The sequence below is a fragment of the Pinus tabuliformis genome, chromosome 6, assembly GCF_031772625.1.
Source record: "Pinus tabuliformis cultivar Carrire ecotype Pingquan chromosome 6, CPIR1, whole genome shotgun sequence".
In the NCBI taxonomy this organism is placed as follows: Eukaryota; Viridiplantae; Streptophyta; class Pinopsida; order Pinales; family Pinaceae; genus Pinus; species Pinus tabuliformis.
This window is the reverse complement of record NC_142292.1, coordinates 1,150,421,263-1,150,565,441: the sequence shown is the minus strand read 5'-3', so window position 1 is coordinate 1,150,565,441 and position 144,179 is coordinate 1,150,421,263. Positions and strand designations below refer to the sequence as shown.

General features: G+C 39.4%; 1 protein-coding gene across 1 annotated transcript; it reads left to right on the top strand.

Moving 5' to 3' along the window:
- The first annotated feature begins 27,016 nt into the window (after nt 1-27,016).
- On the top strand, nt 27,017-108,579 carry LOC149262905 (uncharacterized). Its single transcript, XM_089425394.1, has 2 exons — nt 27,017-28,043; nt 107,753-108,579. The coding sequence occupies exons 1-2, from the start codon at nt 27,758-27,760 to the stop codon at nt 108,130-108,132; spliced, it is 666 nt and encodes a 221-aa protein (XP_089281520.1). The 5' UTR covers nt 27,017-27,757; the 3' UTR covers nt 108,133-108,579.
- Nucleotides 108,580-144,179: the final 35,600 nt, after the last annotated feature.

The window sequence follows — 144,179 nt, the reverse complement described above, 5'->3', positions numbered from 1 at the left end:
CAAATCCACGTGACAACCAGCAGGCTTGCAAGCCAAATCTACGCAGATATCAAGAGCAGGTGGGGTAGGAGGATGTGACAGTTGAACAAACGTGTGTGCACGTTCTCCCACATCACTCTGTGGGGGTGGAGTTGTTTGATGAGGGGAAGGCGGAAAGTCACTTGTGACAATGACTATGTTCACTTGTGATTGCGCAGCTCCATCACCGAAGTATGTTGAGTGGGGTTTGAACTTTTTCTTCTCATTGGGATAGATTGATTTGTGAAGGAAATATTAAAATATGTCCATGTGATATTGGAATTTCATCTGACTTTTCGGAGCTTCAAACATGAATAGAAGGAAGTTCCCCCAAAATTCCTCTAGAGATTCATGTGGGGCCTTCTGTTGTTGTAACTTTTTTTTATCAAGTGCTTCAGGATCGAAATGGTGAAAAACAGATTCTATTAGATCAATGAATTGCTTGAATAAGAGCATGAAGTTATGATGTCATATGCTACACCATCACAATGGGTAATCACGAAGTGTGTGTGCAAGCAATGAATAGACATCTATTTTATTAAAACCTTCCATGTTCTCCATGAGTGCATGGAAGTCATCTAAGTGCTCAGGCCAGGCCACTTCGCCTTCACCATTATACGTGATTTATGACAAGTCATCCCATAACTCCCTCTCGACATGAAAGATATGTCTATTGGACAGAAATTTTAGAGGGTGAACTATAAAAAACTCCATCATAGATGTGCGAAGATTTAAAACATATTGTGAGGGCTCAGCTTGTCATCTCCCCCTCCTTCTAGCGCCAAAAATATTGACGGTGCTGGACCTGCCAACATTCAGGGGATCTCCCTAGTATGAAGTCCCAACTAGACCTCACACTGTTTGGTGTAGGAGTCCTATCTGGTACGATGGCCCGGTTTCCATTATCTTAAAGATATGCCTTAGTTCTTGCTTGTTAGCACATGCGAGTGGTTTTCTTAATCTTCAAACAACAAGGTTTGTGTGCCTGGTGAGTGCTTAATGTCGCTTATGTCAAAGTTCTTTCACTGTAGAGGGAGAGGGTGGAAGTGAGTCTCAGGTTATAAGGGAATAGTCCCAACTCTACTAGAGACACACAACACAACAGGACACGCGCAACTTCTGATGGAGTAGTCCACACCGATGTAGCAGTCACAAACACAAGGTGAACAAATAGCACGTACAACACCCAGCGGAATAGTTCACACAAGTGTGATGGACGTTATAACAAGTTTACAAGAATGAATATGTCGAGTGTCTGGCGGGATAGCCCACACGAGTGAGACAATGTTAACAACTGATACAACACATTCCCAATAGCATATGTACTAAAACAACCAAAATAGTTCAACTATCTTAATACAGGTTAAAACAACATGCATTACAAGCATCCAAAGAATAGTCTTATAAACAAATACAATACATGTGTGAAAACATGTTGACCTGTTAACAAGATTTTGAATTAAGCGAAAGTTCCAAGACACATTCGTACACCATTACATCACTAACCCTGATAGCGCGACATTGGGGCCACTGCTCACTCCTCAAAGAAAAGACTACAAACTCTCAAGGCTATGTGGGAGGAGCCAAGGTGAAAATTTCTTTGCATGTACAAATGAGGGGTATTTATAGCCAAGGGTAAAACTAGCCCTTGTGACTGTTCGACTTCCCTCATGACTGTTTGACTTACATGACTCTTCAAATTTACATGTGGGTCTCTTGGACTTCCACGTTACATTAAATTGATTACAACAGTATGACCCACAGTAGTGATGTGGCCGAGATGACTCATGACATGACTCGACACGACAAAGCTGGTATGTTCATGTTGTTGTTGGTGTCCATGTCAAGCTGCAATGTTGGTGAGTGATGGATGTGCTCGTGGTGTATCATGTCTTCACCTCCGCATGGCAAGGTGTGCAGAGTCTTCGATGGTCTTGGTATTCACTTGATGTTGCACATGCATGTCTCTCCTTCACTTATACTTGGCATGCTCCATGTGTTCGTCCATTTGCCAACAAGTCTCCTTGCATGCGCTCCTTGTTCATCTAATTCATCTTCACGCCATGTCTCATCCATGTACCTGTATCTACAATCACTCATGACAAGATGACAACAAATCTAGAAATCTCCTAGTCTACCATGATGCATTGCTTTTTTCTTTCGGATGCAGGTGACAAGGAGAGATGACAAGTCTCTTAAACTATGCAGAGCACATTTCAAGCCGAGATGCGAGCTCCGGGTAATGTCCATGAAAATTATGCAGAGGTCACTGGGAGTTTGATATGAGCAATCCAGATCGATAATAACTGTCTGTGGGATCTGGCTCAGCTGGAGGGCATATCTGCGCAATTTTTTCCATGGAGACAGTGCAGGCAGCAGGGGGGATTGGCAGTGAAAACTGTGCAATTTCTCCGAGGAGGCTGGCAGCGTGAGGCTGCTGGTCAAAACTATGCAGAGCTAGGAGGATGGCCTGCAAGACATCCCTGCGTAGTTTTTGGGCTGAGCAGGATGATAGACAGCTAGGAGACAACCCATTAAAACTGTGCAGTTTTCGGGAGGAGTAGCAGGGCGGATGACAGGGTGTCTGGCTGAAAAATTGCACAATTTTTTAGGGCAGTGTAATGACAGGCAATGGGTGTCTATCCAGCATGTCTGCACAGTTTCTTCAGTCAGTGGAAGTGAGCATGCTTGGCAGTTTCCACGCAATTTTTTGAGGAGTGAAGCCCAAGGTCACTGCTCGGTCAAACTCTCTGGTTGACCAGCTGGAGGCTTGATGGTTTTGCTTGCGGTCAGCGCAGATTGAGATTGCTTGCTGAGAAAATTCTACATTGTTTTAGGTGATAGTCAGTCGGGTCGAATCCAGGATTGTGCAGTGCAGACTGCATGGGAGGCAGCCTCAAGCACTGCACAATCTTGGGCATTAGTACATGTTCATTGAGGGTTGAGACTGCGCAGTGCAGCTCAGTGAAGTTCTGACTGTTGGACGGTGGTTCAGTCGACATAACTTCAATAAAATGACTAAATGTGTGAACGAGTGACTACATACATGCATGAACTTGCGAACACACACCCAACATTACTTGACGATAAGACACCTCGAACCATCAAGACAACATGCACTCAATGTGACTGACCGACAATGCAAGCGACAAGCGCGACACTTGTGATATATCGTTGAATGACTGTGACGACACTTGCGTGAAAGTGCATACAACTTTGTGTGTGAGTGCGACATATGCTTACATAGCGAATACAAATTGTACACATGAAGACGATCATGAACATAGCCAGAACATGACTGAAAGTATAACATTGCAATCAACATGTTGAAGACGACAGTTGGTAAAACAAGTGAAAATGAAGCAAGACATGTAGAAGAAACACATAAAATGACTTTTTGCGTTTGTGCACATGCATGTTACTGAGGACATGAGGATATGACAATGACAAACATTGTTGCAAACTCAACTAAGAGGTCTACTTTGAAAGGTGTTCTTTACTTACCATACTTACCCTCAAGATGATCATGCATCTGATGGAGTTTGCATGCGGTCCTGATCTTTTCCATTACTTGGCTCCTTGGTCCTTCTACTCAACTCCTTGGGAGTGATCTCAACATGTCACCCTTTCTGGTGGTCACTGAGAGGTAGATCCGTGCAATTTCAGTGGACATTGACTTATGTCGGACTGAGGCCCTGGGAGGTCTGTCTGCGCAGTTTTTACATGCAAGACAGACATGGCAACTTGGAAAACACTACGCAATTTTGAGGCACAAGACACTGTTGCAGGAGGGGGGTCCTGGGAGGACTCCTCTACGCAATTTATGAGTGCAGTGCAGCTAGACTGCTCTACGCGTTTTTTGAGAGCAGTGCTGGCTGGGGTCTCTGCGGGCTTCGGGGTTTCAGCAGGAAACGAGGGAAGCTTGATGGTTGCAAAATAAAAGCGCACATTTCTGGGAAGTTGGATGAGGCTATGTTGCTTGGTAAAATGGCTAAGTGTGAGATCAATGAAACATATGTAAACATTGATAGGACTTGATTGTGATCGCACACGGACACTTAGTGACACAATGTAGACCATCCAGAATGCATAAGACATACCTTGCTTGATGCAACAACCTTCGTGACAGAGTGCGTAAAGTGAGTGTGAAACATTTATATCTGATGACAACCACTCATGCGCACACAATTCCCTTGAAGCAAAACAACATTCCCTTTGCATGACAAACAACAACCCCTATGCCCAAAGATAACACATGATGTGTAAATATGAGAACATGAACAACTCTTAAGATCAAGGAGGGGAGCTTGAAATCATCATCTTACCAACAAGTTACCAAGGATGATCGATCACAGGATCCAAGGTAGGCTCTGAAATTTGCATGCGAGCCAAAATTTTGGAAAGTGTTGTAGCCGCTACAACATAGTGATAATTAATCTATTAATTCATAGTTTATTACGAATGTGTGTGTGTGTGTGTTTGCTAAAGCATAAAATTGTTATAACATAGGTCTAATATATGTATGTCATTCATGTGCAAGTATTTTTCTTTGAAGATATTTTGGACCTGAAATGGATATTTGTCATACATTATGATCCAAGATTAAGGCATGTATTTGATGATGCATTAGTGGATACTGAGCAGAACAATGATGGCGAAAAAAATGAGAGAGAGGAATTAGAGAACATCTAAGAAATCAACATCGTTGATGATGTTGAATATGGTTATGTTCAGGCACAAAAAGGCAACAATCCAAAGTTAGATGATGTTACAGAAGACAACAATATGGATGGTATAGAAAATGATGATTCAAATACATCTAGTAACAATATAGATAGTTTGCGGTAAAATTTCAATGATGATGAAGATGATGCAAGTCAAGATGAGGATGATTATAATATTAAATACTTGAAAGAACATATGAACATTGACAATGATATACTGGATGACATTGTTGCAAACAATAATGTTAATGAACAAGACTTCTAAGTTTTCAGAATTATTTGTAATCCATGTTTAAAAATTGAAGATTTTTATGGCCCACACTTTGAAATGCTTCAGTATTATTTGTATCGATACAAATTACCTATTGCAATATCCTTAAAGTGTTCAATATTTGGCATGAATCGTTGGCAAAAAATATTAGGACTACTTGGATAAGAGTTAGCATGGTGGTTGATAATGGTTTAAAGGTGATGTCAGCTTATTGGTTAGACTCAGACTGAACTAGGATGAAGAGCTTATTGTTGGTGGTCATTTATTGGTTGATAATGGTTTAGAGGTGTTGTTATCTTATAGGTTAGACTCGGACTCAACCAGGATGAAGAGCCCATTGAATAACAATACATTGAACATGCAATTGTTAACAAATATAATTTAATATATCATATATGCAAAACAATGTAAATCCAAACTAATTGGATATACATATATAATGTAAATGTATGCAAAGTTTGTTCATTAATTTATATTATAAAACAAATTGAAATATTTCACTAAGCCTAAGAAAAAATATTTTCTATGGGAAAAATTAGAAAATTTTAATTGTATTAATGTTCTTTATGAGTAAAAAATACTCTCCAAGTCGAATCATTCAATTTGGCTTTATAATGAAAGTCGGGCGTGCTTTTCTGTCAAACATGCCAAAATTGCCTTGCTTCACTAAATGTATGCCCATGCTTCATTTCTTGGCCAATATGGTTGATTCAAATTGTATATTGTTTATTTACTAAGTAAAGGCATTATGTCTTTTGCTTGATACTTTGGAATGTTGGAGCTGGAGTTGATAATTTCTTGAGACTTGAAGCCTTATTTTTGTACTATTTTGTCAGTCTTAGAAGGATATTTTGTCTGGTGAGATAAGGATATGTGGATTATATTCCTGGTGATGTTGATATATACAATCTTATTATGCAACTATTTTGTTTTGATGTTGCTAAATTTGTATCTCATGTAATCTTTATGTAATTTTCTTATTAATAGAAAAAAACATGTTGGAGAAGAATGGAGAGACCTTTCTAGGCAACATGCATCTCTACCTGATTAATTGAGGCAGTGCCAATCCCCCAGGCATAAGACATGATTTTTTTACCATTTTGGTTAAAAATTACACCTCCAGCTCCAACAACCCCTGGATTTCCTTTTGAGGCACCCTATGGTAAATTTTTCCATATGATGCACTAAGCATATTGTAAATTTGTTCTACTATGGAAAGAAGACATATTTTGTATTTCAAATAGAAATTTAGTACATTCCATAGCACCAATTTCTCGATTCAGTAAGCTATCAGCTTATAAAATTCCATTACATTGTCCAAAAATAAAAGAGTAACTAGATCTCAGTGAGACCATAACTAGATAAAAACTCCATGAAGGAGATATAAAAGTATGTCCTCAAAAAAGACTAACAATTTATTCAAAAATGCATGCTAATGGAAAATATAATGATATATAATGCATGCTAACAGAATATGAATATATATATATATATATATATATATATATATATATATATATATATATTGAAATGTGTCTACATAGATACAACACCTAAAAATTGCTATTCTAAAACTCAAGGATGCTTGGGAGGATTCTGCAAACCCTCCTATTGACAAGAAGAGTGTCTCTTTCCTTCTACGGAGACCTGTGATTATTCTAGATCTACAACAGACACATCCTTTAATTCTTGTTGAAGATCTCAAATTTTCCTTTCATAATTTTCTCTCAATTTAGATTATTTTTGGCTTAGCTTGTTCAATAATTCCACGTTCTTCTTATATTTTTGCTTGTGCTTGGTTTTCCTTCCTTTGTAGATTTCATTTGATATCTACAATTAGCCAATTCACTAGTGAGTTGTTGTACTTTATCCTCAAGGTATTTTTCCCTCGATTGTTGTTGATTGTAGTTGTTTTTCCCTCTATAATTGTTGCTGTAAATCATAGACTTAGGATTTCAAATTTTGTATCTCCATGTCACATCCTAAATTCTATGATTTTTTGCCGCTCATGATATTGTTGTGTAGCTCTGTAATTATTTTTTCTCTCTCAACTACCATCTTCTTCGATGATTCAGCAAGGGGTGGTGAGGCATTCAGATCACCCACATAATTCATGGCTGAGATAATGTCCTCTAGAGCCTTCACTCGAGATTTTAGCTAGGATTTCTCCAAGTCCTTTGAAGGATTTTGTTTACTCCTGGATCCTAACTTGTACCTTTACCCTTACCCTTACCTTTATCCCCACTCTTAGTACCACCTTCTTTACTATTTCAATATTTTTCCTTTTCAAGTTCCTTAATCTTTCGTTATGCATGGAGAATTTCAAGATATCCCTCTTTCAACTTATTAGCTTGCCTGTTACAATTTTTCTCTAACTTAGTCACTCTTTTCTTATATTCACAAACTACGGTTCATGTTTTTGTTGGTTCTCTTTATATTTATTTGCAAATTCAACCTTTAAATATTCAATAAATCTATCTTTTTCATTCAATATCCTAACTGATTTAGCCTCAAAAGTATTTGAAGTTACCAATGGAGGTATATTGAGTACCTCTAGTCTTCTTCCCAACTCCTCTTCAAGTTATCTGATTTTTTCATCATATGTAGCTTGTACTTTTTTGAACTTTTCCTTTAGTCCATCTATCTCCCCCATGCCTTCATCTCTCGTTATGTATACCTGATTACACAATTCATCAATAATTTTATCCTAATCAAAACTTAAAACCCTAAAAATTGTGTACAATATAAAATAAAAACCCTAAAATAGACCTTGCAAACCCTAGGTGTTGTCCCTTTATCTGTCCCTTGGCAACATTTAAACCTAATTACTACTCAAAGAAGGTCATCCAACCTTACTTAATTATAGGTTTTTAACCAAGAAACTAAAAGTTTCAACTATTAAAATTCAAATTTGATTTTTCTTAGTCCATCCCCTTGTTCCCAAACATTCTTGCTATGCATTTATTTGAGGCACACAAACCCTGCCTTTTACCCTATGAAATCCATGCAATTTGGAGTATTGTTGAACACCATATATATGTGTGTGTGTGTGTGAAAAATAAAAAATATTTAATTGTATTAATGTTACCTATGAGTACCCCGGATGCGGGTGACTAATTGGAATTTAATGGAGATTAGACATGAGGACGGTAGACGGCCGAACCACATGACCACCCGCGTCCCCATCCATGCCAATTTATGGCGAGCCACCGTCAACCTGTAGGTGCCATTAAGTTGGTGCGCAAGTCGAGACACTCACGGCAGACTTAAAACTATGGCTTCTGCAAGCCTGAACTCCTTCACCCCTTTCCCTCTCAATTGCTCTTGCCCCCCTGATGCTGCAGAGCCGAGCTCTCACACGAAAACAGGGAGGTGTTGTTGGCTTCTCAGCTGTGTTGATTTGAGGAATGGCTTCCATTTCTCCCATACTGCTCATTGTGCTCTGAATTCTTCATAGAATACCACTATTCCTCGCCTGAATAGCTCCATCAACTCCAGTGTAAACTCTGCCTCACCTTCTGCAATCAGTGCTAATACTATTGTCATATTGGCACACACTATTTATAGCCATCTAGCACAGAGCTCCATGACGCGTCTTCGCCACCAAATCAGCAGGAGAGGCAGCAGCCGAGGCCAAACCATTCCCCCCCTATGCTACCTCCTCCTGAGCCGACTACCCCTTCTTCCTCCCCTTCGTCTTCTTTGTCCAGAGATCATTTTCTAGCAGATATCCCGCCACCCGAAGTGGAAGAGGTAGAGCCCAAACCTGTGGTGCGCGCAGAAGGAATGCAACATCTCAAGCAACTAACTCCCCTGCAGCCCCTCATCTATCACATCATTCGACCCAACTCTGCTTCCTCAATACCTTGAATCGACCTGTAATCATTGCCACTGTCACAGTGACTTTCAACGAAGAAATTCAACTGCAGGATGAACAGGAGGCTCAGACCCACGACCCAATATCAGAGACAGAGGATAACAATAAGAAGAAGAAGGCAAAGGAGAAGTAAGCCATCAGAGGATAGCATCACTCGAACAGCAAGTCTGTTTCGCCCGATCACAAAGATGGCCATGACAACACTCCGCAGGCTGAGGACATCTCTGGTAGCAAGCATGCAGACGAAGACCGTTTGGGTGGCACGCAAGCGGAAGAGGGCATCCCTGGTGGCACGTCTGCAGTGGTGGAGGACCGGGAGGAGTACAAATGTCTCATCATGGAAGAGCCTCCACCAAGCGACACCTGCCTAATTGGATCCATGCAGCCAAATGTTCAAGATGCCAAGTTTCATTTTCAATGATTCATGGGGTTTTTTTTTTAATGATTTTTCAAACTATGAGGTTAATTTTGGCAAATTTACTTAGATGCTTATGTTGGTTTTGAACTGGGACCCCTGCATGGGCATCTTTTTTGGGTTTACTTGGACTGGTTTCCCCTCGAAGGGCAGTCCTGTTTCAGTTTTTATTGACTAATCATGACATAACTCTGTTCTGCACCGCAGATGCTGGAGCCTCGTTGTATTTTTACTATTTTTTATAATAGAATTAGCATTACTTAGAAAGAAAATAATGTTACCTATGAGTAAAAAAATACTCTTCTAGTTGAATCATTCAATTTGGCCTTGAAATGAAGGTTGGGTGTGCATTTGTGTGAAGCATACCAAAATTCTCTTGCTTCACTAAAATGCATGCCCAAACTTCATTTATTGGCCAATCCGATTGATTAAAATTGTAGATTGTTCATTTAATGATTTTACACACTTTTACATTATTATATCTTTACTTTGAACTTAAATATTTATAATTTAGATTTCGTGTAGAATTTTAAGTTTTGTTTCGACTTGCCTTATGTGAAAGTTGTGTATAAATGGGAAACATAGTTATGTAGGATATTTGCCAGACATGATGTAAGGTTATATCCTAAGGTTAAGGATTGTCCAATCATGTCCCATTTCAAATTTCATTACCAAGAGTGTAATTGGTTTGACATGGGAGTGCATATTTGTTCTGACTGTGATCATTGGCAGATATAGTCAATTGTTATTCTGATAGACTTGGATTTTAGTGTATAACATTTCCTTTATGAAAATGACTGTGATATGTTGCATAAAATGGTTTTATATTTAGGTTGGAATGATCACTATCTCACAGTCAATTAAGTATAGGTCCCTGTGTGCATTTATTTGAGACACACAAACCTTCACTTTAACCCTACGAAATCGATCCAATTTGGTATATTCTTGCACAACAAAAATTTATGGCAAAATTATTGTTAATTATGAGGAAAAAAATATTCTCCAATCTGAATCATTCAATTTGGCCTTGTAATGAAGGTTGGGCGTGCATTTTTGTGAAGTAGGCCAAAATTGCTTTGCTTCACTAAAATGCATGCCAAGGCTTCATTTATTAGCAAAACTGATTGATTCAAATTGTAGACTGCTTATTTAATTATTTTACTCACTTTTGAAATATTATATGTTTACTTTGTGATATGAATTTGAAACTACTTGTAAATGGTTTGCAAGGTATTCAATTCAGATATATGCATGTTTAAAAGATGTCCATGTCTTGCAGAAAGAAAACAAATGAAAATTTCAGTTGTTCATGACCCATTTAAGCATAGAAAATTTATTTCCTTTTACTATTTAACACACTAAAACGAATTTGTTCTGCAAAATAAATCAACCACAGATGCAAAAGAAGTTGATAAAGCAGTTCACCCCTCCTGGGCTACGTCTGCTGGGTCCAAAGCTCCCAAATGGGCCTGTCTTTGTTTTAATTAAATGCTCAAATTGAATATACAGCTGAATAGAAGCATCTACAGTGGAACAGATGGTAAAAACGGATTCAGAACACTTGAATCCTTCAGGATTGACTACCGGTTCACCTCCAATGGATACCTGCAACCCTATACAGTCTTCACAATACTGGGCCCTAGTGGCTCCTAAAACTTTCACGGCTCCAAAAACTCTGCAAATGACCTCAGATGGCTGTAAGACCTGCACCAATGGCTTCAGAAGGTCGAAAATACCCAAAAAAAAAAAAAAAAAAAATCGTCCAAAACCGCCTTTCCTAGCCAAAGTTATGGCCAATTAAAGTTTCTCCAGTCTGCCCTTAGAAAAACTCCAGCTAACTGTAGTTAGAGGCCAGATAAGCCCGCCAATTTTGGCAGTCCGCCAATTCCGCCACTAAATCTGACCTGACCGCCGGATTTAACTGTCAGTCTTTAATGTGCATGTGAACGGTTTACCTCGGATTGCGTGCTGACTGTTTAATTGTGCTGGCGGTTGGGGCTTAAGCCCTAGGTTTTGGGCCCGAGGTCGCATGGTATGGGGGCTGGCCCCCTTCGGGCCCCACCCAAAGTCATTTTAAACTTCAAATAATGTTTTTTCCGCCCATATCATTAGAATTGCTACCGTGGCCTAACGATAAGGCGTGGGAGTGTTGTAGCGTAGGTCGTGTGTTCAAACCACAGAACTCCCAAAAATTTTAAACCATATGCACATACCCTTGCTGACATCACCTGGGGCCACGTGGTGCCCTCCAGGCCTGCCACGTGGCAGCCTGTGATTGGTTGCTGAAAAGGAATATTCCCTGGAATATTTTTTTTTTTTAATTTAAAAAAAAAAAAATCAAATTTTTAATGTTATTGAGAAATTCTTCTTTTTGCCATAACTTCCTCATATGGCGACCGTTTTTCGAACCATTTGCAGCACCGGAACCAGGAAGATGAGCACTTTCCAGTCGTTCAACTTTGAACCAGTTCTGAGAATTTTAAATTTTGAGCATTTTACGACACTTAGGACATGAGCACCTGATCACGCCTCCCCATTGGGAAGCTTTTGGACCCCAAAAGCCTTCAACTACTTGTTAAAGAGGTGAGGGTACAGCTCCCTCACTCTGTCCACCTCCATCCACTTTGCCTTGTTCGGTTTGCTGCCTTTGAAACCAACCCGAACATAATCTACACTGTCCCTCCTTAAAGTGCGTGTCCTTCTGTCAAGGATTGTATCTTCTTTCAGCTCATCTAAGAATTCTGGCGAGAAATCTTCTATAGATGGCAGCTGAACAGCACTTTCATGATTAGCAATCAAAGGAGGTTCATACAAACGTAAGTTCTCCACATTGACAACAGAATACATTTGCATGTAGGAAGGCAAATCTAATTGAAAAGCATTATTTCCAACCTTCTTGAGGATTTTGAATGGACCATAACGAATAGGCTTCAGCTTTTTATTTTCTCCTTGCATCCTTTCCTTACTAATGTACAGCCATACCTCATCCCCTTCTTGAAACTTGTGATCGACTCTATGCTTGTCGTGTCTTTCCTTGTACCTGCCTTGACTCTTCTCAAGCTGTTCTTGAATTTGCTGATGTATTTCCTGAATTCTTTCAATGAATGAACGAGCTTGTCAATATCACTATGTTCCTCAGTGGAAACATCTTTCTCAAGAATGAAATCAAGAGGTGATTTTGGCAAGTAACCAAAACAAGCTTCAAACGGTGAGGTGTTTGTGGAAGAGTGCTTGGCACGATTGTAAGCATGTTGTATGTAGTGCAAATGTTCATCCCACAACTTGGGATGCTTGCTGCAATATCCTCTCAAGAGGTGCACAATGGTTCTGTTCACAACTTCTGTTTGTCCATCTGTTTGCGGATGGAAAGCAGTACTTTTCTTCAACTTTGTGTCCATCATCTCCCATAGGTTGGACCAAAAATTCCCCACAAATCTGGAATCCCTGTCACTAATAATGGAAGTGGGCAAACCAAAGTGAATCCATACATGATGAAAAAATAATTCAGCAGTTTGTTTAGCAGTTATAGTTTTCGTACAAGGCATAAGTATACACATTTTGCTGAAACGATCAACTACTACATATAAATAATCATGCTGCTTTCTAGATTTTGGCAAACCTCCTACAAAATCCATAGAGATGCTCTCCCATGGTCTAGAAGGTACCGGCAAAGGAGTATACAAGCCAAGCTTCCTATTACTAGGCTTGCTTGTAGCACATAATGAACATCCTCTTATGAACCTTGAAACAGAATCTACCATGCGAGGCCAATAGCAATACCTCTGTAGATGTGCAACTGTTTTGCTTACCCCAAAATGGCCAGCAATAAGAGAAGAATGAGCTTCTCTTATGACATTTATTCTCTCCCCCTATGGTATACACAACTTTCCCAAATGAAACAGCAAATTGTTATGCATGTGATAGTCATTTTCCTCTACATGATTCCCTTTACTCAAGTTAGCATACACATCTTTAAAGTCATCATCAGATGCATATTGTTCTATGTAACTATCATGTACAATGGAATCATTCTTAAGTAAAGTAACAACACGAATAATAGGCCTTGAAAGCATATCAACAACCTTCTTCAAAGTACCTTTCTTGTACCTTATTACCAAATGGAACTGTTGCAAGAAGCCCATCCATCTGAAGTGTCGTGACTGTTGCAACTTGCTTTGTGATTGCAAGTACTGTAAGGGCTGATGGTCGGTATGTATAACAGTTTCTTTGCCCATCAAATAGTGTTTCCACTTTTTGACGCTTTGTACCAACGCATACAACTCCTTATCATATGTAGGATAATTTACAACAACACCATTAAAAGTTTCAGAATGAAAAGCAATAGGCTTACCATGTTGTAGAAGAACTGCACCCATGGCATAATCACTAGCATCAGTTTGTATCTCAAATGGCTGTCTCAAATCCGGTAATGCAAGGACCGGAGCTGAACTAATCTTCTCTTTCAAAGATTCGAAATCTTTTTGCTGCTTGCCTCCCCATTGGAAAGCATGCTTCACACTTGTCACTGCATGCATAGGAGCTGCTATAGAAGAGAAGTTAGAGATGAATTTCCTCCAATATTGAGTTGCACCCAAAAAACTTCTTACCTCTGTTATGGATTTCGAAGTAGGCCAATTCACAATAGCCTCGATTTTAACAGGATCTATTCTCAAAGCACCTCCTCCTACTATGTGTCCCAAATAAACCAAAGAAGTCTTTCCAAATTCACACTTTGACATTTTAAGAAATAACTGATTCTTCTTCAAAACATCAAGTACTTTCCTAACATGCATGACATGATCTTCTCTAGACTTGCTGAAAATTAAGATGTCATCTAAGTAGACAATAACGAAATCATCAAGAAAAGGACGCAAGACATCATCCATTACCCGCATGAAAGTTGCAGGTGCATTGCACAAACCAAACGGCATTACAAGCCACTCAAAGAGTCCTTGTTTGGTTTTAAAGGCTGTCTTCCAAATGTCACTTTCTTCAATTCTTACTTGATGATATCCACTGCGCAAGTCTAACTTAGTGAAATATCGAGCATCTTTCAGTTGGTCTAGCAAATCATCTATCCTTGGGAGTGGGTAACGATTCTTTACCGTTATCTTGTTCAAGGCCCTGAAATCAATGCACATACGCCAAGTGCCATCTTTCTTTGGAATCAATACAATCGGTGACCCACATGGCGAAGTACTTGGCCTTATGAAACCCTTGTCCAACAAGTCCTTAATTGGCTTCTTTATTTCAGCATTCTCCATAATAGACATGTGGTACATGCCTATGTTTGGAAGAGGACAATCTGGATGCAAATGGATTTCATGCTGAATCTCCCTCTTAGGAGGCAAACCTGTTGGCTCCTGAAACATCTCATGATATGCATCAACTACATCATACAGTTCTGACTTAAGTTTTGGATCACAATTGTCAAATGACTCATGATTCACATCAACCTTGGGCTTAATCATAAGAAGAACAAAATTCTTACTTGAATTGACCAGCCTTTTTACCTGTCCTGCATTCACCATCGCTATATTTGTCTTCTTGCGATGAGCTCTAACAATGAACTCCTTGCCATCTTTGAAAAGATGATATTTGTTTTCATGGCGATGAAAGATAGCTTTCCTGTCAAAACAAGTAAGGACTTCCCAAAACAATTCCTGCTATATCAAAAGGTACCACATCAAGTTCAACTGTGTCAATAAAATGTGCAGTAATTGCAAAGCGCAATGTGCACTTTCTTGAAACTTGTAAATTTGCATCCTTGCAAATCCATCCAAGTGGATATGGCTTCGGATGTGGAACGGTCTCAAGTTTAAGCTGCTTGACCAAGTCCTCTGATATAAGTTTTGCTTGTGACCCACTATCAAAAAGTGTGTCAATTTTAGTATGTTTTGAAATCACCCTCACATGAAACAGTTCAATTCTTTCTTCCTCATTAGGAGCTTGTACATGGCAGTTTGAGGTACTAGTGCTGGCTTGAGTTTCAATTTCTTTTCCCTTCAAGTTTTTCAAACCCATGGCTGCAATTTTGGTTTCATCACCTGAATCATCCCCTAAATCCTGCGATGTAGATGTAGTAGCAGCAGTTTTCTGTTTCCCTTTGGATTTGTTAGTTTGAGGTCTTTTTTTAGGATGTAATTTCCAATAGTTTTTCTCCTCATGGCCTGGTTTAGAACAGTGTTTACATATCACTTTCTCACTCTCCTGTTTGACAGATGCATTCTTTTTGCCCTTTCCCTTGGAGGTTTTCTCTTTGTTTTTCCCCTTGGGGGGCTTGTTTCTACCCTCTTTAAATGTGTTTTTTCCCCTTGCCTCTAAATGTGTAGCTTGGACACAAACCTCGTCCAGGCTAGTAGGGTTAAACATCAAAATGGTGTGTCTAAGGTAGCTATGCAAGCCACCAATGTATTTCAGCAAGGTTTCTTGGGTTTGTAAATCTACCCCTAACAAGAGAGCTCTTCTCCTGAATTCTTGGGTGTAGTCTTGGACACTCTGACCCTTAAGTTGTCTAAAATTTTGCCAATTCATAATGGCTTTCTGCATGTGAGCAAGAGGATAAAACTATTTTTTAATGGCTAATAGAAATTCAGGCCATGTTAAGGTAACCTTACCAAATTTCTTGATCTCCTCTTTAGTCTTGGCCTCCCACCAGACCAATGCTGCTCCATCCATTCTCAAAGAAGCCAACTGAATCTTTGTGGCATCATCATGCATATTCTGGATCCTCAAGTAAACTTCCAACTACCTAATCCAGTTGTCAAGCTTTTCTGCATTCACTTCACCATTAAACATAGGTAATTCTAATCTTACATCAAGCTTCAAAAAAGGACTTTTTCCAGAGGATCTACGCTTATGCACAGAAGAAGAAGACGCGGATGAAGAGGAAGAAGGTGACGATGGGGGTGGTGGATCACCATTACCTCCATGTCCTTTCTTGGAATGATCATCATCCTTCTTACCCCCTGAAGAGCCCTCTCCTTCATGTGGATCTTTGGACCCTTCTCCAGCCAATTTCTCATTTCTTTCTTGGTACAATATCCTCACCATTTCAGTGAGGTCCAAGAAAGCCTTTCTGAAGACTCTTTCTTCTTCTTTTGGATCCATGTCTGCAGGAATTTCTCCTTCATGTGCAAACATTCTTGAAGCTTCTGCTGAGACTCTTGAGGGTGAAATTGAAGGTGGAGGTGATGGCTCTCTGGCCTTCCTTGACTGAGGATTCTCTCGTTCTCTAGTCAACTGTCCTTCCCCTCTTTTAAGTTTCAACCTGGTAAGCATCAATACTTGCAAGACAGTTAGAAGATCTTTGCACAAAAATAATCAAAAGACAACTACACCAGAGATTGACTGAAAGAGAATTTATCTACTTTGCAATTGTATAACAAGAGCATTTCGAAGGCTTCCTGGCTCGTTTCAGGCTCTGTCTAAAGTTTATTTGACTGCTTTTGATACAAAGAAACAACAACTTGGCTCCGATACCAACTTGATCTGAATTTGAAACTACTTGTAAATGGTTTGCAAGGTATTCAATTCAGATATATGCATGTTTAAAAGATGTCCATATCTTGCAGAAAGAAAACAAATGAAAATTTCAGTTGTTCATGACCCATTTAAGCATAGAAGATTTATTTCCTTTTACTGTTTAACACACTAAAACGAATTTGTTCTGCAAAATAAATCAACCACAGATGCAAATAAAGTTGATAAAGCAGTTCACCCCTCCTGGGCTACGTCTGCTGGGTCCAAAGCTCCCAAATGGGCTTGTCCTTGTTTTAATTAAATGCTCGAATTGAATATATAGTTGAATAGAAGCATCTACAGGTGGAATAGATGGTAAAAACGAATTCAGAACACTTGAATCCTTCAGGATTGACTACTGGTTCACCTCCAATGGATACCTGCAACCCTATACAGTCTTCACAATACTGGGCCCTGGTGGCTCCTAGAACTTTCACGGCTCCAAAAACTCTGCAAATGACCTCAGATGGCTGTAAGACCTGCACCAATGGCTTTAGAAGGTCGAAAATACCCAAAATCAAAACAAAAAAAATTGTCCAAAACCGCCTTTCCTAGCCAAAGTTATGGCCAATTAAAGTTTCTCCAGTCTGCCCCTAGAAAAAACTCCAGCTAACTGTAGTTAGAGGCCAGATAAGGCCGCCAATTTTGGTGGTCCGCCAATTCCGCCACCAAATCTGACCTGATCGCCGGATTTAACTGTCGGTCTTTAATGCGCATGTGAATGGTTTACCTCGGATTGCGCGCTGACTGTTTAACTGTGCTGGCGGTTGGGGCTTAAGCCCTAGGTTCTGGGCCCGAGGTCGCATGGTATGGGGGCTGGCCATTAGGGGTTGGCCCCCTTCGGGCCCCGCCCAAAGTCATTTTAAACTTCAAATAATGTTTTTTCCGCCCATATAATAAGAACTGCTACCGTGGCCTAACGGTAAGGCGTGGGAGTGTTGTAGCATAGGTCGTGTGTTCAAACCACGGAACTCCCAAAATTTTTAAACCATATGCACATACCCTTGCTGACGTCACCTGGGGCCACGTGGCGCCCTCCGAGCCTGCCACGTGGTAGCCTGTGATTGGTTGCCGAAAAAGAATATTCCCTGGAATATTCTATGGAATATTCTTTTTTTTTATTTTTTTTATTTTTTTTTTTTAAATTCAAATTTTCAATGTTATTGAGAAATTCTTCTTTTTGCCATAACTTCCTCATACGGCGACCGTTTTTCGAACCGTTTGCAGCACCAGAATCAGGAAGACGAGCACTTTCCAGTCGTTCAACTTTGAACCAGTTCTAAGCATTTTAAATTTTGAGCATTTTACGACACTTAGGACATGATCACCTAATCACTTTGATCCTTAAATAATTTTGTTTTAGATTTCATACAACATTCCAAGTTTTGCTTCAACTTACATTATGTCAAACTTGTGTATAGGTTTTGCTTCAGCTTGTTGTTGGGCAAAACAATTGTCTTTTTAATTCAGAGCAATAGTTCCAACTCTTCACATTAATTCTCAATCGAGGCAGGTTTTGTTATTGGAAGGCTATTACACAAAATATATGCAAGGGAAAATGATGACTAATGCTAATGAATGTCAAACTCAATTATTGTAATCACACTCTCAGAAATTCAACACTTTGGATGTTACACTCTTAAACCTTATTCACACTCTCAATAAATAAACACATAATGTAGAAAAAAACCACTCTGTCACATTGTCACTCTTATTCATAAAAGAACATCATTCCAGGATACCATTCTCCCAACAAATGTTGAAACACACATTCAAATGAAATGAACACACCATCAAGCTGTAACAAGAATTAAATAACTTTCACACTAACAAAGGGACAAGTCCAAGCCCTATGTTGTCACATAATACATAGGTTAGAATTCTGCAATGATTAAAGAATGAACATGACTACTAATAATAATAACGACAATCACACATGAATTATAACTGAGAAGAAATAAATCAAACAACTACATTACCTTCCTAACCAGTGATCCCTACTAAGAAGGAGGGCCCTTCCTTCCTAGCAAGGGCTAGTACACTACACAACACATAAGTTGGTCAACATAAAGTTATGACACCACGGATGATAGAGATTGCATTAATGAAACATAACGGATTACAATGTCGGTGCTCTCCCCTTCTATCAATGTTTATCTATTTCTATATGTCTATCTCGCGCGGGCAGAGAGTACACCTCTTTATAATTTCATATTACAATGATAAGATCATCATGAGAATCTCTCGATTCTCATGTGATCTAATTTGAGAATACATATTAAAAATTTGATAACAATTTCCAAGGTTGGGAAAAAGATATAACAACTTTCCCAAATTATAACAAATATTAATAAAAAATCCTAATTGTTTCAGTTGCATTGTCCATAAACTTGTCCTTTGACAATTGAACTATATTTTGACCAGACGCTTTACAAATTGATCTTCATAACTAATCAAAGGAGGTCATTGTGTCCAAAATAGATCTTCATTTGTAACAACAATGCTCAGTGAGTCCTTGTCCTGTCCTTGGTGAGGAAAAACTGAAAAGTATAATCCTACAACAACATCTCAACAGACCACAAACTTTGTAATAGCCCTGTTGTCAGTTTTATGAGAAAAATAGCCTAAAATAGTAGTTCTCATGCTAAATTACAAGTATAATTGGATAATAAGGATGACATATAAAAAGAGGCATACATATGTTGATAATGGTTGTTACAGTAGCGGAGTATGGTCTTGAGAATAAAAAAGGGTAATGAAAAGGAAGGAAAATGAGTGCAAAAAGATGTCAATTTCACGTCCCAAAATCTCCCCCAACTTAAGTATTTACATGTCCATATTTGCATGATTTCACGTCCCAACATCTCCATCCCGCTATGCTTCAAGTGATGGTTCTTGTTTAACATCAACATCTTCAGCAGGTTCTTGTGGAACAATGGTTTGGAATTCTTCATCTTGTTCTCCAAATTGAATTCCAAGCAATATAATGGTTGGCCTTTCACAATTTTCTTCCTCCAGCACTTGCTTACATCTATTACATAATCTAAGTAACATTAATTTTGCCACTTATGCCAGGGTTTCTAATCCACTTTGTTTTCTAGACTGAAGTTTCTGTTCAACCATGGTAAGTTGTTTCCTTAAATTCTCATTTTCATCCTTTAATTTATTAATTTATTGAATAAGGAGGTCAATTTCAAACTTACTTGGTAAAGAGACATCTTCTTGTTCCTTTTTGAGCTCCTCCTCTTTCTGTTGTTCCTCAGGTTCCTTTGATTCAGGTGGAACAACATGAACTTTAGGTGTCAGGGTATATTCTTTTACAAATTCTTCTTCTTTCTCTTCATTCTATTGTCCTTCATACTCCTTTGGTTTTGTTGTATCAGTGCATTCCTCAAATATTGGGGTAGTTGATGGTGTAACAATTACCCACACTCTCTTCTTGGGATTCTTTCCACCCAATGGATTTTTCAATTTTCTCTTTTTCACCATAATTTGTATAGGAGTTTATTTTTCAGATACTTCGTTAGATTCCCTGGGAATTTTTGTTTCAGGAACGCCTGCTTTAGCTGACATTGTTCCAAGTGCCCCTGTTTCAACAGTCTCTACTTCATGCCCTTCTTCCTCAATAAGGCATCCATAATAACTATCCTCAGATTGTCCACTAGATATATCCATAGGTTCATTAGTGCATGCTCTTTTTCCTTCAATGAATGTACCAACATACGTTCTTATGGAACTGCATCTCTTAGGGTTTCTGCGATGGGGTTTAGGAGGTGTAACCGCTTTTCTTTGTCTAGAAGTGTAGTTGCTCTACTTTGTCTAGGAGGTGTAACTACTCTATCGTTTAGTATTGTTTCAACACTTACCTCTTGTTCTTCACTTTCACTTTCCTCTGTTTTAGTGGCTGGTGCATGTGACTTTGCCAATAAACCAATCCATGTGCTTCCCTATTGTTGCAGTGAATGAATTATGATTAACTTGATGAACACATGGTTGGTTAAGCAACTCTTTGGATGTTTTTCCATACGCGTTGCCTCTGCCATATGTTGTAAATGTTTTAGCAAATAATAGGGAAAATTTATCAACTGTCCATTTTGAAGATGTGCCAATAACTGAAAACGATAATTGAATATTGTACCAAAATTTCCCTCACAAGTAATGAATTTCTGAATAAAGAAAGCCACATCATCCCAAAGTGAGGGGATGTTCTATCAATACCTCTCATCTTGCTCCTTAATTCCTCTCCTGGCTGTTAAAATATTGCCCTAGTTGTTGGAACTGCTATTTTCCTAGAAAACCAGTAAGCCCCTATCTGAGGTAAACTTATGACCCTGACAATCATGTCCTCTATAACAACAATTCTAAATCCTCTAACCTCTGAATGTTGCTCCTATAGGGTCTGTGCGAATTCCTTAACAATTTCTTCCCTGAAACCATGCAACTTCTCAAAGTAGACTTACCATCCTACATTCCTTAATATTTCTAGGGCTTCAGGATGGTGTAGCAACGCATTAATGGAGTCCAATTCCTCCCACGGTTGTTTTAGAGACTATTATTGCTCATAACTGCTTAAAGAATGTTACATGGTCGCACTTGGTAAAACAAACACTTGTTAGGTTAGAGAATACCAATTGAATGAAATTTGGTAATGGGTAGGGAATATTTAAGGTTACCTTTTCATTCAATGTAGGTTTTTCATCATAAATGACAACTACCAAGAATGATTTCCAAGTAGTCACATTGATTTTCAAAAATGACAGTAGGAATAATGATGGTAGAGGGTAATTACGGAATTAGGATAAGTGTATTATGTGTTAACCAGATGGTAATTACCGAATTGGGGTACAATCGTAGTCTATTGTATGATAGATATGGTACACTCCTCCACCCAACTTAATTACAAAAGTCATCCTCGACATGTGTAACAAAAAAAGTAATATCATCCCCTAAATCCAAATCTTACAAGTAAATAACAATCAAACGTACCTACGTTGACTTACCTTTATGATGACGTAAGGATGTACAACGAAAGTGACTGGATCAATGCTATACAATATTTCATGCATGGCTAAAAGGGAAGCTAAAGTGGACGCTAAAAATAATGCCATAATGAGGAGAAAAATAAGATGTTACACATGAAGCTAAAACAAAAGATAAAAAGGAAGCTAAAGTGGATGCTAAAAACAATTCCATAATGAGAAGCAAAAAAGGAAGTTACACAAGAAGCTACAAAAGGAGCTAAAGAAGAGGTTAAATTGGGTATTTAGGTCGACGCTAAAGTCGGCGTTGTTTGGCACCGACTGGCTGTGATCAACGAAAAAAACACCAAAATTAGCGCCGTCCCGATATTTAAATAGTGCTGATTTTTTCAAAAAGGTGGAGAAAAATACACTAAAATAGTTAGCGGAAGCAAAAAGGGAGCTAAATAGGAAGCTAATCACGTGGATTTGTTGTAGTGCTTCATGTGTCAACCTTTGTGCACAAAAAAACGTGGGGGTTGAAGACTCTAGTATTGTCAGCGTTCATTACCCAAACCATTCATATATTATGGGAGATATCATCCCCTACCCATTAGCAAGAGTGGTGACCACCAATCATGGTGACCAAGATCAAATGATGATGGGTTATACTGCCCTATCCCTCCTTTAACTCTCCCATTATTCGAATTAACTTGACATACCTCCTCTTGTCACTAGTCCTTACAACTCTTAATCGTTACATCCTTGTGATGACTTGTGTCAGTCCCATCCTATCTTCGATTAGACATCCCATCGAGGGTATTTTAAGACCTGCTATATTATTTGATATAATAAATAAAAATTATATTTTGAGTGACTCTATTATTTAAAAAATTAAAAAAATAAAGAGTGTACACACACACATGTTTAAATGATTAATATTTATATTAAAAATTATTGTGGTCATGCTGAATAGTATAATAATGCAAATAGAGAAGGGTTTTCCAATAATCGAAATTCAAAATTCAAAAATAAGTTCTATATTATGAATTGTTTTGTCTTACAACAAATCATTCAATAACATCTTATTGATATTTATCTTAATATAGTAGCCTATTAACAATTTTTTTTGCAAAATATGATTGAACTTATAATCAAGAAAATCATGTTCACTTTAGGCTTCATGTTTATCCTTTGTTACTAGCTTGAGCTCCTCTTCCATGTGTTTTATTTCTAGGTCACCAAGGGCTTGTTGCACTGCTTCATCGTCTTTTTCCAAATATAAAGCGGTTCCAACTGACATCCTTCGATTGGAAATTATAGCCAACGAACTTTTGGCGAGGTTAAGAACCAATTGATACAACATACTACATCAAGCTTCAAGCCTTTTCTTCCGTGCCAATATCTTTAATAGATATGCATGGCCAATGTTCTGATACAACATACACATTGAGCATCCAATTTTTTATTCCATGTTAGTATCGTTAATAGCTATGCATGGCCAATGTTTTGAGCTTCAACCATGTTAGACGCTCAATTCTACAAGTGGAAAATGGCTACTTGATTATCTATAAGAAGCCTCTGGTGTTTCCTCGAGGCTCAACATAGGTTCGAAGCTTTGCACAAAAGACAATCTCTAGGGACCATCTTGCCATGTTCTAACTTTTCTAGGTGCTACTACAAAATAAAATTAACATCGTGCCGATCCACATATAGTGAACTCTAGAATGGTAAGAAAATTCCCATGTTTGACTTGAAATAAAACTCATGTCAAATGTAAATTCTAGCCTCGCTTTTCATGTTCCTCCAAACATAGTGATTTAAATAGGCATGATTCAAACATAACAATCCAAATAAACCTCAAGAGGATAGAACAAACCCAATTTCTCCCATATGCTCAATTTGATCGACTATTTGAGAGTCAACCCATTTTAGATCTTGATTATCCCACCTTTAATCCTCATAATAATTTTAAGGCCAATATGAGACTAATCCTCCATCATGGGCGAAGTGTCAAGGGTTCCTGTAGCCTTGGGGTGTTATTGTTCATCTCTTCCACTTAAATGAGCTCTCCTCCATGGTGGCCCATGCTAAGCCCGTCACAACTTTGATGAAACATCCCATCTAGGGGTATTGTAAGATATATGGATTTGATTTAATAAATAATAATAATATTTATTTTATTTAAAGTATTATTTTGAGTGAGTCTTTTAAAATTTATCATTTTAAATATATATAAAGCTGAGTTGATCACATTTTAAGGTGTCCTAAAATGTGCTTGTTGGTTGGCTATCAAAGAGCTGGATGTTTTTGGAGACTCCAAGACAGTTATAGATTGGGCACAGGGTTCCTCCAACTTCACTCCCCCCTCCTTACATCACTGGATGGAACAAATTCTCTCTTTGGTGTCTAACTTCAAATTCACCTCCTTTGACCACATTTTTCGAGAGTAGAGTCATATTGTTGACAACATATCCAAAAGAGGATGCTCTGCGTTTCCGAGTGTCATCTACTATGAAGTTTTTGTTGATGGTATCCTCCATTGCACTGTTAGTTTATTTCCCTAATGTTTTGTTGGTTTCCTCATTTTAGATTTTTTGGCACATTTTCCTCCTATCCCAAGAAGGATTCATTTCGTTTCTTGCATCAGATTTCATTAGAGAGGTGATATTGAGTCTCTCTCCTTGTTTCGTTTTTGCTATTTCTATGCTCTTTAGGACAAATTATCTTGTACTCATTTGACCGCTACTCTACATGTGTTTTCCATGATATTTTGTTTTTTGCATACACACACACACACACACACACACACACACACACACATATATATAGTATAACACGCACATCCATACACATATATTGAAATGATTAATATTTGTATTAAAAATTATTGTGGTGGCACCAAATAATATAATAATATGAAAAAAGAGGATTTTCCAAGAATTGAATATTCAAAATGCAAAAAATAGGCTTTACATTATGAACTATTCCATGTTACATAAAATCATTCAACAATATCTTAACGTTATTGAGCTTAATGTACTAGCCTAATAACAAAGCTATTTTACAAAGTATAATTAGACCTAGAATCAATAAAATCATGTCCACTATGGGCTTCATGTTTATCCTTTATTATTGGTTTGAGCTCCTTTGCGATATGTTTTATTTCTATGTCACCAAGGCTTGTTATACTATTTCGTCTACTTTTGCCAAATATGAAGTAGACCAAATTAACATCCTTGGATTAGAAATTGTAGCCAATGAATTTCTAGCAAGGCCAAGCACTAGTTGCTATATCATACTACAACAAGCTTCAAGCCTTTTCTTTATTTTCACCATCTCTAATAACTATGCATGACCAATGTTTTGAGCTTCATCTATATTAGAGACTCTATTCTAAAAGTGGAAAATGACTACCTAATTAGCTACACGAATTTTGTCATGTCTCCTCAAGGCTTAACATAGGTCTAGAGCTTTACACGAAATACAATGTCTAGAATGATTATGCCTTACCATCTTCCAACTCTTCTAGGTATTACTATAAAGGAAAATTAAAATCTGACTAGTCCACACATAGTGAAATCCATAATGACAAGAAAATTCCCAAGTCTGACCTGAAATAAAACTCATATGCAATGTCAAATTTGGCCCACTACTTCCACATTCCTCTAAACACAGTGATTCAAATAGACACTATTCAAACATAACAACCCAAACAAACATCAAGAGGACAAAGCAAACCTAATTTCTCCATATGCTCAATTTGATTGACCATTTGAAAGTCAATCAAAGTCTAGATCCTGATTATCCCACATTTAATCCTCATAATCATTTCAAGGCTAATATGTGATATATCCTCCATCGTAGATGAAGTGTGCAAGGGTACTTGCAAACTTTGGGGTGTAATTGGCCATCTCTTCCACCTAAATAAGCTCTACCACTTGTCAATCCTTGTGCTACTCACTATGATAATGGATTATGATTCCTTGTGCTACTCACTATGATAATGGATTATGATTGTTAACACCTAACTTCGGGGATTGGAAATGTGGATAAACATCCTCCTTTTTGTCCTTATAAAATCCTCTTTCAAATGTGTGTTTCCATTTGCCAAGAGATCTACAAGATGATTTTGGTGTTAACACGTGAAAATATACTATGAAGTTGCTATGATTTTAGTGTTAACACATGAAAATATACTATGAAATCGCTATGATTTTAGTGTCAACACATGAAAATATACTATGAAGTCGCTTCTTCACTTCTTTGTGAATTATACGACAAGCCTTCTTAAGACATAAACCTTTGAAATAAAAAAATTATGCATATATTTAATAATAATAAAGAAATTCCATATGAATAAAAAATTTCTTATTCTTCTACAATAAAATAACATATCCTCCATTCTTGATTAAAAAAAAATGGCCTTAACTTAATTATTAACTACTTCTTCTAAACCCCATTCAAAACTAATTTTATATACTTATTGAAATTGAATATGATACTCATATCTACGATATCAATATAAAACATTAATATTAAAATACAATTAATGCAATTATTAAAAAAGGCGTAACAACCTTTTCCATGACACCTTCAATATATGATTAAATATAAAGTTAATATTAAAATAGCACCAATGTAATTATTAAGAAGGCATAACTACCCTTCCATGAAACCTTACAACACATGATAGAATGAAATGTTGAACGCAAGCATGGTGTGTGCACACTCATCCATACCCATACGCCCAAACGTAAAGGGTGAGGATATGTATGTATGTGTATAGACCAACCAAACAAACGTGAAGGTGTATGTATGTGTGTATTGGGATCTTCTTAAGTGTGAAGTCGTGTATATAATGGATATGCGTATTCCATGAGAGGATGTGTAAAGTCGTGTATATAATAATGGATATGCGTATTCCATGAGAGGATGTGTAAAGTCGTGTATATAATAATGGATATGCGTATTCCATGAGAGGATGTGTAGTGGGGAAGGAGGATGAACACATCCTCATTCCTCGTTCAAGTCGCATTATATAATAATAATAATAAAAGTAATCTTGAATCAATTGCATAAAACCATAATTTCAAAAATTTAAAACCATTAGTAGAATTAACCATAATTTCAAAAATATAAAACCATCCGTAGAATTTCCCTGTGCCCATATTTTTTTTTGGAGCATCTCATGATTTTGTTTATGCCCACCCGATAACGACACCAATGACCCATTGTTGCCAGTGAAAGTGAGTTAGAGCATATTCCGCTCTTCCATTTAATATATCTTCGCAGCGCAGCCCAGCCCAGAGATGGAAATACCATAGATGGAAATATTAGAGCGAGGAGGATTTGTTTATCGGCGGCTCAGGGGTGTGAATATGAAAGAACATTTATTTATCAGCGGCGAAGGAATATGGATCTGAATGCGAAGGTGTAGAAGTGTATGTAAAATGAACGAATAAAACAGGGTTAACATAGCTATAACAGCGACAAGTAATCAATCAATCCAGGACTTGTAATCAAGTAACATGGTTAAGCACTTGTCTGTGTTTAAGGTGACATTGGTGTTATCCAGATCAAAAGTGTAGCTGTGGGACCCCTCTGCTTTTTTCCCATCCCAAAGGCCGTTACCTACTTCCCTTCCCTTCCTGGAGGGTTTGAGAGTAAAGTGGCATGATGTTTATCATTAAGACTTCCTAAGCATTATGGTCCATCTACCAATTAGGATCCGTTGACGAGGATTGCAAACATCAGGAGGCTACTTTGTCACTACCTGGAATCCACCTGACGGTTTTGTTGTGCAACAGAGCTGGAGATTGATTGAATTCTGCAGAATAAACGAATCCATAAATCAGTTTGGTTTATCACTGGAGTATATGCGAAAATATAGAGGCGGATTCTTTGAGGGCCGGTTTTGTGGGCGCAAGGAGGTATTCTCTGTGTCGGGGGGTTTAAGAAGGGGTTTGGGAGATGATTCAGTTACTGTTTCTAGTGGTGTTTGTTGAGGGGGCAGTGGCACTGCTTCTGATGATAAAACTGGGTCCCTTGAGAAAGCTGACTATGAATGCTCTGGATCAGGTGAAGACAGGGAAAGGTCCGGCAATGGTTAAAACCCTTGCCTGCACAATGTCTGTGATAATGGCATCCAGCATCACCAGCATTCTCAAAATTCAGAACAGGGCAACCAAGATTGGCACCATGACTCCCATGGATCAGATCCTCTTGAAAACCCACCTGCTGGAGGCTTCACTCATGGGTGGGTATACATACCATTGCCAACTATTCTTCGACCTTTTCTTAATAAGTTGCTATGGATGTTCTTTTGCGTGTTTATGTTTTCGTTGCTTTAGAATGAGCTGTGCTACTTTGATTAATCATGATAGATAGTATACATCTTTCAATACGTAGATCGATGTAGGATGTTAATGTATCCAAAATTACTGTTATGAGGTTCGGGGAATTGCTATTCAATAAGTAAATGTTAATATTTGGAGGGTTTCGGACATGATTGTTTTTACTCTATTGCAAAATGTTTGGAGCTGCATGCATGTGATGTGTTGGTACTTTGTTGCTATATATATCCATGACCTCACGGTTACATATTACATCCTCCGGTGTCTGGTTAGCAGGGCTTACAGACAAGCCAGGCTTTATAAATTCATGAGGTGTTGTTCAAGTTAATTCGACATCTTAGGTGGTGCAGCATATATTGTAATGTGCCCTGCCACTTGGAGGAAGATGTACGCGTGGCCTTAGCCACCTTTTGATTGAAGTGATAGAAATTTTTCTGGGTTGCTTAGTAAGATGTTGTATGTTCAAGCATCATATATGTGACGTACTAGCCTCATACTTTTCACGTTCTATTCTATACACTGCTGTCAATAGAAGTCTAAGGCATCACCGGGTCTATAATAGCTGGAGTTGATAGGGCCACTTGTATTAATTATAAAATAGTAGCTCAGCCAGAGTTGTAGTCTATATGAGAGATATGGGAGAAATTAGCATTATAGGAGCATCACACACGGAGATAAATATACTTATTTGACTTTATTAGTTTGTGTGTTTCTTTCTTGAAGATTTTCTCCTGTTTCGTAGGTGTGGCTAGAGGGATCATGCTAACAGTGGGGCCGTGCTCACCTTTAAGCGTCATACTCTCTCATCACACAGGGAGGATAAGTATAGTTATTTGCCATTATTAGCTTCTGGTTTTCTTGGAGATATTCTCCTGTTTCTTAGGAGTAACTAGAAGGATCATACCAACAGTGGGGCCATGCACACCTTTTAGAATTCAAGAAGTTTTGTCTTGGAGCAGTGAGTGACGTACAAAATTATTCTCCTGAAACCTATCCTACAGGGTTTTGCAAAATACATATCCTGTTGGTAGTAGCTTTCTCTCTAGCATCAAATGAACAATTGTAGCAACTATCTTTTTCATGTAAATGTGAAAAAATGGTCTGCATTCTTTCTGGAATGGCCCATGGGTGCATATGTTGCATGAATGAACTGGGGAACATTATATTAATGCATGCAAATAGGGTTTTGTTTTTGGAAACCAAAATGACAATCTTGAATCATGTGCTGAGTCGGCTGAAGTAGGACCACTGAAGATGGCCAAAAATTTTAGCTGTAAGGGTGATTTATTTCCTTATTGCTATAAGAGATAGCAAAAACTTGATAGCAGTTTTGCAATGTGCTGGACAAAATTCATCTATTGCACTTTGTTATCATGTATGTGCACTAGCTGGTATTGTCCAGACTCCATGGTTGAATGGAGCCATGATCCATCTATTTCTTTTATTGTTAAACAAATTTAGATTATGCCTTCTAGTAGTACCCGCTATTTTAATTTTGTTTGTCAAAATTCCCAACTTCTTTATCATGGAGTGCCCATGAAACTAAACTTGACACTGCGCTATGAACTCCTGCAAATCTATGCCCATGAAACTAAACTTGACACTGCGCTATGAACTCCTGCAAATCTATGCCCATGAAACTAAACTTGATGCAGTGCTACGTAGTATGAACTCCTGCAGATCTATGCTATTATAGACCTTAAGCAATATATACATTATTTTGTGACAAAAAAGAAGTAACACATTAACACAATAAGAGGGAAGATTCAATTCATAACATAGAATCAAATCAGATCTCAAAGGAGCTCTGAACATTTGGAAACACTTCGATAAATTAATAACTTCTTTACAACCATCTCTTTTTTTTCTCATTAAAAAGTACATCATATCCTCTTTAAATGGAGCTCCTACTCAATTATTATCCACTAATAAGATAACTAACTTATTGAGATAACTTATCATTAACTACGAGAGTCCTTATCCAAAATAATCTTCATTTAGCTCTATTTTTATCCTTTCTGCTTCAATATTATCTTTATGCAAATGTCGTTACTTCATGCACCAATAAATGCTATACATCTAACAGGTTGCTATATCTTCACTAAGATTTATCCTCATGCGTGCATGCACCTTATCCATGCATTGTGTCTTCTCGTTCACATGTAATTTCATTATCCTCTTCGCTCCAATGCATGCATCAAAACTCCTTTCGCCATCTTAGACCCATCCATAATTTTTTTGTATCACTATGACAAATTGAGGAAATTTTTTGTATCATAAAAATAAGAAGCTCTAATTCTCTATTTATAAACAATTGGACAGATTGATTTTGTTGTTTCAGGAACAAAGGTACCTGCCATGATAAGGTTGCCGTTTTTTAGAAAATACAAAATAGGACTATTGTTTGGATTCTGGAAAGATTGCTTTCACCTAGGTTGCTAATGCAAGACTTTTGGTATTTGTTTAGTGTGCAGGCAAGGTAATGTATTAAAGGCAATCATTGTTATGATAAAGACAACCCTACATATCAAAATATCACAGACATGAAGCCCTAGGTTGCAATGAACCCTAACGAATATAGACATGCAGTGAATAATATTTTCAAACCCTCATTACTTTCGAGAAGTAGGTAATTTTACTGTCGAACGGAACTCTTCAGTTGAAACATCTTTCCAATCATGCAGTGCATGCTCAACTCATGACTGTTAACTTCAACTGTGGATTAACCTCCTTAATCATACTGGTTAAAGAATTTTTCCCCGTGTCTTCTTGTTCAGGACTTTGGTCAAATCCTAGAGTTTTTGCGTTGCTGTATGTACTGTTACTTAGTCCACTGTTGTGTTTCAGAAATACGTTGTTTATATAGGCCTAATTCATTGCACCCCACTTTTTTTCTTTCCGTGGAAAAATCGTAACTTTCTATTAATTATAAAAAGTTACATAAGTAGATGCACATAGTGAATTCCTTTACTGTCCCAAGCTGCACCACTCAAAAAACTGGTGCCCATAGAAACAAATTCATAGAAACTAAAAACTAAAAAATAAAAATGGGGCTAAGCAAAAAATCTTAGTCACCCTTTTCTCCCTTTCTTTTTCTACTTTTCACCATTCTCCTTGATCAGCAGTGGTTGTTACAATAATTAGTTGATTCTCTTCTGTCTGCCTCAGATGTTCCTTATCTGAGTCTGAACTCCCAGATGTATAAGGACGTTTGAAGCCTGCTACCTCCTTCTCCTTTGGCATTTCTTGGCCTGAGTGACCTTCTGCTCTTGGATTTTGCCAAGCTGATCCCCCTGTTCCATGCTGGCTCAATTCTTCGTTCGTTGAAGATGTCTGTGGATTTGGGATTTCCTCAGTGATGGGGGTTCCCAAGTCCTCCTCTTCCTCTTCTTCGTCGGGTTGTGGTGTTGGGAAATGCCATCCCTTTGGCTTTTTGACAGGTTTCTTTTTCCTCTTGGGATCTTTCTTTGCCAAAGGACATGTGGTTTGTAGATGTCCAGTTTGAAGACAAAAACGACATCTAAATGCAGTGTTCTCATAATCTAAGAACTGGGTCCAACACTGGTTGTTGTGTGTCAAAAGGATACAATCAGGTAGTCCTTTACTGAGGTCTACCTCAACACATATCTTGGCAAAAGTATAAATTGATTCTTCAGTTCTTTGTGTATCCAACTTGATGTATCTCCCCAAAATGTTGCCCATATCTTCCAGTACTTTTGGGTGCCAAAAGTGAAGGGGTAAGTTATGCAGTCTTACCCAGATCGGTATTTTGGAGACCGTCATTGTATTAGCATCAAAATCTGGGAACCATGGGGTGATAAATAATCCTGCGTTTCCCCAGAACCAAGGACCCTCATGTAAAACCTGATCTCTGATCTTTGATGATTCAAATTTTACTATGAAGAAACCCTTTGAGCATAAGTGAATCTCACAATTTATTGTCCAAGTCATAAAGATCCATTGAAAAAGATCCACAGGTTTTGGCCAAAAATCGTTGAACCTTCAAATGATCCACAGGTTTTGGCTAGATCTACTGTCGTTTCCGGAATTTCATTCATCTACTCTACAATATAGGGCCCAAGAATATTGAGGGATTGTTCAGGTTTACCTGATGCTGCAACCTTTCCTTTGAGGGCGTCTTTGAATGACGTAGATCCATTGGTTTGTCCTTTGGCTAAACCCGGGCCCTTGGGGATATTAGATCCTGCTGATCCCCCCCACAACCTCAGGTTAATGATGATCGAGGAATTTTGTTCTATGCCATAGTCTTGTAAGCGCCTATGGTCTTGCATGGATCTACTCGCATAGATTAGGTTTTGCATATCCATTGGGATACAATTTTATTTTATGAATCGCCAATTTCAGATCTCTCACCAATGAATCCATTTGAGTCCACAAGATGATCGATCTTCCTGTTGGGGTTTGTCAAAAATTTGGAAATCTGCATCCTTACCAGAAACATAAGTTTTCTCGTAGCTTACTGATGGATTTGCAAAGGACCCATCATTATTGCTCATTTCTTCATAAAAAACAATAGATCTGTGGTTACCCCTTCTCCCAGTAGAGAGATCTGCCAGATCTGGGCCGCCAGAGTAGCAAACGGTTGGAAAACCCTTCCATTTGTTGCAAACTGTTTTTGCCTAGGGGATCAACTTCCCTTGCCCTGTCCCGTCCTTGATCATCTCTGCATGCTTTGTTCCTTGTGAGCAGCCGATACTGCAGCTACCATGGGGCTCGAGAGCTGCCATGGGGCTCGAGAACTCGATAAATATCAGATCGCTACAAGAAAAAAAGTATTAGGATCCAAGGACGTGCACACATTCTCCGAAGCATGTCCCGATGTCATCGAGATGGTGGGATTCGGGGTCAATGAGGTTGCCGTTCGCAAGGGTTTTCAGTAGTGTGGCTGGTTAGCCCCACGATCGCGTGCTGATTCCCTTCAGGATCTATGGCCAACAGCTTCACGATGCAGTCTGAAACCAACTCGAACTCTAGGGCACCCACTTGTTCCTCAACAAGTACTCAACCTCCTTCACCACCTGTTCCTGGGCAGCCGAGGGAGGTAGGATAGAGTCTCAAACTTGGTGTTCCCGAATAGAGGTCACACCTGCATGCGTCGCACTTGCCCACCATTGCTTGTGGTCTTTTGCTCCCATTTCGCGACAACGTTGCTCATCTTGAAGCTCTCTAATCTATTCGACTTTCTAAGGCGAAGGACACAGGGCACTTCCTCATTGCACCCCACTTTCATCACCACATGACTTCATTGCAATGTTGCATGAAGCAAGGACGAGTGGATGTGTTTTTGGGAAGCAACGTGTTGGAAGTGTTATTTTCCAAAAATATTCAGAAGCTTATGTCTATATATATATTTTATTACATTTATATTAAAAAAACATCCAGAATGCCAAATTAGTTGCATAATATATAAAAACATGCACATTTGTACATAAATCAAGATAAAAATGGCATCAACAGTACATTAATGATTAATTATTTGACGATCAACCATCTAGATTCTAGCGATTACAAACAGACATCAAATTTTTAAGCATATTAAAGAAAAATAAATGGCATAAAGTATTAATTTTTTGAGCATCTAATAAAAAGTAGTGGTAGATTTTGTAGCATCGGACAGGTGTTCTAGTCTCAATTTGTGTCTAAGAGACTAAGGAACACGGGATCACCAAAACCCAGAAAAGGTTTCGTGAGATAAGCTTGCGAAACACCTGAGTTAGCCATCATTTAAAATTTTCGTAAGTTTAACATAGGAAGGCTGGTTAATTAATGAGAATTAATTCAGGAAGATCGAGAATGCTCTAGAAATTCACATGGATCGAGTTTGAGATGATTTTAGCTGTTGATGAGGATTTAATCATGGCTGTTGAAGCTCCAACGAGAGATTATAAGAGCAAGTCGATGGGATGGAGATAGACACAGTTGTGAGAGCACAAGCTAGGCAAATAAAGCTAGCCAGTGCGCAGAAATTCAGCGAGGGAAGAGTTCGAGCTAGAGGGAGAAGCATCAGTGATTGAGGGAGCAATAATAGAGAGTTCTGGAGAGTCAGCGAAAGGAAGGCCAAAATTATTTTGTAGGGAGGCTGAATAGCCAATGCGAGTGCTAAAAAGGGAAGTGTTTTAGTTGTTGAAGTTGGGAGATCACCCGGAATGCAGAGCGAGTCATTTCCAGAGGCACAGGGAGGTTGGACGACTCAGATGGAGTCAAATTGCAGGCAATACAAATTTCCCAGGCTAGTAGTGCTAGTTTCAAGCAAACTGTGTTGTCGGGGAGAGAGAATGAGCAGGCCAAAGGGAGGCTGAGTTTGTTTGTAGAGGGAGAATTTTTCTCCATATTATTTTTTCTAGATAATTTGTTGGAGGATTAGTAGTTGGGCTTGGGCATTCAAATATTGTACTTGGATTTTTGTTGCTGCATAATAATAAAATAAACCCTCATCTGCTACACCAATTTTCCCTTCAGGGTTTTTCTAGGGACGTTAGTCCAAAAATATTGGTGTCGATTTTATTGTGTGAGTTCATTGTTTTCTCAGCTTCCAGTTTATTTTTTGCAGCATATTTTATGTTTGGTGAAGATTGCAATTGTGAGTTTATCAATATTTGTCGTAATAACAATTAAACTGCAGAATAGTTAGAAGATAAATTTCTAGTTAATTGCAATCAAGGAATTTTCACATGGTTTTAGAGCATTGAAGATTAGATCAAAAGCTCAAAAGCGAGAGGAGAAAAATTGTGCAGCGTCAGAGGGAGATTTGGGTACAATTTCTCTAGATTTGTGTAGGCCAGCCAGGGGTGCGAATTACAGAGGTAGTGGGGTTCGATTTCCAGTTGTAGGTGCAGAAAAAGTTCGAATAGCCTTAGGAGCATAATTTGCAGGCAGTGGATTTGCCGGATAGAGGGTTCCGGTGAACAAATTTGGGCGTAGAAGTTTTGTAGTAGGAATTTTTAGCTGCAAATCTGTGCAGGAAAGCACACAGAATTTCTCAGAGGTTTTCTAGATCTAGATTCAGGAGGAAATCCAAGATTTCTAGTTGTAGTAAGCCGTAGCAATTTTGCTAGTCAACTAGTGTGAGCTTTAGGAGTATCAGATTGTGTGCCAGATTTTGGAGGACTTTCGAAAGGTTGAGCGAGTTGCCTAGTTGAGGTGTGTCACACAGTGTGAGAGTCGGAGAAGGATTTCTGGAGGCAAACAGGAGCATATCTGCGCATTCCTAAGGGAGTGCGAGTAGCAGAAGAGAGACCAAGCAAGGAAGAGAAGGATATTTCTAGTTTCAATCTCTAGTTATTTGAGTTTCGTAGAGATGGCTGCAACATGTCTCAAAGATCATGATAGACTTGACGGAGCCTCAAACTTTGGTGTCTAGAAGGCTAGGATGCAATTCCTTTTGGATGAGCATGGCTTGAAGGAGTTTGTGACAACAACCATAGTTGTACTGACAAATCCTATCCATTTTCACGAGTATAAGAAGGATATGGCCAAAGCAAAGAGGATGGTCTTGGATGGAGTCTGAGATCATATCGTTCCACATATTGCAGATAAGGCAACAACAAAGGAAATGTGGGATGCCGTTGTGAAGCTATACTAGGATCCATTAGAGAATCATAAGATGATTCTCAAGGAGAAGCTGAGGACCACGAAGATGCAGAAGGGTGAAGGTGTGACTCCTTATCTCACCAGAATTGAGAATGTCCGAGATGAGCTAGCAACTGCGGGAGAGAAACTAGAGGACAACAAACTTGTGCAAATTGCTCTGAATGGGTTTACTAGAGAGTGGGAAACACTTGTCCAGGGAATTACTGTACGAGACAAATTGCCAGACTGGGAACGTCTTTGGAGTGATTTCACACAGGAGGAGCTTAGGCTCAGTCTGGTCTAGGGCACTACAAACAACAGTAGTAAAGGGCCGAAAGTTGAGAAGGAAGATGATAATGTAGCTAAGGGAAAGGCGAAGAAGGGTCCCAATCAGGGACAAAGTTCAAAGGGAGACAAAAAGAAGAACGATTTGTCGAAGATCAAATGCTTAAGAAGTGGTGAGTTTGGTCACTATAGCACCCAATGTCCTAAGAAAAAGAAGGATAGGAAGGGGGAGCAACAAACCACAGCTTCGACAGAGAGAGATGAGTTAACCTCCAGGTTGGAGGATTTTGCTTTGATAGCAGCTATACCTCTAGATGGAGGAGGAGCATGAGGCTTCAGAGTTGCAGGTTTGGGCAGGGTCTAAGCAGGACAACATGGGACATGTGTTCCCTCATGGATCATTACCTTTGCTACGGGGGGCGGGGCACAATATTCAGTAGCAAGAGGATCGATATGTCAACAGGCGTAGTTAGATCTTGAGACACAGTGCGTAACTAGTTGCAGTCAGATACTAGAGGGGCACAAACAATTACTCAGTAGACAGAGCAGAGCTAGTGCAATCAGAGACTCAAGGGACAGTTGCAGAAGGCAGTTGTAGGGACAGTAAATCAGTGCTCAGTTGCAGCGACAACATCAACATGAGATCATAAGCAATGCAGGTAGTGTTGGCAACAACGCAGGGAGGCACAATGCAGTGTCAGCAATAACACAAATGTAGAGTGGTTCAACTACATGGCTAGTAGATGAATTATCCGTAGTAGCTTGGTGACAATGACAAGGTGTTAGAGATGTCAGACACCAACAACGTGGTCCAACTACAAAGAGGAGATGTTGGTATGAGAGAGAACACCTTCCTCGCTAAGAGGGAGTGTTAAATTTTGTAGCATCGAACAAGTGTTCTAGTCTCGATTTGTGTCTAAGAGACTAAGGAACATGAGATCTCCAAAACCCAGAAAAGGTTTTGTGAGATAAGTTTGTGAAACACCTTAATTAAATTAATTAGCCTTCATTTAAATTTTTCCTAACTTAAGAAAACTGGTTAATTAATGGGAATTAATTAAGGAAGATTGATAATACTCTAGAAACTCACATGGATCGATTTTGAGATGATCTTAGCCGTTGATGAGGAATTAATCATGGCTGTTGAAGCTCCAACGAGGGATTATAAGAGCAAGTTGATGGGATGGAGATAGACATAGTTGTGAGAGCACAAGCCAGGCAGATTGAGCTACCTAGTGTGCAAAAATTAAGCAAGGGAAGAGTTCGAGCCAAAGGGAGAAGCATTAGTGATTGAGGGAGCAACAATAGAGAGTTCTGGAGGATTTTTCCAGTGCCCAAGAGCTAGCAGAAGGAAGGTTGAAATTATTTTGCAGGGAGGCAGAATAACTAGTGCGAGCAACCAAAAACCTAATGCAAGTGCCAGAAAGGGAAGTGTTTCAATTACTGAAGGTCGGGAGATGACTTGGAAGACATAGGGAGTCATTTCCAGAGGAAGAAGGAGGCTGGACGGCTTAGCTGGAGTCGAATTGCAGGCAATATGAATTTCCTAGGCTAGTAGTGCGACTTTCAGGTAGACCATGTTGCTGGGGAGAGAGGACGAGAAGGCTAGAGGGAGGCTGAGTTTGTCTGCAGAGGGAGATTTTTCTCCATATTATTTTTTCCAAATAATTTGCTGGAGGATTGCCAGTTGGGCATCCAGATATTGTACTCAGATTTTTGCTACTGCATAATAATAAAATAACTTGTCATTTGTTGCACCAGTTTTCCCTTGGGGGTTTTCTGGGGACGTTAGTCGTTAATTTTAGGTATGTTCTATGCTTAGAGCAATTTATTTCAATTTTCACAGTTAGCTAAATATCTTTTCCAGATTAGCAATCACATCAGCATTAAAGTAAACTGTAGATAGAACATAAACATAAATCGCAGAAGACAAGCCAAGACAAGAGGACACAAGATGTGGCGCTAGCCAGGGACAAACCCCAATGTGGGGAAACCCTTGATCAATTCTTCTTATATGTTCTTCAATAGTTCAACAGAGAGAGAGAGATAGTACGTTTACAACAGAAGTCAACACTTTGACTTATCTAGATAAGAGCATAAATCATCTCTAAGAAGATGATACATGAGATCAGTTGAAGACATGCTGCTTCAACTGATTCTCCAAGGTGACTCCTTCACCTATTGTTGTGCTGCATGTCGTCATCATGTTGCACCTCACCGCGCTGCACCATGCTGCACCCATCATCATGCTTCATTAATCATGATTATACCCATCACTGTATTGCATTATGTGCCATTGCTGCACCATGTTGCCATACTGACCTATGTGTTGGCTGCATCTTGCTTGCTTGTTGTCCCTAGCATGCTTGTTGTCCTTAGCATGCTAGCTGTCCCTTGCATGCTAGTTGTAACATTGCATGCTAGCTGTAACATTGCATGCTTGGTGTATTTGTTGCTAAGTACCATACAATTGTCCCAATGTTAGTTAGTTGTCCCTTGTATGTTGCTCTCCTTCGGAGACAGACGCTTTGGTTGTTCTGGCAGTTCCCGGTAGTTCTAGCAGTTCCCGGCAGTTCCCAGCAGTTCCGGCTGTTCCCGACAGTTTCGGCTTTTGCCCTCTGCGTCAGCTTTCCCGCCTGTTCCGGCAATTCCCGGCAGTTCCGATGGTTTTGGCAATTCCGGCTGTTCCCGGCAGTTCCGGCAATTCTGGCTATTCATGGCATTTCTAGCAGTTTCGGCTTCTGCTCTCTGCGTCAGCTTTCCCGACTGTTCTCGGCAGTTCCTGGCAGTTCCGGAAATTCCTGCTATTCCCGGTAGTTCCGGTAGTTCCAGCTATTCCCGACAATTCCGGCTATTCCCGGCAGTTCCGGCTGTTCCCTGTAGTTCCGGTTGTTCCCGGCAGTTCCGACAGTTCCGACAATTCCGACTTCTGCCCTCTGGATTAGGGTAGCGTTATCCCTTAGGATCTCTCCTCCTACTAAAACCCAAAGACAAGTAGAGAGGAAGAGATCCCAAGTGTGTTGAAATGACTTGAAGGCCACCTCTATTTATACTAAAACGTTGAGAACAAGTGGGGTTTATTTGGTTGCTAGCCGACCTTGATGAATTGTCCCATAACACAAATAAATTCATATCTCCATGAATACTTATCGGAATCGGATGATCTTTAGATCAATCCTACACCTCTCGATGAGAGGGATCCAAAAGAAATATCAGCTTCCATTAATAAGATGACCCACATGGAGTTTGGCCCTAGTTGCCAATTTTAACACTCCCCTCTCAACTAGGGAGAACTCCATCCGTTGATCCATATGTTCAATTGTACTATCTCTGCCATCAGTGCCTTGCACTGCTCTGCTTTACTGAGCTCTGCTCTGCTCTGCTGAACCATGAAGAAGAAGAATTGATCGAGAATGTCTTATACGATTCTCTACTGACCTGAAGTTAGTTTCATCTGAAGAGAGTGTGTCACATCACTCTTACTGGCCCGAGGTTAGTTTTATTGATCCCAGATCAATATCACAAGAGAGTGTCTCAAATCACTCATACTGATCCCAGGTCAGTTACATTGATCCCAGATCATTGGAGGCCATCCTAGCATAGGGAGTACGGTAGATACAACTGCATGGGTAGGATGCCTCGACAGGAGAACGAATCATCCTGCCCCACAGTCGCCATGGGAGAACTCATCATCTCGGCCCACAGGAGAACTAATCATCCTGTTCCACAGTTGCCACGGGAGAACTAATCATCCCGGCCCACAGGAGAACTAATCATCCTGTTCCATAGTCGCCACGGGGAATCACAGGGGAAGGTTGAACTTGTCATCTTGTACATAGCGCACAACCAAGGGAGGGTGAGTCGCCCTGTGGTTGTATGTTGCTCCAGTAAGTACTCCAAGCCCCCCAGAGCTCCCAGAGCTGAATGCATGCAACATGCATGACCCTTATAAGAAGGTCTCTCAACGACTCCAAGTCGTTCGGGAAAGTCACAGATTTGACCTTTTCCCTAGGCTTTGACAAAATGTCTGCGACCTGTACATCAGTCTCAATGCGATGGAGCTTCCTTGCTCATCGACTTACCATATCCCAGATAAGGCAGTGTTTGATGTCTATATGTTGGAGCAATCATCGAATACGGGGTTCCTCAATAATCGAATCCCCCCTTTGGTTGTCACAGAGAATCACAGTGGTATTCATCATGTGTACAAACAACTCACTTAAGAGCTTCTGCAACCATGCAGCTTCACACGAGATCATACTCGTAGCTATGTATTCGGTCTCGGCGGTGCTTATAGCAACCGACTTTTGCTTCCTGCTCATCCATGATATCGAAGTAGAATCCAAAGAGAACCAGCACTGAGAAGTGCTCTAGTGATCCTCCACACTGCCTGCCCAGTTAGCATTCGAATAATCATGCAGTTTCATATTTCCGGTAGTGTATCTCAATCCATGAGAAATTGTGCCCCGAAGATATCTTAGAAGATTCTTGGCACCAATCCAGTGAGGCTGAACCAAATATGAGCTCACCATGCTAACTACAAAACATATGTCCGGACAGAAGTTCACCAAGAACATCAACGCGAATGAGTTTATGAAACTCAGAGGCATTTCCCAAATCTAGTCCGACATCACTACCATATAACTTCTGAAAGATAAGATCCTCAAGGTAGTCACAGGCTTGCTGTTTATTATTCCACATCTGGAATCCAACTCCCTCCTACTTTTGCAAATGCACCTATCAGAAATAGGTCGTCCTCATAAGGTGCCGGTATGAGAGGTCTATCATCCACATCTTCGGGTAATGGTTTGGATCGATTTCACTCCTAGTGAATCTCAGCTTCATCAGACATCTATCAATCCTCTCATACTACGCCCGGGGTGTTTTGTTTCAAGCCATAGAGGGCTTTCTTCCACCTGTATGCATGAGATTCCCGATCATGAATCTCAAACTCCTCGGGTTTTCCAAACCTGTGGACTTGCTGCATGAGGGGAATGGTCCCCTTATAAGATTTTCCTTCAGTACATCTCATACATGTACCTTCATGCTCTTCTTGAATTCAGGCATCCCTATCACCATCTGACTCACATCGGGTAGAGCCCCATAGGTAGACCTCCGGTGTTATAGATGCGATATGTCAATTGACATGATCCCCAATGGATCATCCTACAATTTGATACAAATTGCCAACCTTGAACCCATGAGAAAAAACATCTTTGAAAATTCTATTTTTTAACACGTACCTTTCCATTGATGAATGCCACCCTGAAACCTTTGACTTCCATTTCCAAGATGGACACCAGGTTCTTCTTGCAATTAGGTACATAAAAGAGATTCTTGTAAATGAATAGAGTTACCCTCATTCAATTGAGGGGTAACATTCCCTACACCCTTTCCGGGATAGGTGGCATCAACTCCAAGTATAATCCCACGGTTGTTTCCATCTCTACCAAATTCGAGAGAGCACCCTTCTATCCGATGAGGTGCCTTGAAGCACTACGATCAATAAGCCAGATTCCCAAAGAATCTGAAGGAGAGGGCCAATACAAGATAACACTTCTTTATCTTATCGGAAACAACATTTGATTCTTCATACCTGGGGTTCCTTGCTTTCTCTAAAGAGTCGGTCGTTTCCTTGATGACCTGCATTACTTGTCATTCCTCCGATCACTGAAGATGTCCCTGGAATGGTTGTTATCATCATCAAGTGATGTGTCCCTGCCATTTGGACACTCCTTCGCATAATGGCCGAACTAGTTATCTGCCTTTCCTTCCACCCTGAGATCCGGTCTTCCCAATGAAGTGATCTCTAGGTAGGCCATATTTCGCTGCGCCATTCTGATAATATTCTCAGCTTTGATTTCACCCTCGGTGAATTTGAAGAGGGATGAGGAACCCATTGATCCTTTTACTCATCTTCTAACAGCCTTTGGTGATTGCTCTTTCACTCTAGCTTGGGCATTGTCTTCACCTCAGCTCTGGTACCATGTTAATTTTAGGTATGTTCTATGCTTAGAGCAATTTATTTCAATTTTCACAGTTAGCTCAATATCTTTTCCAGATTAGCAATCACATCAACATTAAAGTAAACTGCAGATAGAACATAAACATAAATCGCAGAAGACAAGCCAAGACAAGAGGACACAAGATGTGGCGCTAGCCAAGGACAAACCCCATTGTGGGGAAACCCTTGATCAATTCTTCTTATATGTTCTTCAATAGTTCAACAGAGAGAGAGATAGTACGTTTACAATAGAAGTCAACACTTTGACTTATCTAGATAAGAGCATAGATCATCTCTAAGAAGATGATACATGAGATTAGTTGAAGACATGTTGCTTCAACTGATTCTCCAAGGTGACTCCTTCACCTCTCGTTGTGTTGCATTTCGTCATCATGTTGCACCTCACCGCGCTGCACCATGCTGCACCCATCATCACTATGCTGCATCTCATCATGCTTCATTAATCATGACTGTACCCATGACTGTATTGCATTATGTGCCGTCGCTGCACCATGTTGCCATATTGACCTATGTGTTGGCGCATCTTGCTTGCTTTTTGTTCCTAGCTTGCTTGTTGTCCTTAGCATGCTTGCTGTTGCATGCTAGCTGTCCCTTGCATGCTAGTTGTAACATTGCATGCTTGGTGTATTTGTTGCTAAGTACCATACAATTGTCCCAATGTTAGTTAGTTGTCCCTTGCATGCTGCTCTCCTTCGGAGACAGATGCTCTGGTTGTTCTGGAAGTTTCGACAGTTCCCGGCAGTTCCGGCAGTTCCCGACAGTTCCTGCAGTTCCGGCAATTCCGTCTGTTTTCGGCAGTTCCGGCTGTTCTCGGCAGTTCCGGCAGTTCTCGCCAGTTCCGACGGTCTCGGCAATTTCGGCTGTTCCCGGCAGTTCCGGCAATTTTGGCTATTCCCGACATTTCTAGCAGTTTCGACTTCTGCCCTCTGCATTAGCTTTCCTGGCTGTTCCTGACAGTTTCGGCAATTCCGACAGTTTCCAGTAGTTTTGGCAATTCTGGCTATTCCCGGCAGTTCCGATAGTTCCGGTTATTCCCGGGAGTTCCGGCAGTTCCCGACAATTCCCGCAGTTCCGACTATTCCCTGCAGTTTCGGCTTCTGCCCTCTAGATTAGGGTAGCGTTATTCCTTAGGATCTCTCCTCCTACTAAAACCCAAAGACAAGTAGAGAGGAAGAGATCCCAAGTGTGTTGAAATGACTTGAAGGCCACCTTTATTTATACTAAAACGTTGAGAACAAGTGGGGTTTATTTGGTTGCTAGCCGACCTTGACGAATTGTCCCATAACACAAATAAATTCATATCTCCATGAATACTTATCGGAATTAGATGATCTTTAGATCAATCGTACACCTCTCGATGAGAGGGATCTAAGAAAAATATTAGCTTCCATTAATAAGATGACCCACATGGAATTTGGCCCTAGTTGCCAATTTTAACATTAGTCCAAAAATATTGGTGTCAATTTTATTTTGTGTGTGCATTATTTTCTTAGCTTCTAGTTTATTTTCTGCAACGTATTTTATTCTTGGTGAAGATTGCAATTATGAGCATAGTGTTAAAAACGAAAATCGTTGACTGGACCAGTGCACCTAATAAACCGGGTTTCGAACCGGAACCGGTCAAACTAAGACTGGTTAGATCTCAATGAACTGATTTAAAAAAACACATGAAATAATTATTTTTTAATGAAAAAACTATTTTAAGATTTAAAACCATGATTCCAAACCAATAGACACAAAATATGCAAAGTTTGCTCATATATATACCATGTGGAGGTGAATATATCAAAATGGCACCAAGTGCAATACATATCAACAACAAAATACATAATTAATGAAGCTTTAAATGGCCTCTAGAGTCCAAAAACAAAGCCAACAAGCTATGGGGCCACTGGCCTACTACAAGTCTACATATATGATATTAGTGATCAACATTATCACTTGAAAGTTGAAACTCTTTTCATCATGATCTAACTCAGTTGGTTGAGTCTCAACTCCCAAACTTTGCAACTTCTTAAGTCACAAACTTCTCTGCTAGTTCAATGACTTGAGTCTCAAACTTTTGAAGGTATTCTAAGCTAATATGCCCTATTACTTCATTTGGTGATCCACATGGCTTTACATGGCCTCCTATCCCAGCCAAGTGTTGCTTGAACCTTTTAATACCCCCTCCTTCAATAGATCATTTTTCCATCAATCATATCACAATGAACCCATGCAATATCTTTAGCTTTTGGAGACATGGTGGCTACTACTTAGCTCAAACTCACTGTTGTTCTACTACTCCAGCAAAAACTCAACACTCTCCAAGCTCACAAAAACCCTAAATGAGATGTGTGAGGCAAATGAGAGGGGAGACCTCCTTTTATTAGCTCGGAGGGGTTGTTTTTGGAGGAAAACAACCCTTATTTTCCCTTCAAACCACCTCACAAGCCTCCAAGAATGCCTTTGGTGGGTCTGCGGCCGACCTGGGTGAATGAGGGCTATTCACTGGGTTTTTTGACCGGTTCGGTTGGTTTGGCCAATGAACCGACCGGTTTGACTGGTCTTCGGTTCAGACCGACCGGTTTTTAATACTATGATTTTGAGTTTATCGATATTTGTCTTAATAACAAATAAACTGCAGAACAATTAGAAGATAAATTTCCAGTTAATTACAATCAAAGAATTTTCACAAGTAGACCATCAAAAGTTAAAACATTGAAATAACATATCTAGTAATTGTCAACATGAGCAAATAGCAATTGTTAAAAAAATATTTCGTTGCCATCTGCACACTAAAGTGGGAAGATTGAAAAGTTCAAAGTCACTACACTAAAGTCTAATCTATCATCTATAGATTATGTTGCCAGGGAACGTGGGTTCGGGGACGTGTACGGGGACGGCGACAGGGACGGGGACGTCATTTTTTGAAACAGGATGCGTGGGTTCGTCGGGGGTATATTATAATTTATATATATAATATATAAATATTGTATTTTATAAATTATAATATATGTGAATTTGTATATTTTTCAACTTTAAACAAGAAAACTAAAATACTTATGATTTAAACTTTAAATATTTAAACATGCACATCATTGAACATTCAACATTCACAATGAAATTTCAAAATTTCTAGTGTTATATCAAGTGCAAATTGGAGTTTACATATTAATAAGAATCATGATATATGTCCATTGTCATTCTACATTCAAAATTTGCCTCAAGGCATCTCCAAACAAAAACTAGGAAATTTTAAAATACTAAAATAAAAATAGCTAATAGTGAACAATGGCTTCCTCACGCCATGTCATCAACATCACTCAGAGTTTTAGTTAGCATGCTCTCCAGGTAGGAATCACTCTCATCTTGAGGCTCTTTCTTATCCATAGCAACTGGAGGTAGCTCAATAAGGTCATCTGGTTGTATCTCCTCGCCCACACACATAGCATCATCTGTGTATTGGTCCCATCTCTTGAAAGGACCCTCCTTGTAACCAAGATCTTTTCGAGATATGAGACAAAGTGTGCTATGAATGTACACTAAGTTCTTTGCCTTCTTTGAGCCCAACCTATTTCTCTTTACTGAATGGATAAATGCATAAGTACTCCAATTCCTCTTGAAGATGCAGAACTAGCTACTTGGAATATTAGGGGAAGCCCATTAAATTAATTAAAAATTTAAAAATAAAACTAAATGAACTCCGAAGAACCCAATTTTGGGGTTCCAAGTACCCATCATCAGGGTTCTTCGTACCTGTCAAGACAAAAGAACCCAAATTTTTTTAATGGAGAACCCGGTTCTTCATAGAAGAACTCGGTTCTTATGGGTTCTTCTCAGAAGCACCCGTACAAGAATCCAGTACTTGGGTTCGAGAACCCCACCCTCGGGTTCGGGAACCCGTGCAACATAGTCTATAGACTATGACCAGTGTTGTGAAAATCGCGATTTTTTCCTTCTGCCGATCAAATCGCGATTTTTATACGAAAAAATCGCCGGTATTTTTTTTTGCCGATTTTTATTGAAAAAATCGCGATTTTATGAAAAAATCGCGATAAAAACGAAAAAATCGCAATAAAAACTTAAAAAATCGCCGGGGGTCGCGACAACATAGTTTTATAACGTTTTTTTGGGTTTTTTCATGCAATTTTTTTTGAAAGAAACAAATAATTTTTGAGTGGGGCAGCTTAATGATCAAGTCTAGGCCCTAGTATGGATATGCTATTCATGGTAATGTTAAATTCTTAAAGTAAAAGTGACATTCTCCTTAATCTTCATTTTCATCCTTTTACTTAAATTTTTAACATTACCATGAAATGACTCAGGATGTTTGAGAGTGGTTCCAGCCTCATTGGATTTCATATGGAGAAAGTAGAATTTTAGATTTCATTTAAAATCCAGCAGACTTATCAGTTTTTCAGGATTTCAGGATTGGGAGATTGTAATGTTTCCAGGTGACACCACCTGCCCGGGCTACCCCTGCCACCAGTAGAGGACGTGGTCTACCTCCTATAGCTCCTACTTCTAGTTCTTCAGCTTCTAGAGCACATCAGACTCCACTGCCATCTCCACCAGCACAGGCACCAACATCTACATCTAGAGGGAAAGGGAAAGCTGTGGCATTTTCTCGCAAGAGGGGCAGAGGAAATCAATAGGATTAGACTTTCATTTTATTGTATATGACATTATGACATGATGAGATACATTATCATATTTTTTGTTGATATTTTGAGGCTGAGTTGGGACTTAGGAGTCAGGACTTACTATTCAGGACATGATTCAATGTTATGTGTGATTTTAGCGCTAGAAATGATATTAAACATCTTATATATTAGTTTTTTTATCACATTTATGTGTCAATGTATTTATTTTATGTTGTAGATGGTTTAGATATTAAAAAAATTGAAAAAAAATGAAAAAAATGAATATTTTTGTACCAAACGATTTTTTCCCGATTTTTTTTCGATTTTTTCCCGATTTTTTCCGATTTGTTCCCCGCGCCGATTTAATCCCGATCGCGATTTTCACAACATTGACTATGACAAATAAAGCCGTGAAGTCCGAATCTATCTACTAATCTCTTCTGCTTACACCACCATGACCGCTGCGTAGGCCTTCATGTGGTGGTAGTGAAGTAGATGGTGGTTGTGGAATTGAATATGAAGCCCCTGTTGCTGCTGTTGAAGTCTTGGACATGGGGACCATGACACTAGATGGGGTTGGGCATCTCAATGCAATCATCATCATCTTGGATAAGAGCATCCTCCAATTGCTCTAAATACAACATTCCATACTCCAAAGTATCCTCCTCTACATTTTCATCCCAAACCATCAAGTCTTTATTTGTCTTTGCCTCCTCATAGTAATGGGACAACAATCGCAAGTTGTAATGAACATAAACCAAGCTCTCTACCCAATTTACATTCAACTTGTTTCTTTTGACACTGTGGATGAAACTGTAGTTGCTCCAACACTTTTTTGTAGAAGAAGTGTAGACCACCTAGGAGAGCTCGCTTATTGCCAAATATTGTAGATGTAGAGTAGTGTTGCCATGCATGTTCCACCACTCAAGAGAAGACATATTCCCTTCCCAAAGGCACCAAGCAAAGTACACAGTTGCTCAACTGTCTCCATATGGTGTCGCACTCCTCATCAGGGACTAATTTATCCAATGCTTTCATATAACCAGCCTGAACCTTTGGATCTTAGTGTGGTTTTCTCTTGGCCTCCCCAATGGCTGTTGGTGCTAAAATCCATGAATCATGATACATGATAGCATTAGGTGTAAGAACATATGCTAAGGCATGTTGTGGAATGTTTAGCATTTCCCATCATTTTTCGCCTCTACACGAATATAATTATATAAGTTGACATCTCGGGGCTCAATAATGTCTTCAATTTTCCCCAACATGCTATCAATCTACTCATACACCTCCCTAATTATTGGTCGATCTGAATTTGCAAAATTGATTATGTGATAAATTAGTTTGGTGAATTGTAAAACATATATAACCTGTGACCAAAAGTGATTGCCAAGAACTATTTCCTTCACTACATTAGCAACATCTCTATCAATGTTCATGTTATCCCATGAATCACTCTTTGCCATACCTCGGAGCTTGTATCACCTTCAATAGGGACCTAAAGGTGAGGTAATAGCTTGCAAATCTAGTTTTTGCAATCTTAGGCAGTTGCAACTTGGACTAAGTGCCATAAAAGTAATTGACCCTTGTATGCCCTATGACAAATTTAATGAGTTGCTTCCTTGTCTTGAATAGTTGATTCATCCATCCGCATTCTTTATGCTTCACAATATCATGCATTAAAGGTTTCAATGTGTGCACTAAGTACTTGGACCAAAAGATGTGTGGATGAGTCCGCTTAATGAATTTTCCCTCTTCCTTACACTTTGCTGCATTATGAGTAATTACTTGAACCGCATTATTAGGACCAACATCATTAATTGTTATCAATAGGAGATCTGCAATGTATTGAGAAGATGCAGTGAAGGAGGAAGAGTAATGACTTGCAAGAAACACTACACCACCAGTAGAAAATACCAAGCAGTGTTTGAAAAATCGGCCGGTTTGAACCGGTAATTAGTCAAATCGGCCGGTAATTAGTCCCTTCGCCAAAAAATTAGAAAAACCAGTCCTAACCGACTGGTTTGGGATGAAACCGGCCGTTTATGGTCAAACCAGCCGATTTATTGCGAGGGCAGCTATAAACCCCACATAATGGATTTTTGAAGCCATTTTGAGAGAAATATACGGTTGTTTTACTCCAAAAATAGTCCCTCCAGGAAAAACATGCCTACCCTCTCATTTTCCTGACACATCTCAACCCTAGCAATGTTGGCAATTAATGGTGATGTTAAATTCTTAAAGTAAAAGTGACAGTTCCTTTAATTTTCATTTTCATCCTTTTACTTAAATTTTTAACATTACAATGAAATGACTCAGGATGTTTGAGAGTGGTTTCGACCTCCTTGGATTTCATATGGAGAAACTAGAATTTTAGATTTCACTCAAAATTCAGCAGACTTAATGGTTTTCAGGGTTTCATGGTTTGGGGGTTTGCAATGTTTCCATTTGATTTTATCATGCGTGAGGGTATGAGATTGGCATTTGATCAAGAGCATGAAGCCCTTTAAGAACCTTGATGTTGGTGGCATTGATTGTTGAACTTTGTTGATGTTGGTGGTATTGATTGTTGAACTCCTCTACCATGGCCTTAACAAGAATGCACCCTTCACTCAAAGGAAAACAGCTGGTTAGGCATGCTAATCTTTTTCTACCAGGAGATGAACCCTTCACTCAAACCAAAATCATTGGTTAGGCATGCTAAACCTTTTCAATTTCTATCATGTTATAAGTTTGAGCAATCCAAGTTTGAAGACTTTGAGCTAGATAATGTTTATGTATCTCTTGTTGATGATGTTTATGTATTTCTAGTAGCATTGAACCAATGATGAGTTTCATGAGTGACCATGTTGATCAGTGATTTGTAGTTTTGATGTCTATTTTTGCTACTACTACTAAAGTTGTAGAGGAGTTTTAGGAGTCCTCAAACTCTGAGCCATATTATTTATGTAGCTCATGTTGATGATCTCTTGTCTAGTAGTGGTGATGAGTTTGATCATGGTGAGGAGTGATCACGTTGTTGATCATTGATAGGTAGACTTGTAGTAGGTTAGTGACCCCATAGCTTAGAACATTGTTTTCAGACTCTAGAGGCCATTTAGAGCCTCACTGATTGTGTATTTTGTTGCGGATATGTATTGCACTCGATGCCATTTTGATATATTCTTGGTATATAGATGAGCAAACCTTGCAATTTTGTTTCTATTGGCTTGGAATCATGGTTTTAAATCTTAAAAATAGTTTTTCATTAAAAATTATTTATTTAATGTATTTTTTTTAAAACTGGTTCATTTAGACCTAACCAATCCTAGTTCGACCGGTTCCAGTTTGAAACCCGGTTCATTAGGTGGACCGATACGGTCACCGGTTCCAGTTTTTAAAACATTGACACCAAGAACATTTATCAAATGTTGGTTTCTAATATTTGTCCAAACATTTGATATAATGAATATCCACAATCCCCCCCTCATTTGGAAGCCATGTCAAAGATTTATGAAACTTTGCTTTTTCTCTATCTAATAACAAAGTTCCAGCTTTCTCATAGTTGGGGCTCTTGTATCCTTTTGGGGCTTCATTGATGGCCTTAACCAAATCATGCCAGTAGGGGGAGCGAAGCATATTGAATGTTATACCACAAGCACAAAGAAACTACATTACTTTTGCACCCACATCAATCGTCCCACCAATATTAATGAAATCTGCTATTGTTTTCTAGATTCATAGGTTATAGAAGTCCGAAGGGGAGATGAAGTTGTGTGGCCTCCACCACCAAATCTAGAGTTTGCATCGAATTGTAGTTTTTGTTTCTTACTATGTCTTTTTTGTGCAACCTCCTCTATTTTGATGTATTTTGGCCTTTGTTCCATTGATACCTTAGGGAAAACTAGATCCCTATGACACTCTTATTGTCATCACTCTCCATTACCCCACAAAGATGCCTCATCACATGAGTATATAAACCACTACTTTAGGGTAAACTGAGATCCCTATGGCACCCTTATCGTCATCACTCTCAATTACCCCACAAAGATGCCTCCTCACATGGGTAAATGAACCGCTATAAGGTTTTCCACCATGACAGTCACGAGGGAATATAATTTTGAAGGTTCCACCACCTTTCTCCCCCTCAAGTTTTGTCACAAATCTCCACATGGGTGTCAATGAACCTTTCCCCCTTTGCATTTCTTTGCCCTCTTCATCCCTTTCCCCTTCAAATCCTTCCTCCTCATTATACATTAGGTCACTATGATTGTGACCACTAGCCTCTTCTTCCATTTCTTTCCTTTGATGCCTACCCCCTACCAGCATCATGAAAATAAAAAATAGAATGACAAGCCAAAAGAATACCATTTTTCTCAAAGCTCAGATGGACAACCTGCAATGAAATATGGAAGAAGAAGGAATGTGAAAGAGTAAGAGAGGAGGAAAAAAACACAAACAAGAAATACAAGAAATGAGGGTGTTCCAACTTCCAAGTTCCTCCTTCACTGCTCCAAGCTCTTCTTTGCTTTCTCCTCCAGCCTCTCGCAAATCTTCCCTCAAAAATTTTCTATCTCCTTTGGTCTCTTCTCCTCTCTTCTTCTAACTCAAGAAAATGAGACGAAAGAATGAGAAAAAGAGAGGGGGATGAGGCCTTTTAACCTCATCCTCACTCTCCCCAAGCTCACCCTAAACTCATCCTAGGCCCCACCCTTATCTGTATTTAGAGAAAAAAAATTTAAAAAAGTGCTGGCCATGGAACCGTGTGTGTTCCTTTGGAACCACTCGTGAACTGTGCATGGAACAATGATGTTTCCCACAGAGGCAGGAAGCATATTTTTTCATCTGAAGTGCAGTTCTGAAATAATGAAGCACTGTTCCGGCATGGATCCACATGGTGTGCGTTTTTGGCCTCCGAGCCAGGGGGGGACAGTTCCTTCAACACTGCGTCAATGCATCAATGTGCACCCTTATTTCATCAATCTGTGAATGCAGTTTGCTCACATACATACATAGTTCATCCGGTTCATAACTGTGAAACTTAGATTAACTAGATTGTATCCTTGATTTATCATTGTGTACATTGCTGGTCTATTCTAAAATATAGTTTGATCAGCACACAGATAGCATGTTCTTGCCTATTGGCAGTTATCATCCTATATGGTGGATTTGCCCATGGCTATCTGTTGTAGTTTGAACTTTCAATCTTCTTTATCTGGTTATTTTGGCACTGAACCCTCCATATTAAGAACATCATCTGGAGTACCACTTCTGCTTTTTAAAACAGTCCTGATGTTTGGCATCAAAGCACAAATTTTCTTTTAGCAGAAGTCAATAACAGCTTCATAACAGGATCTTACCTCTGCCGCCAGCTCTGAATTGTCAGATCTGTTTGTCATGTAACTTGGTTGATGAATGCATTGGGAAATTTTGTAATCTCAAGCAGTATTCTACTTAAATTGAACCTTTTGTTTCACGAGACTGCCTGTACCCACAAGCGTTTTCTATTGGATGTTACTGTGATTTCTCTTGTACATTGTTTTAAGTACATGGCTGGAAAATTTGTAATTTTACACTATGCTAACTGCCAGCCATGGAGATATTCTGAAAAGGTGGCTGCATTTTCCATTTGCGACTTTAATTTGTATCATGCACTGCAGGTAGTCTTTTTAGGATCATACTCCCATCTTACTTGTGCCATGCTAGAGGCATCTTCCACTCCATTTAAGAACAGGCTGAACATGACACAGTTCAAGGGGTGCTCTGTAATGCAAGCCTTTGTGTCTATTTGCTGATAGGGCATATTATCAAAAACAAACTTTTTCTTCATTAGGAAGCTGAAATGTGAGACATTTCCAGATAGGATACTGTTTAGGAGATCCTTTCGCTGTTCAGTCAGTGGAAATTTTTAGAATCTGCGCTCAAGACAAATTCAGATATTTCACCTCATTTACTTGAGGTTTTCCGGATCTATTCCTTGTGAATTTTAAGCCTTATGGTTGAATTTGAAATATAACTTACCTTAGCATATATTTCGCTACTGCCCAATCAAATACATAAGAGCGCCCAAGAAAAAAAAGCCAAAACAATGTATTTCAATGGAACTATGTTTCCAGCCCTAAGGCACAATCCCCAACATATTACAGATCTGAAAATAATTTGTAAACAACAGATTTGTTACAACCACAAATCTGCCCTCTTAGCTTCTATTTACTTGTCAAATCACTCAACAAAATTTGCTCACTGTTTATGTTAAATCAACATACATAACCAGCACTAGAAACTTCTCAATCACCACAAGAACATATGCTTGAAATCAGATCTGCAATTACATAAAGTTTGGATGTAAAAGTACACTTCGTATATACAATAGATGAAGCTACAAGTACATATCAACAAATTGTCACAAGCTGGTAGAAGATGTCCTTTCAAGTTTATCACAAGCTAGGACTCTACAATGCACCCAAACCCTATCTAGGGCATCCACAATTAACATTAAACCCTAACCAACAATATTGCCTAGCAAGGCATCCCACCGAGCTACTACTAGCCACTCCAAAGGTTCAACAATAAGCTAGCATAAGTATGTACAAGTCTACCCTTGATCTTTCTCCAAGCTTGCCTCACTCAAGTTTTCTAAGCTAAGTGCTCCAAATCTCCTCTAGGGTGTCTGTGTCACAAGAACTAGGTCCTTTTCACACAAGGACATCAACCCTAGCACTTCAATTCTTCTCTAAGTTTAGCCTCTCACAACATCCTAGCACTTTCCTCTCTTCCATCAACACAAGTACAAAGACTTAAGACATGTTTACGAACAAGGCACAACTCTCTTTTACCGTCCTTCTTGTCCATCCTAGGGTAAACCTGAGGTCTTCTTCTCTTGCATCACATAAGTACTGTTGACCACTACGTGTCAACAACCCATAGCAATACACGCCCTATTTTTGCAAAAGGGATAGTGCCTGATCAATGTGTTCGTGCCGTCTAGCTATCATCATCAACCTGATCATTATGTTTTAATGTAAACCCATTCTGCATGTATATGATATAAATAATCTCAGCAGATCCGTGTCATGTATGTTATTGCTTAGGTAAACCTACTTTTCTGGTGACGATTTACATTCTGGGAGGTTATCTCACCGATCCATTTTCGGATGGTTGGCAGAGTTTTCCTTCAGTCTTACCCCAAAGCCGGAATGGATTTTGTCACTGGGATCTTAGGTGAGTCCTAGCGTTCTAGATCGAGTCTATGTAAAAGTGATTTGGGAATAATTTTAACTATTTGGTTAGGTTATTTTATTACAAATTTTTTTTTTCCCCTGGGAAAAAGTCGTAATTTTCATTAAGGTTAAGAAAATTACATTTTGCAGATGCCGAAGCATATTCAAAAGCAGGCTTATGCCTGTCGAGTTCATTTATAGCTACTATATATATAAAAGTCTCCACGCAGGGAGCATGTAAATAAGTCAGATCTATGTTCAAAATTTGTGCCTGGCTCTTCGCAGAGAGCAATATATACTGTAATATAAACAAAAAGATGTACTGTTCTGCTGTATCTACATACTGAAAAAGCAAAAATATCTGCATATGTATATGGGCTTATAGCCCATCATTCCAATAGTTCATCAAATGGCCGATGATAGTACTGATAAAAGGTGCCATCGATTTCCTCCTGGATCCACCAATCCTCCCCTATTCTGTGCGCTGCCTCTTTGGAGAGCTGATCTGCAGTGGTGTTCTGTTCCCTGTAGATGTGATGACAGACAAAAGATTCAAATGACGTAATCAATCTCTTAGCTTCGTCAAGAATATGTCTTAAAGCAAATGCATGACAATGAGATGCATTATTGAGCCAATTGCAAACAACTTTGGAGTCACCAAAAATCTGTAAGTGTCTGCATTGTTTTAGGATAGCAAAATGAATGATATGCTTGGCTGTGATGAGTTCTGCGAAGTTGTTTGTGCCTCTGCCAAGGTTAATTTGAATCTTGTAGCGGTGTCTGTCGTTTAGGTGAAGTATGGCACCCCCCCCGCACCCATCATCTTGGGCTGAGCCATCAAAAAAAGCCCAGGGCTTTGAGTAATCAATGGGGATAGGATTGAGAGTTCTAGGTGCAGTGGCAGGGTCCTCATCAGGTAATAAATTGTAATCTGCCACAGTATGAAGAATAATCGATGGCCAGTGAGGCATCTTCAATTGGAAGATGGATTGATTACGAGCTATCCATATAGCCCAACAAATCAACAGAGGTAGGTTCTTGGCCTTGCCTGTATGCTCTGAGCACCAGTTAGACCAAGCCTCCTGTAGGGTGTTCCCATGCCATTGCTTATTTTATTTTATTACAAATTGCTTGGTCTTCTGGATTATATTTGTGTCGCAGAAATGGGTAGTCTGTGAGGGTCTTTTAAAAATGGGTTTTCCCCCTTGTGATGTAAAAAAATATGAAAACCATGATGTAAAGTGTTTTGAGGGTTGAAAAAATAATTTATCCCCTCATAGGTTAATTAATTAAATTTTTTGGCCAAAAAAATTAATTAAAATCCTAAGCCAGAAATTTAATTAACTCTAGGTCTTAGGTAAATTTAAATTCTCCGAAGGCAAAATTCGTCGGTCCTTAAAAATTAAATTTTAAGAGGTCCAGGGATTAAGGTAAATTAATTATTTTGATAAATTTTAAGCTTTTGATCATTGGGGTTAAGTCAAAGTCAAAATTTTGGGGAAATTAATTCAAAAATTAAAAGTTTGAATTAATTAAAATGCATTTAATTGAAAAATTCGAATTTCCTCAAGAATTTAATATTTCGACGGATGAGATTACAAGAAATTTTAATCCTCATCAACAGCCGAGATTGCTTTGACGAGGATCACTCAAACTAGTTGTTGGAAGATTTATCTTTAAATAGGAGGTCATTTGTCAGTGGATCTATTCGATCTTTGAGTCGTGTGCTAAGTGAAAAGCTCTCGTGTAATATTTTTTGAATAATAAAGAAAGACTTTGGGGTTAATTTTCGCCGGTGTTACTCTTCGTGGAAATACTGTAAGATGTGTCGTTTTTCATGTGTAAATTTTTTTAGCCATTAATAATAGCTTCTGAAGAGTGATTTGAGTACAGGTATCTTGCTCAGTCGCTGGGGTTTAAGTGATAATTTAAATTTTGAATGTAATAGCAGGTATCTCTATTTATCTGAATTTTATTATCATTTTCTCGCTCTATTTTGATGGCTGAATTGAGTTTTGCAGGAAAGTCTTGATTTTTAGATCATCGGGCGTTCGGGGAAGTTTTCAGTTGGCCAGCCAACTCCCGATCCATGTTTTCTGAAGAGCCCAGTTGAATTTAATCCCGGGCTTATCATAAGAATTTTATTGGTGATGCATGAAGGGCTTCGAGCTAAGCACCTCCTTTAAAATCTAAAAAAATCATTTTTATATACGAAATTGATAAATCTGGCTGTTGAGAGCCTTAGATTATCAGATCTGGGAGCGAAGTTGGACTCACACTCCTCAGATCTGATCTGCGATTCTTGTGCGTAGATTTGTAAATTATTTTTGGTTTTTTGACTTGGGTTTTAGTTTTATCATTATATATATTGTTTGGGTGTTTCTTGTTGTCTTGCAGCTACAGATCTAAGGAAGAAATCTGTGTAGAGTTCAGATATAGTCCTTGGAGGGCAAGATTTGGATTTTTGGAGTCATCAAAATCATTTTTGCATGGAAATAACCCAGCGTTTTTTGCAGTCCAAGGGTTTGAAATTTTTATTTATTTATAATCTGGAAACGATTAACAAGGGTTTCATTGATAAAATATACATTGGTGTGAAATTCGTTTTTCTGGGTTTATCTTAAGTTTTGGGCTACAGTTCCTTTGCTTCCTGGGGTTTTCTGGAAAAATTCAAAATTTTTGTTATTGTCTGCGTTTGGGTTTTCTAAATCTGGAAAATTTTGGGTCTGCCTGTTTTTTTAGCTGTTATAGATCTGTGTTCTCTTTGTTGCGTGTGTTCTTCAAAACCTTGCAAACCCTCCATCCGCAACCACAAAATTCGTCGAGTTAGGCTACATTTATCTACTCGCCCTCTGCGTGTTTGTTGTCGATGCCCTCTCCTTCGACCTGCATTCCCATTTTTGCTATCCATCCACACTGCCTTTCTAACCTGCACAACAACACTCAAAGCCTTCGATCTCCATCCTTCTGCAAACCTTCACATGCATCCTCTTCTTATTCGCATTCCTCATCGCCGTCATTGCCCTCTTCTCTTGCGGTTTCTGCCTACGCTGCTCCTCTACATATCCTTCTTCGTCCATGCCTGCGGCTCCCTCGTGCTTCCCTCTTCTCCATTCCGCAGTTCTAGCCAGTGTTTTAAAAAACGGTCGGCTCGGAACCAATCGATCGTGTTGGTCCGAGCCAGGCCTCAAAAATTTGACTCGGCCAAGTATTCGGTTCGGCCGGTCGGGTTAATACTAAGCCGACCGAGTTGTCTAACAACTCGTCAGGCTCGGTATTAACCCAGCCGGCTCGGCCGAGTCCGTATTAACCCGACTGGGTTATTTACAGCGGCCCAGGCACATAAAAAACAACGATTTTTAAGTTTTTTTATTAATTTTTTTTTATTAATTGTTTAGCCTGAGAGAGATCTGTTCTGGGTTGCTAGCAGTAGAAGCTATGATGATTAAAATGGACAGAAGCCTCTTCACCAAAGTTCTTAGCGGTTTGTAATGGTTCTGTAGAGTAGTTTTTTAGAAAAGGCTAGAGCTTAGTTGATTGTACTTGGATGCATATACACAGTAAGGATCTTTTGAATCTTAGAATAGAAATATATATCCTGGCCACCAGGGAAACCAATGAAACAAAATATATTAGAAACTTTTACAGTAGAACAAATTTAGGTCCCATTTGAACTTTTATATACTTGTTGTCTGACTCTGATGATGATCCAGAGATTGATCCACATGATTTTGGCTCCTTTGGCAGTAGCTACCAGCCAGTAGTACTGGTCACAATTTACTTTTGTTGTAGAGGCCATTTCTAGCCTCCTTGGTTATGTGTTTTTGTTTTGTTCATGTATGTATTGGACAGTGCACTGGGTGCCATTTTGATATAATGGATATATTCATGAGCCTACTTTGATCATATGTTGTCTTCCATCTATATTCTAATGTTGTGTGTTTGGAAACATGAATGAAAATCTTTAAAATTATGTTTTTTTATAAAAATAAATAAATATTTAATGTATTTTTTACAACGACCGAGTCATTGAAATCGAGCCGGCCGAGTCGTTATCGAGTAGGAGTCGGAGTCGGAGTCGACCCTCGGCTGAGTAGGTGTCGGAGTCGGAGTTTTAAAACATTGGCTCCAGTTCTCCACAACCTTCTCTTCCACGCTCGAGCTCTATTCACTGCCCATTTGCGACCATACGCTTCTCTATCTGCGTGTTGCCTGTTCGCAACCTTTCTCCCTCCTTCATTAGATTGTTGCTCTTTGACCTCTATCTTCCACGCAGACCTGCAAACATACGCTGCCGTCCTGCATTGCAAACACAAACAACAAAAACACATTCGATTTTTCTTTTTTTTGGTGTTCCATTTGTATACATTTTCATTTGTTTTTGATAACAGTTAGGGTTACTTAGGTTAGTGCGTTCTCATTCGATTTTTGTTTATTTTTGTTGTTTATGTATGCATTAGGTTAGGCCCCTTTTAGTTTTTAAATTCGATTTTATTTTTCTTTTTCTTATTATTATTTTCTTTTGGTGGTTTTCCATTTTATTTTGTATTCTTTTCGTTTTCATTTTTTTCTTGACTTATGATATTTTTATTTTGTTTTAATTTTGATTTAAAATATTTCAAAAAACAAGTACAAATCTAAAATCCTAAACATTAAAAAATTCTTTAAAAAAATATTTAAATCCTAGTGATTCAGGAATTGAATTAAAAAAGGATTTGCGTTTTCACATTAAAAATTTTAATGTGGCCTCTATGGCCCATAAAATTTCAATTTATTAACCCTTTTGATTTAATTCCGTCACATTAAAAGATTTTGATTTCTTCATTCAACTAATTGCCTAAGGAATAATTAAAATTCTAATTTAAAGTTTCTTGGTGTTATTTGGTGATTAAATGCAATTTTCATGATTTTTCTATGGTCAAGGTGCGATAAATGTTTTAAATTATATTGGCTATAGGAGAAAGTTAATTAATTCTAGATCTGGGTCATTAATGAAAATTATTTTAAATCTAGAATCTCTTGCATATCGCAGTTTTGGGCGTTTATATTGATCATTCATGATTGTCACTATTCGTCACATATTGGAAAATTGTTCTGGATAACTTGTTTTTACTTATTCTACGGTTAATTGAACAGAAAGGCACTGGTCTATAATCATTTCTATCTTGTGGTCGTGTCTTGGTTACATTAGTGTTTAATATATTCATCTGAGTTAATCAAGATTCATTTACATTCGTGAAGTTGTCCATCTTTAAGTCTCCTAGAGTCTGTGTTCCACAGGCTTTTCTCATTCAATCACCTTAGGGACCACCCCCCTTGACTTGTCCAGGAGAGAGTCTAAACGAAGTAAGGATTAGAGTGACAACCCTTACTCTAAGCGTTGTCGTGGTGCCTAGGCACTTTGTGCAACAACAAGCACCAAGATGTCTAGATAGTGTTACAATGGGATATCAAGAGTACATCAACATAATCTCCAAGTCTTCTTCAATCTATGCATCGCACCAAGCTCCAAGACTCATCTACTCGTGTAGTGCTCCATGTTCTTGCTCTAGGATTTACATCAAACAAACCCTGGGTCTTATTCTCTTACATCACACAAGTGCTAAGACCCAAGGTCATCCCTAGCACTAGCATACATTGTCATGTCTCCTTTAAAGTTTACACCATAACTATGAGGTCTTGCTCTTGATAAGACTTCTTCAAGACAATTAAAAAGATAGAACGAGTACACCAATAATGAGTAATGACAAAGGCTCTCTCCTCCTTTTATATAGAAGTAGGTGAGTGAGGCCAACATAAACATGGACTAGGTTCACACAAATAACCTTAGATTCGAGTCAACAAGATGACCCCACATGGAGTACTCCATTAAACAAGGATGTCCAAGTGTCACACACGAGGGTTTATCCAATCCCCAAGATGATGTGCTCTCCAAGCCCCAAGAAGATAGACCCTCCAAGCATGATGTTGCTTTGGGCCCAATGCCCCTCCTCCAAGATGGTGTGCTATATAACAAGTTGTTAGCCCAAAGCTCCCTCTTACATGGTGGTTTATTCTCTAAGTGTTTGTATGCAAGGTTCCTCTCCTCTAGTGGTGTGCTATATGTTCTCATGTGTCCAAAACTCCCCAACATGTGTGCTAAGGTAGGTACTTGCTCCAATGCTTCTCGTCAACATATGTTTTTGGGTCCATGACTAACCAACATGAACCATACTTCTCAACCCAAGTGTCCTTAAGTCAATCATCCATCATCCAAGGTGTATTTCACATGGTTTCATGCTCTTAGAGCTAAATGCCTCGAAGTGCTTAGCACTCATCCTTTTATGTAGGTACCTCTCTTAATGAAACAATTGATTCCTCCACTGTACCCACCGAATGGGTTAGTCGTCATTCCACATAGGATATAATCTTCTTGGTAAGTGTGCCATGCTAGCACTCTATCCATAAGGTCAAGCATACACTTGAAATTGAGCCATCCATATGTCCATCAAGCATCATTAAGAGACTACGAGACCTAACGCTCTTCTAGCTAGGTGAAAACACTTTTGGAGTAACCCCAAAAGCTAACACCTTTCTTTACAAGAAGAATGCTTTTTGTAACACCAATCAACCCCTCTAAATCTACAACCTATAAATCCCGTGCCTCCATAAAGCTAGAAGAATATTCCTCTATCATGACATCAATATCATGTGTACTCTACAAGAGTCCATGAGTCTCTCCCACATGTATAGGTCTGCATATGTCATCATCCAAGCAATCATTGCTCACGAAGGTGTGTCTTTGTCCAAGCAATATGCAACTTGGCTTTTGGATGGTGAACATGCAAAGAGAATAAAATCAAAGAAACTGGGTTTACACTCTTCCCCTCTTCATCTCGAACTTCCCGTTTGCTAGGGGTCTTAGAAGAACAATTACCTTTTGTGAATCTAAGGAAACATAATCTTGGATCACTGCTTCTCGTCAAACTTTGAAATCACTTCAAAACAAGGAAGATATTAACAATAACTTCTGAGCATTCCAACTTCTTCAGAGTCAACATCACATGCCAAAATATCTTGGCATCACATCATCAGGAGTGTTTTAGCACATTTTGCAAAGATAACCACATCTCCAAACAAGTCCAAGACAAGTGGATTAGGTCTATCGAAAACATAAGATAAAAATATACATACATTTTAACTTATTGATCCTAAAATATGAAGCTTGTGGTGAGAGTAATAACCCATAGACAATTTCATCAATTTGTGGACACAATAAGCCATCTCATGCGCCTCAAACCTTAAACGATTGAAGCAACAACCTCAACAAGGTCACCTATTTCTTTTTGAGAGAATTCTAAAGCAAGAGTAACGTCAAGGTCAACACCCTCTTCTTGAGAGAATTTGATAAGAATGTCAGTAGTACTCATTATCTCATCATACTCCCATCAAGAACAAGCTTGAAATCAATCACTGATTCCATTGCCATAGGTGTTGAACCTATCTCCATTTTTGTGTTCCATAACCTTCTTTAATGCCAAATGCTCCTTCACTCTACTATGGTAAATCCAAACCCTAGTGTTTCTTTTTCTTTCTAGGGTTTTCCCAAAACCCGTGCTCCAAGACAAGAGCACAAACTATAACCATATTTGAAGAATACAACATGAAGGATCAACTCTTCAAGATCAAATACAAAGTACAATATCAACATAATACAAATGCATAAGATTACTAAGATTCACCGATAACTTAGCATCACACTATTATATCTATGATCAATCTCTTAATAAGTACAATGTACAATTTGTACAACTAATACCATCCCCACGAGATGAGATTCATCGATAACTAAGCATCACACTATTATATCTATGATCAATCTCTTAACAAGTACAATGTACAATTTGTACAACCAATACCATCCCCATGGGATAATGCGGGAAGCTTCCTCCAATTTGTATATAACAATCACTAGAATTGAACAATGTCACCATTCTTCTAAATGATCCAGCCACAAGTGACAATTCAACCAAAGTAGATCAATGAATAATCATCAATCTGTCGTAGGAAGAATCAACCCCTTTGGGGTTCAAAAATCAATAGAACAGTTAAATGTTTAAGCTTGCTTATTATTGGCAACAATTTGCTCCAAACACTGACATCCATTGGAACAAACAACCTATCATAAGTTGTCCTAGGCATAACACTCGTTGAAAATAAATCATGTACCGGTCGTCAATGAATTAGATCTTACCCTATCACAGGTGAAATTACACTCATCATAAGAGCAACTAGTGTTTCATGGGTTCAAATGCTCCTAATTTGAAGCACACTAGGGTTTCATGGGTTCAAGTGCTCCTAATTTGAAGCACACTAGGCTTTCATGGGTTAAAGGTTCTCGATTTCAAGCATGCTAGGGTTTCACCATCCAACAACCTCTCCTAGGCTCAACCACTAAAATAATTGGCCTTCAAATGGACAAGAAGAGAATTTTAGTCCAATCGGCTTTGTTATCATGTGGAAATTTTGAGAATTTGTTTTCAAGACAAAATTCAGAAATTCCACATTATGTACTTGAGGTTGCTTTGATCTAATTCATGTGAACTTTCAACCTTATGGTTGAATCTAAAATATAAATTACAACAACATACATTTCACTCCCTTTGAACCCAATACACAAGGCCACTAAAAAGACTAAAGATGGGAAGAATGTAGTTTAAGGAAATATGTTTCTAGCCATAAGGGCACAATTCACAACACGTAACAATTTGAAATAACTTAGAAACAATAGATTTGTTACAACCGTAAATTTTCCCTCTTAACCATGGTATTTAAAACCAAAACCAGTGATCGGATTGGTCCACCTATCAAATTGGTTTTTGAACCAGAATTGGAAAAACTAGACTGGTCAGTCTTAATGAACCGATCTTTAAAAAAATACATGAAATAATTAATTATTAATGAAAAAATCTATTTTTAAGATTTAAAATCATGGTTCCAAATCAATAAAGACAAAATATGCAAAGTTTGCTCATTTATATACCATGTAAAGGTGAATATATCAAAATGGCACAGAGTGCAATACATATCAAGAATAAAATACATAATCAATGAGGTTCTAAATGGCCTCTAGAGTCCAAAATCATGGCTACAAGCTATGGGGCGACTAGCCTACTACAAGTCTACATATCAGTAATCAACATGATCACTCCTCATCATGATCAAACTCATCACCACTACTAGACATGGGATCATCAGAAAGAGCTAGCTAAACATGATCTGACTCAGAGTCTAAGGACTACTGAGACTCCTCTCCAACCTTAGTAGTAGTAGCAACAAAACTAGACATCAAAACTACAAATCACTGATTAACATGCATTCATCAAACTCATCATTGATTCAACACTACTAGAAATGGGATCATCAACAAGAGCTAAATAAACATCATCTGGCTCTAAGTCTTCAGACTTGGATTGCTCAACCTTATAATATGGTAGAAATTGAAAAAGTTTAACATGCCTAATCAATGATTTTGGTTTGAGTGAAGGGTTCATCTCCTCAACCTTATAATATGGTAGAAAAAGCTTAGCATACCTAACCAATTATTTTCCTTTGAGTGAAAGGTACATTTTTGTTAAGGCCATGGTAGAGGAGTTCAATAATCAATACCACCAACATCAATGAAGTTCAACAATCAATGTCGCCACCAACATCATGGTACTTAAAAGGGCTTCATGCTCTTGACCAAATGCCAATCTCATACCCTCATGCATGACAAAATCAAATGGAAATATTGCAATCCCCCAAATCCTAAAATTCTGAAAACCATTAAGTCTATTGGATTTTGAGTGAGATCTAAAATTCTAGTTTCTCCATATGAAATCCAATGAGGTCGAAACCACTCTCAAACATCCTGAGTCATTTCATGGTAATGTTAAAAATTTAAGGAAAAGTTCTTTTACTTTAAGAATTTAACATTACCATTGATTGCCAACATTGCTAGAGTTGATTTAGGTTTTTTGTTTAGGTTTAGGGTTTAGGAGGGCGAGGGTTGGTTTTATGGCCAAGTGCCTAGTGCTCATCCTCCTAGGTAGGTACCTCCCCTAATCAAGCAACCAATTCTCTTATTTTGTGGATCTAATGGGTGTTAGTTTTTGGTAGCATCGGACAAGTGTTCTAGTCTCAAGTTGAGTTGGAGAGGCTAAAGAACACAAGATCTCCAAAACCCATAAAAGGTTTCGGGAGAAAACACCTAGAGACCACTCAATTAAGTTAATTGATCAATAATTAAAAAATGCCTAAGTCTAACTTAGGAAAATTGATTAATTAACAACAATTAATTGAGAAAGATTGAGAAAGCTCTAGAAACTCACATGGATCGAGTTTGAGATGATCTTAGTTGTTGATAATGATTTAATTATGGTCGTTGGTGATCCAATGAGAGATTATAAGAGTAGATCGATGGGGACGAAGAGAGATAGTTATGAGAGACATGGAGAGCGAGTTCCTTGGCAGACTGAGCTATCCATTTTCAAAGATCGATTAGGGAAGAAGAATTCGAGCCAAAAAGAGAGCAGAAGTAAGAGGGAGCAACAAAGAAAAATTCTAGAGGAATTTCCTAGTGATTTCTAGTGCCGGAGAGTCAGTAGAGAGGAGGCTGTAATAATTCTGTAGAGAAGCCGTCCAGGTGGTGCGAGCTAGCTAGATCAACAAAGCGAATTGCTAGGAGAGATTCAGATCAACTGCTGGAGGCCAGAAAACCATTCCAAAAGGCAGTGCGAATTTTTCCAATGGCAGGAGAGGGCTAGATGACCAGTTTTGGAACAATTCTAGGAGGCCGTATGAACTGTGCAAGCCAGGAGTGTGAGCATCCAGTTTGGCAATGCAGGAAGGCTAGAGGGAGGCTCAGTGAGTTTGCAGAAGGGAGAAGATTTCTTCTAATTATTTTGGAGAGATTTTTGCTAGAGGATTGCAGTAAGGCATCCAAATTATTGTACCCAAATTTTACTGCTGCATAATAATAAAAATAAAACCTCATCTGCTGCACCAGATTTCCCTTCAGGGTGTTTCCGGGGACTATTGTCCAAAAAATATTGTGTTGATTTTATTGTGTGTGCACATATATTTTCTTAGTTCTAGTATTTTATTTAGCTTCTGCATAATTTATTTGTGAAGAATTGCAGTGTGATTTATTCGGTATTAATTAGAAAATTAATAAACTACTAACCAGTTAGAAGAGTAAATTCCAATTGCCACATTTCAAGGGATTTTCACATGGTATCAAAGCATTGAAGATCAGATCAGAGGCTCATTAGCGAGGAGAAACTGTGGAGGTTTAGAGGGACTTTGAGCATGAATTTCTCAGATTTGCGCAGGCCACTTGGAAGTGCGAATTGCAAAGGCAAAGGGTTCGATTTTTAGTTCCAGGCACGAGGAAAATTTGATCAGCCTCAGGAGCAGAGGTTTGTAGGTAGTAGATCTACTGGATAGGGGGTTCCGATGAGCATATCAGTGATTTTGTTGAGCAGATCGGGGCACAGTGATTTTGCAACAAGGGTTTCAACTGCAGATTTGTGCAGGCACATGAAGAGAAAAGCACATAGGAGAAATTTCCAGAATTTCTCAGAGGGTTTCCCGATCCCATTTTAAGGAGGAGATCCATAATTTCTAGTTGCAGTAGGCCATAAAAGTTTTGCCAGTTAGCCAATGCGAGCTTCAGGAGTAGTAGAACATGTGCCAGATTCTAGAGAAGGACTTTTGGAAGGTTGAGGTAGTAGGAAGCAACAAGAAAAGTGATAGTCAGACAAGGATTTCTGGAGGCAAACAATGGCATATTTGCGCATTCCTAAGGAAGTGCGTGTAGCAGAAGAAAGGCCAAGTAGGAAGGAGAAGGATATTTCCAGTATCAGTGTCTAGTTATTTGAGTTTCGCAGTTTTGCAACTTTTCAAAGATGGCCATACAAGATTGCTATAAGAGGCTATGCGAGTTAGGTAGAACACAAATCTAAGCAATATATCGATTTCCAGTCGCTAGAGACAGGTGCCAGAGGGAGTACGAGTTGTCTAGTGCGAGTTGCAAAGCGAATTAGTATCCCAGTAAGGAACAAGGCTCAAAAGGAGATAGTAGGGCACCAAATCCAGGGGGAGGAGGAGCTTGATACTCCAGTGTGCTTGATGAGTAGGGTCCAGTGCAGAAGCAACAAGGTGATCAGTTAGATTAACTCTTGTTGTTGTAGCAGGATCATCACCTTCACTACGGGGGCCCACAGTATCATAGTAGTAGCTTTAGTGTTAGCATGTGCAATCAGTCATTCAGAAGACAATTGCAAAGTTAGTTGCAATCAATACTTGAGAGACAGTTGCAGAGCTAGTTGCAATAACACAGGCAATGCGAATTGGCCAATTGCAGAAAGCAAGGCACAGTTCCAACCTGAGAGGTTTCTAGTTTTCCAACGGAGGAAAGGAGGCTGAGCTAATTCCAGTAGATGAAGCCGAGGGAGGTAGTGCAAATTGTCCAATTGCAGAGAGCAAGGCACAATTCTAGCCAGAGCAGTTAACTAGTCCGTGTTTCAGAGGCTAGAAATTGTGTACCAGTGTCAGGAGATGATTAAGAGGAAGAGCAAGTAGCTTCAGTGAGTAGCAGGAGGCTGAGTTATTACTGGAAAGGATTTTTGGAGACAAGATTGTTTTTTCTTGCAACAAAACTGTGTAGTCCAGACTCAGTCAACGTGCAGGCAAGAGTGCAAGTTGCAGAAGAGAGGCTTTGCTGGAAGAAAAGAAGAAAAGAAGAGATTTCCTAGCGGGAGATCAAGACTTAGAGGGAGTCTAGCTTTAGAGGGAGCAACCCTGAGAGGTCAGTAAATCAGAACATAGTTGCAACAACATAGTGGTAACGTAGAAGCATCAACAATGTCAGATGATGTCAGTAGTTCAATTCTCAGTTGCAATAGTTGCAACAACAACAACAACATGAGATTAGATGCAACACATGCATTATTGGCAGCAGTGCAGAGGCACAATGCAATGTCAACAACAACGAAGATGCAGAGTGATTTAACTATAGGGTTAGTAGATGAATCAGAGTATGTGCAGTGGTTGATGGATAATGAGAGCTAGTTGTATAACAGTTGCCAGACATCAACAACATGAGGTGGCCTAGCTACAAACTTCAAGATGTTCATTAGGCTGATTGGTATAGTAGTGGAGTCGAGAAGACAAAGAACACCTTCCTCTCTAAGAGGGAGTGTTACTTTTTGGTAGCATTGGACATGTGTTCTAGTCTCGAGTTGAGTTGGAGCGATTAAAGAACGTGAGATCTCCAAAACCCAGAAAAGGTTTCGGGAGAAAACACCTAGAGACCACTCAATTAAGTTAATTGATCAATAATTAAAAATGCCTAAGTCTAACTTAGGAAAATTGATTAATTAACAACAATTAATTGAGAAAGATCGAGAAAGCTCTAGAAACATGGATTGAGTTTGAGATGATCTTAACTGTTGATAACGATTTAATCATGGTCGTTGATGATCCAATGAGAGATTATAAGAGCAGAGATTATAAGTTACATCTAGGTAGAATATGGCCAATTAAAAGGTCACCAAAGTAATAAATCATATGAGACTCAAATTGTCAATATGTGGTACTTGTCATGTGCATGATTCCTTGAGATTAGGAGCTTTATATGATAAGTTATACCTAATTTAATTAAAAATTGAAAGATGCTTGTTATAGCTCAAAACAATCTTCCTAACCAAAAGGAACTTACAATCAAACCTTTTTTTTTGTAAATAAATTAAAACTTTTAAAAGGAGAGAATGATGTACAAGAAAGGATGTCACACACACTGCTAAGCTAGTTTAATCCATGGTTTGATATTCAATAGTTGATCCCTGGATTGATTTTACAAGAAGATTGCTTTAAATACAAGATATCATAAACAATTAACTATTGAAAACCTAAAATCTGACCAAAAGACATCAAAGATATGACATTTGGATTTTGACTTGACCATTTTGCTAGACTCAGGGAGGGGAAATCTTTTCTTTTTCCTTGCATGGAGAATCATACAATTTGATTAGTCTCCTTCAAATTCCTTTTTCTTTTCTATTTCGATCCATTCTTTATCAACAGGATCTAAAGCAAGCTTTTTGGGAATTGATGGAATTTTCGATAACTCTATTGTGTTTCCAACTTTTGCCATCCAACTTATTTGAAGGCACTAGATTGTTGTTCTTTGCTAAAGGTCCATTTTCATCCCTTCCTGACCTTCACAAGGAGGTTGCTACACGAGGAGACTATTGACTACGGGGAGAGCATGTCCTTTACTATGTTGTTTGTTGAGTCAATAGCATCGACCACCTCATTTGGGGGTCGACTGGGACATTTGGAGTTGCATTTGGCTTGAGATCATCAATGGTGATTAGTCATAGTCTCTTCTTCAGATGGGCTTATGGTTCCTTTGTCATTTTTCTTTAGAAGTGTTTGCCTTTAGGCAAGAAGAAACCAAGTGTTTGTGCTTGAAGTAAACGTTGTAGTGGAGGGCACTGTGTTTGTGTTCCAACACTTATGTCCACTTGTGATCGTCACAATTTGGCACCTTTTTATAAGAATAAGTAAGACTCAATAATAGGGGAGTCCATTATTATAGTGTAATGATTACTCTAGTAAATGACATTAAGTCAATATTTAGTAAATAAGTTAGGTAACACAACCACATAAGTGAATGAAATAAAAGGGGCTCAACCCTATTGTATCAAGTGACTCCATGTAATAAACACCTATATTTTACGTGAGTCTATTGTTATTAGGTTTCTTTTCTGCCTTGTATAATGAAAAAATAAACATGGTATCAGAGTGAAAAAGATTTGGATTTTGAGTCACTTTCAAGTTTGTGGAACGAAGTTTCTTGAAAGTTAAGAGGCAAGTGATTATCAAGGTCAAAAGGCAAGTGAAATATAATTTAATGTTTAAATTCTAGATTTTGATATTAAGTATTGAAGTTTAAAGAATTGAAAAGTAAATCAAAGAGACACCTCTAACTTTCAACCTTCAATGATCTTCAACAATGAAGACACTAAGCTAAAATTTGACTTTGCCCCAATCTCCATTGGGAATGTTTGACTTGTCCATAAAAGATTTGATGATGATATTTTATAGGTGGAAACCCCTTGATTCAACCTAGAGAAGAGAGGAAATCATGTTGCCATATTGATTTGAAGCAATTATACTAGAATGAGACGTTGAGGTCCTACTGTCATACCTGTGATAGAAGACATGTGAAGGAAGAGTAGAAGACCAATGTAGTCAAAGGAAATAAAAAGTTGTTTTTGAGGAACATGTTGCCAGGGAAGAGAATCAATGACCAAGGAGAAACCCAACATGAAATCCTATAAAGTGTTGCATACACATTCACAAATAAGAAGTGCCTGAGATGGTAAGCCTTGGAGAGAAGAGCCAAATTAGACCCCAAAACTTCAGAATAGATTTTCCAGAGCTTATTTGTTGATAGTTTATTGTGCCAATTTTGTGCTTTAAAATAGATGCCCTACATGAGCATACAAAGAGGAATGCCCTTGCTATGTCACAGGGTTTGCCGAATAGGAACCTTGAGGTTTGAAATTCGGCAAACCTCAAAAAATATGTTAAAATTCGTTTTGTTTCGCCCAGGTTTACTTCTGCTCATCACGGCATGGTATGGTACAACAAGGCGGGTAATAAAAGTGGGTAGTATTCTTGATGTCCCTCGACCATATGTTTGCATAGTTTATGAACTTTAGTTTCGGTTAATCTATTTCCTGCCCTCCATTTTCACACAACATGTATGCCTTCTGTTTCATATAAAATTCCCTTCGTCTTGTTGAATTTTTGTAGCTATGGTCGGTCTTCATGATTTATATTTTTGGTCTTGATGTATTTATAATAATGTGAAGCATGTTCTTCATGCTTGTGTCAAAAGAAATATTAAAGGCGTGTTCTTCATGTCCTTTGCAAAAGAGAAAAGTTTGAATTTTGAAAATTAAATTTATTGGCTCCAAATTAGCAATGTTGGCCCTCCTCCTAGTCAAGTCAGCCCTGTCATGGAGACACCCATTCAGATAGCTAGCCCACTATATATATGAGGCATTCGACCTCCCTCCAAGTGCAATTTAGATCTGTCTTTTGAGTTGTTATATTCTTCTCTTTAGCCATGCGAAGGAGACTAGGAAGAAGGATGAGTACAAGGCTTTGTTGAAGGACAAATTTCTATATCTAGTGCAGGATCAAACCTTTGTGAAAGCACTATGTTGAAGGACGGATTTCTGTGATGAAGGATTGAATCTGCGGTAGCACATGTGAACAAATGGGATGAATTTCCGAGGTATAACTATGTTGCAGGACCGAGCTCATGGATGAAGAAGGAAACTAAAATTCTGCCCTACCAGATCAGATTACTCGAAGCTTCTTGGTCAGCCTTATGACTTGACTAGGATGGAGTCGACCCAGGTTTGACCTAGCTATATTGTTGGTCTGTTTGACCTTGTATTTAACTGGTGTATCTCCGTTGAACTTGATGATTTATCTAAGGAAAAAGTTGCTGGGTTTTTCCATGGTAAACTCTTATGTTCTTTGTATGGCTGTCTCTTGTCTTCTATGTAATTGCTTAATGATGGGATAATTGATAAGAATGTGAAAAAGATTTAAATCATCTGAAGTAATTATTAGTATAGAAGACATCATGAAAAATCAACATGGTATCAGAGCTTGGGTTAAAGAGCAGCCTTAAAAATGCAAGGTCAGAGAATCTGACTTACGGTCTGTCTAGGCTGTGAGAAAGAGCAGAAAATCTTGTTTGAAATCTGTCCTTGTTCTATGATCAGAAGAGGAACGTAGAGCCTTGAAACAAGTCATATCAAGCCTCAGATTAGTCTGTTGTAAGGAATGAAGTTCCTCAGGGAGTTTGCGCAGAGATATCTGAGGTAAGATCAAAGCCCTAATCTCAGATAGTTCAAATAATCTAAGGAAGGCCAAAAGTTTGACACCCTACTGATAGAGCTGAAATTCACAATGCTAAGGTCTTTCACATCATGATAATATTCAGAAGAGGCCGAAAACTTAAGTTCAGAAGTACTCAGGCTGAGAAGGCCTCAGGATGATCTCAGTAAGCTGAGAAGCCTCAGACTCAGCCTCAATACCTCAGATACTAAACAAGGTTGCAGGAGGTCGAATTGAAAAGGCCGAGGAGCTTAGAAGGTTAGTTAGAAAATGGTTCAGTGAATGTCTAATCTAGCAAAGAAAAGATTGTGTCTTATGTCATATCCAAGGTGTTGTTCTCCTATTCTAGGACGGTATAGCTAGAGTAAACGAATTATATCTCTTTGAATCATACCACATTAAAACCCTTGCGCAAGTTTTTGAAGAAGATGATGCTTGAAAAGGCTGAAGTCATTTCTAGAAGGCTGAACTGATCCTTGTTCTCTTGAGAAGTTGAGCCAGTGCAACCTTGGAGCAAGCAGCTAAAAGGAAGCCTCAAAATGTCTCCGTACCAACAAAAGATAGATGATAAGGTAAACGTGTTGTAGACCTGTCTAGCCACTAAGCAAGCATTTATTTCTATACAAGTTCACTACAGAAATGAATTGGACGAAGAGACCAGTGAAGCTATGAGTCTGCAAAATACAAGGTATGTGTTATCACTAAATTTGCCAACAATGATTGTCCCTTTGGCAACATTCTTGAAAGACCATGCCTGTCCATAAGAACCAGGTATAGGACTTATTAAAGTCTGTAGTAAGACTTGTGTCAAAGTTTTTTCTTGAAACTATTGATTTTCAGTTCATTAATGTAAAGCTAAATCTGAACTAGTCATGGGACTGTAAAGAATATTTAAGGACAACTATGAATGCTGAAGGAGTCCCTTCACCCTACTCACTCGTTGATAATCTTAGATCATGCCAAAAGAAATAGTATTGACTTGACATGAAAGATATCTTATGAGGCAAGAAGAAATGACAACAACACATATGGATTGTGGCTCAAAGCATGTCATAGCCACATATGGAAAATATGTGATCTTTACTCATTAAAGTGTGGTACATCGAACCTATGCTCTTCTTTGGAAATATTACATTGTATCTCAATATTATGGTCAGAAGCAAGATATGTCATGAACCCTGCATTGCATATGATTGCTGATAAGTATTGGAAGAACAATATCTATTATGGATGCTCTGTCTTGAAATATATTCTGCATATTAAGGCAATAAGGGAAAAAGGGATCATTGTCACTAGTATGCCTTTGAAGAAAGCATCATTTGTTGTCCAAATATATAAATGATTGAAGACATATTGGTTTGAAGTACTTGATCGAACCTGCCGTTATAAAGAAAGTATTGATGCCATATACAAAGTGCTATCAAAATCTTGAATGGGTATTTGGGTGCTGAGATCTAGTGCTTAGCCCGGAATGATGAAGTCCCTCCTTTGCACATTGAATTAATACCCAAAAATCCTTGAGAACAAAAAAATGTTGCTGCTGTTATAATGATTTAGAGAAAGCATAGTTTCTTGGTTTGGAGTAACCAAGGATCATCACTGGACATCCTTGATTGATTAATGATGGATCAAGGACATTGCATTTTTAGGGTTTTGTACATTTTGTATAATTGGAAATCTAGGATTTGAAAACCCTAGCATGTAAAAAGAGCTTGGATAAGAAAACCTTGGGGTTTATGGGCAAAACCCTAGAATTGGACATAGAACAACATTTTCGCTGAAAAAAGGAACCCTAGCTCATGCAAGGAAGGAATGATGTCATAGAGTTGCAAGATCGATGTAGGGAAGCTAACATCTCCCTATACTCCTCAAAAGATTAAGTATTCTATATCTCTCTTCTTTGATTATTACAATTACTATTGTTTTTACCATTAGTTAATCTCTTGCCTTTGTATCCTTTGCTTGGTTGTAATTGTTCATCCATGGCCTCCTAGTGAGGAGTGCAGGTACGTGTTGAAGGTTGCCAAGTCTCTGGCAGCAGATGGAAGAAGTGGAAGAACAAAGCAAAGCATGTGACAAGAGGACTTTCCTAGCATCGTGGTTTTCGCTGAGAGATATTGTACTAGATGAGATCCGAGGTCAGAGGGAGCACACAAATCAACAAGTTTGAAGTATACCCGGATTGTGCTAAAAGGAAGTCAGTGGTAACTTAAAAGTGGATCTTCAAGATCTGGGATGTAATAGTTGACAGTATAGATGAATAGAAAGCGAGAATTGATAGCAGTAAGAGGGAGTGGATCATGACAAAATATTTGCTCCAATTGTAAGGTACACTTCTGTTAGAATAATTATTATTGCTTTGAAATTGCACGAAGTGGTTGCAGAGATTTTTTTTTCTCAATGAAGAGGATAAGTGTACATAGAGGGCTTTGAAGTGCATGAGAATAAGTTTCATGATTGAAGAAGACTCTGTACAATCACAAGTAGACACATTGGGCTTGGTACTTTTGGGTTAATGGATCAAGGATGATACTATATGATTTGTTTTTGACGGAAGTAGGAGGATGCATGTGTCAGAGGGAGCAGCTGTCGTAGAAGGAATTGCTTCTGTAACAGAGGGAGCAGTGAGAAAGCCCTGTTTTAGCTTCAGAGGGAGTTGACCTCTGAATTCAAGATGATGGATTGTCATTGTCAGGCTAGATAGCTGAAAGGAAGCAATGGCAAAGGGAGAAAACATAATGACCACTGCAGGATATGTTTTAGTGTGAGAAGGAGCACCTAGTCAGGATGACAAGAAGCAACTGTGATAGAAATAGTGAAGTAGCAATAGTGAAATAGTTGTGGTTTAATACATCACAACTTGTAGATGAAACTATCATCTACTGTTTGAAATCCATCTTTCACTATTTCTTGCTTAATATTTTTAAGCCTGGAGATATATTCAAGGACATCTCCCCCTTCAGTTAATTTTTGTTGAAGCAACTTTAATTGTAGATCAACCTTTTTTGATTCAGGTTGTGTATCAAATAGATCTTTGAAAGTACGCAAAGCAGATCATGCATTTGAGGCGTTTTCAATATGAACATACATCTCATCATTAACTGAAGACTTTATAAGAGCTAGTGCCTTGGCATTTTTAACTTCCCATTTTGCAAGTGAAGTTACATTTGTGGGTTTGTTAGGCTTAATGTCTCCATCACATATGTCTTGCCACAATTCATTATATATTGGAGTGTTTTCAATGAGATGTTTCCATGTCTTGTATGATTTTACCCCTTCAAGCTTATCAGAATCATAGAACAAATTAATTAACTTCGACATTGTAGTTTTAAAGCTTTGCACCAAAAAGAATCAAGTAGAGGAAAAAGATGAGCAACACGTCACACGAAACACGCCACGCAAAACAATCTATTGGGGCTTGGTCTTGACACTCGTATAGTCGTTGAAGGAGAAAAATGACTGAGCTTTGCACTTGGCTCTAGTCAATTTCTCTTAAGAATTTACAATGAAAACTTTCAAAATTTGACTACTTACAATGCTCTTGCAAATTCGTCTCAAAAGACTAATCTCACCCCCCTTCAAAGTAAAAAATTACTTTGAGTTAAAATATCACTCTTATCTCTCCAAATAAAAAATTACAAATAAAATCTCCTTATTACTCCAAAAATTACAAAATTTACTATCCCTAACATTTACAAATAACCCTTACACCTTCTCACGCCTTATTTCTCCAAAAATATTACAAATAATAGTAAATTCCTTATATCTCCATATTACAAATAATAGAAAATTCCTTATCTCTCCAAGTTACAAACAAATAATTTTTTTTCCTTATCTCTCCAAATTACAAAATCCACAACTTCTCTCTCCACTAAAAATACAAAATTTTAAAATAAAATTACACCTTATCACTCCATTGAAATACTCCACATTATCACTATTAGAAATCCTTAAAAAAAGAATAAACCTTTATGAAGTCACTTGAAAAAAAGTGAACGTATCTCCTTTAAAAAAATCAAAGCAAACTTTAAAAATTCAATTTGAGAAGTTACGGCAACAAAGATTAATTCTTCAATTTGGCTTGAGCGTTTCACCGTACACTTTGAACCCTACGCTGGAGTCTCCATTTTCCAAGAATAATGGCAGAAGTCTTTGTTTTTTTTTGATTGATACGTTGTGTTGTAGTGCTTGCGATTTCAAGGCCGGGAGCTCAACTGCCTGTCAATTCACCGACGCCACCGCACACCGCCTCACTGCTTCAGGTTGCTCAGGTTCTAAAATTTGCCACCGCAACGACCTATTTGACTTCGAAGGGCCACTTGGGTGTCAATTTTGTCCTCTGCAGAGGAGATTCCAACACATCTGGAGCTCGAGAATAAAGATGATGAAGGATCACACTACGAGGTAGATCTTGCAGGAGAGGACTGCTGCCAAGTTTGGTTGTTTCCTGAAAGAACTGGGGTTTTAAAGCTCGAAGAGCTCGATAAGGTGTACCCAACTGCTCCACTTGAAGCAAGTTCTAGAGCTCAACACAGGCACCAAAATACCATTGGTCGGTCTTGGAACAACTTCCATGAATCAAAACACTGAGGAAATTAAGACAGCAGTGGCTACAAAAATAACCAGAATACGAAGTGATGGAGATCTATAAATTTGGACGCAGATACAGAGAATAACCAGAATACGAATTTTGGGTTTGGCTTGACATTAAAATCTCAATGCGTTGGAAAAATGCGAAGAGAACTTAGCACTATGCATTGAAATAGAACTTGGCACTATGCGTTGAAACAAAACTTGCAGGGGAAATTTGGATTTTTAAAGAAAATTTTGGATCATAATAAAAACTTGATGTACAGATTTAAAAATCTAAAAACAATAATAATAATCAAATTTCTTTTCCACAATTTGCATACCAATCATTTGCTGATCAATTCAATGGTGTTTTCCAAGAATCTGCAGCGCTGGAGTCTCCGTCTTCACATCAGCTGCATTACTGTAGCTCTGATACCACAATAATGGCAGAAGTGTCCTCAGACACACAATTTTATTAATCAAGAAAAGAAATTACATAATAAATTTACAAGAGTTTACACACACACTCCAACACTCTCGCAATCAGGTGAATGAGCTATATATAACTCAATGTCCTAACCTATTCTAGTTATGGATCACTTATTGAATTAACAAATGTCCATTTACAAGAAGCGGGTGATTGATATAAGGGAGAGGGATCGAAAGGGACCGATCTTAACAAGAAGCGGGTGATTGATATAAGGGAGAGGGATCGAGGGTAGCTGGCAAGGCTCTCATCCATGAGAGTGACAGCTAGAGCGAGATTTGGCACAAGAGGATGGGGCACCTACACTACAAAGCTCTTGTGATGGTTTAGATGATGGTTACTAGTTTTCCAGAGATTCAGGTGGAGTAGGATGGAGTGTGCAAAAGGGTGTACGGTTGGCAAGCAAGCCAAGATTGCATATCCTCATAGTGAGACAAAGTTAAAGGGTGTGTTAGACTTGGTGCATTATGATATTTGTGGTCCTATGTCTGTGATGTCAATCACAGGATCCTTATATTTTGCGACATTCATAGATGATTATTCCAGGAAGACTTGGATTTACTTCTTGAAGACCAAGTATGATGTCTTTGATCGGTTTCAGAAGTTTAAGGTTCTTGTGGAAAACCAAACAACGAGGAAGATTAAGGTGTTGATATCAGATAATGGGGGCGAGTATACCTCCAATGAGTTCTTGGATTTTTGCAGGGAAGTAGGAATCAAGGAGCTCACGGTACCTTACAACCCTCAGCATAATAGGGTTGTCAAGAGGAAAAATAGGACCATTGTGGAGGCAGCGAGGGCAGTGATCTATGATCAGGAGTTGTCTATGTTCTTGTGGGTAGATGCCTGCAATACAACTATGTATCTGCAGAGCAGGAGTCCTCATAGGGTGTTGGAGGACGTGACTCTTGAGGATCTATTTACAAGAGGGAAATAAGATGTGAGCCACTTGTGCATATTTGGTATTCCAGTTTATGTCCATGTTCCTACAGAGAAAAGGACTAAGTTGGAGCCTTTATTTGAGAGGGGCGTGTTTGTTGGCTACAACAAGGTCTCAAAGGCCTACCGAGTCTACATTCCAGGATAGAGAAAGGTGATCTTGAGTCGGGATGTTAGATTTGATGAGCACAGAACACTTAGGATATCTCACGCAAGGGAGCTAGCAGTGGTAGAGGAGAGGGAGCGAGAAGCTCCTAACACTGAGCAGGGACTAGCAACATCAACAGGGATATTGCCAACAGATTTGGAGGATGAGCTGAATATTCCTTTGACTTCTACCAGGAGGAGGCCGAGATGGGCCAAGCAAACATTGAGAGATGTTGAGGAGCATGTGGAGGCTCCTAGTAGCGCTTTCAGCCAGAGCAGACCACTGACTAGATATTCCAGTTATTTGGTACTATCAAGCAGCGCCAATGAGTCTGAGCCTTCCACTTTTGAGGAGGATACATGCGAGCAAGTATGGAGAGATGCCATGATAGAGGAGTATAGTTCCATCATGAGCAATGATGTTTGGGATATAGTCCCGATACCAAAGGGGAAGTCTATGGTCATGTCTCGATGGATCTACAAGATCAAACATGTAGTTGATGGTAGTATCAAAAAGCATAAAGCAAGGTTCATGGCAAAAGGGTTATCCTAGAAGGAGGGAGTAGACTATGAGGAGACATTCACACCTGTCGCCAGATATGCATTTATTAGAGTAGTTATGTCTATTACTTCAGAGATGGGGTGGAGGATACATTAAATGGTTGTGAAGACTTCTTTCCTCAACGGGGTTATTGAGGTGGAGGTGTATATTGAGCAGCCTCTGGGTTTCAAGGTATATGGGAGAGATTCCCATGTATGCAAGTTGAAGAAGGCCCTTTATGGGGTGAAGCAGACTTTGGACACATGGTATGCAGGATCGATGGATATCTTCTTGGTTTGGGCTTCACCAAGAGTGAGGCGTATCCCAACTTGTACTTTGCACTTGTTGAGGGTAAACTACTCATCTTGGTATTATATGTGGATGATCTCTTCTTGATAGGTTCGAAGAAGCTCATTACTTCTTGATAGGATGCATTACCTTTTGGGATTAGAGGTGTGGCAACAACCAAGAGATATTTTTCCTTGGGTAGGGCAAGTATGTAGTGGAGATCTTAAGGAGATTGAGGATGGAAGATTGTAGGTCTATGTTTACACCTATGATCATTAACCTGAAGAAGCTAAGTGATTTTGAGGGTGAATTAATGGATCCCACACTGTATAGGTAGATGATAGGTTCTTGGATGTATCTGGTCAACACTAGGTTGGATATATGTTTTGTTGTGAACACATTCAACCAGTTCACAGTGGAGCCAAGACAAGTTCATTGGGTGGTAGCGAAGCATGTGCTGAGATACTTGCGTGGGACAATAGACTGAGGTATGTCAGATTTGGAGGAGTGGAGCTGCAGGGCTACATAGATTTGATTGGCAGGGAGTGTGGTGGATAGAAAGTCCACATCTGGATGTTTCAGCTTGGGATCAAGCATGATCTCATGGTTCAACAAGAAGCAACAATTAGTGGCACTCAATTTAGCATAGGCAAAGTATATGGTAGCGAGTATGACAAGTTGTGAGGCAGTGTGGCTTCGTAGGATGATCGCAAGATTATTTGATTTGTAGATGGGGCCAACAATGATCCACTGTGATATCAGAGTTGCACTAAGCTCTCTGAAAATCCCGTGTTTGATGATCGGTCCAAGCATATTGAGATCATATATCACTTTATCAAAGACGGGGTCCAGAGGGGTGCTGTGAGATTGCAGTACATTTCTATAGAGGAGCAAGTGGTAGATGTTCTCATAAAGCCTCTAGTGAAAGAGATGTTTGTGAAGTACCAAGATAAGTTGGGGGTGGTGGAGAACCCCTTCCTTTCTAGGAGGGAGTGTTGATGTGAGTGGTAGCATCGAAAGGTTTTCTACATCGGCTTGGTGTCTTAGCATGTGGAAGTCATTATTTTCTTATTCTAGTGATTTATGTCTTCTTTGCTACATGTAACTTAGGAAAAGTACAATAATCAAAGTGAATTAATTATTGTGGACTATTGAGTTATTTTCGAAGGATAAATAATTTAATTATTTAAGTGACTTAGAAACTAAGTCCCCTGACACGGGGGCACGAGACATGCAAATTCGAGTGTCCGACATGGGGCACGTAGACCCCTCGGAATAGAATACGTTATATATATATATATATATATATATATTTTCCCTGAGGAAAAATCGTAACTTTTCATTAATTAGAAAAATTACATGTAGTAGAGGCCTGTTGGCATATGTGTTGACACCTAATCCTCTGCGATTGGGTGAATTTGGAATGTGAACAGTCATCAGAAGATGAACTGAGCAGTCACATTCTTTGTATATAACAATAGCTACCTAATGAAATAAATCGTATTATTTTTTTGCCAAACTGGAGTTACTCCTGGCCTGACATGGTATCAGAGCCAGCTCCCTGTTTACCCTTTATGTCTTTGTAACTCCTGATCTGCTCCTTTTTTCTATCTATAATTCTATCTGCCTACCTACGTTCTGTCTGCCACACCTGCGCTGCTGTGACATATTCTATTTATGATTTCTTGCGCCCTGTTCATTTGAATATGCTCAGAATCCAAAACCATTCCATATTCCTGCGCCACTGGGCTCTGTCCATTAACGCATCTGTCATCTCCATTAACACATCTATCATCTGTATTAACGCATCTGTCCATTAACGCATCTGTCATCTGTATTAACGCATCTGTTGTAATATCCTCTGGTTTTCTCATCCGGGTAGGCTTCTGTAACTGTTCCTAATAACTTTTGATATTTTGTTTTGTTGGAGAGTTTCGCGAGAAATATTCAGAGGAAGGTCTTCAGAGTCCATGACACCCTTTACAAAGCTAAGCTCCTGGATATGAAATGGGATTTGGCACGCATTCGTTCGGCGTAGATCTGTTCTGCCGTGGAGCTACTTGTTAGCATGCGCATGCCTCACTTGAGGATCTTCACTTGGCATTCCTTGATTCACGGTGGTCTCTACCTGGTATCGAAGCGTGGTGGTCTCTGTCCCATATATAACTGTTCATATAAAACTGTTCATAACTGGTCTCTGTCTCTACCTGGTATCAAAGCGCTACATATCTTCATCCTTGGTGAACCCGACGTGAAACTCTGAGCTGGTTCGAACTGCCGAATTCTGGTGAGCTGGTGTAATCGTATCAATTTCCTTGATTGTTCGAAGACTTGTAATCGTATCTCGTGTCAGCATTGTATTGAGCTATCATTATTTTCTTAGACAAATCCAGACAGAATAAAAGTTATGAACTGGCCTTTGTAATTGATAGTTCAGATCGCAGGATACGAGAGAGCTTGAGGTCTTGAACAACGCATTTAAATCATATAACTGTTCATATATGTAAATGCGTGTGAAAAGTTGTTTTTTCCATTGTGATTTTTTTTGCCAAGGGCGACATGCTTCTGCCATTGCAAAAGCAAATTTTCGAATAATGGATGTGTTGATCGATTGGTTTCTGGTATCGATTGGTTTCAGTCTTTTCCGAATGAAATACTCTTCAAACTCTTTGAACATAGATTTTATCATTTAATGGCAGCAATTAGTCAAGAAAATAGAGCTCCCGCCTGTCATCCTTTCTTGTGAAATCTGGAGAGAACGTCTGCACTTTAACGCTGCCATATTTTTATTACTGGTCTAGAGAATCAAAGGGATTTATGGTGTTTTTTTTTATCTTTTCAATGAACTTTGAAATTGTAATACCGTTGCTGCTCCAACTTTGTAGAGCTCGCGGTGAATGACTGATTATTTTTAAACAACCAAAGTTATTTCCCACAGAAATCTTTTGAGTACAATTTCACTGTATATCAGCAGAAGTTTTTTTTTTATCAGCAGAAGTATTTTTACAGAATGCATTCAATCATCTCTATGGTAGGAATAGTTCTCACTGGCAAGGAGAACTATCCTGAATGGTCCCAGATGATAAAACACACCCTCATCTTCAATGAGTTGTGGAAAGGAGTGTGTGTCGGAGAAGCAGACAATGACCCAGTGCAGCCTACATCAGACAAAGAGCTCGTCATTTGGGAAAACAAGAACAACAAGGCCTATGCATTAATCGCAGCATCTGTAAATGAAGAGGTGAGTCGCCATATTTCATCATATTCAACTGTCTTTGAATCTTTACAAAAGCTGAAAGAACTCTATGACTCACATTCTGCACTTGAAGTTGTTCAGCTCATGATTAAACTCTTCACTCTTGAACTGAAAAATAATGATCCTCTTGCTCTTGCATCTGAAGTAAAGTCTATAATGCATGATATCAAATCCACTAAGGTTGAGCTGGATATCCCTCTTATTGCTTTTCTCAAGGCACTCTATCCTACCTACTCCAATTATCTTGAGCCTTTACAAGCAAATGGAAATCTTAAAGATATAACCTTTGACTCTCTTGTGAAAAAGTTTGCTGAAAGAGAGAAAGCCTTTGGAAAGAAGACAGCCCCTGAATCTTCTGAAGAGACTGTGTGCCTTGCTCATAAAGAAAAGCATCCTGCTCAAGATTCTACAAGAGGAAGAGGTGGACGAAGAGGAAGAGGAAGATACTTCAGAGGCAGGGGGGGCAGACATTCTCAAGGAGAAAAGGCAGACTTACACTCCATTCGCTGCAAAAGAAATGGATCACATGATGCTTCTACATGCAAGCTACCATGGGACAAAATTGAGCAGAAAAGAAACCAACAGAAAGGTAAAATTGACGATACAGACAAAGGTAAAGCACCTGAATCCGCTCACTATATTGAGGCACAACGTAACATTGGAGTAAATGAAGATTTGTTTAATGCTTCACTTGCTTCTTCGAAAAATGATTGGTTGCTTGATTCAGGAGCAACCTGTCATATGACTCATAGAAAAGATTTTTTTGAAGATTTCACTGATAATGTTGATGGAGCAGTATACTTTGCAGATCAGTCAAAAATCAAGCCATCAGGGCTTGGCACAATCAGGCTTAAACTGCCTGGTCTTCCAGACTTTCTTCTGGATCATGTTCTATATCTCCCACAGCTCAAGAGAAACTTGCTGTCCTGGGTCCACATCCGCCAGCAAGGTCACTCCATTCATATGTTTGATGGCAAACTTGAGGTAAGAAAAGCTTCTGACCACTCACTTGTCATGAGGGGAATAGAAGAAGAAAGGCTTCTCAAACTGCAATGAACCTCTGCTCATGCACAACATTTCTCATATATTTCTCATCATGAAGAAGGTACACTTCCATCAAGTTTATTATGGCATGCTAGATTTGGACATTTAAACTATGACAGTGTCCGCTTATTGAAGAAAAATGGTGTTACTGGTTTGCCTACAATTCCTAGGAAACATAAGCAATGTGATGCTTGCATTCTAGGAAAGCATAGCAAACAGTCTTTCCATGATTCACATTCAAGAGCACATAGGAAGCTTGAACTCATTCATTCAGATTTATGTGGTCCAATGCCTGTTCCTTCTGCAAATGGAAATAAATATATCATGACATTTATTGATGATTACACCAGAATGTGTTGGGTTTATTTATTGAAGAACAAATCTGATGCTTTTCAAACATTCAAGAATTTTCATAAATGGATTGAAAATGATGCACAATCTCATATTGGCTCTATTCGCACTGATAATGGAAAATAATATACATCAAATGAATTTGAAAACTATCTTCGCCAACATGGGATCAAACATCAAACAACTGTGCCTTATAATCCCCAACAGAATGGTGTAGCTGAAAGAATGAATAGAACAATCTTGAATATGGTACGATCCATGCTTTTCTTCAAAAATGTAAAGATAATGTTTTGGGCTGACGCTGTTCTATGTGCTGCATATAGAAAGAATAGATGTCCATCTAATGCTATAAGAAACAAGACTCCTTATGAATTGTGGTATGGACATGTTCCTTCGGTAAAACTTCTCAGGATCTTTGGTTCCACCTGTTATGCTTTGATACCAAAGGTACATAGAAACAAACTTGGTGCTAGAAGTCGTAAGTGTATCTTCTTGGGGTATTCAAACACCTCCAAAGCATACTGCCTCTATGATGAAGTAAATAAAAAGTTTGTTGTATCTAGAGATGTAATTTTTCTTGAATCATCCAAATCTGACAATGTTGTTGAGCGGCAACTTGATCGCTTGGATAGATTCACAAAAACGAAATCATTTCAAGAATTTGATAATCAGATTCCACATCTTGAAGGGGGGATTCCTATACTAGATCAACATGTGGAATCTTCTTCTGAAGAACACTCTCCCCCAAATGAAACTCCAACAATGGATGATGCTTTAAGTGATGTAATTTATAGAATTGGGAGACTCAATCTTCATTTAGTCCCAACTCAATCAACAAAGCAGCCCGGACCATCTCAGAAAGGTCCCCCAAAGTGGCTGACAAAGACACTTGAAAGTGTTCATCCTGATGAAATTGGAAAAACAGGAACCAAAAATTCAAACCGACAAAATGGAGGTGATGTAGATGACTCTAATTCACCTGTTGATATGGATGTTACTTATGATTGTGAATTGAACTTGTCTACAGATTTTGAACCAACTTCCTTCAAAGAAGCTGCTTCTCATGATGAATGGAAAGAAGCGATGCAAAAGGAGTATGATGCCCTCATAAAGAATGGCACTTGGAAGCTGGTTGATCCTCCATTTGGAACAAAACCAATTGGCTGCAAGTGGGTCTACAAGAACAAGTACAAAGCTGATGGCTCACTTGACAAGCACAAAGCTAGGCTTGTGGCAAAAGGTTTTGCACAGAAGGAAGGGGTCGATTATGAGGAAACTTTTGCCCCCACAACAAAATGGGCCACCATCCGGACACTCTTTGCACTAGCAGCTCAGAACGGTTTGAAAGTCCATCAAATGGATGTAAAAACTGCCTTCTTGAATGGAGATCTACAAGAGAATGTTTTTATGTCCTAGCCTAAAGGATTTGCTGTGAAAGGACATGAACAAAGAGTATGCAAACTTGTGAAGTCCTTGTATGACCTCAAACAAGCACCACGAGCCTGGTATGAAAAACTAACTGAGCATCTTCTGAAACTCAACTTCAATCATTTTGATCTTGATGATGCAACTTTATTTGTCAAGAAAGTTGGCAAAACAGTTGTATATCTTGTGGTATATGTAGATGATCTTTTAATGACAGGGAACAATGAAAGCTACATTGCATCCATAAAGAAGGAATTGGGGAAAAGTTTTGAAATGACTGATTTGGGCTATGTTCATTACTATCTTGGCATTGAAGTAACCCAACATCCAAAATCCATACTAATTTCTCAAAAGAAATACATTGGAGATTTGTTAAACAGATTTGGCATGACAGAGTGCAATCCTCTTTCTACTCCATTGGAACAAAACTTAAAGCTCACATCTATTGAAGGAAAGGAATTTGAGGATGCAACAAAGTATAGACAGCTTGTAGGAAGTCTCATCTACCTCACTACTACCTGACCAGACATTTCATTTGCTGTTGGAATCCTCTCCAGGTTTATGCAAAAGCCTTGTGAGGGACATTGGTCTGCTGCAAAAAGAGTTCTAAGGTACTTGAAGGGAACTCAAGACCTTGGAATCAAGTATACACAGGTGGACGACTTCAGCTTGACTGAATACTCTGATTCAGACTTCGATGGAGACAAAGGAACTGGGGTATCTACTTCAGGGTATGCTATGAGTCTTGGATCAGGAGCTGTCTCTTGGAGATCACGCAAACAATCAGTTCTAGCGGATTCCACAACAGAAGCAGAATACGTGGCAGCAGCTGAAGCAACGAAAGAAATTGTGTGGCTCAGAAAAATTCTTGAAGATTTGGAGGTAAAACAAGTACAATCAACTCCACTCATGATTGACAACACCTCTGCAATAAAGTTGGCCAAGAACCCAAAGTTCCATGATCGTACAAAGCACATCAATACTAAATATCATCTGATCCGACATCATGTTGAGGCCAAAACAATCCATCTACGTCATTGTTCCACAAATGAGCAAATTGCAAACATCTTCACCAAAGCGCTTGGAAGAGAAAAGCTTGAAAGATTTAGAACGATGCTTGGACTCACCAACATCCCTTCAGATTAAGGGGGGGAATGTTGACACCTAATCCTCTGCGATTGGGTGAATTTGGAATGTGAACAGTCATCAGAAGATGAACTGAGCAGTCACATTCTTTGTATATAACAATAGCTACCTAATGAAATAAATCGTATCAGTTTTCTGCCAAACTGGAGTTACTCCTGGCCTGACAATATGCAGTATGTTGGCCGTAGCCATTCAAAAATCTATAGTCTGTACAGATTTACAATGCAAGGTATACTGATAAGTTCATGAGCAAAATATATATATAATATGTCATCTAGAAACTGTTATAATTATTGTTGAAAAACTGCAAGAAAATTTAGGGCCTGTCGGCCCTCTAATAGGCCCGATCTATATAGGGTCGATGATAGTACTGATAGTGTTCATCTCCATGTTGCTCCTGAATTATCCACAGGCCTCTGGGATGTGTCATGGCCTCCTTGGAAAGTTGGTCAGCAGCCAAATTACGTTCCCTGTAAATATGTTGACATGAGATATAATTAAATTGAGCTTTTAAGATCATGATTTCATCCAATATGTTCCTGAGAGAGTGCATATGACATGCAGAAATGTTATTGAACCAATTGATGATGATTTTTGAATCTCTGAAAATCTGAATATGATTGCATGCATGTGCAAGTGCAAAATGTAGTAGATGTCTAAGAGAGATTAATTCTACATAGTTGTTTGTCCCCATTCCAAGACCCATTTGTATTTTGAAGTGGTGGTTTTCAGTTTTATGTAGAAGGATTCCCCCTCCACAGCCTTTTGCTTGTGCCGCGCCATCAAAATAGGCCCAGGGAATAGTGCGATCAATGGTTTCAGGTAAGACAATACAACCAACAAGTGTATGATTTTCGTCTGGTATTTCATGATATGCAGCAACAATTTTTGCAATGGTGGACTGCCATCGAGCCATTTTATCTCTGAAGATAATCCCATTTCTTGCAAGCCAAATAGACCAACAAATCAATAGGGGAAGGCAATGTACTTTAGTGTTCAGGGATGCTGCTTGCCAAAGATCCCAAGCATTTGTTACATTGTGTCCATGCCATCTGATAGTTATGGATAGGGCAGCAAGGACTTGATCCCAGATGTGATTTACCGTCGGGCAAGATAGGAATAGGTGGTCATTTGTTTCCTTTGCCTGTTGACAGAGCACGCACCAGGTGGGGCTGAAGAAAGATCGATGCATTAAGTTATGCCCTATTGGTGTCTTGTTCCGAATGACATTCCACATAAAGAGCTTCGTGCTCGGAGGCGTTGAGCTTCCATAGATTCCCCCACAAATCCAAGAGCACAAGTGGTCTGTGAACAATATGAATAACTGGATAACCAGCCTTCAAGGAGTATGTGCCATGTTCGATGGGGGTCCATATGAGTTCATCTGCCCCATCTTTTATTCAGACATGTGATTCAGTCAGCGCTGTGATATATTCTTCCCAATCTTGTTGCCAATGAATAGGAATGCCCAAGTACTCCATTGAAAACCATGCTTGTGAAAACATAGTGCTGTTCCCCGGATCAACAACATGAGCAATCACATTTATATTCCTGTGTTTGAGAAATTGTATGAGGTCAGGAGGTAATCGAAACATGTTCCCACATCTCTATTAGGGGTCAATGCCAATGCAAACAGATGAGCCATCGTTGATTCTCCATGCTAGTCCATTCCTGATAGTAGGCATGGTGTGTAGGATCGCTCCAAACCATTGATATCCCAGATCGCTACCAAGTGGGCAAACGTATCCAGTCCATGAGCTGATGTGGCCAAATGTATTTGTAATAGATTAATTCTATCCAGAGGCTGTGAGAGGTGAGGATAAGCCAACCCATCTTAGTAGCAAGTGCATGTGCGAAGGAGGATAGATCCTTCAGTCCCCAACCACATCATTTCTTTGGTATTGCAATTTGTTTCCAGCTCACCTAGGCAAATGGTTTGCCTTCCTTATAGCCATTCCAAAGGAATCTGTAGCATAGCCTTTGAATCCGGGATAATATTCCTTTAGGAATCAAAGACATCCAATAAACAGGTGTAGCCTCCAAGACATATTTGATAAGCACTAGTCGACCCGCCCTGGAGAGGAATCTGTGGTTCTAGTTGTGTAATCGTTTTTCGATCTTGACCACAAGCCATATCTAGTCGACAATCTTGTAGCAGTGAGGCTTGATCCAAAAGCCAAGATATTTGAGCCCATCCTCCAGTTGATGGCTCTGAAAAGGAAATTTTTGCATTGCAACCCGTGCTTCGTGTGGAGTGCATGCTGATAGAGTAATGGTGGATTTCAGCTGATTTGCTTCCATACCTGTGGCCTTTGAGAAAAGTAGTAGTATGTCAAAGAAAGTAGAAGTATCTCGCAAGCCACCATTGAGGAAGATGAGCACATCATCCATGAAGAGGAGAAGAGTGAGTATACAGTGATCTGATATATTGAGTCCTTGTAATCGTCCTTCTTGCTTAGCAGAGGCTATGAGCCTACTAAGTCCCTCCATGACGATTAGAAAGAGGAGAGTGGGAGAGTGGGCATCCTTGTTTAAGTCCACGCTTTGCATGAAAAAATTATGAAGTAGAGCCATTTATCAGGACACTGAAGGAGGCTGATGTGATGCAACACATTACCCAATTTATAAAGGGAGGAGGAAAACCCAAGTGTGTGAGGATCATTTTAATATAGAGCCAGCTGACACGATCAAATGCTTTGGCGAGGTCTATTTTGAGGATGACACCTTTGAGCTTTTTAGATTTCATGGAGTGTAGGGTTTCTTGAGCAGTGCCAATAGCCTCATGGATTTGTCTATTGTGGAGGAAAGTAAATTATTCAGGAGAGATGTGACAAGAGAGATTAGGTTTAAGTCGGTTGGCAATAGTTTTGGCAATGATCTTGTAAAGACAGTTGCGGAGAGAAATAGGTCTGGAGTCGTTGAATGATGTGGGAGAGTCAGATTTGGGGATAAGGGCAATGAAGGTGGAGTTTATAGCCTCGTACAATTGCCCTGATGTCCTGCATTCCTTCGCCACCTTTAGAAGATCCTGACCAATGGTTTCATAAAAGGCAAGATAAAACTCAATAGTCCATCCATCAGGCACTGGACTCTTGTCTTTTTTGAACCATTTTAAGGTGCTTTCCAGTTCTCCCATCGTGACTGGGATGTGAGCTCCTCTGCCTCATCTGGATCAACAAACCGAGGGAAATGACTTGCTATCCAGACAATTTTAGCAAGTGTGGCACCATGGGGGCCTTGAAGAGTTTCTGGAAGTGTGAGTTGCCCAGATGTGCCAGCTGATTAAATGATGTTGCAAGATTACCATCCTCCTTGGGCATGTGTTAGATGGTGTTGCTGACTTTTATTCCCTTTGCAAAGTTGTGGAAGAACTTTGTATTCTCATCACCAGCCTGTAGCAAAATAGCCCGACTTCGAAGGCGCCAAGTTTCTTCCCTCTCTTTAAGAATTTTGGATCACTGAGTCTCCAAGTCGATAAGGTGGGCTTTAGCCTCCACAGATGTAAATCCCCGCCCCTGTTCATCCAAGATATTGTCCAGTGAAGTGTCAATAGTCTTGAGGGTTTGTCCATCCTGGTCTCTTTTGTCCTTGGCCCATTTAATAGATCATCGCTTGATTTCTTGAAGGTTGTAACAAAAACCCTTCACTATGGTTCTCCTTGAGGAGGGTGGATGAGAAAGCCAGAAATTGGTAACCAGGTGTATATATGTGGGATCCTTTAGCCAGGTGGAGTTGAATTTGAAGGGTGCCCTAGGCTTCTGGAAGGGACCGGACAACTCCATGTAGATGGGAGAGTGATCCGATATGCCTCCAGAACCTACCCATTGTCTGTAATTTGATAGACCTCTCACCAGTGGTTCCTTAATGAGGAATCGATCCAAACGCCTGGCCAGTGCAACCTCCCCAATTCTTCGATTACGCCATGTAGGTTGAGATTTTACCATAGGGATATCAATCAAGTGATGTTGTTTGAGGAGCTGCTCCATAACATCTGATAAGGGATCCACCTGTGCATTACTTCCCCATGATTCCCCATAACCAATGGAGAAATTCAAATCTCCTCCCAGAATGATATTATCAGAATTTACAAAGGAAAGATTTAGGAGGTGATTCCAAAAAGCATCTCTATTTTGACAAGGGGCATATACATTGACAATCTTGAGATCCATGCCCAGATCCGAGGAAAATATATCCATGCCTATGAAGCTAGCACCTCCCCAGGAGGCCTTGAGTTGTATAGTACGAGGGTTTATACCCAGGGCCAACCCACCAGAATGCCCAATGACATCAAGTGCTTGGAAGGACCAGCGCGGCTTCAAAGATTGTAGCACAGGAATGATATGGTCAGCCAGGCTAAGTGTTTCTTGCAGAAAGATAATATCAACAGTCTCAGATTCAAATAATTGTTTGAGGGCTAGTTTTTTAGGAGGGCTAGCCAGACCTCTGTAGTTAAAGGAGAGCCACTTCATGGGGGGGTCTGTGGGTGGGTAGACTGTGCTCTAAGTACCCAATCGAGAGTAGATTGTCTGCCATAAGCCACTTCCACCCCGACTTGCTGGATGGCCCTAGAAATATAAGATTTCCGCCCCCTGGTGGATTTGGAAGAGCGAGGAGGGGAGGTCAATCCAAGCCCATAATTCACAAAGGTCTCAGGTGGATGAGATGAGTGGGGTCAGAGGTTATATGAGTGAGAGTGTCCAGAGAAGATCGAAGGGTTTGAATGAGGGGATGAGTGTGCCAGATTAGGGATAGTGGGTGGAGTAATTGAGTTAACTAGAAGGTGGGTGTCTAGGGGGCAAGTAATAATGGCAGTAGAGGTAAAATCCGGTATAGATGCAGATGCAAGGTGTAAATGCTGTGCAAAGCAAATAAATGAAGTATCAGAAACATAGCAAGAGAGAGGTGGAATACCCGATGATCGAGTAGCCGCAACTGCAGCCCTGGATCTTGTCATAGGCGGGGATGGTGGATGGGGAGTGTCTGAGGATGGCATCTGAGTCGAAACGCCTGTCTTTGCTTGGGGAGAATTTGCCTGTGGACTCTGTTCAGCAGCAGATGAGGGTGCCATGGGTGCAACTTCCTTTGCTTCTTTAGATGGAGAAGCAGTCTTACAAACCAACGAACATTCCTTATAAAGATTCCCAACCTTATGGCACCTCCAACATCTCAATGGCACACCTTCGTAGTCCAAGATTTGAATCCGGGTGAAATTCTTCCACTGCAGAGTGATTTTTTCCTCCAACCCCTCTTGTGTCCAAATAAACCAGAATACGGGCCATAGACCGATTTCCAGAGTTGATGTGTGTTTTGTCATAGTCCAGGTAGGTGCTGAGTGCATGCCGATGCGAAAGAATATATCTTCAGACCAAAAGTGTAGGGGGAGACCTGGCAACCTGACCCATAGTGGTCCAACTCCAATTTGTTCTCGCTCTGGATCAAGAAGAGGGCTCCAATGCTTTAGCATGACCGAAGCCATCTCTATATGCCAATATCTAGAGAGTGCCCAATTTATTTATTCCTCCTGCTAAAAATGAAGCGCGAGCCACCCCCGAGCTAGCATTTGAACCTCCGGTAGTTCCCTGAAGATGCTCCCACATATCCCTTTGACCTAGAGGCGGAGTCTCTCGGCAGAATGTGCACGACCACGAACTCTTCCAACTAGTACCCTGCCTGCCGTGTCTACCAGCTCCCCCATATGGACTCCTCCAAATTTTAGGGTCAGATCCTTGCTCGTAGCCTTTACACACTTAAGCTTTCTTTTTCCGGTGCGGAGCGCAGTCGGGTGATCTTGCAAGGGATCCTGGGTGCCTTGGTGCTCCTGTTGAGGCTGCTGAGTGGTATGGCGTGCTTTGATCACCGGAGTTTCAAAGTAGCCCGAGGGGGTGGAAGAGGAACCCGACTCAACTACTGGAGGGGCAAGCAGAGTGGAAGATGGCTGAGAAGGTCTAGCCGCCGAATCAAAACCTGTAGAGGGAAGCTCAAATGATGACGGGTGGGGCAAATCTCCGGAAGGCGACAGATCAAATGAGGGGGATGACGGTGTGCAGGCAGCAAGCAGATGGAGGATAGCCAGCGAAAGGGGAGGGCAATCAAGATCTGGGGAGTCAATGGAGAGTGTGGTAAACGGAAGGCTGGATGTGGAAGGACTAGTGTGCAAACGAGAGGGGGGAGTCACCGAAAAGTGCGAGAAAGACGGACCCTAAATTCCTGCTGGCGTAGCTTCCGACAGAGGGTTAGGGCACGACCAGATAAGGGCACAGGGGTTAGGGTTGACGGAGTAGTCCACCTCTTTAGCATCCATCTCCGACATCCTACAGCAGACCCGACGACAGCGAAAGGGAATGGGAATTAGGTGACATCGAATCTGAAGTGCAAGTGCCAACCATAACGGTGAGGACGACAACACAATTACGAAGGATTAGCATGCGGGTTCAACTGCAAGCAGTGTAGAAACCCTAATCGTACTCCCAGTTCAGTGCGGGCACTCGGTTACCCATCGCGCCTCCTCTACCCTTCGCCAACAAACAAAGTCTATATATATATATATATTAAAAATTAATACTAAATAGATATTTCTTACACAAATTCTCATTCATGATTTAGACATAGAACTAGATTCTAAATTGTAAATTTAAAATTTGTAAGTTGTACAATGTAACATTATGCATGCAAATACAATTGTGATAGATTCATCAATGATCCAATAGGAGAATGACAAGAAATCGTTGTTTTCTCATTAAGTCATCAAAATCAAAATGTGTTACATAGGTAGTAGCAATGCAAATGGCAAATAGAAAATACAAAAAAACTACAACGTAGTAGGTAGCTCATCAATCATCATCATCAAAATCAACATCACTGTCGTGGTCACCACTTCTCTCCTCTGCTGCATCCTCCTCTATATCTAATGTAATCTTTGCATCTGTTGGTGTGGAGGATGGCCCCTCAAGAGTATCGCCATCATCAAAAGTGATAGGCTCTAGCACTGGATCATTAAGGTCCAAGTTGGCCAATGCCAAGTCAACACTATTGTCCAAACCCATATCATCAGGAAAGACATCCCACATCTTTGTCTTTCCCTTCAACCACTCATCCCTCTGCATGCAAATAAGACGAAGGTTGGTGTGCACATACACCATTGTCTTTGCTCTGAACTTCTCAAGCCTGCTCTTCTTGACGCTATACAAATTCCCATATGTGCTCCAATTCCTCTCGCAACAAGAGGATGACGTCACCTGAGAGAGGAGCCTCATGGCTAACTGCTGTAGAGGAGGGCTTGTTGCCCTATGAGTTGCCCGCCAATAATAGGGCTTCTTAGCCCCCTCTCTCTAATCACATCATAACATGCAAATCGCCTAGTGCTAGTGGAAAACTCTGCAAAGGCATCCTCCACCTCATCAAGGGATGCTCTATCTTGAAATATCTGCCTCAATGCATCCTTCTTCCCTTGTGAAATTTCAACATCCATGTGAGGAGGGACTCTGTGGAAAGGTCCACCATGCAACCACTCATCGCTGTAGTATTTTGGGTTCAATGAGTGAGCCAAACAATGCAAAGGTGTGCAATTCTTGTCCCATCTATTGAGAAGAATACCCTGTATGGTGGTGAAGAAGGCCTTTGATGATGTCTCCTACTCAGGGCACTGATTTTGTAAAATAATGGTCCTCACAGACTCAATCATGGAATCCCATCCCTCATAAACCTCTCCTAGGATGGGTTGGTCTATATCTGCAAATTGTAGCAAAGCAATGATAGGGTCCATGATCTTAATAGTGAGATCTACCCTCTCCCACCAAGCATCATCTAACACTGTGTCCTTGACTCTTTTTGAGGCTGCTTGATCTGTCTTTCTCCAAAAAGACCAAAACTCTGAAATAACCATGGCCCCAAGAGCGGTCTTGACCTCCCTCAACCTCTTCAACATGATGAATGAAGAGGCAAACCATGTATCTGCAATCTTCAACAATGATAGATGGGTGTACTCCTTGTAGATTGTGAGGGCATTTGTATGATTTTGTACAAAGTTTTGGATATGTTGTGCATCCTCAATAACACTTCCAATCCAAGGCACATCAGAAGCAATAGTTTTAAGTGCTAAATTCAAGGAATGGACAATGCAAGGTGTCCAAAATACTTGTGGATATTTAGCTTCCACAATCATGCCAACAACCTTGCAAACAGGTGCATTGTCTGTAATGATTTGCACACAAGAATCAACACCTACATCTTCAATAAATTTAATGAACAACTCACCAATATATTGTGCATCCTTGTATTGTCCAAGTGCATCCATTGATTTCAAGAAAATTGGTCCATTCAAGGAAGACACCATGAAGTTGATGAGTGGGCGACGTGCTAGATCTGTCCATCCATCAGAAACAATACTAATCCCAAATGATAGGCTCAAGCATTTGGTCCACCTCTTTCTTTGGCTTAGTCAACAATGTGGTTCTAAGCTTCTCTGACCCAGAAGGCACATACCTTGATGGAGCCCCTTGAGTTAGAGCTCGACACATCTCAAGAAATAAAGGTGAGCATGCAACATTAAAGGATATGAAGTTCAGATAGAAAAAGAATGCAATGGTGATATCAAGCTCTTCCCGTCTCTCTTTTTGAAAAATCTTGTCCATTGGACCAAGTGCCATTGCCTTTCTTTTTCTTGCTTGACCGACACCCCCAGAAAAACTCTCAAATGGAAATTTGCTGTTGCTTTTCCTCAAGAATGGAAGGGGATCGTCATTCTTGTTTTTTAGATGATGCAGCCACCCATGCCACACCAATATTGTCCTATTTTTCCATTTCTTTCCTCTTAACTAAAGACACATTTGCACATGCTCCAATTCCACAATTTGGTAAGCCCAACAAATGAGCTTTTACACGGTAATAAGTGCTCTTGAAATAATTGTTGCAATAGTTGCATTTCTAAGCAACATTGCCTCCTCCCTTTAACTTGTTGCCTGACCCTTGATCTCTTGTGACATACTTCCACAAGGGATATTTACTTTCTTGAGCCTGCTATCTTTCTAAATTTATTCTGCCCTCAACATTTGAAGCTGTTGTTGCAAGCCCACTTCCAACAGAGGGAACACTTTCAAACCTTGATGAAATTGCAACATGAGGGGCATCACCAATGGGACATTCTTCCCCTTCCTTTGCTCCTCTGCTTCCCTTGATTGAACCATGAATGCTGTAAAAAAATAAAGAAAAAATGCACAAACTTGTAAAAAAAATGGACATGCAAATTGTTGTAGCAAAAATGCAAAAAAAATAGAAGCAAAATGCACTTACCTATTGCTTGAATCACCTCCAAAATGCTCCCAAACCCTTTGCTAGTCGCTCCCACACACCCACAACAAGAGAGACACTTAAGAATGAGTGATAAATGGGCCCAAATCGTGCTTTAAAGGCCGTACGACACGCTTTTCAGAGGGACACGTGTCTTGAAATAGGGACTCGCTGGCCCATTGAATAAGATTCATGTGCCCATTGAACCCCATGTGCCAGGGAATGCTTGAGTCTTGAATCAAACATGTATCCTAGAGAATCATGTTCGATTCATGGGATTCAGGACACGACTGGGGGGGGGGCGATTTTGGTTTCTTAGCTTAGAAATAATCTCAACTGTTGATCTCCAAGATGGTTCTAGAAGGGAGATTGGGGTTAGGGATTTGGACTCAATGAAGATTATAAAGGGAGCCTAGCGAGGAGGTGAAGACACAAGACGAAGAGCACAAGTTATGTGAGTGAGTCATCACGAAGAGAGAGTGATTTTCTCTGCAGTGCGAGTGGCTCAGTGGACTAGTGCACAAAGAAGAAGTGCGAGTGGAGGTCGAGTAAGAGGAGATTATAGGGCTATAACTTATAAGTTGCCGGAGGGAGATTGTATTTATTTGGAGGAGGTCAAGTTGCTAGAGTGTTGGGTATGGTAGGGTGCATATATAGTTGCTGGAGGGCGCAGATCGAGTTGCTAGAGGTCGAGTTCTTCAGGCCGATTTCATCCAAAGGAAAATTTCCCTGAGGCCGATTTACCTGGGTCGAATTCATTATGAGGGAGTCGAGTTGTAGGTTCCAAATTTGTATTTTTCCTTGTATCTCGGTGGGTCGAAAAACCCAAATTTTCTACATAATGAAGTGACGAAGAATTGTTGTGGCTTAATCGATTTTGCTATGTGTGATTGATTTCTTTGGTTTATTTTCCTTGCATATTTTCAATTCTAAAAGTTAAAAATGCAGTGATTTTATTTTTCGGCGAATCATTGTTTATTTGGGTAAATAAATAAATTGTTAGGGATAAATAAATATGTCGTGAGAAAATAAATTTGGTTGGAATTAGAAATTTAACAGGGTTTCAGTCAAAGGATAGACTATGTATATTAGCATTTGTATCAGGGTTTGTAATGGGCCATGATCCCTGGTATGGGAGCCCTAAGGTTTTCTTATTGATGGACTAATAAGGAACGTGATTTGGGCCAAAATCTTGTGTACAATTATTGATCTGTTTGCTATTAGATTCCGCTGTGCAAAGTTGTTTTTGTTTGGCAATCTCTAGTGTGTTTGTGTTCCTAGCTAGGGCATAGACTAGATTTAGGGTGTATGGAAATTCCAACATCGTATTAGAGCTACTACGAAGGGAAACTAGATCATAGTGTGACAAGTGTCAGCGCTAGGAGGGTGCTGTGAGATTGTTACAAGTAGCAATAATATTGCCTAGACATGAAGCAGAAGGTTCAACAAAGAATGTGGATACATGGTCTTGACTACTTTGGTGATGAGAAAGAATGAGAGTTCTGGTGGATTGGTGGAGAACTTGGTGCACAACAATATGTTGTGTGGTGGGTTGTTGATGATGGAGTTTCGTTGACTTGTCAAAATATGTGGAGACAGTTCAGGTGCCTTGGCAAGGAGTGCTTTGGCATGGATGAGGTAGCTCCATGTGGTCATTAGGTTGTAGAATTGCACATCCGACAATGGAACCATGTGCATATGAGGTATTTGACCCAGGAGGATGAGGATACTTGCATAGTTGAGTTGCAGTGGTCTCGAGTGGTATAGGCCTAGTGTTCAACCACAGCTCGGGACTGACCTTGAAAGGACACAAGTTCAGTTGTGACACTTTTTGAGAGGCAAAGCAGAGTGAGCCAAGTGGAGGTTGTGTAGGCTTAGAGGGAGTCTGGCTTCAAAGGGAGACTACAAAGGAAAGTTAGCCATAGTGGAAGTCTAACCTTCAGATTCAAGCAAGAGAGTGGAGTTTTCAGACCATGCAAGGATAGTTGTGGTGGTGGAAGGAAAGTCGTAGACCATGCAAGGACAATCACGAATCACACAAGGAAATGTCACGGTACATGCGAGGACAATCATGCACTATGCAAGATAAGTCTTGATCAAGCACAAAGAAGACGTGGCACATGCGAGGACAATCATGGCCATGCAAGGGAAAGTCATGGCTCATGTAAGGAAGTCATGGGCATGCAAGGAAAGTCATGGAGTTGGAGATTTCTACGAGAAGGACATGGAAATACCTTCCTCACCAAGAGGGAGTGTTGAAATTTGTGTAGCTTGGGAGGTATTCTCGAGTAGAGAAAACCTACTAAAAGGGAACTTATGGGCAAAGTACCCAAGTGTTGGGGTTTTGGACCCAAAGTTGTGGGCTTAGAACCTAAGGAAATTAATATTTTATTCTAATTTGTTATTAAGTGGTAAATAGGGGTTTCTTGAAGGACAAAGAAGACTCCCAATACACTTAGACAAGAGCTATAAATATGGAGCTAAAGGAGAGGCTAGTCACAAGTGTGATGGACCACTTATGCAAGGAGACAACCCTAGAAGGTGAACCGTAGCAAGGAGTCTAGTTGCAGCCACAAGCAGATGTATGTTTTTTTGAGGAGGCTGAGTTCTGTTCAATAAGGCCAAGTAGTTGTCCAAGAGGAGGCTGAGTTGGTTTTGTGATCAAAGAAAGGTTGGTTTGTGTATTTTCTAGGTTAATGAATAGATCTGAGCCCTATAAGAGGGTTGGATTGTGCCTTGTCTAGGCCGCAAGGTCGTCTGGCTGAGGGCACAGGAAGGGCTTGGTTAAGGTTGGAAAGAGCAAACTTAAGGCTACAGGGTGGTTTGGAGGCTTGTTAAGGTCAGTCACAACCTAGATAAGGCTGGGTGAAGTGCATCCAAGCAAGCCGAGGATTAGATCAAGGGTTGAAGGGCTGCTAAAAGGCGATTTAAGGCTGCTGGAGCAACCAACAAGAGAACAAAGTATCTGCTGGTGAAGAAATATAAGTCGGGGATAGATTGGAGTGTTGGAATCACTAAGAGGGGGATGAATCAATATTTCTTATCAATTAGTATATTTTTAATTTCACAGAGCATTAATTGTTATTAGCATCAGATAAACATAAACATTATCAACACCATTCAACAATGCATAACAAATAGAGACAATAGACACAGATTTTTAGGTGGAAACCCCTTCGGGACAAAAACCACCAAACGCTTCTTAATATTTGTCTTTAAAAGATTTACATCAAGTTTTCAGCTCCAACTGAAAGAGGCTCCAACTTGTAGGATGCTCCTACGCCCTATTTACCAGTTGCAACTGGAAGGACGCTCCAATGCCCTAGATTTCAGGCTCCAACTTGACGGATGCTCCAACACTCTTTTTACCAGCTGCTACTAGACGGACGCTCAAATGCATTGTGCAAGCTACAACTTGCCCTATCACCACCCGACCGCCCTAAGGTGTTCTTAGGCTCCAACCTGAAGGAGACCCCACTCCTGCCTTGCACCACCCTGCCAACTTGGTCAGCCGGCGGACCATGTTTCACAATTTTCACATTGGATCATCCTGTGCTCAATATCAAGATAAAAGAAACTATGATATAGGAAACTGCAATACAATCTCTGTTAATCAAAACTGACTCTGCACCATCTGCACATCAAACCCTAGCTGTCAATGCCAATGTTGTATTTCAACTGTCATAACCATCTACACTCAACATCCTAGTCTTCAACAACTGTGACCAATACTGCTTGTCATATGAATATGTCTGTTGACAACCTAGGATTAGTGAATCCAATTCTCAATCACCACAATCTGCATTGTCTCTGCTTTGGCATCACAATCCTGTAGTACTGCAACTGCTGACACTATTGACCTGTGCCTACATGCACAAACCTAGATGCCACCAATCCGACCTATGCCCAACTGTAAGTTTTGGGATCATAGGATGCTGAAACCATATGCTGCAACAAAACCCTAGCTACTTATACCAATGTCATCAACTACTGCAAAATGCTTCTGATCTTAATGCTTTTCCTGGTTCTTAATTTGGATCAATAATGCTCTCAAAAATCATGTTAAACCATATAGTAAACTAAGAATCTACAAATTGCCCAGCGTCTTTCAGTTCCCAATATGGATCCAAAATAGCTATATATGACCATATAGATGTTCTACAATTTGATTGTTTCAGTCATCCTTCAAATGACTTGCCAGACCACCCATATTTGATAACTATACAACAAAATGAATATAAAATGGAGACTCACCTCCAGGGTCCACAGATCATAACTTAAACTTCGGAGACGTATGTCAATCCAATATATGCTATGTAATATGCCACCTTTTAACAATTCTTCGGGGCCCACAAACGGCTAACTTCTGAATCCAAAGTATAGATGAAGTATACTATGTAAATCAACAAATTAAACCAATGTATTCAAGCTGGCGGGCTATAAATGATCATAGACTTTGTGAGACCCATGGCTGCAGTCGTGGATGAAGCTTTTCCAGAACAGGAACACTGTATTGTGGCTACAAAAATCAACCAATACAGGTCTTACCTGGTTAGGTACTTGATTAACCAGCCTCTTGTGAATTTCTTGATCATTTTATTGATACTGTCACTGTGATGAGTATTGACTATTCTTGAAAAGGTCGGCTTAGTTTCTGAGTGGCTTGAATTAGGTTAGTTTGATTGCAGGCATATGTATAAATACATTCACAAAGCCGGTTTCTGAGTGGCTTGAATTAGGTTAGTTTGATTGTAGGCATATGTATAAATACATTCACAAAGCTGAATACTTCTGTAAAACTTTAAATGTGCTGTTCCACTGTTCCTCAGGGCCAAGATTTCAGATGTTAGCCTAGGCCAAAATGCCTCAACATCACACAGAAGAATATGTAGACTGATTGAAGCCTTAGACAAGCTGCAGATGCCACCAACTTGTGCTCAAAGAATGGACTGAAAATATTTCAGAAGCAAGCAATTTTATCCATAGAAGCACATTCAGAACCGTACAGAACTCTCTTGTTCAGGACCGTAGGTCTAGTTGTACTAGTTAATACTCTTTGCTTGAACTGAGGAAAGCTGAAATACTGAGATGAAAGAAAACTGCTTCAGGTCAACGATTCAAACCTTTCTAAAACTTGTCACTATACTTGAAAATCTCCTGCGCTGTAAGGTCTTGTACTATCAATAATTGAAGGCCAAAATTTGCACAAGAAGTATACCAATGAACCACTCGTTTTGTTTGCAATTCACTTCAGATCTTTAACAGTTTCGCACTTCTCAATGAGCCATACGATGCTCAGAAATGTTGCCTTCAAGTGATCCGAGACTTGGAGATGGAGAATGATCTTTTCCAAGCGAAACCCTCGTACAATCTCAGGACCGATATCAATAAAATCTCTTGCAATATCAGAATGATATCCAAACCACAGAACCAAAACCCTCTTGTGTAATCCAACGTTACTCCACGGACCCACAATTGAATTACGGAGGAAAATAATACAATTTTTCATGTATATCATGGAGAGAAATTACACTTGGTATTATAGAGGCCGAGGAAATCTATTTCTTTTGTCTTCCATTATCTTATACCAAGGCTGATTTGGACACAGATTTAGGTAAGTTAAGTCACAGTTTTGACCTTCTTCTAGGGTCAGCGAAAAATATTTAAGGCCATGAATTTTTGGGGTAAGACGCTGGTGCCAAACCCATCCATTTGGGGCATCAAGCCATGCATTGGGGCACAACCTTCTTTAAATCAAGATATCTTTGCAATCATGAAGACCCACATGGCCTGCCACCTATCAAACGAAACAGTATGACAAGGGCTACCAATCTGGAGTGGTCAAACAAATGCTGGCCCATTCACCCTTTGACAGCAATGACAATTTCTTCCAACCCTCTTTAACACCTTGAAGGTATCAAAGCCATCCTTTGTCTTGAAATGGTTCCGAATGGGAATCTATCATGCTTTCTTCATTTATTTCTTCCTGTTCACCATTTGTATCATGCGTTTCGTTGATCATAGTCAAGTAAGCCATCCATTCATTATCATCTTCTGACTCATGGGAGGAAGGAAAAGGTTGAAAATCTTCATGTAAACCTTCATCTTCTTCACTGGCTTCCCCAATTGAAGGAAAAAGACGAGGGACTTCTTTTAGAATTTTTGTGCTAAATATAGCCCTTCATTTCTTGAATAATGGGGAGCCAACTTCCCCAGTCACAATCCCATCTTGTACAAAGTGCTTCCAAATTTATTGCTAAGGATGTAAACATACCTTTGCCAAGGCTTTAGTACCAAATCATTGCAGATCCTTTCAAGCCTGTTGTGAAGGCACCCATCATGACATCCTCACGGATGAAGCCATTTTTCTTACAATATCTGATAAATACAAAAGGTGATTACAACTTATTCCCCATATCTACAGAAAATGGGTTTTTCATGTGACCCAACTTTATAATCACGAGGAAGACCCGTCATACCTGAAAAGTCAACTGGAACATACCATGGAGCTAACTAAGGAGGTAGCTCTATCTTTCGTTAGTTGTGAAGATTGGCAGTAAGTCTAAAAAGGGATATAAAAGGAAACATATTGATGAAAACACTACATTGGAGTTGCCTATACGTATTGTTCTTACCTTATTCAGTACCTTGGAAAGCAGTTTCTTGTGCTGTACCTTTTTATGTTTTGTTCAAGTGGAGTCGCTAGATGAGATTCTCCAAGTTAGCAATGAGATTCTCCAAGTTAGCAATGATAATGCCAATCTCACCAAGATACAAAATAGAAGCAATATTATCAAGATGATGTTGTTGAATGCTGGATCAATTGACCTTATTCCCCGCTACGATGTGAGAAAATGTTAGCCGTGACGGGGTAATTCAAAAGATGATGTAATTGTCATTGAAACTCGATGATTGACCTTATCCTCAGTAACGATGCCAAAAAATGTAATTGTCCTTGCAACTTGCTAAGATTGACATACATAGGACAAATGCCCACTGTCATCTCACGACAAGTCCCCACTCTTTAAGCCCAGCTTCTTCTTTAAAGACTATGGGGGGATTCCGTTAAAGATGACTTTACCGGATCAAAGATTAACCGGTGCCTTATATGGGGTCTTGGGTGAAGAGAGAGGTTAATTGTGTACTATTATACTGATCTAGGAATGTAAAATATGCAGAAAATAAATGCAGATCAGTGATATAAATAACTCAAAACAGCAAGTATATAGCGTATAAATAGTCTGAATGTGTGAACATTTAATATACTTACCAATTCTATAAGTTATTTTTGAGTTAGACCTTTGGTAAGAGGGGTTTCTGTGTTAATTTGCCTGGTGTCCTGTGACTGCAGATTGGAAAATCTGTAGAAAAACAAAGGTAAGTCACTTTGGAAAATAGTGTCTAAGCACTCTAGGTTAAATATTTAGGGGTGGGGAAGTTAGGAAATCAAAGGGAAGTCACTTTAAACCACTTCTAAGCCTCAAACCTGCGACAAAATTGAATTTCCAGCAAACTAAAAATTCTCTTGCAAAGGTTTTGGGTTCGTACCCCAGTGGGTGAAAACCCTGAAATAAATTTCAGCTAATCAATAAGAGTTCTAAGTGCTGGAATAACTTTTTTTAGTCCCAAATTAGTGGTATTATTTATAATAACAGGTCTGGGCACTATACAAGGGGTTTATGATAAAACTTACTTTTAAGAGTCCTTGTACCTTCGATTTCCTGTAACATCTGTAAAGATATGGCTGTAGCTTATTGTATATTTGCAAAATTTAACTCTATGTGCCTGTGCAGATAATATTGTTATGAATAAATATATATAAATAATATAAATATAAATAATGAGGATAATTGTAATAACGATTAGTTAATTAGTAATTAATATTGAAGAGGCACCTGCCCAGTATATAAGCAGACCTCTCACTCTCATTTGTAACATCATTCTTATTCACACATTTAATATATAATATTTGTATCCTCAATGGACATCTTCATATTCCAAATTTTCTGGAGTATTTAAACTGAAAAACGACTTTGTTCGCTTCATTTGGTATTGGAGCAATTTGATCCTCTGGCTGCTGCACAGAGCTGCGCTCTTCAATCCATGCCCTTGGCCATCGACTCTTCGTCAACTTTATTGCTATTGCAGTTCAAGTGTTTCACTACAATTTGGAGTTTCTCCATCTCTCTATCAGGCTTTTGGCCATATAGATAAATTTAAAAAAAAATTGGGAAATTTTCAAGAGAGCCAATAAATGAAAAAGAACATTGTGAAAAATAAATAAATTCAGAAATATATATATATATATATATAATAAAAGAAATTATTAAAAAAAAATGTAACAAAAAAAATAAAAAAAAAAAATTAAAAAGGGCAAATATAAAAAAATAAATAAATCGAAAAAAAGAGACATGAAAATTTTTAATTTAAAAATAAAAATAAAAAAGTTCAAAACAAACAATTCATAGCTGGAGGCAATTTTCTACAGTCGTTCAGCTAAGAGCCGCTGCCACACACAGCCCCACCTATGCCATTGTTCAGCAGTCCACTGCCACTGCTCTCTGTCCACGATGCCACCATAGACTCTGTTCGCTGTCGATCGCCACAGCCTCCGTCTACCATGAATTTGCCATTCCGACTCTATTTCACTGGCCGCCATCACTACATACCGATCACACTTTTGTTCATCCGCCTCCACACAGTCACGAACCACCCGTTTCTTAGGTAAAATATTGTTTCTAAGAGAGAAACTAGTTGTTATTTAGCCATTACAAATAAAATTATAAAAGGAGAGCCTCTCCTCTCTTTCAAGTTGTTTTTGATTTGCGAGATCAATAAATGCCATAATAGAAATTCTATTTTGCAAAAACTATCTCTATTGTGCATGTTGTTTTTTTCTATATCATTTTTGCTTGGCACATGTTGTAAAATGGTGAGCAAAATAACGAACAAATTAGTAAGGATTATACAAGCATTGGAGGGGCGATCCATTGAGGGGCTACATAGCCTTGTGGAGAGAGTGCACAAGGCACTAGTCTTCTTCATCTCTCTTGTAGGTTGGAGCGAGTTGGAACTGGAGGTTGAACTAGTCCTTATAAGGAATAGCTTTAATCAGGTGAAGATCTGTCTTACCACACAATCAACTCAAATATTTGAGATGTCTCACTAGAGGCTGCTCCTAGTGGGATTTGGAAAGCTGTGGAAGATTTTTGGCATACGTGGGGGTGTACACTCTCTTTGAGTCAAAGGGTCTAAGCCCACCTCATTGTCCAAAGTACATGACCAATTTAAAGGTAAATGGATGATGCCTTTATTTTGGAAAAATTTCAATGGGGCGTGTCATCAACTTTTTTTCTTGTTTGCAGGTTTCTGTGGTTTGAATTTGAAGAAGAGAAATTCGATGTATGGTCCACAGTTTGGTTTTCAAGTCAATGTTTCGAGTCCTGAACAGGACCCATCATCAGGAAAAATGTCTTGAGAGAAGAAGGCGAAGGGACGACAGGTCTGTCATCAACATGTTTTGCTGAGCATTTTGAGAGTAAGTTGACTTTTTGCCTTTCAGGACCACATGCATTGGGAAATGTGTATTTCCTCGAGAAGTGTGAACATTTTAAAAAACTGAGACTTACATGTTGAGAACTGTCTGATGAATATAACATGGCCAAAGAATGCATACAGACTCAATGACACAACCATGTGGGAATGACATAGGTGCACTCTATTTTGGTTGGACTGGCCACTATACCAGTGATCATGCTTACAAATTTTTTCATTTTAGTAGGGTTGTAATATCCCTAAGGAATTTTTGTCTTAGGGTTAGAAAATCACAAGATAAATTGTACTGATTATCACAGTATTCCTTTCAGTTCCAGATAGATATAGAGAACACAACAATATAGTCAAACAGTAGGTTTCACAATACATCAGTAGGTCACATCAGTTTCAATTTGGCAATTTCTCCTAGGGCTATTACACCAGTAGACCTGGTTGTATAGCATCCATAACTGTGGCAGTCCCTTCAATATAAACATTGGCAATTTATATATGATTGCAAGAATAGTCAAACTTTAATCAACAAATCTGACCCAATAACCATCTTACAAGACTGTTTGTAACCTAAGAAACAATTTAAAATGACCTCTGTTAATTCTGTTACTCCAATGATGCTCTACAGAGCTTGCTATTTTGCTGTTGCATTTCACTGTGCCTTCAGTTGCTCCAAACATTGACGCTGTTGTCAAACTGGAACCCTTGAACCTCGCTGCTCAATTCTACGCCCTAGTTCGTCGTCTATTGCCTCAGGAGTAGTTCGTCTTCCAACAAGATCTCTGAGGGATAGGCTGCGGCCTCCCTAGACTCTTACACATCTATAGTTTGTAACCCTCACTGCCACAGAGGGGAGATCTGCTGCCAATTTTGCCTTCAAATCCACGTGCTACTGTTTTGGAACAGGGCTGTTATCACAAATGTTTTGCCCTTTAGTGATCTGCGGTACAGGAACCGATTCTTGGTGTAGCCGCTGGCTGGGAATGTGGGTAAACCCTCACTCCTTTGTGGTTGACTCCACAATGCTGCCACAAAGTACCCTAACAAGTCACAAAAGTATCCCGCCTTAGAAACCCTTGATTTGCCACTGTTAGATAAGATGCCCAGAATGTCTCCACAATCACTTGATCCACAGAAGTCCCTTGCCTGCCAGAAACCAGATGAGAAGTGCCTGAGAAAATTATGCCAAACAGGTGAGAGAAAGAGAGGAGATTGGCTAGGGTGGGATCATCACCACTGAAACCAATCAAAGGAAAAATGGGTCTTAAAACCCTCAGAGGCTCAGCCCATAAAACAAAGATATCCAATCAACCATGATGAAAATAATGATTGTCATCTCTTATTTATAGATTCCTTTTGGGGTCTCTTCTCCTTATTTTAATTTGAGGGGTCTCTTCTTCCACTTAGCCTCAATTATGGCTTCCTTGACAAGTTTTTCCCCAATTACCCCAATTTACCCAATGTTGCCTCAAAAGCATTGATAATGGGTTCCCCCATTTATTATTGACTATATCCTACGGGTTTGGATAGACTACTTTGTCCTCCCTTGGGCAATTAATTTAGTAGAGGACATTACAAGGGGTACATATGCACTTTTTCATTTTTGGCAGCACCATTGTAAGTCCAAAGAATGCAAGTCAAAAGTCCTGTAACCCCCTTGTGAAGGCTCTATATTGTGGATATCCTAGGCCTATTATGGTCGGCCATGGCCAGTCCCTTTGGGCTAAGTTGTCATATTCTTCAGCTATACTATCGAAGCATTATTTTTGAGAAATGTGGCATTTGAACTCAGGCTTCCAACTATTTGATTACATTACAAACATCTCTTTATACAGTGATTGTAACCAATGGGACCTTAACTAGTGAGCACCCACTATTGCATTAAACAAACATAGGTTATTCATGGTCTATTTATTTAGCTGAGGTCCAAATTTAGAGATATTATACCATTTTGCAGGGTGTTGCTAAATTGTGTATGTCTTGAGGTCCACCGTATTATGAAAATCTTCCACTTGAAGAATCGTTGGTACCTAAACTGCATGAGAAGAATATGGAATCTTATCCAAGGTTGAGAGTAGAAGTTGGATGGATTGAATGGTGGGAAGATGCCATCTCCTTAGCGAGCTCATCGCTCAAGGGTTATAGTAGGTAGCATGCCTTGATTTGGCAGAAGCAACATACTGCTATTAAAAATGAGATTGAACAAGCTAGCCAATGACTTCGATTCTGTCCCTTTAACGAAGCACTTAAGGGTAGGACAGCCAAGCTTCGTCACCGTCTGAAAGTAGATGAATTATGCAGCACCAAGGGAGCCCAACTGTGAGCTAGATTAGTTTGGTGACTGACCAATGGAAGACTTTTTCAAGTCTCTGGCTGCAAAAGAAGCAATAGAAAAAATTTCTGCTGTCAAGACTCCATGACAAGAGATTTACCAAGCAAGAGGGTATGGATAAAGAGTTTGTTGTCCACTACAAAATGGTTTTTCAATCGTAGGGCTCTTATTGAAGAATGTAGGGTGGCCATGCAAACCTGTTTAGGTGGGGTCTCCTCTGAACTCTTTAAAGCACAGACAGGGTTGTGTGAGTGGTCATTGACTTTAGAAGAGATGACCCTTGCCTTGATGGATATGCTGGTGGATAAGTTGCCTGGATTAGATGATTTTTCATGCAAATTCTCCATGGCTACCTGCATATTGTCAGACCAAACTTGCTCCAAGTGTACATGGAATCTGACAGAAAACAACCTTTGTGTGCCAGTTTCATTCCCAAGACTGGGAACCCTGAGCTTATCACCTGTTGGATGCCAATCTTCCTCTTGAATGTATCATATAAAATATTGGCCAAATCCCTGGCCATAAGCCTAAGATTATTCATCCAGAAAATGTTCTGCCCAAAATTATTCATCCAGAAAATACCCCTCCTTGAGTTCAAAATCCACAAATTTCTCAACACTTTCCAATCTGAGAAATTATTACTTTCCCCAGAAGCACAGAGGGAGAAGTGGTATCCTAACCCAGATTGGGACAGCTGTTGGGATTTCCTCCATGGGATCAAAACTGATGGCCCATCTGTTCAGATACAGCCCACTTGCACCAGTGAACTGGGAATCCCCTCTGGAATTCTTGTCTTCCTTTTACCGAAAAGGAAGCTTAAGAATCTCCTGCAATATAAGAGGTAAAAATTGAACCTTGAATAAAGGTTTCCCAAGACTTATCAATTCACTCTTCAAAAGATTTCAAGGATGGTTGAGCTCCTGTAAACTTGCTTACCAGGGCATGTTCTGAATAGGTTAGTGCCTTGGCTTGGGAGGAGCTTTCAGGTACTTCCAGTTTGGCAGGTCATCCCATTGTTTTATGAATCTATGTGCTTCATGCTTATTGAGTTTTTTCAACTTTTGAAGTTCTTACTAGAGATCTAAACTCTGCAGAATATCCTGTTTTAAGGAGCTTGAACCAGCATAGATACCTGTTATGAACGAGGGGAACTGGAACCCCCCTCTGGGGCAGACATGGAAGAACCAGTAGACAAAAAGCCTGAAAACCCTAGTTCCTTTGGTATGTTATTAAATATTTCTGAACCAATTTGAAGAAGAGTTAATCTAAATAACTTTTTAATCATTGATGTAGCTTTTATTGCCTATTATCCATTACAATAATGTAAATTGTATACCTGTCTTGGACGATAGCATGACATCGGCTTCATTCTCTCTCTCTAGTAGTTTATGTTAGTAGGTTGGATGCTCTGTTTGGGTGATATTGACCCACACTAGGTTGCTTAGCTGGTTTCTGCTTTTTATATTATGTTGCAGAGTTTCTGATTTCAAGAATCTTGGAATTGCATTTGTGGAAGTCTTATGGATTTCTTTAATAACTCAAGGCTTTGATGCAAATTGTTCCTTGGCATCATTAACAGGATTTTCACTTTTCCTTGCATTAATTATTGATCGCCTGCATCATCAACTTCGAAAATTAGGTGGGTTTAGGGCAAATATGGATTCACTGAAAAAACAAGCCAAAAGCTTCCAAGAAGAATACATGAAATCTAAGGAACAGAAAGTTGACAAAAGTTCTGAGGATGTGAACCTGTTGAAGAATGAGATATCTCAATTAAAGCAGAAATTACAGAAGTTGACATTGGAATCGGAGGAAAAGGATAAGGAGGCACGGGATGCTGAAGCCACTGCTAAAGCTTCCCGGAAGCAAGCTGAGGATCTTCTTCTTGAATATGATCGCTTATTGGAGGATAATCAAAACCTTCAGACCCAATTGGCAGCCCTTGATCAGAGGTTTTAAATCAAAGAGAATATAAGAGGGAATTCTATTTCTTCTCAAGTGCAGATATGGTAAATTTTTAAGTTCTTGATTTGCAGCAGAACAAGCTCGACCGGAGCTTTTATATAACACTCAGAGAAAGGCAAAATGTGAAGAATATTCAGGCAGAATATTGTTAGGCTATTGAATTTTCAGTTTGATGAGTTTCTGTGGGAGGATTGCCTGCTTCTTTCACAATTTGTATTCGACTTTCTTAACAACTGCCAAAGAATGATTTTGTAAGTTCCAAGGCAAAAGTCTTTCTAAATGCTATGTATTAATGTCATACGATGTTATCATCTTAACAGAGTCATATTACATATGACTTGAGTCGTATATATCCACAGGTATTTTTCCCTTCGGAAATGGATATCTTGGTAACGTAATGGTTTTCTTAGTTGACCGTAGTTCACTTTTCTACAATTTAAATATCTTTGTAGTGCTCTGATAAGTTTAAGGCAACTTATTACTAGTGGCTTTTATGAAAATAATAGCGTAGGATGTATCTTAATAGGGTCATGTTATTAAATGCATTTTTGCAGACGTATCGAATAATATTCCCTCGGAAATAACTCATTTAAAATATCCCCGTGGAAATAGGTATTTCTTTTTCTGTTAAATGATAAAATGCTAACATTTCTAATTTCTTTAGCTTATTTACTGCAATGTGAATTTCCTTTCCTTATTTTGATAAGGTTCTGTTATCTGGTCACTTGTGTATTTGAATGTAAATGATATTTCTTGCAACTTTGTATAAAAATGTTAAACTGGCATGTTGCAGTTTTACTTAAATGAAATGCAAACTTGACACATGCCAAACTTGGGATTGTAAGCAGCACTGCCCATTATGACAGTTGCGCGAAACATAAGATGTTTGCCTAGATCTGATGTTTTCCTGGAAGCAATATTAGATCTGAAAATAGAAAACCTCTAGTTTACAGGTGAAAGATCTATTGGCATCGTCTACTGGCTTATCTCACTGGTGTGAACTTGAAAGGGCACTTATTTTCCTGAAGAAGTTCCTTTTAATTGTGACTTAACTTTTGATTGAGCTGTCATTGAATGTACTCAACTTGTTTAATTTTCGACATTCAAGCTACTCGTTATGTTTTTGTGTTTTCCAGTTTAAAAGTGCTTCTTTCTTCCCATCATTAATCAAGGTCTTGGACTAATGCAGTCTGTTGTGTTTTTAATATCATATGTTCATTTACAGCATTAATTTGGATTATGGCAGCTAGAACTATTGATGGTTTTTTCTCAGGAAGGCATTTAAGAAGCCTGGACTCAGTCTCGATAGTCTTTATAAGTTATTAGCCTCTGACATATAGATTTCCTAACTTAGATATGCAGGTTCTCCTTCTACAGCTTTGAAAATTTTAACAAAGATATTGATATTGTTTGTTAGCTTTTGAGGATTGGCTGTCTCAGTGGGTTTTAAGTACTATTTCAAAATGTAGAGAGTAGTACTTCTGAGATACCATTAAACTCTAAGGTAAGCTAATTAACCAGAGAAAATGGAAAATTTCATTGGGAATCTCTCTAACATCATTGTTTGGACTGTAGCTCATGTGTCTGTACCTTCTTGATTGTTGTGGGTGAGCTTCTGATCATTTCATGCATGTATTTCAACTATCAGTGACAAGGTTCTCAACTTCCTTCAAATCCTGGAGCTCATTGACAATTTTGAGATGACTATAGGAGACCTTTTGTGTGGTGCTATCTAATCTTTACCATCAATAATTCCATGGATTCCATCCTCTCCTTTACCTAATCCGAAGTTTGGCATAAGGCTTGAGGACAGTACAAATTGGTATGTGAAGCATTACAAGTTGGTAGGTTGACATTGCAACTCTGCAGGTAAGTCATACTAAAATGAGGCAGGGTCTTCTGCAAACCTCAAATAATCTTTACTTTAACTCTGCCTTAATCCCATTATTGTGTTCATCACTTTGAGATCTCAAGATGGATTGTTCAATTATGTTCATGGCTTCAAGTGGAGTTGGACCACTTGCCTCCTCAAAAGAAGTCTTTCACACTAGCTCCCTAGGAATGAAGGAAATTTAGTGGGTTAATCCTTTAGGAGAACACAACGAAACAATTTTTTTATCATTAATCATTTACTTGGCTATTATACCATCATCATGAGACAGACGTGTTCAGGATAATTTTGTATATTTTCTATCTATTGGTAGACCAGATCAATTATTTTTTGGAATCTTTATGTGAGAAAAGTTATTTTTGTCAACCAGCATGTGAAATAATTACTTCCATCATTAAATCACGAGTAGTTCCTTATTTAGGAACATATTTATTCGTATCTTCAGTTTTCACTTTCTTTAAATAGGCATTATAAATTTAAAATATGTAGTCACGTACTCGTGTAATAGGGGATGATGGAGAAGTCTGTAATCTCTCCGACATTTTCTTACGCACTTAGTTTTTGTTAAGTATGCTCGTATGAAATTGGTATCAAAACCTCATTTTGAGCCTGCATGGTTGATTTTCAAAGACAATCTCTGCAGTTGCTCATTCCATGATTCTGGTTCCTTTCAGAGTTTACCTCTGCGTTGGATCTACATATGATGCTTTACATATTTTCAATTTCTTTTTTCATATATACAGCTTTTGTCACTTTCTGTTAATAGATTCTGCAAATTTTGGCATCTTGTACCCTTAACAACTGTTCGATGAACTTTTAGCTGGTATTTTTTTATTGTTTTCCCAAGCATATTTTTCTTGTAATTTTCGCAAACCATTATTATGGCTTCCGACCAGAGCACAACAAACTTAATGGTTCAACAATATCATTCTAATGCCACCATGAAACCTGTTGACAATTTGCAATATCAATGCCAAAAAGCATTGGAGTTTCATTTTGTTGCAACCAAAAAAGTGTTTTACTTATTTTGGGGTAAATAAACACTATGGTTCAATGATTAATTATCCATCTTCAACAAATGCCTAAATACATGTTTCCAATCAGGTGATTCCATCTCCCCAAGTACCACAACAAGTTCATTGATCATTATTTTATATTCACCAGCAGTGGCGACTTCTACTGTAGTCCCTGCTTCTATGGTGATGCAATTAAACCAATCCCTGTTACATATTTTGTATTTGTTAATACCCAGAACATGTTCATGCAACTTTTGGACTTGATTGACTATACTCGAGCGGTTAACAATGTTACATTTGACATCAAGTCAGTGATATCTCATGAACAAAAGCAATGTTCACTGTAATACATTTTAGTGCCATGGTGTTGCAGAATCATTCTTGATTATTTCAGCCCCCCTTGGTGTTGTCTTGTGATGTCCCTCTTGGGAAGAATAATTCTGAGCTAGTGTTTTTAATGAATACAAGAAAGAATTGTGTTTTGTAAAAGCATTACAGTACTCACTAATCTATGAAACAGCAGTGCTCATAATTGGATACACAGTAGTATAGTGAAGAATTTAAGCAATCAACTGATTCCACAAACAACCATTATAAACTAGGGCTGATTCAATAAGCACTTACAGACTTAGAATTTACACATAACATCATAAACATAGCTAACCCTCACAGGTTTAGAGTCCTATCTCAGCCCTGCTGTCACAATTCACACCAACCTTCCTCGCTGGTTGCTCTGCACTGTTGATTGCCCTAGATGCATCAGACTCCAATCAGCCGGCACATAAAACTCTTGCAGCTCCTGTGGGTATCTTTTTCTGCTACATGCAGATTCAGAAATAATCTTTTGGTCTTCTGCGGCTATAGGGGATTGATTCCCAGATGTCCTCTACCTTGGGTAGGCCTGTATGGGTCTCCCACAGCCTTAGATACATCCTCTGCTGTCTCAGAAAGGAGTCTCCAACCTTGCTGCCACAGAGAATGGGGTTCCAACCTCCTCGCTGCCAAGGAGAATGGGGTTCCAATCTCCTTGCTGGCTCAAAACAATAATCCACTACCTCGCAGGTTTGGTTCCAGCCTTGCTGCCTTAGGAAACAGCCTCCACTTGACTCAGGAGATAACTTGTTGACTCAGATTTAATTAGTCTAGCCTTACTTCCTTGGGAAACAGCGTTTGCGTGCCCCAAAAATGTCTCACTGCCACATAAATCCTGTTGCTGCCACAACATGCTAGTTTGCTGTCTCCAAGAGGGCCTTTCCTGTCCTAGAATGGAAGGCTCTACTGCTTAGGAAAGGTAACTTGCTGCTACAGAAAGGTAAGCCCTAGCCCTTTTGCTGCCTCGGAGAATTAAGCTCATCCAGAATTTGGTCTTGTAGTCAAAGAGATAGGAGGATGGGCTTGGGTGGATTCTTTCACCACCGGAACCAATAAGAAAAAATGTTCTTAAAACTGTAACACCCTCCTCCACATCTACTCAAGTAACTTGCCAACTAGGGTAAACATGTGATGAAAAGTTACTATGATATGATTCGATCTCCTAGGTCACCTTAAAGAAGTGAAACCGATGGAAACACACCATACAAGCCTCTACACCAGAAACATGACTACCAGGAACCATCCCAACCTTCTTAGGTAACCAACCCCTAGGTTCCACTTACTTTCTTTGACCAATTAACCCCCAAACGCTCCCATGATATGGGCATACATGCGTCTAGAGGGCTCTGGATGTTCCCACAACATGGTATGCCAACGTCCAGGGACTTTTCTGCCCAGTGCTATGCCTGCGTCCTCGAGATTTGAGCCACATTTTTAGGCCTAGAGATCACTGCCCATAATTGAATGACACATTCAGAACATAAAGATAACAATGGAATGATGATACAGTTACAATTACTTGAACAAGCCCTTGACTGGACCCCTACTAGCCATGACAAAGATTTCGTCAAACATATCACAAATATGTAATCTACAGGTGTAAACAACAAATCTAAGCATAAGGGTCTCATATTCATTTGAGAATTGCTAAGAAGCATTGATGCCTCAACACATTAGCTACACTTTCATCCATTAGGCCATAAATACATTGTTCATTCATTTACAAGTGAAAACATGATGAAAGCCATAAATAGCCACTGTTATAATACATGCTCATAACCAACATAATAACAACAAAACTACCAAGGAAACAATAGCCATATAATTCACATATAAACCAATACAATACTCATGAAATAACAAGGAGAAATATCCTCATATTAATGATGCAAAGACCAACCATTTGTGGTACTTCCATGAACCACCCAACTATAGACATGGCTTAGCCAAAACTCTCTTCAGCCAGTCACCCCCATTCCATATTCCAAGCATGAATGTGGGATCTCATAAAACACATCAATCAAAACTATCAAGGGCTTCCAAAGGCCAAACCAATTCAACCCATCAAACAGTGATTCCACCTCATGGTTAGACATCACAAAACCATCACCAGATTGGTCTCTACCCAAGCCTTCCAAGGCTCTAGAGTGTTTGTTCCAACTAAGGTTTATAGGACTAGTAATTCAACCCACAACTGCTGCCGGCTCCAGAACGTTTGTCCAACCAAGGCCCTAGGACTAGTAACTCAACCCACCAAGGGCTTCAGAGCGTTTGTCCATTTAGGGCTCCAGGGCTAGGAACTCAACCCAAGCTGTTACAAGGCTCCAAAGCATTTGTCCAACCAAGGCTTTAGGAACTAGTAACTCAACCCAAGCTAAAAGACACATGAGAACCAACCAAAAAAGAAGAAGAAATAAACCCACAACACCATGGCTATCTAGGAAATGGCAAGGTTGGGCAAATCCACTATCAATACAGGGAATCCTCAATGCGAGTGACAGATCATGACCAATATACCACATGCATATGCCATGCATGCCAAAATTAGTGAGGAAAACATTCATGCAACTCGGTACCTGCAAGCAAAACCCGCTGTTGCTGCTGATTCTGATGTCCTCTTGCGCTTTCCTACTATTCCTTTGCCTTCTTTCTCCAAAACTCCACGTATGCCACACTTTTCCAAGAGTGCTCCAAGAATTAAGTGTCCAAGAGTATGAGAGAGAGAATAGGGAGAGAGCTCCAAAACTGCACTGACAAAACTCTGTATACTGATCCTTAGAAGCTTTTTTATTAATGAGGTCTTTATTTTCTTCATTTTCCATTATTTTCATTCAATTTCCTCCTCACATACAACCTATGACCGTTCATCTCCCTTCTCTACTAATTTCCATTATTTTCATAACTAAATGTGCAAAAAATATTATTTTTCTTTTCCAAAGTCTGCCAATTTCCTTAGCCATTCACCAGTGATCCCCATCATTATGCTTTTGCCCAACATTCAACTTGGAATACATGTCCCATCAACCATGGTTATTATTTTGTCTTTATTAACTTTTTTTTTTTACATGGATTTTCACTAGAGCTGTTACAGAACCCTCCCCCTTGGGGAAACACCGTCCTCGGTGTTCAACAACCCCTACAACCAACAAGGTTGCTGTAAGCAAAACACACTGCCTATGGAGCTTTATAACTTAGCTCGTTGCAATATTTACAATGATCGTCCCGCTGAGAAGCAAACCAACATGATAACATAACAAGTATAACATCATAATGACATGACACCCATACTGCTTATTGAAACTTTATAACATAGCTTATGGCGGTATTTACATCCATATACATATGTACATATACAGAATATCACCAAAACATATACCAAAAACATGTACCAAAACATCCACTCAACTAGGGGATAAGGAAGGATATATAGGGGCCCAAAGTGTTTCCATTGTACCTTAATCTGCTTGATTGCTCGGTTTTGGAGCATGAACTTAATTTCTCTGCAATATACACTGCGATTTCGGCTAGAATTATCCTTTTGGCTCCACTTGCAATACAGACTAGTCAATCACATGATCAACATTTTTAACATACTTCTTAAGTAATGGCACATGGAAAACATCATGGAATTTCACTGTTGGAGGCAGTGCAAATCGATAGGCTACTGGCCCAATCCTCTCAATAATCTTGAAGGTCCACAAAACAGGGTGCCAACTTGGAACATGATCCAATCTGCAAAGAGCTCTTCCTCGGTTTGATGCGCAAGTACACCTGTTCCCCACCTGGAACTCCTTGAACAACCTATTCCGATTTTCATAGCTCTTTTGCCTATCCTGTGCTACTTTCAAATTCTTCTTGATTACCTGCATTTCTCGCTCCATGTCTGCCAAAATGTCCGGTCCAATGAACACATTGTTAACTGGATCATTCCAACTGATGAGAGTATTACAACTCTGCTCATACAATGTCTCAAACAGACTCATCCTTAAGGATTTTTGATACCCATTGTTGTAAGCAAACTCTACCAGTGGAAGGTACTCTTCACATTTCTGCTGTTGATGCATCACATACATCCTCAACATGTCCTTCAATATCTTGTTGGCCCTCTCTATTTGTCCATCTCTTTGCAGATGATAAGTTGTACTGAAGACCAAATCTGTGCCCAAACCTGCAGATACCTCCCAAAAATTGGAAGTGAATTTCACATCCCTGTCTGACACAATCTTCTTCAGAACTCCATGCAATCTGACCACGTCCTTGATGAAGACCTGTGCTACATCACTCACCGAGAATGTAAACTTCACTGGAATGAAGTGAAGCCACCCATATAGCCATATATACATCAAATCACCCATCCCACGATACAACTTGCCTACCCTTCCTTCTCAATCCTACCCTTAAATACAGTGTTCCTAATCTTTAGTGCACCTACCTCATGTATGAGGTTTACTGCTGCTTTTCCAATAATGGATCTGATGGAGAACCAACAAGGGGAACATAGCTACATTTGTCAACCTATCCACCACTACCATGATAGAATCATGCCGTCTCATTGTCTTTGGCAAACCTGTGATAAAGTCCATGGAAATGACCTCCTATTTCCACTCTGGGATCGCAATCCACTGTAGTAATCCACCTGGATGCTTACACTCTGCCTTTACCTGCTGACAATCCAAACACTTAGCCACAAAATTTGATATATCTCTCTTCAAATTTAGCCAATAATAGAATTTCTTCACTGTTGTCAGCATCTTTTGGTAATCTCGGTGACCTGAATATGGTTTCGCATGAAACTCCCTCAAGGTCACCTTCTTGAGCTCACTGTTATCCAGTGCATATATCGTGTCCCTAAATCTAACCCTATGAGATGATAGTCCACATCTTGTGCACTTTCATCTGTATTTGTACGTGTACCACTACCTGCACCTGTACATGTACCACTATCTGCACATGTACTTATACCTGTACCACCACATGTATCTGTCCCTGTACATGTGCCGCCACATGTACTTGTACATGTACCTGTACCTGTACCACTATATGAACTCTGCTACAACTTGTGCACAATCTCCATATACCTGACATCCTGTTGACCTGCTTGCAAAATCATATCCTGTAAGTCTATCCCATAGGAACTCATAGCCGCTAAGTGATTTACCTGTATCCGCCTGCTAAGAGCATCTGCTACCATGTTCTCTTTACTTTTGATATACCTGATCTCAAAGTCGAACTCACTGATCGTGGCCAACCACCAAGCTTGCTTGCCATTCAGATTCAATTGGTCAAATACATAACACAAATCATTATGATCACTCGTTAATACAAAACTCCTGCCAAGAAGATAGTGCATCCACATCTTCAATGCATGTATGATTGTTTCCAACTTAAGATCGTGTGTCGGGTAGTTCTGCTTGTGCTCATTCAGTGTTCGTAACTCATAACATACCACCTGTCCATCCCGCATAAGGACTCCACCAAGTCCTCTCTTACAAGCATCTTGTACATATTACAAACTCTTTGTCTAGATCTGCAATCTTTAACACTGGTGCATGTGTCGACCACTGCTTGCGTTGCTCAAAATTGATTGCACACTCCTTTGTCCATTCAAACTTCTTACCTTTTCTCTGCAATGATGTGATAGGATAAGCAATCGATGAGAAGTTCCCGATGAACTTTTAGTAATAACCTACTAACTCCATGAAAGATCTCACCTCATCTACATTTCTGGGCGCTGCCCATTCCATGATAGCTCTTACCTTTTATGTATCCACTACTATGCCATCCTTGGAAACATGTCCCAAGTAGTGTACCTCAGTCTAAATGAAACTACATTTGTTGAGCTTAGCTTACAACTGATGCTCTTTCAACAATCTCAATACTGATGCTAAATGCTCGACATGCTCTTCTTCATTTCTAGAATACCAATATGTCATCAATGAACACAATAACAAACTTGTCCAAGTACGGATGCAACACACTATTCATTAAACACATAAAGATAGCTAGAGCATTAGTTAAACCAAATGGAACTACAACAAACTTATATTGCACATACCTGGCTTGGAAAGTTGTCTTGTAGATGTCATCTTCTTTAATGCATACCTTATGATATCAGGATCTCAGATCAATCTTCGAGAACACTGCTGCTCATTTTAGCTGATCGAACAAGTCATCAATCCTCGGTAACATATACCTATTCTTGATCGTCGCCTTGTTCAATTGCCTATAGTCAATGCACAACCTGAGAGTACCATCATTTTTCACAAATAGTACCAGTGCGCCCCATGGTGACACACTTGGCCTAATGTATCTATTGTCCAACATTTCCTTCAACTGTCGCTTCAACTCCACCAACTCAGGTGTACTCATCCTGTAAGGTGCCTTTGATGCCAGAGCTGCCCCTGACACCAATTCAATAGAAAAGTCTACCTCCCTGTGAGGTGGAAACTCTGAAATATCTTCAGGAAATACATTCTAAAACTGTTGTAGAATTGGGTATCTGCTCAAAACATCTACATCCTCAACTTCCTACCTTTGTCGCTAGAAATGTACACTGCAAATAACACACACCCTTTCCTGCTACTACGCTTGGCCTGCATAGTTTTCATTATTTTCACTGATGTTGCTTTTTTCTTACCCGACAAAAATCTTTGTTCCCCATTGCCATCCAAGCACTAAATGGCTTTGTTATAACAATCCACCTTGGTTCTATGAAGGTACAACCAATCCATGCCCGACAACATATTGTATGATCCCAACAGTAATACATTCAAACGTGCTATGGTAGATGTTGTACCTGTTTCCCGTAGGCAGTCCTTGGATGCAAAAACTACGCCAGGAAACCAACTCAACCAACCTTTAGGTTTAAGCTGGCCGTTGAACCATAGGGGGCTCCCTCAGGTGTTACGAAGCCTTGTTTAACGCTGTTCATCTGTCACTAAACAATATCCTTTGAAGAACAATGGTCAGATTTATGGTTTTAATTGGGGGTGGTTTGTGATCAATGGCAATCCCTATCCATGATTAAAGACCTCTCTCACAGGGTCCCTTCAGAATGTGTCAGCTTCTAGCCTGACATAATGATTTAGCTTTTCAAGGATTATGATAGAAGAATGTAAGGAGATTACTAATAATTAAGCAATCAGACAGACTTCTTAACAACTAGGGAAATTTGTATGCGTGTAGAATAGAACAACCCAACAAAATATATTCAAAATAAATTGAAGGCCAAACTGAAACCAATCTAAGAGGAGCTATTTCGGACAGATAGTTCAATAAGCTAATATCTTTTAATGGATATCAGAAGTCATAAAGCAAAAACTAGTCAAAGAGGAGTTGTCTTGGAAAAACAGTCCAATAAGCTAATATCTTTTTAAAGGTTATGGTCTCATAGGGGATTTTAGAGGAATTAAGACTTAATCTACACTTACCCACACCTTCATATAAATGATTTGAACATGTGTAGAAATAAGATATGGAACACTAGAAAACACAAAACTCTGTCAAATTGGAGCCAGAGGGCTTTCATTAAAAATCCTATAATATAAGCTATTACAAAGTGAAAAGCCTTTGCATCAAAATCCCACACTGTTTATTACAAATGAAATAATATATATAGACAAGATCTCTCCTAACTGTTACAATAATTATGGAATACAATCCTGAATAGTGTACTAAAAATAAAACTCTCTCTAAATTATTTGCTGGAAACTTTGAACTACTTGCAAGTATCTTGCCTTTAAATCTGGAATTGGTTGAATGACTGTTGAAAATTTGCAAAATAATTCTCAATCTGCCGTCCTACTGCTGCTACGTGTTTTACACTGATCTTCATTCCTTTGAAGTTTGGAAAAAGGTTGAAACTGTTTCCCATAATCAACGAACTCTCTCTTTAAACCTAATTGGTCTGCCATTTCCCCTTTTGAATTTTATTTTTGTCATTTTCTGATTTTCTTCATCCTTTATTTTGTCACAAATATTTGAGGAAAAATATATTTTAAATAAAATTTCCAAATATTTGATTAAAATTTTAAATGAATTTCAAGATTTAGAATTTCAATATATATTTCTTTAAATGATTTGATAAACCATCTAGTTTTCCAAATCCGTGTATTGTTTTCCCTTTCCATGGATTTACAAAGTTATATGTAGTTTTTAAAATCCATGGCTTGTTTCTCCTTTTCACCTTCATGTGTAAATTCATTTCATACGTGTAAATTACTTTTACCCTAGTAGAATATCTGGATGATTTTGCAAAACAATGTGTTGATTTGTGCGGTTGGTAGAGTATTTTCACTTTACTCTTTTACTTTTACCTGCAACATGATTTTACACCTGTAAATTAATTTCACCATGTTTGTAAATTGATTTCACCATGTTTTTTTTACCTTAATCACCCATCACGAAATACATTTACATGAATGCCATCTTTACTCACCAACTTGGCCTTCCAACTGTGAACTTCCTCTAAAATCTAGTTTCACCTCATCTTTTTCATTCGCCCTCCCATCCACATAGCTTTTATTTCATAATAATATGAAATTCCATTCCTCTCATATTTATAAAAGTCAAAACAATATGCATCCATGAATTTCATTTTACATGCTGTAAAATCATTCTACACCTTAGCCTGTTTCACCAACTTGGCCTTCCATCCACATAGATTTTATTTCATAATAGTATGAAATTCCATTCCTGCCATATTTATAAAAGTCAAAACAATATGCATCCATGAATTTCATTTTACGTGCTGTAAAATCATTCTACACCTTAGCTTGTTACTTCATTTCACCAACTTGGCCTTCCAACTCTCAACTTCCTCTAAAATCTAGTTTCACCTCATTTTTTTCATTTGGCCTCCCATCCACATAGCTTTTATTTCATAATAGTATGAAATTCCATTTCCTCCATATTTATAAAGGTCAATAAAGTTCATGGTTTGTAGAGAGAGTAGTGGTAAGTGGTCTAGGAAGGGGGGTGCGAAGTTAAGAGGAAATAACACGTGTAAAAAGCAATAATGTAAAAACCATCTTGGGACCCCCCTTAGTTAAATGTCAGAATCGCTCGGGGGTGCTAAATACATTTATAAATGTGCCCATATCTGGAGGCATGGAACAATAGGGGAGTTTAAATAGTTGTGCCCATATCTGGAGGCATGGAATAATAGGGGAGTTTAAATAGTTGAGTGCCGGGTGGGCCATAGGCCTTGACGTTTATCTTTTGAGTGTTGGCTTAGGATCGATTTTTTTTTTTAATATAATTTTTATTTTTTAATTAAATATTTCCATAGAAATATATAATTATATTTTTATAAAAATAAAATATTTAAAATTAAAATTATAATATATAAAAAATAAACCATTCAAAAGCATAATAAATACATATCTTAGCATTTAGAAGGAAATGGACAATTTCTCACTGAAATCTTTTTAATTTTCAGCATACCAAAATATGTTACAACATTAGACATACCATTCAAATCAAACGCACAAGCTCTTACCCAATGATGAACTCGCTTCGTTGTATATGTAGCCAATTGCACTAACCATGATTCTGCATGCACTTCTTTATTCAAACCACACTTATCCACCAAGTCAGGACTAACATAACTATAATTAGATTAAGGGTCAATCAAAATAGAAACAACTTGATCACAAAGCTTACTATCCATCTCAATGATAGATGCATGATGGTCTGCCTGTCTGTTATCCAAAGTTACATAGATCCGATGAATGCGCTGCTCAACATCTCCCACTGTCCGTGCTTCCTGAGCACTGTATATCTGAGGCCTACCACTCTGATGCTGTGGACAATCTCTCCTATGATGATCTCCTCCACAAGTCCAACACTGCACAGACTCCTAATTTCGCTCCTCAGATCGAAGTCCCTGTTATCTGTCAAATGCATTGAACTTCTTAGATGGCATTGCATTCTCTTTATTATCTGTACCCTGAGGTTTTGCTCACTTATTGTCCCATTTTCATTTGTTCTTGCATTACCTTTCCAGTCCGACTTAGTCTCAAATATGTGCTTCGATTGCTAATAACAATGTTTAACTTGCAAATGACTTCCTCCAATGATCTAGGCTCATCAAACTCAATCCTGTCTTTGAATGCGATCAATAATCTACTAATGAATTTCTGAATCTTGGCCTTCTCTTCCTTGAGGTAAGACACATCTTAGTAGCTCCAAGAACCTGCTAGTGTACTCCTCATTTGTCATTGATCTCATCTTTAGCTCATAGAATTCTTTTGCCCTGTCATCAAAGTATCTCTCCGATAGGTACTTCTTGAATAGCTTCTCGAACTCACCCCAAGTCAAGTCCTCCTCACGAATACCTCTGACATTTTTCACATCTTCCCACCAAATGTCTGCTTTACCTTTGAGACTGAATGTAGCTATTATGGCTTTCATGTTCTCTGAATAATCATGCAACCTGAACTTCCTCATGCCAAGAAACCATGCCTTTGCATCCCGTGATTTATTCATCTCTCCATCAAAAGTAGGTGGCTTTGATTTCTTAAACTTGTATGGAAAATATCCCCTATTACTCCTCCTGTGAGGATGATAGCGATGACGATCGTAGTGCCTATCTGAACCAAAACTAGAATAGTACTTGCGTCTATCACCTCTCCTGTCCAGAGTATCCAACAATCTTCCATCTCTAACCGTGTCATCTTTATTTGACCTGTGACCACCATGAGACCCACTGTCATATGCCCCATTAGTTTTGTCCTCCTACTCATGGCTGATCCAAAGTGGTCCCTGTCGCTGCAATTCTGACAAACTATAAAGTATCACTGCATTTACCTCTGCTTGTTTCCCCTGTGCCTACATGACTCTGTCATTGTCTTCCTTACAACTCTTTATTTCTGCCTTTAAGCTTTTCAATGTGTCTGCCAAATCAGAAGAGTGCCCAACACCATGCTGCTCATATGATCCATAGAGAGAAGCCCGGGAACTATAGTCTACCATCTTGTTAGTCATATTTGATATTTTTTCTTGCAAGGTATATCATGTCAGCTAAACCAAATAACAATAAACCAACATACCTTAGCATAATTCGGGGAGGATACCTCGTCTGCAAGATCAACAAATCAACGTAATACATGTATAACATAATCATGACAACATATAGAAATATAACACAAGCATATAAGCATATAACCATCATTCTATCTAGAGTCCAGTGATCAATGCATGAACATATCACCAACATATACCATGAGCTTATGCATGACAAAACCCACCACATCAATGTACACTTGAATACATGTGAAAACTAATGTGCATGAGCAATGCATAATCAACCATACACTCATAACGACACACTCCACAACAACACCATCAACTTCCCATGACGACATCACTACAAGCATGACCCATACCATACAAATGCAACAAGCACATGGTCTTACAACAAGAAAACACATATGTAACCGACATGAATGCATGACCAACACACAACCCATCCTGTCCAATGGATGAACCATGCTCTGATACCACCCTGTAACACCCTCCTCCCACATCTACCCAAGTGACCAACCAACTTGGGTAAACATGCGACGAGAAGTTACTATGATATGATTCGACCTCCTAAGTCACCTTAAGGAAGTGGAACTGACAGAAACACACTATAGAGAGCTTCCACACCAACAACAAGACTCTCAGGAACCATCCCAACCTCTTAGGTAACCAACCCCTGGGTCCCACTGAGTTTTTTGACCAATTAACCCCTTAACGCTCCCAAGATATGGGCATGCATGCGTCTAGAGGCTCTAGATGCTCCCACAACACGGTATGCTAACGTCCAAGGACTTTTCTGCTCAGTGTTGTGCTTGCATCCTCGAAATTTGAGCCACTTTTTCAGGCCCAGAGCCTAGATCACTGCCTAGAATTGAATGACAACTTCATAACAGAAAGATAACAATGGAATAATGATTCAAAACAATTACTAAAACAAGCCCTTGACCATACCTCTACTTGCCATAACAAATATTTATTCAAACATATCACAAATATGTAATCTACATGGGTAAACAACATATCTAAGCATAGGGGTTTCATATTCGTCTGAGAATCACCAAGAAGCATTGATGCCTCAACACATTAGCTTCACTTTCATCCATTAGGCCATATAGATACATTGTTCATTTATTTATAAGTGAAAACATAATGAGAGCCATACATATCTACTATTATAATACATGTTCATAGCGATCATAATAACAACAGAAATACCAAGGAAACAATAGCCATATAATCCACATATAAACCAATACAATACTCATGAAATAACAAGGAAAAATAACCTCATATTAATGATGTGAATGCCAACCAATTGTGGGACTTCCACGAAGCACCCGACCGTAGACATGGTTGAGCCAAAAAGATTTTCATCCAATCACCCCCGTGCCATATTCCAAGCATGAATGTGGGGTCTCATAAAACACATCAATAAAGACCATCCAGGGCTTTCAGAGGCCAAACCACTTCAACTCATCAAACAGTGATTCCACCTCATGGTCGGACATCACAAAACCATCACTAGATTGGTCTCTACCCAAGCTTTCCAGGGCTCTAGAGCGTTTGTTTCAACCAAGGCTTTCAGGACTAGTAACTCAACCCACAACTGCTGTCATGATCTAGAGCGTTTGTCCAACCAAGACTCTAGGACTAGTAACTCAATCCACCAAGGCCTCCAAAGCGTTTTTCCAACCAAGGCTCCAGGACTAGTAACTTAACCTAAGCTGTTACAGGTGTTATGCGGGATTTACGATTGCAGACAAAAGTATATCCCCTAGGTTTGGTGGCTAACCTAAAACAACAGAAAGACAAAGAACCCAGTTTTTTCCTTAAAGTAAGTAGATGAAGGGATGAAACCTACTTGGAATCTGTCTTATGTTCCAGTCCTTCTCTGGCTTGAATGCTCCAATCCTAGCTCCAGCTGCCAAAATTAGAACCTGCACAACTAGACAACACAAGCCAAGAAACTACGAGATCTATGTAACATCATCTATCTACTTTATTCAATAGATCAACATGGTATTGAAATATATGAAATAATGACATTACATATAGGAAAACTAAGAACTCTTTGTATTGATATAAATGGAGTAAGTTACAACCATAAATGTGTTGATCTTGTAGAAGAGCTCCTCCAAGTTGTTGTCTTGTCCTTGATTTGTTACAAAGTGCACCTCCAATCACCCTAAATGCATGAAAATATAACTTTCACAACAACAACATAAAGGTAGAATCACTCTCCAAAAGCTAACTCCTTGCATATGGAAGGCTGTAAATCTATAGAGGAGTGAGGTAAGTTGGGAGTTCTTATCCTTTTACCAATCTTGGGATTGAGATCCACTCTTGATGGGAGGATGAGATATAAGGATAAGGGATGGAAACTCCAATGTAGGATATGATAGGATTGGAAAATTTTATTTGAGGTAAATGGTTACAACAAATCCTGGAAGCTTTTGGAAATGGAGGTTTCAATATTCTCTGTCTTTTTCCTGAATTTCTAGAACCAACGCAAGCACAAAAGAGAACACCTTGTAGGTGATCGATGCAGGCCACAGTGGAGCAACCTGCAGGTGAATGTATATCACCAAGAGACCAGGGAGCATTGGTCCTAAAACTGGTTCAGATGACGCAGTTTAGGGTAGAAACTCTGGGGAGTGAGAGAGTCATGCATAGGGCTTTGTGCAATGATGATGTAAAGGGGGAATATGATGTTGATTGATCCCATTAGGAGGCATATTGATCATATGTGACGAAATAGCCTATAACAGAGTGCCCCCTAAAGTGCAAAGTCAGAGATGATCACTGATGACTGAAGTTCTTTACCTTGTGACAATTTGGGATCAAGAACAACCGGCGAGATCGTCTTATGTTATAATACATTTACATCAAGATATCCTTTTGCTGAGGGAGAAATACCCATACTCAACACATAAGTTAACATTACATGTATAATGACCAAAAGACATGTCCACTGATGATTGATGGTCGAATCATGACTGGATGACTGTCTGTATGATCATAGCCATCATACATAGTGATCTTGTATAATCTTGAAATTGCAGCTTGCATGATGGAAACTAGATCTGGGGCCTTTTATCTCGTTCACACGACTAATCAAGGTATGAGTCTAACCATGTGAATCAATGAGTTGAGGTCGAACATGGTAGACACCATCTTATTATGCTAGGTCCCTATATTACTAGTGTAACCCCTTATTGTTATTAGTGCAACCCCCTTTTTGTATTATTGTGCCCATATAGTCCCCATGTTGTTATTATTATGCCCCATAAAAGCCCACTATTGTTATTGTTGTGCCCCTACAATATTATTGTTATGTAGGCTTTGATTGTATTGAGATCCCTTAGACCCTATATATAGAAAGAAGGTCTTTTCATTTGTATCATCTAAGAATTGTTCATTTGTGTAATGTAAAGGAGATTGCCCCCTCGAAGACGCCGATTTTGAAGTCTTTTATCTATCTTTTTGTGCGCTGGTTTCATAACTTATTATCGGCCAATGATGTAAGTCGTTAACAAACGCGAGAGAAACCGCCGTTGATGTTAATGGCTCTCCAGGTACTCAAGTACAATTCATCTGGTGCAAATAAATGAGTTGATGTAGAACACCACACATAACCTTTCGGTTGAAGGCCAATGATGCCTGTCGCTGAGAGTGAGGAAACTTGCCGTCACTGAATGCAAGCACCAAAGTACCGATGGGTTGTTTCTAAGCTAACTTCCTTTATAATGTGTTGATGTCGAATGGAAGTGACTTGTCGCAGGAGGGCTTTGACCTATCCCCCATCAATGACATGAAACAGGTATGATGATTGAGACAAATGATTAGAATGATGCTGATATGGAACTGGATCATGAAAGACAAACATGGAATGAGGGCTTACGAGTATTGTAACAGATATCAATTGAATGAATACTCTTTAACACAATGAAGGCATCGAATGGAGTTAGCAACATTGACCCAAAACTGAAATGGAGGTTTTGTGAAGGTATGATGAACTGAAAGACAAGCCGATTACCCAACCCAACAACCACAAAGATGAAGTGTAAGAGTGTCGTGTTCAAGAGCGACTCACTTTCATTAATAAATGGAGTACCCTGTTTTCCCAATTTCCCAACCACACTAGTCAGTACCTCTTTATTTTTTAACAAGCTTGAGGAGGATAACATATGCTTGATCTGTGAGTCCATCCTTTAGATGAATCCCTTCAAGTATATTTAACGAACCTTGAGAAAGAGTGGTTTGGCCTTGTCATGTTCGACGTCCATCACTGTTTGATGTTTTAAGGAGTCTAGCGAAGGTAAAACTTGACATATTTTTCATGTTTAGAGAGTTTGAAAAAGAGGCGAAAAAGAAAACTCCTGATATCCCTTTTCGTAGATAGTCTCTTAAGTCTGAAAAGGTAGAAAATAATAATCAAGAGAACCTCTTAGCCATGTTCGACTAATTTTTTCCTTTTTCGTAGAGAGTCTATCTCAGTCCGGAAAAAGGGTAAACTCATACTAAGTAGTGTTGAAGAATGTAACTACGTTCGGTCTTCATAATTGTACTTGAATTCAAAATGTAATATATTTGTCAAAAGAAAGCAAACATATTTTTATTATTATTTTAATTTACTTGTTAAAGCATGGGTTTCATGCTTGGGTCAAATATATAGGTCAAGGCTCCATTGTAGGCTTTAGGTTAAAGTCAATTTGTGAAGACTCCTCCATCAAGTCAAAGTCTCCTTGCTGTTGAAAGAATCCTCCTCAAGTCATCCTACCCCAAATAATGTTATGTCGGCCTAAATACAACGACACACCTCTTCATATATTCATGCCGACTCATTTCAAGTTGGAAACAACTATATATACAAGGATGAGGACTTCGCATAACTAACACAAAAAATTCGCATAAGAATTTCAGAAGAAATATTTTGGTGTCGCTATAGGATCTTGGAAAGGGTACAAGAAGCATCTCGATGCAATAAAAAAACTCAAATTATCTCTGAAATGAAGTTCAGATGCCACAATAAGAAGAAGAAGATATACACCAGGACCCCACCCCAGAGAAAGAAGAAATGAATCAGAACATATCTTGTAAACTATTGGCAAGAATGACCACTCCTCAAACTCTCAAGATAGAAGGACATATCAAGAAGAAAAAGGTGCAAGAAGTGAAAGATCACATCAAGAAAGAAGAAATGAATGCAGCCATATCTTGTAATTCACTGGTTGGAATTACCACCACTCAAACTATCAAGATAGAAGGACATATCAAGAAGAAAAATGTTCAAGAAGTGAAAGATCACATCGAGCGTCAAGAAATGTATCCGACCATATCTTGTAAAGGATTGGAAGAAATTAACACTCCTCAAACTCTAAAGATAGAAGGACATATCAAGAAGAAAAAGGTTCAAGCAGTGAAAGATCACATCGAGCATCAACAACAAGTTCTCCAACTTTTAAAGGATAACGCCACTTTGGTGCAAAATCAAATGAAACAACAGGTAGATCAACATCATAGTGAAAAATGTTTTGATGTAGGCGACTGGGTATTTTTACTGCTACATCTAAAGCAAGCTATTTATGAGAAGGAAATGTTGGCAATACTACATGCACTTAAAAAATGGCGACCTTACCGAATGGGAAGACTCTTCAAGGATGAGGATGTGGAAGCATTGTTTTGTGCTATTTTTATTATCCAACTAGATTGGATAAACGAAGCAAGGGATCAATGGAAGAAGGACAAAGAAGTATGACCACTTATTCAAAAGTTGCAAAAGATCCCAATTCAAACAATATTGCCAGATATTGAAAAGGAAGGAAAAATCATATTGGAACTTGGAGCAGTCACAGAAACAAGAACTCGACAGCTACAAAATCGATCAATTTCAGAGTATCTCATCAAGTGGAAGAAATTACCCACTGAAGATTCCACATGGGAGGACAAGAATTTTATACAGAAGCATCAAGAACTACTCAAGCATTGAGGACAACGCTTTTTGAAGGAGAGGGGCATGTTAGGCCCCCTATACTACTAGTGTAACCCCTTATTGTTATTAGTATAACCCACTTATTATATTTATGTACCCATGTAGTGCCCATATTGTTACTATTGTGCCCCATGGAAGCCCACTATTGTTATTATTGTGCCCTTACATTATTATTGTTATGTCGGCTCTGATTATGTTATGACCCCTTAGACTCCTATATTTAGAAAGGAGGTATTTTCATTTGTATCATGCAAGAATTGTTTATTTATGTAATGTAAAGGAGGTTTCCCCCTCGAAGAGGCTGAATTCTAAGGAGGTTGCCCCTAAGTAGACTACTGGGTACTAACAGGTGGATGGAATGAAGGTTCATTTACGAGATCAAGTGAAAGACTCGACTGAGAATTTACGAGATCTAATCAAAGACTAATTGAAAGGGGGTTTGTTTCATATTTTAATGATCTTGACACAGGAAAATGACTATGCTCATAAGAACATATTTCATTTTTTAACGAGGTTGACCTAGTAAAAGAACTATCCTCATAAGAGCTTGTTTCATTTTTTAATGAGATTGACACAAGAAAAAGAATTTTGCTCAAGACATTGATCATGACCACCAAGAGGCCATGGCTTCCAAGAGGTACTCATCAGATAAGAGGACAACACTCTAGAAGGGATACATATCAAGGGATCCAATGGAAAGATCAGACTCTAATGCCCCTAGTAAATGATTCACCATATCATCTACTAGATCATTAGTAGTCGCGAGAATGGAACATGTTACAACATAATTAATCTATGGTGGGGGAGATACCATTTGCAAATAAGGGCCATTTAGGGAAGCTGGTTGATTGGAAGTCAAATTAGAACCAATGAATGAACACTGGTCAATGGTCATAATTCTTTCTTCATGCAAGAAACACATCACACGAAAGAGTGAAGAGACAAGAGCTCCCATGACATAAACATAATCACGCCCAAGGAGTAAATTAAAATCCAAAGGGCCGTGGGCTACCATCACATCGATATAGACAATCTTTCCTCCCAAAGTAATAGGAAACTTAGGAAGGATCCCTAATGGCTGACGGGTTTCTCTATTAAAAGCCAACATATTCTGGGTAATGGGCACAAGCTACAAAGAACCTAAATCTCGTGAAGCAGTTGAAGAAAAAATACTAACAAATGCACCTTCATCTATGATTGTTCTAGGTACAACATCATTATAAGCCTATACTATAATCTGGAAGGGCACGTAAAGAGGAAGACAATATATTGCCAGTCGATTCCAATCAAAGGAAGAGACCATACTACTTGGAGGGGGGTGCTGTGGGAACAAGATAACTGCCCCCTTGTGATATGGGAATGAGAGAGCTACTCTCCAATGTTATGGGAATGGGAGGATCTGTTATAGACATTTTTGTGCCTCGCAGCATGGAGCATGAAATGTCAATAATTACAGGGATCCTCAGTCCCTAAACATGTTGTTCTTACCCCTAGAGGAACAAGGTCAGCAAACCACAGCACTTCCTATCAGTTCTCCACCTGAAAACACTCAAAAACAGGCTATTTTTGGATCATGTCAGTTGCTCCACTGAGCATCTGCGCTGAATGTCAACTGCTCCTCCTTGTACCTGCGCTGAAAGTCAAAACCAATGAAGGCTACCTGCGCTGGGCGAGATTGGCCAAGTGGCACAGTCATTCTGCAAGGTGTCAACTGCCCAGGAAGCTTCCAAACTGACACTTGGTTCAAGGAATTCGCCCTATGATGAGTAAGAGGTACTTGATCTCCATGTGGAAGCAAGGATCTCCAAGTGGACTCAAGAACTGAAGTTTAACTGAAGAGGGAGAGGACACAAGGCAGCTTTAGGTCAGTCTCAAGCTGACTCATCCTTTCTCCAAATCTCCTATATATAGAGCTCTTCTATGAGGTCTAAGGGGGCTGGAATTTTGTGCAAAGCAAGGAAGTGCTGTTGGTTTACAGTTAGAGCTATCGGGTGATTGCTTTTATAGAGGGGAAGAGGAGATTTCTTGCTGCTGGGGAGGTGCTGCTGGATTGGAGCCATTTATGGTTGTAACCTTCTCAGAACCTTTTTCTTCTATCAATAAAGCTTTGATGTTCTCCTATATACTTGTATTGCAATGATGTATTGTTTTTATCTGTATATTTGATTCATTCTAATCCATGCATCAGTTATGAGTACATGTTTCTTGTAGTTTCCCTCTCTTGTTTTTGCAGGATCTTTGTGTAGCTGGGCCGGCAAAGGGAGCAAGGAGCTGGGAACAAGAGGCAAAGAGAGAAGACAGGATCGACAAAAGCGAAAGACATCGGTTGGTCAATCTTTTCTTCCTTCTCTGTACTTTCATAAAGGAAAAATATCAAAGCTTTACTTTCAGTTGTTGCTAAGGAACTATCACCCTTAGAGTAGGGATAGGGTCATTCCGAGTCGGATACTTTTCCCCACAACAAACTGGCGACTCCACTGGGGATCGAAGTATCTTGTTGGTTTATTGTGTTTCTTGCTATTCATCTCATAAACAAGGAGAGCACCAAATCGAACTGCAATTGAGTCCTTCAATTGCAAAGTAGAGGGCAGCTGCTCTGGCTCAGTTTCTGAGCAAGTTTATGATTTGAAGAGCTGATCCACAAGGACTCTTGTGCTCTTTGTGATAGCTTTTCATCCTCTTGATCACCCCTTAGCTTGTACTTGACCTATAGCTTTTTATTTCAGCAAAAACAGTGAATTTTTGAGCTTTTTATGACCCGGAAACCCTTGTAAACGCAACTCTCGTGTCTCAGTGCAGGCTGCCCAAAGGCAGTCTGCATTTCAGCGCAGGTACTCCCTTCGGGAACTGCGCTGAAAGTCAGTTTGACATACCAGAGCCTGCGCTGGACCAGTTAGCCAGTGTCTTGCTGAGGTTTCCTACTGAGTCTTGGCCCTGTTTTCACTGTTGTTTTGCTGCTGATTGCTTGTCATTTGTACTTGTTGTAAACCAACTTTCCTTGACATTATTCCGCCTCAGTTGTGTGATGAAACTGTGATTGTTCTTTCAGTATTTCTTGTTTCAGTTACAGTTTCCCATTGTGAAAAGCAAACCAGTATAGCTGTGGCCTCTTAGATCTTGAACTGTAAAAGTGTCTTTGTGATCTTAAGAGCTAGTTTTATTACTGTTCATGGCTGTTTGAGTTTGTTTGTTTTTCATTTTATGGTTTGAATTCATACATTTTTAGTGTCGAAACAAGTACCTGTAAGGCGTCTTTTGATTTTAGACAAAGCTTGTTTGTTTACGCTTCAAATTGAATTCGAAAATTATACGACAGTTTCCTTTTGTCTACATCAACATTAAGGGAAAAGAAAAGAAATACATGCATCTTGCATTTGCATTTTTTGATAAGTTTGCGTGATTGATCTAGGGGAAAGTGCATTAGTTTGTGCTTTGTGCTCTGTGTGGAAAGATAATGTTTTTCTCTCCCCTCAGTAGTTAGGATTTTCAAAGCTAAAAAGATTGTAAAGCTTGCTTATCATTTTAGCTGCATTTAGGAATTTGTACCAATACATCTCGTGGTGATCCTGAAAGACAAACTGCTAAACAAGATCAACTTAAAATATATTGAATGAATCTAAAAACGCTTTGTAACATAACGCTCACAATAGAGGTCTAGGTAGAGACGTGTTCCGACGTCGTTAAACGTAGTGACTGTCGATCTCTACGAAGGTGGGTGATTCCTCCTGAGGGACGATAGCACTAATACGGACTTGTGCTCCCGCGTACCGTCGCGTATATTGGGAGACCCCTATAGGCATTTATCCTTTATCCTTAGGAAGCCGTGTCGGCCGCCCTACTGATCGCGATGCAGTGAACACAACATTCACGAAGATCGACCACCCGTACCGTAAAACGTATTCTGTGGTTTCGCGAAAGGTTTGGCACACCCTCTGCCTAGATCTCCAGAGCAGTTTCTTTTGGCCTTTTTCAAACTCTATAACTGAAAAAGTCCAACCGAGAATTTGTCACTTCGGGCTCGTTAATACATCGAAGGCGACTAGAGTCATCTTTAGCTTTTTCTCGACTCTTAAAACATGAAAAAGCAAAGTTGTGTCTAAAAGCGTCTAATAAAATTCATTCAATACGGAAACATAATTCCCCTTTTTGTATTTTAGTTGATCAAGTAATCCGCAACCGTGGAGGAAAGTCAATTAAAACTCCGTCGTTCGAGGAGACTCGCGAGTCAACCGTCTTTGTCTCCGGAATCGAGAGTAGTACGGACGAAGCGAACTCGCTTGACCGGGTCAAAATCTCCCATTAAAGTTAGAACAACAGTTCCGACAACATCTGAGATTCTGGTCACTCCTAATATTTCTGGAATCCCTGCCTCTATTGAAGAAGTTCAACAGCGACAGAGGGACAGTTGTACTGATCCTAGTCTGAGGACAAGTACTTGCATAACTGAACCAGTTCCATCTGAAACCGGTCCACAGAGTCTTGTTGCTCAAACAACTGTCGCTGTCGAAGCAACCCCTTCTTCGGCACCAGAAATCTTTTACGGACCTGACGGTCTTCCTCTTCCTCCTGGTCTGATTGCAATAGAGGAAATCGTAGAGGACCAGCAAGCAAATACTCCAACTCATTTTGGAGTAGGCGCCATTCTTTTTCCTTCTGCATCAGAAGTTTGTCCATCGCCACTGGAAGTTCCTGTAGAATCGTTAGGCAGTTTATTGGATAGACTTAAAATGTTTGAGCAATCGTCGACATCTAGGACTGTGCCAAATGACACAGCGACAGCAGAAACTCCTGCTGTCACTCCAACGATGTTTGCCGGCATACCACCTGTCCCGACTAGCTCTCATCAGCTAGAAGGAGTCCACCCAGGGACTATTACGACAACTTGGTCTGTTCCAGTTTGTTCTTCCGGTATAATACCCGGTAATTCTTATGTTGAAACTAGACAAATTGATCCCTTTGGAAATCAGTTTGGGCCATCCATTCCTCAAAGGCAATCTATACCCTTGAGTTCCGGATTGTTACCATATGGGGGGCAATATGCCCTTTCACTTCCCCTTCCGGGGGGATACCCATACGACAGTTTTCAACAACATTCAGGTTTGACTGAAGTAACGACGAGTGGTTGGGTACCTATGTTACCCCAACAACCAAGAGTTGTATATTCCATGCAACAGTGTGTACCTATGTCTAGTATCCCGACGACGCCAGCAATTGTAACCGTGTCGCAAGTTCAATCGATGCCTGTTGTATGTCAACCCCAAGTTGTAATGCAACAGCCCATTGAACCTGCAACACAACCACAATCGCCAACTGCCGGGACGACACAGACACAAACGGGAACCATAACCCCGCATCTTGGTCCGTCGGTTAGTATCGCACAGCAAAACATGGCTTCGCAACCATGGATGGTGCAATACCAACAACCTCAGTTTCAACAGGTGTACCAGGGATCTGAACAACAGATCTTTGCGAATAGTGGGCAACCCTATATTCAGAACGGGTTAAATCAACCACTTTACAGTGGCCAAGCCCACCAGCCATATCAGTCATATCAACATCAGTTGCATTATGCTGGTATGCAAAGGCCTACTGCTCAGGCGATTCCATCGTATCCTGGGTACGCCTCACCAAACCTGAATCAGCAGTTGCCATTCGTGGCAACTCTAGAATTACCAGATTTACATCGATTGACGAACGATCCAATCGCCTATGCGCATTGGTGGCCAGCGATTCCTCACAAACTTCCTTCGGACATTCCTAAATTCAATGGAAATCCTGGCGAAGACCCGTCGAATCATGTGATGACATTCCATCTGTGGTGTTCGTCGAATACCTTGAATGATGATTCGATAAGGCTTCGCCTTTTCCAGAGGACATTGACTGGTCCGGCGGCTAAATGGTATATTGAATTACCTAGAGCCTCTTTCGACAATTTTAGTTCCCTAGCCACGACTTTCTTAACACACTTTCAGTTACCTATAAGGTACGAAACTGGAACAGAGATCTTGACCAATTTCAAGCAGACAACGGCCACACATATATCAGATCATATACATGAGTGGCGTCGTCGTCGCAGAATGGTAAAGACCTATGTTCCAGATCAGCTATTAGCTGAGTGGTTTATAAAGTCGCTTCTTCCTGCTATAACAGAAGATGTGGCCAAGGGAGGCGTCATAACAGAGGAGCAGGTTATTGCTCGTGCTCAATATTTGGACTTAGTATATACTCAGTCGGGCACGCTCTATGATAAGATACCTGATGCCCCCAGACCGGAATTTTCAATCCCTCCTCCTCCCGGATCGAATAGTGACTCTCATGCCGGTGATGGCGTGATTGGAACCGCAAACGCTAAGTCGACAAAGGATTCAAATAAGAAAGCCCGTAAGACTTTGAATCAAAAAGCAAATCAAGAGATTCTTGCTTCGGAAGTAAATGCCGTATCAACAGATAGGGGCAAAGAAACCAATCAACCAGGAAGCAAGAAGAATCAAAACAAAGGGAGGAAGAATAAACAAGGTGGGTCATCCCCTAAGAAAAATTCTTCAAACTCTCCTGGGAAAGGGAAACCACCTTCTGGGTGTCAGATATGTGATGAGGATCATTGGACAAGAGATTGTCCATATAAAGCCGAGTTTAAAAGATTCTTAAAGAATTCACAAACCCCGGCTGTATTGACTGATCCGTTTCCCGATCCAAGTCAAAATCTGGTTGATAGTGGAGATACTTCCCGGTGCCAGGTGCTAATGGTGTCGACCTCTGAACAGCAAAATGATGCTTTGATTTCGACAAAGTGCAAAAACTGCGGGAATCCGCAGTCGTCGAATGGTAAAGGAAATGATCAACCAAGCAGTTCGACGACAACTTCGACAAAAGTTGTGCCACCATTTACTACGGGAAGCATTCCTATGATCCAGGGGAGGAATCACTCTCTCCAAAATATCGGAGTCATTTTCCTAAAAGACCCTGCTTTAATGGGTACTTCCGCATCGCCACCTTCAAGGAATCTGGCGGAAATGACCCCAATGGAATATGAGACCTTCTGTTTCTAGCGGATCTAAAAGTCCGAGGACGGTTCTAATCTCGTGTCAACCTCGTTAAAAAATGAAACAAGGAGTCATGAGGATAGTTCTTTTACTATGTCAACCTCATTAAAAAATGAAACAAATCCCCTTTTTAAAATTCAAAGGTAAACCTTCATTCCAACCACCAAGTTGAATGCAATGAAGCTTGGGGGGCACCCTCCTTTGACATGCGTCATTATGATGCTGGGGGCATGCAAATAATCGAGCAGTTTTAGCACATGGTTCATGCTCGTTAAAAAATAAACGCAAGATCCGAGCAGTTTTAACGCGGTCTTCATGCTCGTTAAAAAATAAATAAAAGCAGTGAGCAATGTTCCCTCCAGAGTTTAAGCTCATTTTTATCTAAAAAAAGAACCTATCCCGGTAAATAACCTTCTGAGATCGTAAATTCATCAGCCATAAAAGCCTTGGTCGTGTTTGTGCACCGTCACCTCCACCGTCATTTGGTCGATCATTCACTTCCATTTGTGTGTTTACCCATTTTGAGGAACATCTGCGAAGAGTGATTTCACCTAGCCATCCTTGTGACACTGCCGTGATTGGAAAATTCCAATTTGTACCTGGAATCAGTTGCTATCCCTGTTTATCACTCGTTCCTCAAAAGACGAGTCATCTTTGAGCTCTTTTCTGACTCGTAAAATATGAAAAGTTTGTCGAGTTCTGGCCTTCCAGCTCGTTAAAGGGACCAGAAGAGCTATCCCTCTTTTAGACTTTAATCTTTTTGGACCTGAGGGATTATTACACAAAAAGATCGAGCGCTTGTCTTGTTTGGCTCGTTAAAAGTACCGAACACTCATCCCTTCTGTATTGTTTTATACTTTTTCGGACTTAAGGGATTAGATGACGAAAAAGGAATTATGGAGTTAACTTTCTGTACCTTTTCAGACTCTCTAAAAATGAAAAGGACCGAGTTTTCCTTGTCGTTAGACTCGTTAAAATGATTAAATAGCGACAAACTTGTCTTTAGACGAGAACGAGTTTCCCTATCGCTAAGCTCGTTAAATCATAGCGATGGGCTTGCCCGAAGGGCAGGTTATAGAACAAGCATATGTTATCCTCCTCAAGCTTGACAAAAATAAAGAGGTACTGGTCAGAAATGACTAGGGAAAAATTGGGAGAACATCAAAGTTTAATGGTAGCAAGTCGCTCTTGAACATGACACTTTTCTTCCGTACCACATCGGGTTGGGTTGTTTCATTCACCGGTCTCATCACCATGGTCTTCGCCAAACCATCCACATTTTGGGATAATGCTACCGATCCATCGCATCAGTGTCGTTATATGTTCAAGAGAGGTCATTCTGAAAGTGTCAACTGTGTCCCATCCACTGCCATACATTATCCTTCATCCAGTCATGATCGCCACCCTGAATCATATGTCACAGTTTGTTTTCACCTCCACTAAAATCATTAGCTCCGTTCCGTGTCATTGATGTGGGATTCATTAAGGCCCTCCTTTGACGGATCGCTTCTTGTCGACTTCAGCTCATTATCCAAGAAGTTGATCTAGGAACAACCCCATCAGTACTTTGAAGCTTGCATGCCTCAATGGCAAGTTTCTCACTTCCGGCGACAGGTATACATCAATGACCTTCGACCAGAAGATTTTGCGTGGCGTTCGACGCCAAGTCCTTTATTCACGCCACGTGAATTGTACTGCAGTACCTTGAGGGTCATTATCATTATCGGTGATTCCTCTCGCGCTTGTTAACGGTTTTCATCATTGACCGGTAATCAAGCGATGTCTTTCCATGTTCGACTTCAGCGAAATTCTCACATGGATCGACTTGTACTTAGAGTGAAGATCGAACGAGTTTGAAGACCCCGGATCTAGTTTCATCCATCCGGGCTGCGATACATATTCAGGAAATATAAAAGCATTTGTCATGTACATCATTGCAGCAGATGATCATCCTATTCAAAGGATGATAATTTCAGCAGAAAATTATCAGTCTACCATCAGATGATCGTCTGTTCTATGTACCAAAATGTATTTATAAAGCTGAGCATGGGAATGCCCGCCTCAGCTAGATCATGAAAACAGAATGAAAAATAATGTATTGTATTGTATTGTATTACAGGGCACCTCTCAGCACTTGAATGAACTTCGGACCCTCTGGATAAAGCATTTCACCCGATAAACGGCCTCATACTTTAGGGGGCAACTGTTATAGACATTTTTGTGCCTCGCAGCATGGAGCATGAAATGTCAATAATTACAGGGATCCTCAGTCCCTAAACATGTTGTTCTTACCCCTAGAGGAACAAGGTCAGCAAACCACAACACTTTCTATCAGTTCTCCACCTGAAAACACTCAAAAACAGGCTATTTTTGGATCATGTCAGCTGCTCCACTGAGCATCTGCGCTGAATGTCAACTGCTCCTCCTTGTACCTGCGCTGAAAGTCAAAACCAATGAAGGCTACCTGCGCTGGGCGAGATTGGCCAAGTGGCACAGTCATTCTGCAAGGTGTCAACTGCCCAGGAAGCTTCCAAACTGACACTTGGTTCAAGGAATTCGCCCTATGATGAGTAAGAGGTACTTGATCTCCATGTGGAAGCAAGGATCTCCAAGTGGACTCAAGAACTGAAGTTTAACTGAAGAGGGAGAGGACACAAGGCAGCTTTAGGTCAGTCTCAAGCTGACTCATCCTTTCTCCAAATCTCCTATATATAGAGCTCTTCTATGAGGTCTAAGGGGGCTGGAATTTTGTGCAAAGCAAGGAAGTGCTGTTGGTTTACAGTAAGAGCTATTGGGTGATTGCTTTTATAGAGGGGAAGAGGAGATTTCTTGCTGCTGGGGAGGTGCTGCTGGATTGGAGCCATTTATGGTTGTAACCTTCTCAGAACCTTTTTCTTCTATCAATAAAGCTTTGATGTTCTCCTATATACTTGTATTGCAATGATGTATTGTTTTTATCTGTATATTTGATTCATTCTAATCCATGCATCAGTTATGAGTACATGTTTCTTGTAGTTTCCCTCTCTTGTTTTTGCAGGATCTTTGTGTAGCTGGGCTGGCAAAGGGAGCAAGGAGCTGGGAACAAGAGGCAAAGAGAGAAGACAAGATAGACAAAAGCGAAAGACATCGGTTGGTCAATCTTTTCTTCCTTCTCTGTACTTTCATAAAGGAAAATATCAAAGCTTTACTTTCAGTTGTTGCTAAGGAACTATCACCCTTAGAGTAGGGATAGGGTCATTCCGAGTCGGATACTTTTCCCCACAACAGGATCCCCCCCTATATCGTGGGAACGAGAGGATTTCCCCCCTTTCCATTGGAGCGGGAGGATTTCCCCCTAGTTCATTAGAATCTGAAGAAACAAGAAGAACCTGAGCGGTATGAAGTTCACTCTCTACGGGAAGGGTATGATCAACTGAAGGTGGAATAAGGTCAACCATTTTCTCAACCGATGGTTGGTTGGGAATGGACTCATGGGATTCACGTTCAAAGAGAGTGGGATTGACTAAAGATGAATTTTGATCAATCACTTCATCAACTAGTGGAGGATTGGGAGAAAGCTTCTGGTAACCAGTTGGAAGTCATGGCTAAGAAGCTGTAAGGTTTTCCAACAAATTTGAGGCTTCATCCTTACAAGGAAAAAGGTGAATATGATTGATCCCTTCATATAACTTACAGGGAAATTTGACTTCCTTTTTCCCATGGAACTTACTATCGCTAGTTGAGGGTTTATCACCAGCATGATCTCTAGACGCTAATGACAAAGGCCGATGTGAGCCTGTGGACCACACTTCTAATGCCTTGGGAATACCAATACAATCTTTAAGAAGGTGGTCACTCTTACATAACATGCAAGGGAATTTAAATTTATGGGGCTGATTGGAAGATTTGTCCATACTAGTTGTGTCCGTAGCAATGGTTGCTTGGTTTCCTCCCTGCTTATTTTGCTTCTTCTTCTTCTTAGCTTCCTTGTTACTAAAATCAAGAATTTCACCAAGCGAAGAGGAAGAAAAGGATGAAGAAACAACAGGTGAAGAAGGGAAATGGTCAACTTGAGGATTAACATGAGGTTGATGTTGTTCAGGTGGAGGAGAAATCAATTGAGAAGCAGTTTGGACATGTAGAACCATAAGGGTCGAAAATAACCAAACTGGCAAACCAATGGTAAATCCGGGAAGGGACAACATTGCCATATAAGGAGCACCAATATTTCCAAAAGAAGGAAAAGGACTAGGATTCCTGTAAGAGGGGTTCCCTTGATTAGTAGACTCTAGAACTGTTTCCATTAGTCTCAACCTAAGATCCACTAAGGAGTTGTTCCACGAAGAGGATGATATTTTGTGGTCAATTAATTTATTTTAAAAATTAAATACAAAAAAAGGGCTAACTAGGAAAAAAGGTTTACCAAGCAACCGTGAATTGCAATATATATACCTTAGCGAACCAAAGACTTAATGTATGACAACCAATCTCCCCGAATGCTGTGTTCGGTGTATCACGGTATGTAAGGCGACAAACTCAGTTACCTATGGCTGGATAGCAACCTATAAGGGAGTCTCAAAATATACTCGACGATACATGGGAGTGTAGTCCGTAGTAGTGCTGTCTAATGCGTAACCGTTCGATGAGAGAGTTCCCATATACTTATCATGAGTGGAGTGCCATCCAATATACTCGAAGGTATGTGAAGTACAATCCTATACACTTATGTATGTGGAACGAGATATCACACCTGGGTTGCAACGCTGACAAACAATGACAACTCCTACATATAACGACGTCAGAACACGTCTCTAGCCTAGACCTGTGTGTGTCATTAAGTTTCAAATGCTCCTTAGGTTAATTGAGGTAAATTTTAGAATTGATCTTGAATTATGATTCGATTTCAAGGCTCACCACAAATTCACCTGAATTCCGTAAAATTCAAATCTAGCATGAGGAAATGGAATCTTCTCTTTAATGAAAATCTAGCTAAGGAAGGGAAGAGACAAACAGTATGCAACTTAGAAAATGCAACAAACAAGATGCTCAATGAAATTCCATTTTCAGGAAAGTTTGCAAACAACCTAATGATAAAAACAAAGAAAAATCGAAACCAATTCTTACAAAAGGAAATCACACACAAATGCAAACCAAATGGAGGCTTCAGAGAGACCACAAGACACTCAAGATTCAGGGAAGGTCAGCTGGAAGTAGGATGATCAAAGCAACATTGAGCAAAAAAGGCAAAATTTGTGCAAAAACAGGGATCAACACAGGTGTAGAAGAGGCACTAGTGCTTTGCAACGCAGTGACATAGAGGGCCCAAGTGGGGTGCAACACTCTATTAGCAGACTAGAGGGTGCGTTGGTTTAGGGAAAGAGGATTTCGACATAAAAATTGAAAATAAGACTCAATGAAATCAATTCCTAGGTCTGTTCTTGGTTGATTAAAGCAAAAAAGGTCTATGAAAGAGGTAAAACAAACACAATGGACAAAGAAACCACCCAGGGAATACACCAGTCCCCAGTATGGTTGCCAATTTGTTATGTGAGATTTACGATTGCGGAGAAAAGTATCTCCCCTAGGTTTGGTGGCTAACCTAGAACAACAGAAAGACAAATGACTCAATGTTTTACTTAAAGTAAGTAGATGAAGGGATGAAACCTACTTGGAATATGTTGTATGTTTTTCTCCTTCTTTGGCTTGAATGCTCCAATCCTAGCTCCAACTGCCAAAATTAGAACGTACACAACCAGACAACACAAGCCAAGAAACTACAAGATCTATATAGCATCATATATATAATTTATTGAATATATCAACATGGTATTGGAATACATGAAATAAATAAATCACATATAGGGAAACAAAGAAACCTTTGTATTGATATAAATGGAGTGAGTTACAATAGGTGTTGATCTTGTAGAAGAGATCATCCGAGTTGTTGACTTGTCCTTCCTTTGTCACAAAGTGCACCTCCAATCACCCTAAATGCATGAAAATATATCTTTCACAACAACAAAATAAGGGTAGAATCACTCTCCAAAATCAAACCCCTTGCATCTAGAAGACTGTAAATATATGGAGGAGTAAGATAAGTTGGGATTTATTATCCTTTTACCAATATTGGGATTGAGATTCACTCTTGATGGGAGGATGAGGTCTAAGGATAAGGGATGGAAACTCCAAGATAGAATATGATAGGATTTGAAAGTTTTATTTGAGGTAAATGGTTACAATAGATCCTAGAAGCTTCTGGACATGGAAGCTTTAAGATTCATTTTTTTCCCGAATTTATAAAACCAATGTAGGTGCAAAGGAGAGCAACCTGTAGGTGATCAACGTAGACCACAATGGAGCAACCTGTAGGTGAACGCAGTCCAGCAAGAGGCCAGGGAGCGTTGGTCCTAAAACTCGCTATGATGATGTAGTTTAGGGAAGAAACTCTGGGGAATGAGAGTCATGCATAGGGCTTTGTGCAATGATGATGTAAAGGGGGAATATGATGTTGATTGATCCCATTAGGAGGCCTATTGATCATATGTGACAAAATAAACTATAACGACAGGTCTCTAGAGTATTTGTCCAACCAAGGCCCTAGGAACTAGTAACTCAACCCAAGCTAAAGGAAACATGAGAACCAATTAGAAAATAAAAGAAATAAACCCACAACACCATGGATATCTAGGAAATGGCAAGGCTGGACAAATATATTGTCAATCTAGGTAATCCTCCATGCCAGTGACATATCATGACCAATAAACAACGTGCATATGCCATACATGCCAAAACTAGTGAGGAAAACATACATGCAACTCGGTGCCTGCAAGAAAAACCTGTTGTAGTTGCTGATCCCAATGTCCTCTTGCGCTTTCCTACTCTTCCTTTGATTTCTTGCTCCAAAACTCCAAGTATGCCACACTCCTCTAAGAGTGCTCCAAGAAAACTCTATGTGTCCAAGAGTATGAGAGAGAGAGAATAAAGGGAGAGCTCCAAAACTGAACTGACAAAAGTCTGTATACTGATCCTCAAAAGCCTTTTTAGTAATGAAGCCTCTATTTTCTTCATTTTCCATTATTTTCCTTCAATTTCCTCCTCACATGCAACTTGTGACCTTTCACCTTCCTTTTCTCCCAATTTCCATTATTTTCATAAATAAATGTGCCAAAAATGCCATTTTACCTTGCCATCGCATTTGCAAATTTCCTTAGCCATTAATCAATCACCAATGATCTCTATCACTATTATTTTGACCAACATTCAGCTTGGAATACATGTCCCATCAACTATGGCTATTATTTTGCCTTTATTAACTTTTTTTTACATGGATTTTCACGAGGGTTGTTACAAAAACCCTCTAAGAACCTCAGTGCAAAATTAGAAATATAACCAAGACCATGATGCCCAAAATGATTTTTCTCTCTCCTTTTTATAGATTCCCTCTGGAGTTTTTTCCTCCTAATTTAATTTTGAGTGTCTAACAAGCATCTCTCCATTTGCCCCAAATTAATTTTCATTATTTAATGTTACCTAAGTAACATCAAATAATGGTTTCCCCCTTTACAAATGAATATAGCCTATGAGGTTAAATATGCTACTACATCCTCCCTTGGGAAATTTAATTTGAAGAGGACATTACAGCCCCCCATTCCCAACATTGCTTGTCCTCAAGCAATTGCAAATTTGGGTGCTGTAAGATTTGTTCTCCTTGAAGAAATTTTTAGATTGGTAGCCCTAACCTAGTTTCAAAGGTTTTGTAGGTAGTTTAATGCCCACAACCCCAAATATTAACTGATATAAAAACTATTTGAAAATTATTTTGAAACACTTAGGCCTATTTCTATACATTTTCATTTTTCCAGCTGATAGAAAAATAGATAGACAAACACACACATAATTTTGACACAGTTATTTTGGTCAACAATGACCCTAGAAAAACCATGCAATGGGGAAAACCAATACTATGGTTATTAACTTATCTTAGAAATTTTATTACAACATTAAAACATCACACAAGGCTACTTATCTCTCCCTCGATATTTTTTTCCAAACTTCATAGAAATTCATGCCACTACTTTAGTTTCCCAAATATGGAAATTTATGCCATTAACTGACGTGTCAAAACTTGAGTTTCGTGCCTTAGTCAACAATTCAGGCCTCTGATTGATATTTTTTCCCTTAATATTTGTGCGAGAAATTGTTGTAAATGGCCTTGGATTTTGTGCCTCTATTCAACATTGAGCTCCCGAATTTTGGGCCTAGTTTTACCTTGATTTCTGCATTGATTTAACCCTTAAATCTCAACCTGTTATGTGCAACTGTCATACTGTGTAAGTCAGGCCTGTCTCCGCCTTAACTAGTGCTGAAATACTTCAGCTATTGTCTTCTGACTAAATGCAGTCCATCTCCTCAAACTACGTGTTGTCCTAGGCTTATAAAATTGAGGCTGCTATTGTAGATATCGCCTCTCAGCTATGGATGTATCAACCTCCTCCTTTTGCTCCTTGCTCTCTTCTCCAAAATGTTCATGAAGAAAAATGAATGAGCTTTATGCCTTTTCTCTCCCTTTTTACCTTCATTAGGTAAGATAACCCTAACCCTTTTGATCAAGGGCTGAGATTAGATCTCAACCCTCTAGATCGATGGTGGAGATCATTCCCTCACTTGACCCCATTTTCACGTGGTCCCCCTCATTAATGATTCCTAGTCACTTTATGTAACGA

Bases quoted from the DNA above. Each gene is read 5' to 3' on its own strand.
- LOC149262905 (XM_089425394.1), top strand. From the start codon at position 27,758: ATGATTCAGTTACTGTTTCTAGTGGTGTTTGTTGAGGGGGCAGTGGCA. The intron at 28,044-107,752 runs GTGGGTATACAT...CATCATTAACAG, and splicing joins GCTGGAGGCTTCACTCATGG to GATTTTCACTTTTCCTTGCA.